The sequence below is a fragment of the Eucalyptus grandis genome, chromosome 2, assembly GCF_016545825.1.
Source record: "Eucalyptus grandis isolate ANBG69807.140 chromosome 2, ASM1654582v1, whole genome shotgun sequence".
Classification (NCBI taxonomy): domain Eukaryota; kingdom Viridiplantae; phylum Streptophyta; class Magnoliopsida; order Myrtales; family Myrtaceae; genus Eucalyptus; species Eucalyptus grandis.
In genome coordinates this window covers 41,752,877-41,893,736 of record NC_052613.1, presented here as the reverse complement: position 1 = coordinate 41,893,736, position 140,860 = coordinate 41,752,877, and the positions used below count along the sequence as shown (strand labels likewise).

Genomic DNA, 140,860 nt, shown 5'->3' with positions numbered 1-140,860 from the left:
AGATATGTCATCTATGTGAGCAAAAGAGGTCAGACTGGCCGAAGCTCAAGGTATTGCACCCAACCTTAGGAAAACAGAGTAATGGTTGATAAATCCATGCACAACGGATCCAGCATTCAGTGGCAAAACGGCAAGAGCCTATATTCCTCCTCCAGGAAGTTAGATTAATTTACTTGCAATGGATGCTTCGGCCAACATTGCAGATTTGCAAGAGAAATGGTTAGTGCAGTGAATTCGAATATTGAGCAAGGTCGCCCGTCAATACTTTTAACCCCTCGAATCGAAGAATGGAATGGTTCGTTCGCACTCTGCTCTATGACTTCACTTCTTCTTCATCCCCCTCCCTTCGTGCATGCGGGGTACAAGCAAACGGTGTCTCTGATTGTGACTGTGAATCCTGGGATTTCTCGTTTTTGTTCAAGGAAATGAAATGGCATGATTTACGGACACCGATTATTGATGGATTGCTAATGGGTACCGAAGCCCTTTCTATGCTCCCTTTGCAGAAATTCTCTTTCCTTGGGTGGCATTATCATGATCGCGGACTCTTGCCTTGCCAATTGTTAAAAAAGAAACAGCAGAAGCAGTTGGGGGACTTGGAATGGAATAAACACAATCTCCCATCGAATTCTGGCACCAAGTAAATCTTTCCACGTGATGTAAGCTATAACAGCCTCGTTGAAGCGAATGGTTAATCATTCTAAGGATTGGACTGGGAAGAGGCATGCTAAACGGATTATCTATGAACAGACTATCGCAACATTTAAGAGTGAAGCTCATGCTAGAGACCGGCCAAGGCTGCCACGGTACAGCGTCGAACTACTCTTCCTAAACCCAATTCCTCTCTTTTCTCCTTTCCAGTCAAACAAAGCTCTATCTACCATTTAAACGATAACCCGGCTAAGTGAAGGCTCTATCAACACGCCACCAGGTCTCATATCGACAAAACTTAACTGAGGAAAAAACAAAGAGAGAATAAAGGAATGAGATTAAAAAAATTAGAATCTCATCGTCGAACTCCTCCGTTGTTAGATTAGACAGGAAAAAAAAAGAGGAGGAGAAAGAAAGCACCTACTTCCCTAACCGGACAAAGCAAAGCAAAAGATATACAAAGGAAACCAAACTCGTTAGAAAAATGAAAGGCATGCCAAATAAAACTCTTCCCCCCTTATAGCTCTTAAGGGGCCCCGGACAGAATGGGATCGGTGATTATCGACCCATCATCTCCACCAAAGGCGGGTATACTTAGAGACCGTTTTCTCATCCTCGCTTTGCCGGGTGTTGCCACACGCCTCTCGTTTTTCTCCACGAGCACAGAAGCGTAAGAGCACAACGGCTCAATCTTCTGTTCATTGCTATGCTTGAGGAAAAGGTCCAGATTTTTACTATACTTGTCCTCTCCCACGTTTGTCCCCGGATCCCCAGGAGCAGGAAGTAACTTCCGTCGCAATTCCTCATCGTCGTCCGACCAATACCCATTCTCCACCACGTCCTGCATGGCAAGATCGTCGTACTCTTCGTCTGATTTAGTAGACTGCTCGTCCACTGATCCTACCTGTGAAGGGCAATACTTCTACAGTCAAAAAATAGAGGAGAGCACCACAATGGTGGCCAGACCACTTGAAAGAGAGACTCAGATCAAAGGGTAAACTCGAACCTCTTCGTGGTCGTGTTTGCTAGCATCGTCTTCTGTTAGATCTTCGTCACTGTCCACAGGTGGGTCATCGGCCTCCTCATCACTTCCATGCACGGAGTGGTCTTCCTTCAGCTGAAAAGTGTTAACAAAAATAGAAAACTCATCAGAATTTCGCATCTTATAAAACAACAATGCGATTTTTCCCTGGGAACAAAATGCTTGTGAAGTTGTGTATTTACAGATTAACCACAACATACCTCCTTGGCAGGCCCATCAGATATCCTTGGTGAGCTACAACAAGACGAATAGTATTTGCTGCCAGTATCAGTCCCGTCAGCCCTCGATTCATCGACACTTCCAGCATAGCTTCCAGCATAGCTTGTGCCTCCATCACTAGGCCAAGCACTGATTCCAAAATGACCAAACTGAAGATTGACCGGCTCAGCCTTTCCAATCTGCAATGGACCATACATCGGGTTGCCTATTTCATTCTCACCCCCGTTGCCCAACACAGGGTTCCCTTTGCTGTCAACTGAATTCACAGGCCAAGCCCTGGCAACAGATCCATCTGTATTTAGAAGTGCCATCAGATGCCTAGAAGAACCTTTTCTCTGGATCAGTTGAAACATGCCCTTAGAGCTTAAGGAATTTGCAGCACATTGGTTCCTGTACTCCTCATCAATCACAGAAACTGTGTTCGTCGTGGGATCATAAAGCTGCTCCCCCACTTCACGCCTTCGGAGGCAGCTAAAAACCGTGGCATGGATTGCCGCCACGCTCCTATCAACATTGGTATTGTTTATTTTGGGGACCAGATGCTTGTCAGCCCTTTTACAAAGGTAGTCCTGTATTGTTCTAATGTTCCTTATGTATTTCACATATTTATTTTTTGCTGGGTCCAGCGTCATGTACTTTGCACGAACGGCAAATCTTTCCATGTGCTTGTCTTCATTTGTAATATAGATCATGAACGGTATGATGGAGGGATGCTTCTTCATTAGCCCCATCTGCATGAAATGGAAAGTAAAAACCAAATTAAGCCTGAGGGGAGATCATTGCAAACCCAAGGTGTACACTACAAGGTAGAGAGAAAAGGAAGTGGACCAGGATGAGCTTACCACAAAATTAAGACTCAAGTGAACACCTTCAACAACTACTGATTCTTTCCGCTCTTCCCACGCAGTGATCAAACGATCAAGACTGTCAATTACCATCTCGCTTTGTGCTTTAAAACCTTCAACAGCCATCTGTTTTGGACTGATTAATTCAGAAGCAGCTCCGCTTTCTTCAGATGCTGTAGCATCTGGTTTCCCTGGCTTTGATCCATCAGATGTCTCAGCCTTAACAGTTGAGCGCGAAATGCCGGCTAGTTTAGTGGCTTTCCTCTTAGCCTTTGCTTCTGCAACAGCAACAGGATCCAAGTATTCTCCTGCATGGTATGTGGAAGCCCAAAGTAAGGGGTTTTGCTTCTCATCCACAAAACTCCTCATCATGTGCCGAATGGAGTCAGTTGATATCACCGTAGTGATTCCAAGCCTGCTACCCTGCAGGAATGAGCTTAAAAAATTAATATAATTGGGAAATCGACAAAGAAAAGTGTAGATACAGCATCGCATTCACTTTGTATGACTAACAACTCCACTTAACATGAAAAGCACTAACGGATTTCCAGTTCCAGCCCCCAAAATAAAAACAAAAATATGTAATGAGGAATGCAGCGACAGCTACTATGAACTACCCAAAACAAAAACTGTCCAAGAAAAACTAAAGAACATTAAAGTTCTCAGCTAAAGATATACCAGCAATGCAGACAAAGTAGATTTCCCACATCCACTAGTGCCACATAACAGCACAGTTACGGATTCTTTCCTTTCTCGTATTCTGCAGCAGAAAGCCAGGAGATAATGCTTAAGAAAACATAGACCTCCTTCATGCTGTAAATGGCAAATAACAAATCCCGTGGTCCATATGGTATGCATTAATCACAATTTACAGAGTCAGAGTTAAGTTTTATCATAATTCCTGAAAAAAACCATACAACCATATTATGCAAATGATGCATACATAAGCAGTGCATTCCCAAGAGTGGAGCTTATGATTTCTCTCAAGAAGGAAGTTGTGGAGGAGGAAGATGTGTATTAGAAGCTGCAAGATATGATGTACCTGCAAGCTAAAACCAAGTCGGCCCTCTGATTTGCGCCCACGTACTTATATTCAGAAAGACTGCTGCATACAATATCTAAGAAAGTCTCTCTCCTGACAACAACAGTTCTTCGCCTTTTGTACAGTTCGAATGCTCCTGAACTGGAATGTTTGTCTGCTGCTGCTTTACAGGTATGCCCCTTTGAAGCATCAAATTCAGAAGGTACCTCCATCCCCTCTGGGAAGAAGCCATCAACAGAGGCCTCATTTCTCATCAATTCAAAAACCCGTTGACTCATCTGGTGCAGAAAGAAACAAAATACATCTTAAACCTTCACCTTCACAAGAACCCAAGAGGATGTTGTGCAACATGTTTCCTTGCGGAAATAAAAATGGCTCTCACACCAAACCCTAGGAATTACATGAATCATCTTATAAAGATGCGTTGAACTCTCAATCAGCACGGTCAAAAGAAAACAACCGATCGGGTTAACATCAATTCTACTGCACTGTACCATGTCAAAATTAAAAAAGTATTGCATGAGGAACAAGATCTGAGGTTTTCTTAATTCAAAAGCGAAAGAGGTGCATTTCAACAATACTGTTACACGAAAAGGTCAAATAAGGAATAGTAGAACACTCTCAAATGCACAAATTTGTCAGGCCTTTTGACAAGTAAAGGTGCACCTGACGTAGGAAGAGAGATTCCGCAAGAAACAACAATACCAATCACCAAATAAATAAATAAATAAATAAAGACAGAAGAGCCACAAAAATAGCTGAAAAAATGAGAGAATTCTCGGGCATCAAGGATATAGATTCATTCCCCATTCACAAAGAAATCCGAGTCCCCAATTCATAAGAACGTCCGGGATGCGGCATTTTTCTTCTAGCGAAAGAAAGCAATACGCTCCGAGCATTAGTACAACAATCCATGAGATCGTGTAATTTATGCTACAGCCCGAGGCCCTACGGGGGAAACTACTGAAAAGAAATTGAAATTTCGCAGAACAGATTGCATGCACGATAGATCTCCGCCTCGCGAGGACATTCGCCCAACAGAGACCAACCGATCGCAGCATAATGCAGAGAATCGCGAGAACAAAAAAGGCAGAATGCAGCTCCTAGCTTCAGCAGAAAGTGAAAAGATCGCGGGGGGAAGAAAAGAAAAGAAAAATTAAAAAAAAAAGGAAGTTTCTGAAGATAAAAAAATAACAGAACAATACGAAGCTCGCGACGGCCCGGACAGAAGGAAGATCGAAGAAGAATGAAATTCACCTTGAAGGCGTGCCGAGCCTTGCATCCCATGAGCTGGAGGGTGCTCTGGAGGACGGGGCGCGTGTACCGGAACGACTCCTTCCTCCCTCCCTCTCTCTTCTCTCCCTCGTCCACCACCACTATGTACAGAACCTTCGTCACCTCCGCCATTGCTCCACCTCCACCTCTCTCTCTCTCTCTCTCTATCCGAGTCGGAGCACACCACACAACGACAACTGCAGAGGAAAGACCGAGAAAGAGGGATCAGCGACACGGACGAATTCACCAAATCGGCCGACCGGACGAAGAGCTCCACGTGCGGCGCAGAACGGACGACGCCAACCGGCGAACGCCCGAGACAGGAGGAGGAGGAGGAGGAGAAAATATGGCGCGCGCGCGGGGATCGCGGATCGGAGGGGATGGACGCGGGGGCAATGCGGGTGAGCCGGGGCGGGGGATCGAGGATCGAACCTGAAGGAAGGAAGGAAGGAAGGAAGGAAGAGGGAATTCCAAGGGGAAGGCGGCGGTCGCGGGGCTAGGGCTCGGGGATCGCGATCGCGGAGGAGCTCGTCTCGGTCGGCGCAGGGATCGGTGGCAGCAGGGGGGATGCTCGTCGTTGTTGCTGGCGTCGTATCATGTCTGCTCGTGTCACCTGGCTTACACGCATCGGACCAGCGCGCCCTCCACGAGTCCCCCCCTCCCTCTCTCTTTATACACAAAAACGGCAGAGCTGCGGCGAGGACCGCCTCTCTCTCTCTCTCTCTCTCTCTCTCTAGGGGTGAATGACGGATTTGACCTCGACCAGGCGCCGTAATTACGACGCGGCGTGCCCCTTTGATATTTAAAAAAGTGGGCCCCGTGACCTGGGGCCGGGGGCGTTCGCGACTTTACGGAGGTGGGAGATCCCGTGGGCCCGTGGGCCCGACCGTAATATCGCGGGGGGATTCGAGGAGGGGCGTTTAGCGAATAACCCGCCTCGAAGGGATAGAAATTGGGAGTTGGAAGAGGACTAAAAAAAAGAACAAAATCCTTATTTTATGCCGTGACCAAATGGGGCAAGGACGAAGTCATCACCTGATGACCTTTTTGCTTTTGGTTAGAAAAAGCAAAAATAAATAAATAAATAAACGAGGATCCATATTTCAAATTTATACAATTGTAATAAATTGAATCCAAACTAATTTTTTTATTATAAATTAATTTTTTAACTATCAAAAACTCTAAACTAATACATTTGTGACAAATTTACATTTCATTAATTTTCGTTAAATTAAATTAATGTTATGAAAAACCAAAAACCAATACATTTATAATAAACGCGAGGTAAAACTCCAAACCAAGACAACAGGTTAGGCATGTGTTGTTCAACTCAACATTTTGACAAGAAATTTAAAGAAACTAACAAAGGAAAAATTTGTTATAAATTTATCAATTTAGAATATTTCGTGTTATTAACCCTCATTTTTTTTAAATTCATATTAATTATTTTTTCAATTTTACTATTTTTACTATTTACATTTTAAAATATTTGAAATTTTTCTTAATTACGCTTAATTTGGACGGAGTGATTAGGAACGAAAAGGAGGGGTCGAGATAATTATGAGAAGAAAAGGGGAGAGAAGATAAGAAGTAATCGAGTTATGGTGTTGTTTGGAAATTAGTGAGAGGAAATAAGAGCCCATTTGTTTTGTGGAAAAATAAAATGATTTAGAAAAATATTTTATAAAAAATGAATTGGTTACATTTCTTAAAAGAATTAATCAATGAAAAAATGTTTTTCACCATTTGGAATAATCTATATCTAAAAAGCTTCATGAATAATAGAAATATTTTTTGTTCATTCATCTTTAAAAACAATTCAAACGATCATCTAAAAATATTTTTTAAATTGTAAACTTTTCATAAGACAAACACACCATAAATAAAAGAATATATTATGTACTTATTGACTCATATGCGATAAGGGTATAATTGGGAAATGGCAATACATATGCTAAGCACACACAAATCCCTCTGAAAATTTCCAGATTGGAGAGATTCAAATAAATTTAAAATTTCAATTTCTACAGGAAATTGACCGGATCAATTCATCTCAATCTCTTCCTCCGTCCATTTCTCTCCCATCCCTACACCACCATGTCACCACCGCGTGATTGGAACCTTCTCTCTTTCTTCCTAATCCCCCTAATAAACGCAATGTCAACTTGTACACATAAGACTCCATGATTTTAAATATTGAATAAAAATTTATTTGATGAGAAATTAGAGATGGGAAGTAACTCTTGAGTATAAGCCAGGTCTATTTGGTTTCTTTTTCAGTGAACCGCTGGCTATTTTTCGCTGAAAGATTTCGACTTGCAAAGGGAAAAACAAGAACATGATTAATCGCAGAAAATAACAATCAGGAAAAAAAAAAAAAAAAAAAAAAAGGAACATAAACAGACAATACGCCAAAATGTAAATGCTCAAACGCGCCTCGAAGCAACGTCTTTGTCTCCGGAACAAGAAACGGACATGTCCCACGAATTGAATCTTTTGCAGTACGTCCTTTGTGTCACCAGAATATGCAAATTCACGAACCTGGACCGCGATATCGGGACCCGCATTGGTTAGATTATTTTATTAAGCCGATCGTTTTGTTCGGATGAAGTAGGCATTTCAAACGCGGCATTTTTTCGTTCCTAGTAACCTGTAAAAAGACGGGCCTGCCCGCGTTAATGCCGTGGGGTCGTGACGTTGGATCTGAATAAGAGTTTTCGATAGCATACGACCTCAATGTCGGGTAAAATCAGGACTTTAATGGGTACTTCGAGCAACTCGATTCACAACATCGGTACACTCCTCAATCTCCTTTAAAGTTGGTATTAAAAAAAAAAAAAAAAAAAGACAAGTATATTTAAAGTCTTAAAATATATTGCCAAAGTGCAATTGAGTTATAAATATTTTTAAAAATGCAATCAAATTCTAAAATTTATTATAAAAGTGCATTGAGTTCTAAAATTTTAAAAAATACAATTAAGTTTTTTAAACTTATCAAGCTGGTGCAATCAAGTTATTTGTACTCTCGTAACAAGTTTTAGAATTTCTAGTGCACTTGTTAAACGAAAAACAATCAGTTTTTTTCATTTCAATCACGAATATATAGTCGGTTTAGTCGGTTCATGCTAACCCTATGGGCTCTCATGGTACATCTCGCTTTTAATGGTTAAAAAAGATTTAGCTATGTAGCACTAACACTCTCCAAAGGCCTTTGTGTTGTGTTTGATACTCCAACATGTTTTGATACGCAATCAACAAATGTCGAAAAATTTGACACGTTGTTGACTTTCCCCAACACATGAGTTCGAAATTCCAACATGCACAAGGCCAATTTTAAAATTTCAATACTTAAGAGGTCAAAATATAAATATATGAAGGAAAAAAAAAAAAAGACCAAGGACCTAGGTGTCGCCGCCATCGTTGGAGGGGGTCAGCGAGGTGGCGGAGGGGGAGCGGCCCTCGTCGACTTGGGTGAGGCCATCGCTGACCAGGCAAGGGTTGGCGAAACTCACCCAGATCCGGGCAACGCCGCGCCCTTACTCGGGCTTAGTGAGGGTTGCCGACCCTCTCTTGAGGTTGGTGAGGCTTTCTCTACGGCTAGGGAGGCTCGCCGCCCACAAGCAAGGGCCACTCACCCTTTGCCACCTAGGGCTTACGACCTCATTGACCCCCTCCGATAGTGGTAGCGGCATGCCCAACAACCCATGACCCTGCCTTTTTTTTTCTTTTTTTTCATGACCTTGCTTTTTTTTTTTTTTTTTTTTTTTTTGGATTATTTCCAAGCCACCCACCTAATTTTTTTCATGACCTTGTCTTTTTTTTTTTTTTACAACCTTGCCTTTTTTTCTAGTTTTTTAAGAATTATTTTAACTTTTTAAGTAGTTTTTTTTTTACTATTTTTGAATAAGATTTAAAGAAAAAAGTAACAAAAAATTACCACATAAGATAAATAAATAAATTTAAAAATACTACTTCAGAATTTTCGATTAAATAAATTGACGATATTAATGGAATGACTCAATTGCATCAATTTGATAAATTTTAGGATTCAATTACACCTTCATGATAAGTTTTGGGACATGTAGCGCGCATATCTCTAAATTTGAGAATAAAATGTGGATTACTTGTTTTTCTCTAAGTTTTATGGATTATTGCAATGTAATATAGTCGAATTTGTCAAATTAAAGTAATGAATAATATTAACAAATGTTAAATTAATGTTTTTAGTGTAAATTAATTCTAAACTCTTTTTATTATTATTTATTTATTTGTGCATTTGTATATAATAAAATATAATGTGTTGAAATTCTCTAATTTTTGGGAAATGATGTCTTGGTGTGTCGTGTCATATCGTGTCGCGTGTCCGTATCCGTGTCGGTAGTATATAAAAGATTAGCCTAGTTTGAAAAAGCCAAGCATTAACGCGTATTCTTCCGTTGATGGAACGTGTGTTTCGATTTGATTGGTTAGCTAATTTAAGTAATTAAATTACATGAAGGTGCGCCCTCTTTCAAAAGGGACGGTGAAGTGATGTCGAAATAAAAATAATAATAGGGGTAAGTGGGGGATCCTCATGAAGTGACGCGAAACTATTGTACATGAGATGCTAACTCCGATTGCGACGCTTTAATTAATATAACGTTGTCAAGTACATCTCAAGCAATGTCGGATCAATGGCTGAGGTGGCTGGTCCCCAGGGAAAGATAGGCTGAGATAATGTGTTATATAGACGATTCGGTGCCGATTATCATACTTAAGAATTAAGAATTTCCTGTATCTTGTTAGCAGTTGTTAAAAGAAGTCAATGGGGGAACATGCCTCGAAACCGCAAGCCGTGACATCAACATCGCAAACTTTTTTTATGTCGCCGAATCACCAAAACCATACAAGTACAACAAATACAATCTCTATTTACCAATGAATGTCCTAAACTTTATCTTAAAATCCTTGAAATTTTTTTTGTGTTGCCAATACACCGGTACGAGTTTGGTCATTTTGGCGGTACAAAAAACGGTTTTTGGTATTAGCGTCGCATTAGGTGCCTTTTAAAATTTATCGTGACTTAATAAAAATCTTGATATGTTAATGTTGCGAACACAGTATATATAATTTGGGATTTTTTATGATATTAATATGTAGAAAAAAAGTCAATTGAGTTTCACGTTTAAAACTTAAGGAGGATCAGAGCAAATTTCTATATCCGATGAAGAACTTCAAGGGAGCGAAGAGAAGTCCTATATGATGAAAATTAAAAAAAAAAAAAAGAAAAAACGAATTTCCTCCAAATCGAATTTTATTAAAAATCGGAGGGGATGCATAATTCAAAGGACCCACAAATTACCCATGTATATATATATATATATACACACACACATATATTAATATCAAAATCTAGTTGGTAGATATTTTTATTATTTTTAGGGGCCGTTGACTGGGGCCATAGCCATAACTTGCCACTCGGTTTCGCCTTGAGACCAGCTCTCTTTGTGGTTTCCTCGTTCTTCGCTGGCTTTTGTCGTTGTTTTCTTGGGGCGGACGACGACGACTTTGAACTGGTCATCACGTCACTCACTTTTGATTTAGTAAATTCAATAAAAGATTGGCGACAATCGCACGGCTTCGTGTCAACGACTATAACTGATTTAACTTAAAATTAGGTGTCGTTGATCAACGGGTGCGGTGCATTTGATCCGCTGACCTAATCTACCTGCTGAACCGTCTTAAGCGGATTAAGTTTTGGTTTCTGTGGACTCTTCCGCGTCTCTAATCTAAATTTTCCTTTTCTTTTTAAAGGGTACAACTAACATGATCTGCAATCTGTATTTTAACTATTGCAAGCTTATTTTGCTACGCTTGAGCGCTTCCGATCAATGCGACATATCTTGAAACATTTGATTAAATGAAAATGTGTCACAAGAGTACTTAAACAGGCAATAGTATGAGTATGTATTGACATGGTATTGGGGGTGTATGGGGGGAGGGGACAGTATGAAAAGGCCAGTCATTATGCGGTCTATTATTTATTCTTATTTTATCTATTTGTATGGGAAGATCGATTCAAGTATGACACGAGCATGGTTAAATTGTGCACAAGCACACTTGGACGCGTCTATTGATTTTTTGCAAACTAATTCAAAGCCTTGATGGTTGATTTATGTCCCCAACAAAACAACTCTATTTATTAAAGCACTAATACCATGAAAAACTCTAAATTGTTACATTTGTGACAAATTTACCTTAAATTAATTTTATGATAACAAAAAATTTCAAACTAACCACAAAAACACAAAATTGATAATAAAACCCAAAAACTAGTGAGTATCATTTAACTTATCAATTTGATGAAAAAATTTAACGAAAATTAACAGATTATAAATTTGTTAATTTTTTTTCATTAATTTTGGGTAAATTTATTATATATCAATTTAAAATTTTTTATTTTATTGACATTTTATTAAAAGAATCAAAAGTGAAAATCATCATGAAAAAATTGATAGTTACGCAATTGTAACGTGTTGAAAGAAACGTTATGACTTTTTACTTGTCGTGTCACTGAAAAAGCCAAAAAAACGTACGACCGAAAGACTGGTTCTTAACACCAAGAAATAATTCGTCAATTACAAATAAAAGCTCGAGATAAAAGGGGTACGTGCATGATCTAAATTAGAACATATTTCGAGCGACCAATGAAGAGAAGGCGAAAGCGGTCGGTCGTCGAAAGCGACGGAGACAAGACGGTACGATTGAAATCACACCACGTCCCTTTAAAGTCCAACGCCCGTTCCCTTTTTTCTTTTCAAACGGCTTTGGCAATCAATGGGAGCACCGACTATTATAAAAAATGCAAGACTTGTAACCTTTGAAAAATCAACACGTACGAGTGGACCGTCACAAAACCAAATCTAGGACAACCGAAAAGGATTTTTTTTTTTTTTTTTTGTAGAAAGAGTTGCACTTATATTATACGAGGAATTTGATGGGTTGGCATTATTAAATTAGCATAGATTGTTGCCAAGTCTGGATTCGTATGCTTTCGGTTTCACATTCCAATTTTTTGTCTGGTCCGATTTTGTAAAAGTTGGCATTCAAAGGTTGCTGCGTCCTGCCTTTCACCATCAAAGATTCCACGACACCCACCATTCTCTCTCTCTCTCTCTCTCTCTCTCTCTCTCGTGCTTTTGGAAATTCAATGATCACGTATTCCGAAAACCGAGTCAACCCCACCGCGAATTCTCTCGAAATAAGACCTCCGGACACGTTAACAATTCAACAAAAGTTCTTAGATGTGGATGTGTAAAGTATAGGCTGGTCGAAATTTGATGGTACGAATATGTTCCGTTATAAAGTAGGAAATACAAAGTATTAGAAAGTACATACGCTGGTGATACCGAGATGCCAACTTATATGAACCAGATCATACCCAAAAATGTACAGTGATCTCCAAGAAAAAGAAAGATGCTCTTAGAATTATTAAAAAATAATGGAAAAGAATTATATACAAAGCGCCTCGAAAAAGAAGGAAGGCATATGAGTATGGCTAGATTGGTTGCTTCCAGACAATTCGCGGATCAATCAAAAGTTGCATTTGCAAAATTCCAGAATGATTTTAAAAACTAAGCTAGAAGTAAGAAATCTTTGCCTTGATCTGTGGCGTTGTAAGCGGGTTTGGAATAAAGATTTTCTCACGCAAAGGAAAAGCAACTTTCCCTTTTTCGGTCCGATGCTCCATGGCTTTTGAATCTTCTTAGGTTTGAATTATGATGCGTCGTGTAGGTTTAGATAAAATGCACTCTGCGACGAGCTTAGAAGCTCTGGAACGCAGACACGTTGAACGAAAAACATTACTTGGAGCGCCGGCGTCGATCTGTCGCGGTGTATAGTCATATATAAAAGGAAATAAAGATTATATTTTCTCCTTCTGCTTATGCATGCTGCATGACAAGTTTGATTTCATAATTACGAAACTTTTGACCGATGAAGCCGAGATGGCGACCAAAAGCAGGCAGCTGAAACAGAAGGCAGAACCCGCAGTGCAGCGTCGTAACGCCATCTCTTTGACGAGGATCGACGAGTCTGTTCTTCTAGATGAATTGGTCGCTTTCGGGGGCTGCCCCATTTTGCATATTTTTCTTCTATTTTCTGGGTCGAGCTACCGAAGTAAATGTGCTGGCGTTTATCATGCTGCAACAGGTATGCCCGTCGCTTCAGGGCATGAAAAGAACATGCGGAAAAAGAATGCCTGAAATGGAGGGGGGACCGGTCCGTAAGAGTGGCGCTTAAAAGACGTGAAGCGTTGGATTCGAGGGTTTGATAACGAAGCACTAGTGATGTTGATAAACGACTCTAAAGTTAACCGGTTTGCCAATTGTGGTTAGGGTTTTATACTAGCTTTTGAGACTTATATAGAACACTAATCTTTGTATTGCGTGATTAATAACCTCACTAGGGTTTTTCTTTTGAAGTGTGCGAAAAATTAACGGGAAAATGCCTCTAAAAATCGAAAACTATGCTCACTCTAACCACATTTACCCTAAAAAAATTTATTGCACAAAAATTTCAAACTTATATTCATGTAATACATTTACCCTATGTCAATAGTCCGTCGATGAGCACTGCTTAAAATTTGCCTTCATAAGTGAAACAAAAATGATATTTTTTTGGCTAAAAAAATCATCCGACGAAAGAGAACCTTGTTCAAATGCAATGTTAGATGTCCAACCCAAAAGGTTGAGCATGTCAAAATGTCTAATTCATAAATTTAAATCAATAAGTGGAGATAGCCTACATGCATATAAATGAATAATTTTAATACGCCTCATGAGCTTAGGATTAGATAAAATAAGCTGGGGCAAAACATGAATTTCATATCATATTAGAATATCCAATCCAAAAATCTAAACCAACAATTGGAGGGAGACCATATATATAATGAATATACAAATCTCGTGAACATATGATGTGGCTATTAATGTTGGTTATTTTCGTTCTTTTCTATGGGAAGGCTCAAGTGGGGGAGGACATTGTCAATGCAAGGTGGAGGAAAAGGACCGAACCCAAATCCGAAAGTGGGGATGCTTGAAAAAGGATGATCGCAAAACCATGATATCGATTATACATCATTCAACAGAACTCCTTACGACACTTAGAAAAAAGCAGATTCTAATGTGGATTCGAAAGTGTGTTCTCATACTATTTACGCGAGCAGTAATGGATCCCACCCGTCGCTATCTGCATCGTTAATCGGGCGATGAGTGGAGGCATCAATCATCAATCACGGCCTCAAGAATCAGCAGGATTTCTCGCGTTCTCGCGGGGGCGCCATTTTGGCGTTCACATGGAGTCATGGACCACCACAGAGTTTTCGTTTTAGACTGTGAACGAAATGGTCGGGCCGTGACGTGCCCGACGGCTCACATTTATGGGATTATTGGTAACGCGGGAGGACCGAATCTATGCCGTGCATCCGATCCTTGCCTACTATTTTGTGGAAACAGCTGGTACGGCGAGCTTGGGAAGGGGAATACGCTTACCAAGTCTTCGGCTGCTAGCTACTACGTCCATCTCTTCGCTTTTGGGTCGGGAATCGATCCACTTGACATTCTTTTTGGTTGCGGCTCGATCGTGAAACTATAAAAAAGCGGCGAGACAAATATCGTACGCATTTTTCTGTTAAAAAAAAAAAAAAACCTCGTACGCATTTGGGCATTTTCTTGAGGGGAATCCATGGATAAGACGTTATCATTTTGAAAACAAGCTGGAAAGAGAGAGGGAGATACGATCCCTTGGACCAGGCCTTTTCAATCGCCAACGGGCACCTTCCCATCATTTGAATTTGTTGAAATTTTTGAACCATGCCTCGTTTTTTTGGCTAGCTGAAGATAGGCGGGACCGGATTGGGACATGCCACGGTTTGCCATAACCCCCATCACGATGCAAGTGAAGAACCTAAGAGCGGGCGATACGCCTGAGCTTGAAGCTCGCCTTTCAAAGGCTAACCCAATGTTTTTCAGAGACCGTGATGGACTAGGGAATTGAACCTATGACTTTCAACTTGCAGACCGAGTCTAGAAACATTTGATGAACCATTGCAGTGGTCAAAGTGCTCGCTTTTATTTTGTAGCTGCACAATTTGACCCTAAATATTTTTGAATGGATGATCCATATAGTCACTTAGAAAACTACCGAATTTAATTCTAAACCTTTTAATTTGATTAATTTACTCCTAAACCTTTACAAATTTGTCAATTTAGTTCCAAACCTTTTAATTCGATTAATTTACTCCTAAACCTTTACAAATTTACCAATTCAATTCTAAACCTTTTAATTTGATTAATTTACTCCTAAACCTTTACAAATTTGCCAATTCAGTTATAAACTTTTCAATTATATCAATTTAGTGCTAACATTTATGACAATTTGTCAATTTAGTCATTTCTATCAATTTTAATTGGAAAAAGCTGAAAGGATATTCCAGTCAACGTCAATTATCCTACATTGCACATCCAATGATGACATGGATAATTTTTTGCATTTTTTAAAATGTTTTTCTGAATTTTTTATTCTTTGTTTCTTTTTTCTTTCCCCTTTTTTTTTTTCCAACTCTTGGCCGGCAAGGGTGCCAGCTGCCTCCATGCCCTTGCCGACCAATAATTAGAAAATAAGGAAGAGAAGAAAAAAATAGAAAAATTAGAAAAATGCAAAAAATTGTCAATGTTAGCGCCGCCTATACCATATAATATGGTTGTTGTTGACTATAGGGGTGTGCAAAAGTGGAAACCTCTCGAAATCAAATTGAACTAGCTTGGAATTGTCGGTTCCATGAGGACCGATTAGATTCTTGATTTCAATTTACTAGAACCAATAATACTGGTCAAGTTCTTGGTTCTAAGTGGAACCACCCACTTAGAACGAACATGTGCATATATATAATTTTTTTTTAAACTTTTATGTTTTCAAATCAAAACCCTAATTTCCTTTTTGTCTCTCTCCATCTCTTGCCTCCCTCTCTCACTCTTGCTCTCGGTGGCCTCTAGCCTCGTTGATCCCTCACTCACTCTCACTCTCGATCGCCTCTGGCCTTGTCACTCTCTTTATCACTCTTGCTCTCACTCGCTAGAGAAAATATTACAGCAACTCTGAACCCACAGCCACATTGGTCAGTTTGGTAGCAAGAGCGACAACACCAAGACAGTGAAGACCACCAATTTTGACCAAGAAATAGAGAGCAAAGATCACGGGCAGTGAGTAGCGGTAATTGAACTCCAAGAACTGTGAAGGAAAAACTAAAAACGAACAAGGATCAACAGGAGCGTTCAGCAGCAGATCATAGATTTGTGGCTGAATCAATGTCGTATGGCGGTGGTGGAGCGGGCGACGAGAGACAGCAAATGCAATGAAGAACTAGTGGCTTCATCATGGAGACCTTGGCAAAGTTTGGCACGAGACTGCTTCTTTGTGGCTCGGCAAATTTCATGGCCGACTTGAAGTTCTAACAACAGAAGGCTGGTGTCGTCGATGAGATTACGTTTATTTTCCCATAATGTATCCTAATTTTTGGCCGTGGTGTGCTCGGTCAATGAGGTCTCGGCAAAGCTAGAGCTTGTCGAGGGCGGGAGAGCATGGTGGTGCAGGGATCACAGAGAACACTAGATGAATTTAATGGGGACATTTTGACTGCCGATTTGGTTCTTAGGAGGGTTTATGGAACCAATGAGCATTTCCTAATTCTAAATCTTCGGCACTAGTCCTTAGTGAGTTCCCACCTTAGAACCAACCACTCCAGCGTTGACTAGATCATTACGTTAGCGTTTTCTAACCAAAATTGGTTAGAAGAACTGAATTAGCAAATCATCAAAATGTTTAAGACTAAGTTGGTAGAATTGAAAGGTTTATGACTTATTTTGTAAATTATCAAAATGTTTATGATTGAATTAACATAAGTAAAAGATTTATGATTGAATTGGCACAACTTTAATAGATTTCGTTTTTTTTTTTTTTTTTTTTATATAATTCTCATAATCATATGTAGACTTTCTATGCACTCAACCCATCTTTTCCTCAATCATTCTTCCATATCTGTAGACCCATTTTGCATGCTCCTCTCCCCAAAAAGTTTTACACATATTGTAATTGTCAATTCAGTTTGAAACTTTATTATTTTGGCTAATTGAGTCTTAAATCTTTTGTAATTGTGTTAATTTAATCTATTCGGCCAAATTTGATTGGTCGGTGTTGATATGGACGACAGTCACCTAGTGACAAGCTAGGCAAGGGCGAACTTAGCCAGCCAATAGTGAGGCGAGCTCTTGCTAGATTTGGTGAGGGCTCACCTCATTAGTGGCTGGGTGAGGTCGACCTCACCCAATGACGGCAAGGGCAAGCTCAATGATGACAAGGGCAAGCTCAACCTCGCTTGCCCTTAGCAAGGCTTGCCTTACTATTTCCATGCGAGGTTGATTTTGCCCAACCATTGATGAGGTGAGCCCTCGCCGTTGCTACACAAGGATGGCTTCGCCCTTGCCTAGTGACGGCGAGGCAAGCTTGCCTTTGCGTAGCTCACCATTGGCCGGCCGCCTCAATTTGGTGATTGGCCGATGAGGAAGGAGAAGGAAGGAAAAAAAAAAAGAAAAAGAAAAGAAAAAAATTAATAAAAAAATCAAAAAAATATTATTAAAAAATTGTCCATATGAACATTAAGCAAATGGCTAACATTCACGTCGAGTTGGCCTGCCAAACTTGGTGGTTGGATTTGAATTAATACAATTGCAAAATATTTATAACTCAATTGGCAAAAAAGAAGAAGTTTATGACTGAATCGCCACAATTACAATAGTTTTAGAATTTTTTTGGTAACCTCCACAAAAAGTATATATATATATATCATCGTCACCCACCTTGCGATGTGTCAACAAATGAAAAAAAAAATAAAAATGGAAGAACCATCTCACCTTCTACTCTAAGATAACTTTGCATCATCTACTTTTGAAAGGAAAAAAGTAAAGATCAGTTTGCGTAATGAGTTTTGCGGTTGCCTCTTTTGCACCTTCACATGGTTTAAGAATGTGAATTTATTTACAAAATTACCCTCCCAATCCAATATCAGTGAACGGTTACGCGAAAAAAGATCAGATGTGGGAATTAGACAATGTAGCTGAGAGAACTGCTTGCTTGGTGGATGTGCCCAAATGAAAGAATTAGACGTGAATGCACATTCAAGAAAGCTTCAAATATATATACTTGTCTGCGGTAAGACTAGGGAAATTCAACCTGAGATGGTTTTAGACCTGTTGAACGACGGCCTCCACGAAACATGTAAGCTGGAATGCTCATGGCGATCAATAGAAGTGAAAACGCTTCATCATACTGCTGTCGCTAATCTGGGAATGCTAAGCCAATGCTAAACTTATAAGAGTTACCTATGTTATATAGCAAACGAAAAACATGTAAGAAAGGAAGAAAATCAAGTAAAAAAAGCGCATTTTTACCATACCAATCAATGTCATATTCATCATTTCTAGGTCCTATTTTTGAGAAGTTGGATGTCATCAATAGGTTTCTCTCGCGAAGAACAAAGGAAGACATTTTCTGTCTGCTCTTGTAAGCTGTTGGTGATTTTGTTCTCCATTTGGAGTCCTCCTCATCGTATTTACGAGAAGTGGCATCTGCATGTGTACATGCATGGGGTAATTTGTCAATTCCGATCTGTGCACATTATTTTGAGTCGACATTTCCTCGATCTCCCTTTTGCAGGAGTGAGAAGCCAAAAATAAGGTGGATGATTGGATCCATGCCTCACTTCAGTCACTGAAGAAAGCAAGCATCACCAATAAGCCTTAAAATTTCTCTTAGATCGGTGCGGTTGCTGAATCTTTTGATGAAATATCAGCAATGCATTCTTTGACAAAATTCATAATGGTAGAATTCCATTCACCATATCCTTTTATAAAGGTCAAAGTGCCTTGAGTATGTACAATCACGTAATCTGTTCTAAAAAAGCATTTGATTGCAATAGTTAATTAAGTTGCAGGATTCCCTTTTTGATAGCAGAGATAAGTTGGAATTTAGCTTCGGCAAATGACTTGTTTAAAAATTATGAAATAGTCATACTTCTAAGCACTGATCTGGCAATTGCAGATAAGAGTAGGTAACTTAACACGATGAGATTGATGGTTGGTGATTGACACGCAAAAGTTAACTTGGATAATAGTTGTGCCGTGCATCTAACAGAGAAATTGCTCTCATTAATGACTGAAAGGCTCCCTGAAACAAGTGGATACAACTTGTCTATGTTGAAATCGATGGATGTGAAGGTTTTTTATTTGATCAAAGATTGATGTTGAGTTTTTTCGTTCTTTTTCTAGAGGAAGGAAGGCCAAAGTGGGGCGGACATTGTCAATGTCAGGTGGAGTAAAAGGACCGCAACCAAATCCAAAGCTGGACACTTGAAAAAGGACGCCATCGAGAAACCACGAAATCGATAACACATTCAACACAACACAGCACTTCCGAATTGCAGATTCTATGTCAAATTTAAAGACATAATATTCGACGATACCCGTCGTCGTCTGCATCGTTAATCGGGTGATGAGTGGAGGCATCAGTCATCATCAATCACGGCCTCGAGAATCACTAGAATTTCAGATTATTCTCATGCGGACGGGCCTTTTTCTGTTCACATGGACCGCGACAAAGTTTTGTTGTGGACGGCGAAAGAAACGGCCGGCCCATAAAACCGCGGCACAAATCTGTGGGATTTTCCACGCTCGATAACTTGGGAGCATCGAATTTATGCTGCGCGTCTGATCTTTTTCCTGCGATTTTAAAGAAAAAGAACCGTCGTGGCGAGGTCGGGGAGGGAAGAAAGAACGCGTACCAATCAATTCGAGTTCTTCTTGCCTTCTGGGTCGGAAGTCGAACCATTTGACATTCTTTTTGTGGCGGCTTGATGGCTAAGATGAAAACAGCGAGACAACATCGGACGCATCTGGGTCTTTTTTTAGGCGAATAAAGCGATGAGGCATTCTCACTGTCGCGGAACGCGGGAAAGAGATGGGGAAATGCGAGCCGTGGACTTGGACCTTTTCAATTACAAATGGGCACCTACCTACCATGTGTTTTAGGCTCTTCTTCTTTTTCTTTTTCCGAATTTTTGAACGCTCACTTCCTTGCTAGCTAAGATTGGTCGGGACTAGAGATCGGGAGATGACTCACATGCTCATGGAACGTTCAGCCTAAGGCGTCAACGATATAACAATTGCTCGCTAGACAAGTTTGTCACCGCAACCCTACCATGATGCAAGCGGATAACTCAAAACTAGCAATATGCCTAAGCTTGTGCTCACCTTTCATGGGCCATTTGAGGTTTCCTAAAACTGAGAATAGACTGGAGAATACAACTTTAGACCTTTGTAAACTAAGAATCCGAATGTTTCCGAGATTGTATTTTCCCCATTTTACCGCGTTTGGATCGATTAAAAATATGAGTTAAATGTTTTCCTAATCAATGAAAATCCCAAGCTTAAATTTAGAAAAATGATTTTCTTTAAATAAAATAGAAATTATTTTTCAAAAGATGACTAGATATTGATGTTTAAACTAAAAAATCTATACTTTTCAAAATAATACTAGATATCGATGTTTGAACCAAAAACTCTGTGCTTACACACGGCAATCTCAATGCTTGTTTATGAGCCCCTAGTAGTGGAGCTAGGTCTAGAGGCCAAGACTGAGTCTATCATAGTCCATCATGGCAGAGGTTGAGTTCAAAGAGGCCAGGCAAAAACACTGGTGCCCGAGTCTAGATTCATAAATTAGGCTCAATCACCGTCACCTGTGCCTAAGCCTGAGACCTAATACCCTTACCCAACTTTCTAGCACCCCAAACCAAGTTCGCAAAGGTTGGGCTAAGATCTTGGTGTCCATTTGAAATCTCGAGGCCCAAGCCTGGGTCCATTGAGGCCGAGCTTACATTCACAAAGCTTGGGCTTAAGGTCTTAGTGCTTATGCCTCGAGTCCTCGACACCTAGGCCTCAATCCATGGAGGCCAAACTCAAGTCCAAGAAGGCTCAGCTGAAGACCCAAAGCCAGGGCTCAACCGTAATGGACTTGAGGCTCGGGTGACTAAAAGGCACAACTATTAGGGCCTCGAGCCCAAGCGCCAAGGAGCCAGACACAGACATTGGGTTCTCAGGCCCTGGCTTTGTGGACTTGGGATTGGTGCCTGTGCTCATACTCGAGACCTAGATGCTTGTTGCTGGTCCCTGATGCTCAGTTGGAGTCCATCAATAGTGGACCTAAGACCTTGATGCTCATGCCTAATTCCCCGATTATCATGTGTAAGTTACTAGTGCCTAAGGGCATGAATGAAAACTATTATAACTATAAATTGATTTCTAGAAGAGAAATAGATTTTTCTTTTTCTATTTCTAGACGAGTTTCTAAGCAAAAATACCCGTTTGATAACAACACAAAATTTCTACTCTAAAATAGAAATTCGTTTGATAACGATACAAAATTTCTCCCTTTCGAACGGTGGCAGCGGCGACGGCCGGTCACCGGTGGCAATCGGTGGCCGGTGGCGAACGGTGACCAGCGACCATGCGGACAGTGGTAGCTGGCGATTGGTGGACGGCGGACGGTTGGCAATCGACGAATAGCGAACGGCGATGGACGACGACGGTTGACCAGCGATGGACAGCGACGGCAGTAATCAACGGACGGTGGTCAACAACGACGGATGGATGACCGGTTCGTAGGAATGACGAATGATGAGAAAATTTTTTATTTCTCATTTCTATTCTAAAAATAGAAAAGTATAAAATTTTTAGTTTTGATTTCTACTTCAAACCTATTTCTGGAACAAAAATTTATTTCAGAAATAGAAAAATGAAATAATTTTATCAAACGGATTTCTAATCCAGAAATAAGTCTGGAATAGAAAAATTGTTTCTAGAACATAAATTCTGATTTGTCATGCACCCCTAAATAGTCTATGAATATTTAAAAAGATCACATTGAATTTTTATTTTCAAATGACGGAAAATTATTTTCGATTTTTTGTTTAGATTTCAGCTTAATAACTGAAAAATAGTCATTTTTCTGGAAAATAAATTTCTGAAAAATATTTTTCAAAAATGCACTATTGTATGCAAAATAGATGGAGCCTAAGCGTTTGATTCAACATTTTCAAGAGGCTTTCAGGCTTGAAAGCCTTTTGGGGAAATGCTGGACCGTTTGGTTCAACGTTAAAGCTGGCTTTCAGCTTTCAACTTGCTTTCAAAATGCTGAAAGCCTTCAACTTGCTTTCAAAATGCTGAAAGCCCAAAGCTAGTCTTTACTAGCTTTGGGCTTTCAACATTCCGCTAAATGCTGAAATTATTTACCAAACACAATTGCATTTCCCCAAGTAGCTTTGGGCTTTAAGCATTTGCATTGAACTCAAAGCCTCTTGCAAATGTTGAACCAAACGCAGCCCATGTTTATTACTCTATTTTGTGTAACTCAACATAATTTGACCCTAAACAATTCGAGTGGACGACACTCAATACGTAAGCTTCTTTCCGCTCAACCCCCTACTGTTCTCGTTCATCTTACCATATTTATAGACCCCCTTTGCACAACCCTCGGGTCGTTGTTACCCACCTCACCACCGCCCCAATAAATGAAACGTGGAAATTGGCCAAAACCATTCCGACTTTTCTACTCCAGGACCACTTTTTTTTTTTTTCGGTAAAATACTCCAGGACCACTTTTGCATCCGCTACTTTCGAAAAAGCCAATTTTGCACTTAAATGCCATTTTGTAACTTGACATAGTTACTAGTGTGAAGTAATTTATAAAGTTTTCATTCAAATATTAACCCCGGTCATGATCTGAATTTCCAAACCCCCAAAATAATAAGACCGACCAAAATCCTAAGTTGGTTGACATCGTTGCTGGCGCTTCATCTTCCTTCTCTACCACATCCCCTGCTGTTGGGGTCGCCACCAACCTTATAGTTGTCGCCCCAGCCTTTTTTAGCAAAGGGCAATTTGGCCTTTTTCCGACGATCAGGCTTGTTCTTGGATGTAAACATGCACTTATGAAAGCTTAGGATGCAAAAATGGTAAATATGTCAAAAGCGGGGAAGGTTTTTAGTCTCCTCTCAACAAATTAAAATTTAGGGGCATCTGCTGCATAATGCGAAATTTTCAGCTTGGCATTTATTCATTTCATGCAAATTAAATGTTTGGAAAAAAAAATTACACAAGTTACTTATCACAAGAACCAATTTATATTTTTCCATGTTTCATTGAAGTTTTCAATTGTGCTTGATAACCATTTTTTTTGGTTGAGAAATTACATAATTTTTACATCCTGAGTCAAGAGAGCAAGCGTGTGTGAACATGGATACTCTTAGATGTGATAAACGCAAGCATGTGAGTCATCTTAAAATAATAGATTCCAAACTAGAGTTTTAGATAAATTGGGCTCTCATGGGCTTGGACCACCTTACTATATTTTCACATTTGTAAGCTTTTTATACGATCGCCGTGAAATCAATCTGTAGGAGAAAAGCAATAGTGCCGGTGTTGCAACCACACATGGGATGCGGAAAAAAAGAGGAAAAAAGATTTGTCACAATCCTTGGGCCGAGCTTGGCCCATAACTCGGATCGTGCCCCCTCCATGGGCCTGAAGGCCCTTTCCTTTCACTTACTTGTTTGTATCTCTTGGCTCTTTCTAGGGTTTTCTTTTCCCTACGTAAAACAGCGACGACGGGGAAGCATTCTAGGGTTGCATTTGCGCTTGACTCTGCTACCGCCGCTCCTTCGTCGTCTCGTCCCCGTAGAAACTCTTCCTCTCTCTCTCTTCTCTCTGGCTAGCTTCGTTCGGGTCTCTTGGTTTCCTAGTTCTCGTACAGCTCTGGTTCTATGAAATAAACGGAATCGACGCTTCTTTGCCTTTCTCCGTACTTCTTTGCCTTTCTCCATAGCAATCGAACCGTCGCTCCCGGTTCTGCTCGTTTCTACTTAGGCAGTCGTTCTTGGAGTGTGTGGAGTTGCGTGTGACCTTAGCTTCACGGTTATGTAGTTTTCGCTCGCTGCAATGGCCTGTAGTGCCTTGAGATCTGATACTCATGGACCGCGGACCCTTCAATTGTTCGTTGTGCTTTCTCCAGTATTTTTGAGTTGATATCGACCTGGGATATGCGAGGCGGGGGAGATGCTGAAATTTGACTTCGGGTTTTATCTAGAAAGGTTTTTGTTTTCTCGGCACATCTATTTTGACTGACGGTAGTATTCACGACAGGTTGAACGGGAGAGATTGTGCTGAACGGTGAGCAATTTCGTAGGGTAGTGCATCTTAGGTCGTGCATACACCCCTTTAGAAGTCGGTCTCGATTAACTCTGTCGATCCAGCTGGGAAGTTTTCTGTAGTTTTCGCTTGCTACAACGGTCTGTTATGCCTTGAGATGCTTTTTGGGTAAAGTATAATTTGACCCACTAAAATAATAGAGATGAACATGATTCATATCATAATTAAAATCCATGCTCTCTTATGGCTCGTTTTTCTTATAATCCAAGGCCAATGCCATAATAAGTACACGTAAGTGGCCGCTGCAAATATTACGGTAAGCCACGATTTTTGTGAAAATCGGTCACTTTAAAGATACATTGCTTATGAAAACCAGTATTACTGTAAGGGACATAAGCAAACATGTTGTGTTACAAGAAATGAAAAATTTGTATCGGTTTTTATATGCCATTACGGACATGCTAGCTGGGTGAATAAAGCGTCACCCAGCAGGTACGACTGTGATGGCATACGAATACTCATGCACGTATGAGTTTTTCATTTCTCATAACACAGCATGTTATTTGTGTCCCTTACGTCTTTTTAAAATGGTCGATTTTCACCAAACTAACTATGCCAATCATGTGGATTACCGTAATATTTGCAATGGCCATCTAAACGGTACCTATTAATGTATTAGCCTTTGATTATAAGAAAAGTGAACTGAGAGACTTGGAATTTTAATTATGATGTGGATTGCATCCATGTGCGGGTCAAATTGTACTTACCATAGGAAAAATTACCAAAAAAGTCTTAAATTTATTGGAATTGTGCAAATTCAATTTTAAACCTTTTAATTTGGCCAATGTTTAAGTGATTTCTCAATTTAGTTTTTTCAACCCCAACCCTAATCTAATGGTCTAGTCAGTGTTAGTCGTCTTACATGATATGGTTCTTATAAGACATGGCCAGCACTAACATGGAATTTTTTTAGTATCTTTTAAAGAATTCTCAATTTTTTTTCTTTTTCTTTCTTTTTTTCTTTTTTTTTTTCAACTCTTGATTGGCAATGGCACTAGAGAAAAATACAAAAAATTGTTCACATTAGCACTGGTCGTACCACATAGGATGGCTAGCGCTAACTAAGTTGCCTCATTAGTGCTTTTTAATTAAAATTAGCTGTAATGACTAAATTGACAAATTGTCAAAAGATTTAAGACTAAATTGGTACAATTAAAAAGTTTAGGACTTAATTTGCAAATCTTCAAAAGCCTTAGGATTGAATTAATAAAGATATAATAGACTTAGGGGTTTTTTGATGATCCCCCTTGTAATTATATGTAGACTTCTATGCGCTCAACCCCATCTTTTCCTCATTCGTCATTCCATGTCTCTGGACCCATTTAGCACACCCCCTCCCCCAAAACTATAGTGGTCACCCACCTTGCGCTGCCTCAAAAAACGAAAAATGAAAAAAATACAAGAACCGTCCCCACCTTTTACTTTTAACATAATTTCGCATCATGTACTTCTGAAAAAGGAAAAAAAATAAAATAAGAAGACCATTTTGCATCATGAGTTTTGCGGTTGCCACTTTGCACCTTCACATAGTTTACGAACGTGAAATTATTTACAAAATTACCACCGCATCCTGTTAGCTATAACATCAAATAGCATTTGAATATTGCGTGAAAAAAGATTAGATGTGGGAATTAGACAGTGCAGCTGAGAGAATTGCTTGCTTGGTGGATGTGCCCAAATGAAAGAATTAGAAGTGAATACCCATTTAAGAAAGCTTCAGGTATATATACCTGCTTGCGGTAAGACCAGGGAAATTCAATCTGAGATGGTTTTAGGCCTGTCGAACGACGGCCTCCTCATGTTTCGCAAATGAAATATGTAGGAAAGAATGCTCATGGAAATTAACCTCAGATAGAAGTGAAAATGCTTCGTCATACTGTTGTCGCTAACCTGGGAATGCTAAGCCAATGATAAACTTATAAGAGTGACCAGTGTTTCTTGTGCTGGACAACAAATGCTCATCCTCGCTCTCGTTTCATATAGTTACCTGATTTCACTTTGTATATTCTCCACATTGTTTAGAAATCGCTGTCCTTGGCGGCCCTGCACACAGTATATTCTTGTGATCAAGCCAAAATTTCAGCAATCATCGGTCAATACTCTCAGCCACCTATGTCGGAAGAGCAAAGTGCATACCATCGGTTTTTTTTTTTTTTTTTTATACCCAGGGAACCCCGTACAGCCGGTAGCCGGTGGGTAAATCCTGGAGCGACGCTAGCGGAGGACCCACCACCCCGACGTCGCGCTTAAGATCCCGTGCAGCTAGTGGGATTCGATCCCCTCCACTTTCGTTAGTTTCATTAGAGAGCCTTATCCAACTGGGCCACCGCAGACGGTGCATACCACCAGTTTGTTTTGACCTACTATTTCTTATGTCTTCTTATTGAGCTCTCTGGATGGTTTTATCTGGCCGTCCATGTACAAATGTTCTTATCCCAGAAAAAACCAAGAAACCTCCAATACTTTCTTATTGTCAAAGAGGATAAATTGGTTATATAGCAAGCAAAACAGCATGAAAGAAAGAAAATCAAGTGAAAAAAGTGCATTTTTACCAAACCAATCAATGTCATATTCACCATTTCTAAGTTCCATTTTTCACAGTTTGGATGTGGTCAATATGTTTCTCTCGCAAAGAACAAGGGAAGACATTTTCTATCTGCTCTAGTAGGCTGTTGGTGATTTTATTCTCCATTTGTTGTCCTCCTCGTATTCCTGAGAAGGGCGTCTGCATGTGTACATGCACAGGGTAATTTGTCAATGCTGATCAGCATTTCCTTGATCTCCCTTTTGCAGAAGCGAGAACCACAAATAAGGTAGATGATTAGATCCAGGCCTCAAATAACTGAAGAAAGCATCGCCAACAAGCCTTAAAATTTCTCTTAGATCGGTGTGTTGGGAAAAACTAATCCCCGAAAACCGGATTCGACACTAAATTGAACCCCTAAAACGAATGCGGAAGCGAAGCCTGGGAATAACACGTATCACCGATCCTAAAGCACACCACAGATTCGAGCATACCTTGTTAGCCACAGATTAGACACCGACGCCGATAAGAGGAAGAGAATTTGGCCCTGTTCGATCCTGTTCAATCCGACGACGCCTTGAAAGGGAGAAAACAAAGTGGCTTGTGCTTCTTGTTCTTTTGGAGGGAGAGAGAGCGTTGGAGAGGACGTACGTACGTTATGTGCCAAAAGGTACGTCCCTCTCTCTCATCCCTTTTTATACGTTCCCTTATCAACAGGCCCTAATTCCGTGGGTCGGGCTTTTGGCCCAACATGGGCGGACGGGCCAACTTAGGCCCATCACTATAAATAAAACCATCATCTCCCACTCGCATATGGTGGGCTGAACAGGATTCTCTTTACCTCTCTTCAACATTCATACCGGTGAATAATCCGTGCGACCAGCATACTTTGAGAGCTTGTTGCCATACATCTGTTAGGAATATATAGCAGCTCATAATGGGCATCACACTCCGATTAGATTTAGTATGCAGTACCCTAGATCGATCGATCACATTTATATCTCTCTTGATCTCTTTTTAAACAATGATATATATATATATATATATATATATATATATATATTGTATTCACAATTATGATTATCACAAAAACAGTCATAATTGGTTAACCGGTGAATATAAAAACTACAATGTGATTCTCCAAATTTGATCTTCCTCTTTCCTTCAAACTCTCAATTTCAGTTCAGCTTGCTTTTCTAGAAATGCCCCATTAGATCGAATCAACTCATGACCATTTGCAACATCCTAAGATAGCAAACACTAAATAGAAACCTTAAGAATAAGTAAAAGTCATGAGGGCACTAAAATTGAGGAACTCTTTTCCTCAAGAGTCTCACACGTCATAAAAGTTGAGATCAAACTTTTTTTTTGCCATTCTTATTGGTCGGCTCATGCATACGTAGTATGAAATACGTATTACGGTATTAACTCCTTTCCCATGGAGCGTATGTCTATACCTTTCAATACCGTATAGATGATAGTTCAGACATACTCAATGTCTAACTTGAGTTCACGTATCTACTCAATCATAAAATTCATCAGAACTCACATCTGGCATCATAGACAGATAAAGTAAAATATGTGGGTTATTTTACTTTCGAACATAGTTAGTATTATGTCATCATCTTAACACTTAGTTAAGGCGACATACGTATTTTAAGCTTGAGCTCTCGATTATCACCTAGATAATAAGCTTAAAAATAGTCTCATCTCTATTTATCACACAGTAAATAGAGGCGATTACCCGTGTGAGTGGGCTAATCTTATATCTGTCCGACATACTTTCTCAACTTAAAGTAATGCACGAGCATTAAGATGCATAAAGATCAAACAAAGATTCATAGGCATTAATGATGAAAACACAAATTCATCAAATGTGAACTCTTATGGAAATTACAATATTCAGTACATCATCCTCTACGCAATCCTAGAGATTTCATATGGCCACAAAACACATCTCTAGGTATTGGCTTTGTCATAGGATCTGATACCATTCTATCCGTAGTATGTACTCTAAGTTTACATCTTTTCGTGCAATCATATTCTTGACAAAAGTATACTTGGTATCTATATGTTTGGTCTTGCCATGATATTTTGGATATTTGGTGTACGCTTTTGCTGCTTGGCTATCACGGTTAACCAACAATGAATCGCAGCACTTCAAATAACACCTAAATGATCCAATAATCTCTTAAGCCAAACATCTTCTTTTATTGCTGCTGATAATGCCACGAACTCAGTTTCCATTGTGGACAAGGCTATACACTTTTGTTTCTTACTGCTCCAACATATGGTGCCATTATTCGCATTAGAATAACCTTTGAGTTGCAGATCATTTCCATAATAACTCAACGTATAATCAGCAGTCCATTTTAGATACCTTAGTATTCATTTAACGGCTTTCCAACGTGCTTGACCTAGATTGGATTGGTATCTACTCACCATTCCAACTGCATAACATATGTCGTCTTGTACACATCATAGCGTACATCAAGCTCCCAACAAGCACTAGCATAAGGAACATATTTCGTTTGTTCCTTCTCTTGTGGAGTCCTTGGACACGTCTATGGCTCAATCCTTCACCTTTTGCAATAGGAGTGTCTATGGGTTTAAAATCCCATATCCTTCAATTCAAAATTGGAAGATAACCAACTTTTGACAGTATTAACAAGCTCCATATTGCTTCCGGCAATTAGTATATCATCAACATATAATGATATGATCACAAATAGACCTTTGGATCTTTTGATATATATACAATGATCCTCATCTATCATTGTAAAATCATATGCCATTATGGCATTATGAAATTGTATATACCATTGTCTTGACGACTGCTTAAGGCCATATATTGACTTCAAAAGTCGACATACCTTCTTCTTCTTGGCCTTTCACTATGAAACCAGCAGGTTGTTCCATATATGTTCCTTCCTCTAATTCTCCATTGAGGAAAACAGTCTTTACATCCATTTGATGTAACTCAAGATTCATACTAGCCACTATTGCCAGAATAATGCGAATCGAGGTAAATCCCACTACAGGAGAAAAAGTATCTTCATCATCAATTACTTCCTGTCGATTATACCCCTTCACCACAAGGCGAGCCTTATGCCTTTCTATCGAGCCATTAGCCTTTCGCTTTATTTTGAGAACCCACTTGTTCCCAATAGCTTTGTGTCATTTTGGAAGATCAACCAGTTCCCAGACTTGATTTGATTTCATTGACTCAATTTCCTCTTCCATTGCATGAATCCATTTTTCCTTATTAGGGCAATTCAGAGCCTCATTAATATTTCTTGGCTCATCCTCATCTTGTGGAGCAATCATAAAAGTTTCTCCTTCAATGTCAAAACGTCGATGGGGAATACTTTGGCGACTTGTTCACTATATGGGAGATTGTACACTTAGCACATCATTCCCCATTATGCTTCCACTCGGATTAGATAATGACGATATCATCTCATCATGTGGTTGTAATTGAGAATGAGTTGAATTCAATTCATCACTTCTCATATTACTCCCACTTGGACGAATCTACCAAAATTATTATCTTGATCCAAGGTTTCAAATAAGGGACAATCTTCCCCTATTTTGCCCTTCTTAGGAAATTCATCCACTAAGAATGTGACATCCCGTGATTCAAATTCAGTTATACTCCCACTTTCCTGCTCACCTATGAACACATACCATTTCGAGTGTTCAGAGTATCTCATTAAAATACTTTTCTTTCCTTTGGGACCCAATTTCCCAAACTTGTGAGAGGACTCATGAGTATAGGCAGCACAACCCATGGCTTAAGAAAACTTAAGTCCGGTTTTCTACCTGTCCATAACTCATATGGAGTGGAACTAACTGATTTGGAAGGCACCCGGTTAAATATATAGGCAGCAGTTAACAACGCATCACTCCAAAATATGATATGTAAGTTAGCATGCGCCATCATGGACCTAACCAATTCCAAAAGAGGGTTCTGTTTCTTCTCTCTCGCAACACCATTTTGTTGAGGAGTATATGGAATAGATAACTGTCTTTCTATTCCTTTTTCATCACATGATTTTCTGAACTCATCAGATAAATATTCTCGACCTCGATCGGATCTAAATACTTTTATTTTCTTGTCTAATTGATTTTCTATCAAGTTCACTAAATCTTTTGAAACAATATAATGCTTCAGATTTATGAGAAATCAAATAGACATATCTGAATCGAGTATAATCATCTATAAAAGTGATGAAATAAACAGCCCATTGCCTTCCTCTCATATTCATTGAACCACAGACATCATAATGGATTAAATGCAGAGGAAATTCAGCTCTTTATCTTTTCCAAATGGTTTTTTTGTCGTTTTCCCTACTAGGCAATGCTCACATTTGGGCAAATCGACTTTTTCAATGTTGCCCAACAAGCCCTTCTTGACTAGTCTATTTATACGATGTTGGCCAATATGGCCAAGTCTAGCATGCCACATAATCACATCATTATCATATGAAGTAGAAGACGTGAAACAAGGGAATAACAAATATTGACATCACTACAGTCAACATTTAGTACAATAAAACCATCCAGAAAGTGACCACAACCATAGTGATTTGTATCCAAATACAAATCTACACTGTTATTACGGAAGTTCACACAAAAAAACAAGCTTAACCAACATCAAATTAAACACTTAAATTTCGACGAATCTCCGGAGTATATAGATCATCATGTAGGAACAAGTTGCGTCCACCACGCATGTTCAATTGGCAAGTGCCAATCCATTTAACTTCATCTCTGGAGTTATTTCCTACATAGATCCACTTAGTTCCAGTTGATACTCGTCGGAATTCCACGAAGGATCCACTATCCTTTACTACATGGTCTGTCGCTCCTGAATCTACAGTCCACAAATGATTAGATTCAGCCAATAATTCAGAACTTAACATATAAGCAAAGTTCTCAAATGTACAAGATGTGTATACCTTCTTTGGCTCACGACAGTCACGAGCATAGTGACCTCTCTTGTCACAATTGTAACACTTCACCCTTGACATTTTCTTCACTTGAAGACGTTTTCCTCTCTTGTGTTGGTTAACTCTTGATTTCTTGCAATAAGAACTTGATCCTTTGCATTCCCACATATTGAACGAATCAATACGCTTGCGCTTAGAGCTCATAGCCCTTTCTGAGCTAGAACTAGCATTGCAAATGTCTATTCTCAGCTCAAATGCCGTTAAGCGGTCCTCTACTAGCTCAAGGTGGCACACGGCATCCTCAAGATCTTCCATAATATGGTCAAAAGCTTCTAGTACTTCTTGCTTTTCCAGCACATATTGAATTTTCATATTCAATATTTCACAATTGTTGCCGTTCATATAAGCAATTACGTTCTTAATTGCTGAAACCATCGATCTGAACACATCAGATATACATGCACGAATAATTAATGCCTATCATTTATGCATCCACTTTGCATAGACTCATCATATCAATGAATAATTTCAAGTAAGGTTTCAGAATCAAAAGGTCACTATGTTTCCAATCATCCTCCAAAAATCCTAACTTAAAACTATCATTAATATAATTGTCTTATGCAAAATAAATTCTATAAAGTTACAAAAACTTCTATAACTACCCACAGCAATCAGCAATAACATAAAGCAACAGATAATTGACATCCAATAAAATACTAATGCTTTCAACTAATACAACAATCCATTACACTAAGTAATATATCCAAAAAGAAATATCAACATAGAAAGAGATATTCAACACTCATAAACATCTCAGACTAATCTAAGAAATAAATAGGGAAAGTCTTTTCTAATCTATCAGTCAAAGTATCTGAGAAAACTGAAGGCACATTTGCCAACCATGGAAAAACTTTTGGAGAGCTCTCATGTCGCCACCAAGGCGCATTCACTCGCGCCATGTGGTGCTCAATCTAAGGGTTGAAGTTTTGGCCAACTCAATCCTATAGTACTCTCTTACAAAAGCTTCCACTAGCCTCCTATAATCCGGGACCACGTTGATCTCCCATAGCCGATCTAACACTGCTTGCCATTCAGGTGGAAGAGTGTTCATTAATGCCGGCACCTTCTCAAAATCCGGCATAAGATAACCATTCCAGATGATTTCCTGTATCATCTGATTGACCTTGACCATATGTGTTACTAAATCACCATCAAGCTACCGATAATCGCCTAACTCTTTCATCGCCTTTTCGTCTAGCTCTTCCTTCGTCCGTTTCTGGATTGCGTGTATCCGTGCATAACGCATCATAGTTCCTGCAACAAATGTAGAACTAACATGGATCACTTTTAATCCACAATAAACAAAATGGAAAATACATAATTTTCCATGATTCATGCAACAAATGCAGAATAAAAAATGGATTACCTCTAACCCACACATACATAATTGAAAAAGAAACAAATTCCTTTTTTTTTTTTTGGTCAACGGTCAACGGTCGTCGGTCAACGGTTAACGGGTCAACAGTCAGGTCGTCAAACCGGTCGGACCGTCGGGCCGGGTCGGACGAACCGACCGCACGTGCCGCACGCGCGGCGCTGGCCGACGCTGGTCGGGTCGGGTCGGATCGCCGCCGTTGATGCCGCCAACCGTCGCTCGCCGGCGCGACGTTAGTGATGACGTCATCCTAGCGGTTACCGACCGTTGGATGACGTCATGCTGACGTTAGCACGCGTCGGTCCGCCGATCGGCGCGTGCTGGTTCGCCGCCGGCGTCGCGCATGTGCCGGTTCGCTGACCGGCACGTGGGACGCACGCGCTGGCCGATGCCAATGCTTCAGGCGCATCGCGCCCACGCGCAGCGGCTTCTGGCCCCGTGCGACGTCGCTCGGCGGCGCATGACATGTTGCCGAGCTCGCCTCGACGACCCCTTTCTCCCTATGCCATCATAATTTGATTTTGACTTACGAAAACTCGGAAAAATGGGCAAACAGCGCTCAGGTGTCGGGATTTCTCGCCCCGATCCGTACGGCCGAATTACTTTCGCGAAAAATCAATCAAAAAACATCAAACAGGTCGGGAAAACGTGAACTAGGGCTCGATACCAATGTTGGGAAAACCGATCTCGAAAACCGGATTCGATACTAAATCGAACCCCTAAAACGAATGCGGAAGCGAAGCCCGGGAATAACACGTATCACCGATCCTAAAGCACACCACAGATTCGAGCGTACCTTGTTAGCCACAGATTAGACACCGACGCCGATAAGAGGAAGAGAATTTGGCCCTGTTCGATCCTGTTCAATCCGACGACGCCTTGAAAGGGAGAAAACAGTGGCTTTGTGCTTACTGTTCTTTTTGGAGGGAGAGAGAGCGTTGGAGAGGACGTACGTACGTTATGCGCCAAAAGGTACGTCCTCTCTCTCTCTCATCCCTTTTTATACGTTCCCTTATCAACAGGCCCTAATTCCGTGGGTCGGGCTTTTAGGCCCAACATGGGCGGACGGGCCAACTTAGGCCCATCACTATAAATAAAACCATCACGGTGCGTTGCTGATTCTTTTGATGAAATATCAACGGTGCATATTTTGACACAACTCATAAAATGTATAGATCATGTGTATTGTGAAAACGGTCGAATGATTTCCATCTAAGATGTGCCAACCAACTTCTTGTTGGAATGTCAGCCAAAGTGGACGACATCATTATTCCACTGGAAAAGTGACACCTTGTGCATTAGTGTCTCTAAGCCGGATGGTGGCCACCAGTACTAGATTCAAATGTAGGGAAGTCATTTGCAAATTCATTTAAAGAACCGTGATTGGATAGATGAGCAAAGTTATAGCTAAAATCCATAGTAGGGCTGAGAAGTGAGGTCAGTGTGCAGTATTTGCTCGCCGACAACTTGAGTCAGTGTGCAACAGTAGAATTCCATTCCCTCTGCTTTTACAAAGGTCAAAGTGCCTTGATTATGTACAATCGCGTAATCTGTTCTAAAACAGCATTTAATTGCAATAGTTAATTAAGGGCGCGTTTGGTTGTGTTTCTGTTTAAAAATTGTTCAAGGGAACAGAAATAGAAAAAAGTGTTTTGTTAGGGGGAACAATTTTTGAACAAAACAATGCGTTTGGTAAACTTGTTCCAGGAATAAAAAATTAACGAAACATGTTTGGTAAATTTGGATAATTTTTTTATTTCTTTTATTTTTTTCTATTTTTTCTTATTTTTCCTTTTTTTCTTTTTCATTTTTTTTTTTCTTCTTTTGGCCGGCGACCCGGCGAGGGTCGGCCTTGCCTTGATCCGGCGAGGCCGAGCTCGCCTAGCGGCAGGCGAGGCGCGGCCTCGCGGGCCACCGCTAGGCGACGCCGACTCGCCAGATCCGGCGAGGCCGAGGCTCGCCGGCGGCGGCCGGTGAGCTCGGCCTCACCGGATCGGGGGCGAGATCGAGCTCGCTGTGCCGGGCGCGAGGTCGGCTCGCCATGGCCGGGCGAGCTCGAGCTCGCCCGGATCCGGCGAGGCCGACCTCGCCTGGGGCCGGCGGCGAGCTCGGCCTCGCCGGGGACGGCGGCGAGGCCGCCGGGGCCGGCGAGCCTCGTGGCGGGCGAGGCCGCCGTCCCTCGTCGGCCGGTCGCCGGCCATGGCCGAGGCCGGCGACCGGCCAAAAGAAAAAGAACAAGAAAAAAAGAAAAAAAAGTGTTTCTCAAAAGTGTTTGAAACAAGAAACACAAAATTTGTGTTTCTTGTTTCTGTTTCTTTTTTGTTCCCTGAACAAAAGAACAAAAAAACAGAAAAAGTGTTTAAAAACAAAAAAAGAAACACAAACAAACGCGGCCTAAGTTGCAGAATTCCATTTGTTGATGGTAGGAGATAGGTGGGCTTTTAGCTTTGGCAAGTGACCTGTTTAAAATTTGTGAAATGGTCATACTTCTAAGCACTGACCGGCAATCGCAAATAAGAGAATGTAACTTAGGATGACAAGGTCAATGGTTGGAAATCAACTCGCGAAAATTAAGTTGGACGATAGTTACGTTGTGCATTTGATAGAGCAAATTGCTCTTGTCAATGAGAAAAATCTCCCTGAAACAAGTGGGAAGCCTTAGCTATTTGATGGGAAGAGGATGCAGCTTGTCTATGTCGAGATCGATGGATATGAAGTTCTTTTATTTGTCAAAAATTGATGTTGGGTTTTTTCATTCTTTTCTATAGGAAGGAAGGCCACAGTGTGGGGGCGCATAGTCAATGTCAGGTGTTGAGAAAAAGGACCGCACCCATATGCAAAAGCTGGATACTTGAAAAAGGACACGGATCGAGAAACCACGAAATCGATTATACATTCGACAAAACACAACAACACAAAAATTGGAGATTCTATGTCGAATCTAAAGACATAATATTCGACTATGCCCATCGTCGTCTGCATCGTTAATCGGGTGATGACTGAGGCCTTGGGGGTATCAATCATCATTAATCCCGGCCTGGAGTTTCACCAGAATTTCACATTGTTCACATGCGGGCGGGCCTTTTGTTGTTCATATCGACTACCACAAAGTTTTGTTGTGGACTGCGAAAGAAACGGTCGGCCCATAAAACGCACCATTAATTTCGTAGAAGATTTTTAAAGTTGGGGCCAGGGGCACAAATATGTGGGATTATTTCGTTTGTGTCGTCCGATAATGTGGGAGAATCAAATCTATGTCGTGCGTCTCATCTTTTTCCTGCAATTTTATGGAAAGAACCGTCGTGGTGAGGTCGGGGAGGGAAAAGAACGCGTAACAATATCTTTTCGAGTTCTGTTTGCCTTTTGGGTTGGGAGTCGAACCATTTGACATTATTTTTGTTGCGGCTTGATAGAGAAGATGAAAACAGCGAGACAAGGTCGGACGCATTACCAATGGCCACCTACCTACCTACAATTCATCATCTGTTTAATTTTTTTTTTTTTTTACTTTGAATTTTCGAACCCTCCCTTCCTTGCGAGCCAAGAAGGGTCAGGACTAGATCGGGAGATGGAATGTTTAGTTTAAGGGATCAAGGATGCAACAATTGCTCATTGGACAAGTTCATCGCCGCAACCCTACTATGATGCAACTGAAAAGTTCAAGATTAGCAATACACTTGTGTTCAGGCTCACCTTTCATGGCCTAAACAAGGTTTCCCAAAATTGAGAATAGATTGGGGAATAGATTTTAAGACCTTTATAAATTAAGAATCTATTTGTTATGCAAAAAGCATTTTCTTGAAATTTTTTTCATTTTCCAACATTTTGATTACATAAGAAAATGAGTCAACGATAAATATTTTCCTAGTTAATAAAAAACTTAAGCTTAAAATAAAAAAAATCATTTTCTCTTTAAAAATAGAAAATCATTTTTCAAAATATGACTAGGCAATTATATTAGAAATTTTGCGCTTGCACACAATAACCCCAACGCTCATTCCTAGCCATTGGTAGCGGAGTCAAGTTTAGAGGCCAAGGTTGGGTCTACCGAGGCTCATCAAGGCAGAGGCTGCGTTTAAAGAGGCCAGGCCTAGATCTTGGTGGTCAAGTCCAAGTCCATAGAAGTTGGGCTTGGACATTGGCGCATGTGTTGGGCTTGGGAACTAATACTCTTACCAATACCTTAACCCAAGTCCATAGAGACTAAGCTTGAGACCTTGGTGCTCGTGTAGGGATCTCAGTGCCCAAGCCACTGGCTGCACTAATGTTGAGCCTAGTTCAAGTCTAGGCTCCAGGCCCTAATGCTTGTGCCTCGACCTTGGTCCACGGAGGCTACACTTAGGTCCACAAAGGCTAGACTATGGACCCCAAAGCCCATGCCCGAACCTCTAGCAACTAGGTTCCCAAGTGCCCTTGGCTAGGTCCTTAGCGCTTGGGCTTGAGACTTGGTGTTTGTGCCTGAGCCCAAAGCTAGGCTAGTCCTCATTGGACTCGAGGCCCAAATTAGGGGGCGGGGGCACGAGTACCAAGGCCTCGGGCTAGGGCATCAGGAAGTCAGACTTGGACACCGGGTTCTTGAGTCTAGCTTTTGTGGACTTGGGAGTGGTGCTCACGCTCATGCCTAGGACCTATATGCCCGTTCCCATGTCACGAATGCTCAAGCTAGGGTCCATCAAGGGTGAACATGGGACCTAGATGCCTACGCACAACTCTCCCGTGGTTGTTACCCACCTCACCACCGCCCTAATAAGTGAAACGTCAAAAATGCCAAAAACAGTTTCCATTTTTTCACTCTAAGACAACTTCTGCATCTTCTACTTTTGGAAAAAACAATTGGCATCATGGGTCTTGCACTTAAATGCCACTTTGTAACTTGAAATATTTTACTGGTGTGAAGTTATTTATAAAATTGCTATCTTCATAAAAAAAAAAAAAAAACCCAATCATGGTTTGAATTTCCTAACCCTTCCCAAAAATCCAACCAACCCAAATCCTATGATTGGTTGACACCGCTACCAGCAGCTCCTCTTCCTTCAGTTGCATCCTACGCCGCTTGGCTTGCCCACCTGCGTTATTGTCGTCGCCCCCAGCTTTTTATGCTTGTTGTAAAGCAAACAATCTCTCACAACCTCGAATCGAGGAGAAGGAAAGAGAGGGCGGGGGTGTGTGGGGGGTGTCGTCGTCGCGGGTTGGCTTGAGACACGGTGAAGGCGGTGTAAGGGAGATGGCTTGTGTTTTGGGAGGATGGAGGCTAGGGTTTCGTGGGGGGATTGTGGAGGAGTGGCGTTTTTCAAGCAAGGGCAATTTGGCCTTTTTCCGACGATCAGGCTTTTTTAAGGATGTAAAGATGTATTTATCAAAGCTTAGGATACGAAGTGGTAAATATGTCAAAAGTGGGGAAGGTTTTTAGTGTGTTCCCAACAAATTGAAATTTAAGGGCATCTGATGCATAATGCGAAATTCCCAGATTGGAAGAAAAAATGTCCACAGAAGTGAGTCAATTTATATTCTCCCATGTTTCATATGACTTTTCAATTATGCCTAAAAACCATTTTTTTGATTGAGAAATTAGATAATTCTTTGTGCACAACACTAGAGACCCCAACAATGGATTGAGGAGTCTAGGCCACGATGCCTTGAGTTAAGAGAGCAAGCATGTACGAAGTTAAATATTCTTCAATGCGATGAACGCAAGCATGTGAGTCCAGTGCATTTTAATTCTTAGATTATATAAGTCCCAAGTAAGACCCTCTAACAATGAGAGTTTTGGATGAATGGGGCTCTTAGGACTTGGATCACCCAACAATCTTTTCACATTTGTAACCTTTTTACACAATCATTATGAAATCAATGTATTAGAGAAAAGCAGTAGCACCGGTGCTTCAACGGCACAAGAGATGTGGAAAAAAAGAAGAAGAAGAAAAAAAAAAGATTTGTGACGCAGTCCTTGGGCCGGGCTTGGCCCATAACCCAGATCGCGCCCCCACCATGGGCCTGAAGGCCCTTCTCCTCTCGCTTAATTATCTCTCTTGGCTCTTTCTAGGGTTTTTCCCTATATAAAACGGCGACGACGGAGAAGGCGTTCTAGGGTTTCATTTGCGCTTGACTCTGCTTCCGCCGCTCCTTCGTCGTCTCGTCTCCATGGTAACACTTCCTCTCTCTCTCGCTAACTTTGTTCGTGTCTCTCGGTTTTCCAGTTCTCGTACATCTCTGGTTCTATGAAATCAACGGACTCGATGCTTGTTTGCTTCTCTTCGTAGCAATCGAACCGTCGCTCCCGGTTCTTGCTCGTTTCCATTTAGGCAGTAGTTCTTGGGGTGTATGGGGTGTATGGAGTTGCGTGAAACCTTAGCTTCAGGGTTGTGTAGTTTTCGCTCGCTGCAGTAGCCCGTAATGCCTTGAGATCCGATGATTATGGAGAAAGACGATGTTTTGTGGGTTTCCATGGGAAGTGGGTTGGTTCTTCCGGACTGGGTCCGCGCACCCTTAGGTTGTTCGTTGTGATTCCTTCAGTATTTTGAGTTGATACGGATATGTGAGGCGATGGAGGTGCTGAAATTGGACTTCGGATTCCATCAAGAAAGGCTTTTGTCCTCGGCAAATCTATTTGGACCGACGGTAGTATTCAGGAGAGGTTGAGCGGAAGAGATGTGTGCCGAACGATGAAACAATTTCATAGGGTCTCTTTCCTCTAGTGCATCTTAGGTCGTGCATACGCCCCTTTAGAAGTCGATCTTGATTAACTCTGTTGATCGAGCTGGGAAATATTATTTTTTTCATCGGTTTTCAATCTCTAACTTATCTCAGTTCCAAGAACTCGAGTGTTGTTCCCAGCTTTTGATTTGTTGTACTAACTAGGAATTGATTTTGTTGACAAATGTTTTCAATCTTGTGCAGGCCAAGCGCACGAAGAAGGTTGGCATTGTCGGCAAGTATGGTAGGTTCCTAAACGATCTGTTTTGATTGTATGCTGGTTTGTTGCGGTCTTTAAACTTCGTTTAGGATAGATCTTCAGTTGATTGCTCATGCATGACCACACTTTGCTAATTCACTTTTGAACACAGGTACCCGATATGGTGCCAGTCTGCGTAAGCAGATTAAGAAAATGGAGGTTACACAGCACAGCAAGTATTTCTGCGAGTTCTGTGGCAAGGTAAGTGGTTCTTTGACTGCATTTTCTGGAACTAGTTGGATTTTTACGTGTGAGCCTAAGCATTCCTTTGCCATTGCATCATGTTTTCTGATTATATACTCGATGATGCAGTATGCAGTGAAGAGGAAGTCTGTTGGTATTTGGGGATGCAAGGACTGCGGCAAAATCAAGGCTGGTGGTGCCTACACCTTGAAGTAAGGATACTGACTTGATATATTAACTTATTTTGCTTGAATATTTTATTTAAGTAGCTAATCGTTCCCATGATATTGTCCTAACAGCACCGCAAGTGCCGTGACGGTTAGGAGCACCATCCGAAGGCTGAGGGAGCAAACAGAGAGTTAGAGCGATGGATGGGATCGTTTTGCTCCTCATTTTATGTCTTACCTGTGTGAACTATAGGAAAACTTGCTGAGGCTGTTACTCTTTTAGTCTATTTTCTGGGAACTAAATTTGATGGAAGTGTCTCTGTTCGCATTAAGGCAGGATTTTGTTCGTCTGTTATTTTTCCTAAATTTAGTATGTTTTCTGGGTTACCCGAGCTTTCATTCCCCTTTCCTTCGGCTATTTTGGATGATGAGAGAATATGCATTTGATTTGTGATCATGTGATGTGTGGAATCAAGTCATACCCTACTTGCTCTGAATCCATGAAAAAGGAGAAACTAGTTGGGGCAGTTCGGAAAATTGGTAATGCAACTGATAAGTACGGGCCGAACCGCTATGGCGGTCTGTGACCTTGTATCTCCGCTCCCCAATTTATACCCAAAGCCCTGCCTTCCCTCATTCCAATGTCTGATTCTAACCTTCTTTATTCTAATCCAGTGTAATGCTCCTTGTGATTGTTTCCATGATTGTGTGCGCACCACTGAAATTGCAGTGACTGGAGTTACATTCGAATAAATCCTCGATATCTCATTCGCAGTGTGAATTGTAATGGAAAAGCTTTAATTAAAAAATCTAATTCTGATCTCTCATATAATCTTGTACTAGCAAAGGTGACCAAAAGAACTTGTCAAAAAAAAAAAGGTGACCAAAAGAAAGGCCAAACCTTTTCGGCATCTATATACTTTGAAGGCACGATAACTATGCTTTTTTATGAACAACTCTTATCATAGAAAAAGCTCAGGGGTTATAGGGAATCAGACATTGCCCTGTCCATGGGCAGCTAATCTTCACTCTATCAACAGTCTAGCTGGGTTTTGTTATGATTAATATTAGGAGTGAGCATTGGTCTAGGGTCAACTCTGGACTGGCCTTGGACTCAATCCTGATCCGGTTCTCAAGGAGATTGGATCAGTCCTTGATTCTAGGATTTTTGGACTAATATTGTGCAGATTGGTTCTCGGTCTAGAGGACTAAGAGTTCCGGGTTGATCCAATCCGGACCAATTTTGTATCTAATATATTATTTATAATTTTTTTTATACAAAGAAAACCTTAAAATAAATAATGTCAACAGCATTAAACAGTTTTTTAGTGAAGAGTTCAAGTAATTTTATATTATTTTGTAACAACTTAGTTTTTTAATGTCTTTTACGACGTCAATAGTCATAATTTACAAATGAGGAAAGTGTTTTTGTGATGAGTTTTTGTGGCGTTTAAAAGAGCATAAATAGCTCCTTACGACATGCTCCTTTAGGACTTATTCTTTTTTGTCTTATTTGTCATCTTAGTATTCAATTTGCCAAAATCGAAAGAAAAAACTTCTCTACTCACCACTCGACACTCGCCTCGCTCACTTTGGGTCACTCATACCATTCGCCTCTCGATACTCACTTGGCTTGTTGCTCCTTGCTCAACACTCGATGTTCACTTTGTTCGACGCTCACCACATTAAACTCCCACCACTTACCTTTCTTAGCTATCATTAAACTCATTGGGTTGGCTCGATTCTCAATTGCCCTTTCAAGAAGTACAAAAAATGAAATAAAAAATTATTAATTTTTTATTTCATTGGTTCCAAGTTGACCCTTAAACCGGACTAAATCCATTAGGTTAGTCTGGTCTTCAATCGCTTTTTCAAGGAGTATAAAAAATGAAATAAAGAATTATTGGTTGATTCTAGGTTGATCCTAGAATTGGACCGAACTCATTAAGTTAGTCCGGTCTTCAATCATTTTTTCAGAGAGCACAAAAAATGTAATAAAAAATTATTAGTTGTCCCAAGTTAACAATGAATCGGATCGAACTCACTAGACTGGCCTGGTCTTTCGTCCCAAGCTCAGTAGAATTGACTCTTGGTCCAAAAATTGAGGACTGACACTATACAAGTTTGTCCTAAGGTTAAGGGGTGGACTGACTCAACCCGGATCATGCTCACCTCTAGTTAATATGAAGGTCCCTAAGCAATAAACGCTAGCGCAGACATGAGACATCATCAGACATGAGCAACGCATCCTCTTGTTTGAAAGAGATGTCAATCGAATTTTGAGGCTACGGGAAATTGAGCAAATTACCTATCCGAGATGGACAGCAACATCCCCTAAGAAAGTGACGACCGACGAGCCAAAGATTAATTTTTCGAGGAGAAAGAGAACAGGCCCTAATGCCTAATTATAAACTCATTTAACTGGAGGCGCACCATTCAAAGGAGGGACAATGATTAATTATAAACTCATTGTGGAGGGCACAATCTATCTAAATCAAGATTGAATTTCTATTTAGAGAAGCAAGATTATTTCCAAACGCATATATCAAAGCACATAGCCTGAGAAGAGGTGCTTCTTAACTGCTTTTATCCAAGAAAGGTACTAAATCCAGAAAACTTGTGGACCTTACTCTTTATCCCTTGCACAGAAAATTACCCACGCACAAACAATACAAGCTTTCTTTCACAGCTGCAAAAGCCGGATAAAAAAAGAGTCCTCGAAGAAAGGGATTTATCTAAACAGAAAATTTGAGTTTCCACCGGCCCTTTCCCTATAAAATGACCATGACAAAAACCTCTTTTTATCCCTAATCTATCCATCGGCGCGCCAAACAAACACTCTCGGTATCATATGGTAAGGCCTTGGGGTGAAGCAGCAGCAGGAGCCTTGGGCTTGGCCTTTTCAACCACAATTGCTTGGGTTGTCAACACCATCCCAGCAACCGAAGCCGAATTCTGCAAAGCACATCTTGTCACCTTTGCCGGGTCTATCACTCCAGCCTCTACCAGGTTCTCATACTTGTCTGTCATCGCATTGTACCCGATCTCCCACTCACGGGCCTTCACCTTCTCCACCACCACCTCTCCCTCGATTCCAGCATTTTGAGCTATCAATGAGGCTGGTGCCACAAGTGCCTATAAATGCGACAGCAAATCAGTAAAACTTCACAGAATTAATGGTCTTATCTGTGCCTTTTATAACCGAAAATTGTGTCCTAAAGAAGGTTCTTTGAAGTATCTCCAACACAGTATCTCCAATGATGGTGCAATTTTGCCTTAATAAATTTCAGGTCTTGATACAATATTGCGATCAGAAGCAACTAAATTTTACCTTTTGAATGATGTCAGCGCCCAATTTTTCATCTGCATCCTCAAGCTTGTCCTTGATAGCAGGCACGCAAGCAGAGAGGTGAACAAATGCGGCACCACCGCCAGGCACTATGCCTTCCTCTATGGCAGCAAAAGTTGCATTCTTGGCATCCTCAATCCGAAGCTTCCTATCCTCAAGCTCAGTCTCAGTAGCTGCACCAACTTTGATCACAGCAACTCCCCCGGATAGCTTGGCAATCCTCTCAGCGAGTTTCTCTGTGTCATATACAGAATCAGTTTCAGACAACTCTTTTTTCAATTGTGCAATCCTGGCTTGTAGTTCATCCTTTGATGCCGCATCAGCAATAATGGTCATAGAATCCTTAGAGATGGTTACTTTTCTAGCTATCCCAAGCTGCTCAACTGATGTGTTCTCAACAAGCAAACCAAGATCACTGGCTTGGTACTCAGCTCCTGCATGATTCAACAAACAACGAGCAAGTGAAATCACCTATGTGCAAAGCAGCTGTAAACTAGTGAGATTCCGAGTGCTAAGCATGTTTGCAGAACATATGAATGATCTGGACTACAGGGAAGCAAAAAACTACCTGTCAAGATTGCAATATCTTGTAGGATCGCCTTTCTCCTTTCACCAAATCCAGGGGCTTTGATAGCAGCAACATTAATGATACCCCGCAACTTGTTCACGACAAGAGTAGCCAAAGCCTCACCAGTCACATCTTCAGCAATTATGAGCAAAGGCGCTCTCAGCTGAGTTGTCTTCTCCAGCAAGGGGATAATATCCTTTATTGCCGAAATCTTTTGATCTGTCACCAGTACTCTTGCATTCTCAAATTCCACAATCAACTTCTCAGGGTTAGTAACGAATTGAGGGGATATGTATCCTCTGTCTATCTGCAAGCCAATAAAAACATTTGTAAGAACAGATAAGAACGAGTGAAAACTTCCACCACCTTCTCCACCAGGAGGGGAAAAAGGCAGAATGCTTTTCTTCCCCAACTAATGAAAAACAAGACGCACAAAGGAAAAATGACGAAATGCTGACCTCCATTCCCTCCTCTACATCAACAGTTGTCTCAAACGATGATGATGATTCAATGGACAAAACACCATCAGGGCCAACCCTGTCAATTGCATCCGCAATCATTGTTCCAATGAGCTCATCATTTCCAGCAGAAATTGTCGCAACGGCTACAATGAAACCCAAAAGAGTATCAGTGTAACAGACTTGTTCCACTCAAAGCTTCGTCTTTCATGGACCATGGGAGCACATTACCTTTAATGTCATCACGTCCTTCAACCGGCCTAGCCCTCTTCTCCAGCTCCTGTATCAATCCTTGCACAGTTTTATCGATGCCTCTCTTCACTGAAACTGGATTTGCACCGGATGTAACACTCAGCAATCCCAATTTAATTATTTCACGAGCAAGGACTGATGCAGTAGTTGTACCATCACCTGCAGAGTCGTTAGTTTTGCTTGCAACCTGCATTTGAACCAAAATTTATCAGCAAAATAAACATAGTTGGAAGCAATTCTAACTGAAAGGGTACTTTCTTAAGATGGAAAGTCCTTGACTGAGAGTGAGTGCAAAACTGCCATGTGATTGTCTGACCTCTCTAATGAGAGCGGCACCAGCATTTTCCATAGCATCAGGTAGCTCAATTGCTCGGGCAATTGTGACCCCGTCATTTACAACTTTTGGACTGCCAAATTCATCCAAGACGACATTTCTCCCTGCAGAGAGCAGACGAATAATTTCCCAATAAGTACAGTTTGCATAACCACTGCCACTCTATTGCTACGGAAAAAAAAAAAAAAAAAAGCCATATCAAAAGAGATAAACCTATGAGTTCAATAATGGAAAGAGATAAATTGCAAGGAGTTCTAAACATGAATGGGAACTACAGTCAATCCAATCGCTACAGCTTTGCAGACCTCACCGTCCACTCGAATAGGCACATCGGACGACACAACTCATCCAGTCAACATCAAAGAGAGAACCGTAGCTAGCTTACCCCTCGGACCGAGCGTGAGGCCGACGGCGTCCGCGAGCTTGTCGATGCCGGCCTGAAGAGCGGCCCTGGATTTCTGGTCGAACGCAATTTCCTTGGCGGAGGCTCTCACCGCGAACCTCCTGCCGGACTGTCCGAAGTTCACCTTCTGGTTCCCTTTCCTCCTCAAGCCCCCCTACATCACGGCAGACGCAAAAACACACAACGACCGACGGTAAGTAAAACCAACCAACCTGCTTCCCAACCAACCGCGAGAGGCTCGATTCTAGTCTCGAGAACTTCTCAATCATCGCGGCGACCGAGAGCCGAAGATTCGCATTCATCCGCTCCGAAAATGGAGGACGGAAGCGCCGCCGGAAGCGACGTCCGGCGACGCGGGGTCGCGCGGATGTTCGCGGAGCGGGGGGGAAACGGTTACCTGCTTGGGGGAGCAGAGGATGGAGGCCGTGGAGATAGCGTTGGCCGACGCCATTTCCGGAGCCTGGCTAGGGTTTTGCGGCGGAGCTGGTGGCGGTGCGGGAGACGAAGGAGGAGGTTTTGCAATGCGGGATGTATGGATAAGGAGGAGAGGGGCGCTCGCACGGAGAGAGTGGGTTCTGCCCGTGTTGGATTTAGGGCTTAAGGCACGGACAGGGGAGGTTCCAGAAGATTCTTCGAGCTCTTTTTCCTTTTTTTTTTTTCTTAAATTTGCCCCAAGGAGTCGAGTTCGAGAACCGTTGAGAGAGTCCCCTCCTTTTGTGATTTTCCGCGGGCCCGATCTTCTAACTCCTTACGGGCCAGGAATTGGGCCGAAACGGGCCTCGTCCGAGGCCCAAATTTTGTTAAGTGGGCCGGACCAGGAGCCCGCTTATTGATCATATGGGGCCCAAGAGGGAAGCATTTGCCTATGAAAAGAGCGATTTAGAGCAACTCTGGTTCGGCCTTAAGATCGTTAGAGGAGGCCGGCTAATCGAGAGAAAAGCTCGATTTAGTTTGGACAATGGATGGTACGGCAGTAGACCTATCAAAATGGGTTATTGGCCGTTTCTTTTACCCATATAAGTATTCAATGGATCATAAATGGATTAATTATATTTAGTAAATGAGTTTAAATATAGTATGGGTGTTAAATGGATCACAAGCGGGTTTACAATTTACTTAAACATAATCTACTTTCTCGTCATTCTTTCTCGCTCTCACTCAATCTCGTGCTTGCTCACTATGCACTTTCCCCTCACTTTGGGCATTTGATATGTGTTAAATGTTAGTAGAATTGGATATGAATAACTAGATTTATATTATATGAAACCTGTCAAACAAGTTGGTCTGGTCTGATTTGGGTCGAGTCATAAATGATCTGACCCAAATTAACTCATTTAACCAATTTATTAATAATGTAAATTTATTGACCCATACCTAACCTATATATGACCTGATCCATATTGTAAAACACTTCCATATTTAATCAAATCTAGAAAAACTCACTTCTTATGATTGTTATAAGAAAATTATGTTGTTAAAACACTTTTATACAATTATAAATTTAATGGAAAATTTTATAATTTTTTAAAATTGAGGCTCAATTTACTTCATGAAAAATGTTGTATTTTCTAAAAATGATAATATTTTCTCGTGTTTGGTTGAAACTTGAAAATAAATTAGAAAATAATTTTTGATTATTATAGAAAATCTAATTTGATTTTCTTGCACTCCTTAAAGTATTTTAAATTCTGACAAAAAAAAAGTATTTTAAATTATAAATTTTAATTATTTTTTTCTTTTTCCTTTTACTCCTCTCAATCTCTAGCCACACAGCCACGGTACCTTGCCACAAGCTGATGAGGCTCGAGCTTGCCCAATTTCAACAAGGTTGAGCTTGCCTCAACATTGACGATCTCGAGTCTCATCAAATTGTTGAAGCTTGAGCCAAGGCCTCACCTGAGCTTAGGCTTGCTAGATTGAGGGAGGCTGGAGTCTCACTAGCGTTGAGGTCGATGAGCTTAAGGCTTACTAGTGTGATTGGCAACTGGGCAAAGGCTTTGTGGCCCTCAAATTCATGGGGGAAAAAATTAAAAGAAACAAAGAAAAATGAAAAAAAAAAATAAAAATAAAAATAAAAATATCGAAAATTGCTAAAGAAGATGATATCTTATTAATGGGTTGACTCAACTAATAATCTTTGTAAATTAAATGGGTTGTAAATGTGTTTAAAGACAAATCTAGTTACAACTTATGCATCATTAGACTTACATACAACCCAAACCTACTAACAACCTATTTATTAAAACCTGACTAGTCCATATATGACCATCTCATTATAAATGGGTTCCACAACCCATTTTGAGACCTCTAATTATATGGAAATGGGTTAAAACACATTGAATTGATCTATTTGAGTCAAACTATTTTCGACCCGACCCTACACACCAATTTGATGGGTCTATACGATAGAAAGCTATTATTGCAAAATCTATATTTGGAGGGAAATTGAATGTCATGCATGCATAGCAATAAATGCACTTGGATAACACTTGCTCAGGAGTCAAATTACCCCATAAACAAACGTTTCCCAGACTCAGTTTAGGAAGCATGATTACTGCTTGACTTGGCCAAATTATCAATTATATCTTTCTTGGTTGAAACCCCACTAGAGCTTGTACCGGACTCTTATGAGATTATTATATATAAGATAAAAGTACATTGGATCTACCGACTGAATTTTAACGACGAAAACTATTATTCTTCATTCCCAATAATGCTGAGGAAAATTAGAGCCGATGTTGAAGCTATATGAGTAGAAATTAAATCCCAATAGTGCAAGAACTCAAATTCAAATGATTATATATAAGATAACAGTACATCGGATCTACCGACTAAATTTTAATAACGAAAACTATCGTCCTTTATTATCGAGAGACAACAACTCAAATTCAGATTATTATATATAAGATAATAGTATATTGGATCTACCGACTGAATTTTAATTATGAAAATTATCATCCTTTACTCCCAAGAGTGCAAGAACCCAAATTCGATTGGAGGCCCTATGGATGCACCCTTTGGACTAAATAGGCAAGAAAAGACTTGATTTGATTGGAAAACACACAATACATTATAGTTATAAGCTTCCACTTGAAATAATCTTTGGGGCCTGTACCCACCACGTGTGCTGTGTCATCTAATGAACTGAACGTACATACGTGTTGCTTACTTCCTAGTAAAAACTAAAAAGGGAGAAGAAAGAAAAGAAGAAGGGAATATCTACTCAATAAAGAACGTACATACGTATTCGAAGGGACCCTCCCCTTGTGCACCCTATATAAGCCCACTGCCTCTACCTCACAAATCACTCAAAATCACGCAGAAATCAAAATTATCACTTGCGCACAGATTATCATATATAATATAACAGTATATCGGATTTATCGACTTTATTCCCAAGAGTGCAAGAACTCAAATTCAGATTATCATATATAACATAACAGTAAATCGGATTTATCAACTGAATTTTAATGACGAAAATTATCATCATTTATTCCCAAAGAGTGCAAGAACCCAAATTCGATTGGAGGCCTTACGGATGCACCCTTTTGACAAAATATAAAAGACGAGACTTGATTTGATTGGAAAACAAACAATATATTATAGTTATATGCTTCCACTTGGAATAGTCTTTGGGGCCCGCACCTACCACACGTGTTGTCTCATCTAATGAATTGAACGTATGTACGTGTTGCTTACTTCCTAGTAAAAACTAAAAAGGGAGAAGAAAGAAAAGAAGAAGAAAGGAATATCTACTCAATAAAGAACGTACATACGTATTCGAAGGGACCCTCTCCTTGTGCACCCTATATAAGCCCACTGCCTCCACCCCACAAATCACTCAAAATCACGCAGAAATCAAAATTACCACTTGCGCACAAATCCATAGCGAGAAAGGAAGTTTTTAGCCATGAATTTCAATGGTATGCTGACCCACGCCGTCGCCAAAGATCGCCGCACGAAGGGAAGGGCCCGGGGCTGCTGGATCCGCATCCCCATGGCTTGCGCGGCCCGTGTTTTCCGGCTGACCAGAGAACTCGGGCACCGGAACAGTGGCGAGACCATACAGTGGCTCCTGAACCGAGCCGGAACCGAGTCCTCCTCAATTTAGCAATTGACAGCGATGGTGGAACTGTAGCTAACTTCGATGGTGCAGCTGACTCCATGACTCTGGTTGCGGCGGACGACGTCATTCCTGATCATGAAGTCCAGGACAGTCGGCATGGAGAAGGTCGTAACTCGGTCTCAAGGGCCCAATCGATGTCGGCACAATCTTATTACGACGCCATTTGCGGGATGCACTTCTGCTGGCCGGTTTTCTCGGACGAAGATGTCGCACGCCTGAAACCGATTGTGTTCATCTGCGAATCGAGCAAGGGGAAAGTGGAGGACGACGAGGAATCATAGGCGATCGACCATCGACCGCATGAAAGGTGGTCGGGCATAAATAAATTTAGTAGTCATTATTATGTTGTAAGCAAGAGTGGCTGAATATTCCTTTTTTGTTTTTTTGGGTCAGTTTATTCCATGTTTTGCGTATCTATAAAACTAGTTCGAAGTTACTTTGTTTCTAATACTCCTTTCTCTCTTTCTTTTTTAAATCTTAGATTCCGATTCAATTTGGGCTATTCGCAACTTTTCAGAAAAAAAAATTATCTCACTATAAAACCTTAGGGTGCGCATGGATTTATTTCGTGCTTTTTTGTTCGGGAACGAAACAAAAAAGTGTTTGTTCTAACAATTTTTGAACAAAAGAACGCGTTTAGTAACGTTTGGTCCGGAATAAAAATGAACGTAAAACACGTTTGGTTAAATTTTATTATTTTTTTGTTTCTTTTAATTTTTTAAACATTTTTTATTATTTTTTATTTTTTCCTTTCTTTTTTATTTTTCTTTTTCGGCCGGCCCCCGCCTCCGGCTGACTCTGGGCCGACGGGGGCCGGCAGCCTCGCCGGCCACGGCGAGGCTCGCCGGCCCCCGGCGAGGCCGAGCCTGGCCGTGGCTGGGCGAGGCTCGGCCTCGCCTTGGCCGGGCGAGCTCGGGCTCGCCCAGATCCGGCGAGGCCGAGCGTCGCGGCCCGGCGAGGCTCGGGCTCGCCGGATCTGGCGAGCTCGAGCTCGCCCAGCCCATGGCGAGGCTCGGCTCGCCGGATCCGGGCGGCAACGCCGAGCTCGCTTGGCCTGGGCGAGCTCGGGCTCGCCGTGATCCGGCGAGCCCGAGCTCGCCATGGCCGGGCGAGCCCGAGCTCGCCATGGATCCGGCGAGCCGAGCCCGAGCCCGAGCCTCGGCCGGGGCCGGGCGACGCTCGGCGTCGCCCGGCCAAGGCGAGGCTCGGCCTCGCCGGATCCGGGCGAGGCCGAGCCTCGACGGCCGTCGCCGGCCATGGCCGAGGGGCGACCGGCCAAAGAAAAAAATAAGAAAAAAAGAAGAAAAGAAGAAGAGAAGAAGAAGAGAGAGAAGAGTCGTTTTTGTTCTTTTTTGTTCTTCCGAGAAGTGTTTTTTTCTGGAGAAACAACTTTTTTGTTTCTTTTTCTGTTCCTATTTCGTTCGTAAAAAAAAACAAAAAAGGAACAAAAACGCAACCAAACGCGTTTCGTTCCTTTTTGTTCCGGCACACTTTCCGTACAAAAGTGTGCCGGAAACGTTTCTTAGAAACGTTTCCATGCACGCCCTTACTAGCTAGCTTATCGCGCGTGAATTAATAATAAACATGACATGGTGTTATAACAAAAACGAGAAAGTACGCGAAAATATAGAATCGAGATTGCAGTTGAAATTAAATTGTTGGAATTTACGATCAATCAACACCGAATGTATAAATCTATTCCAAATCACATGCCAATCCGGTAATTATTAATTTTTAATTCGATTTTCTTTTTCTTTTTCTTTTTCTTCTAGCGAATTTTGTTTTGAGTTCACTTATAGCGTCCGTGTTCGAATTTTCGTACGGACCTCTTTTTATTTTCATAAAAAAAAGTCGAGCCCAATTGACGACTGATTGCGAGTAAAATCTTATTTTATTAGCAAAAGAAGTTACCGGCTTCTCCGATCGAAGTTGGCAACACTACCCCTTCACACGCAGCGACTGTCGACGGATGCATCCCATGCAAGCTCCCAAATTTGGCCGTGTAATAACATATACATGCGAACTCCATCAAAAAAAAAAAAAAAATGAATGTTACGAAAAATCTAAATTACATCTACTATGACATAAATGTTGTGAACCTTTTTGGGGAAAAGTACTAAAAAAATCTTAAACCTATTGCATCAGTACTAATTTAATCCTAAATTTTTCAATTGGATCAATTTAGTCATAAACATTTTTACATTGGTACCAATTCAGTTCATCCAACCAATTTTGGCCGGCCGGCATTGACTTGGACGCCAACTGGTGACATAATGCTAACGTGGCAATTTTAAATAGTTTTTTTGAATTTTTTTTTTCTTTTTCCTTTTCTTTTCTCCCTTCCTCCTCCTTGGTTTGTCCTCATGGTGACCGGCAAGCCTCTTGTCATTGACCCTCGTTGGCCATTGACAGCCATTGCGCGAGGGCCACGAAGCCCTCGCCGGCCATCGGTGATGCCTAGGGCTAAGGGTGAGGTGGCTTCGCTCAGATTTGAGCGAGGGTCGCGACCCTTGTCGGCCACCCAGAGAACAATCCAAGGGGGAAGAAGAAGTGAGAAAAGAAAAAGAAAAAGAAAAATTAATAAAAAAATTGAAAAAATAAAAAAAATTACAAAATTGTCACGTTAGTATCCGGCTATCAGCCGGTATTCACGTCAATGTTCAACTACCAACTAGCGTTCATGTCAGCGCCAATCGACCAAAATTAGTCCGATAGACTGAATTAGTACCCATGTGAAAATGTTTAAAACTGAATTAGTTCAACTAAAAAGTTTAGGACTAAATTTGTATAAATGCAATAAGTTTATGACTTTTTTGATATTTTTCCCAACTTTTTTTTGTTACTAAAAATTCTAAATTTGCCTATTATGGTATAAATATCCCGAATTTTGTCTATATTGTAAAAAACCTCGAATTTATACCAATGTGACAAATATATCTTTGTCGCATATGTATAAGTTTAGATTTTTTTATGACACAAAAAAAAGTTTGAGGATATTTATGTCACGGTGGCTAAGTTTAGGATTTCTTGTTAGGTATGGTTTGGGATTTTTTGTATTATTTCCCAAGGAAAAACAATAGACCTTAAAGTTATATCTCAACCACATTATAATCACTCTTATTTCTACAACTTTTGTTATGGTCAGCGATTGCGGGTAAAATCCGATTTTATTAGCAAAAGAAGTTACGACTTACGAGCCTATCCGGTCGGAGTAGGCAATACTACCCCCCGCGTGCAGCCGAGCGTTGACGCACGCATCCCATGCAAACCTCCCAAATTCGGCTATGTAATGATATTTCCATGCGAACTCACATCCTTCCAAAATAAAAAAAGAAAAATAATTAGCGTTACAAAAAAAATCCCAAATTACATCTATTATGACATAAATATCGTGAATCTTTTTTGTGCAATTACAATTAAAAATTTGCCTATTGTAATGTACATATTTCAAAATTTATTTGTCGAGTGACGAATATACTTTTGTCGCATATGTATAAGTTTAAAATTTTTTCACGGCATAAATTTTTTTTTTTAAAGTGTTTTGTCACAATGAGCATATTTAGGATTTTTGGTGACATGAAATAAAGTTTAGGGTAAAGTAGGTATTCTTTGGGATTTTTCCTAGTATTTGCCCAAAGAAAATCACATTGTAATCATTCTTATTTCTACAAAAGTTGTCATGGTCCAAGCTGCGTATTTGAGAAAAATTGTTCAAATGTCCTAAACCAGCTGTAAGATGATTAATTTAGTTACAAATATTTTAACTGTGACAATTTAATCTTAAATCCTTTGACAATTTATTAATTTAGTTCTTCTTATCAAATTTGGTTGGAAATTACCGGGATAGACACTTATCATCCTATATGGTACGGATAATGCCAACATGGATGATTTTTGTAATTTTTTAATTTTCCAATAATGTTGCTTTTGTATTAATGGATGATGGGCTTGTTGGTACACGAGGGAAGTTCTAGTCGTCCAACCTTGGCAACAGTGACATTCGTGAAATACTATGCGGAGTCGAGATTTTATCTATCTAAGATGGATTTTTTCGTTTGTATAATAAAATGTATGTATATATATATATACGATTTTATAAAATTCATTTTGTAATACATTTTTTAGAAAAATGACACAAACGGTCTCTGAACTTTGGCCTAATATTTAATGTGATCCTCGAGCTTTTAATTTGTTTAATATAATCCATGAACTTTAGTCAAATATGAAATGTGATTCATAAGCTTTTAATTTGTTCGTTATAGTCCTTAAACTTTTAGTATATATTCAAGTTAGTCTTTGAAATATATGAATATGTTCAATGTTATCATCAATCTTGAATTAATGGAATGGCTATTTTGAATATTTTAATATAATTTAAGGACTGCATTGAACATATATTAAAATTTTATGGACCATATTAAATAAATAAAAATTCAATGACCGTATACAACATTGGCTAAAGTTCGGAGACCATAATGAACGAATTGAAAATTGAGGATCACGTTACGTATTGAATTGAAATTTAAGGACAATTTGTATCATTCTCTCTCTCTTTGTCATTGCAATGCTACGTTTCAAAGCTGTCGCTGGCGCGCGCTCTCTCTCTCTCTCTCTCTCTCCTCCAACATCGCCACATCTTCCGCCCCGCCATATTTCTCCCTCCCGAAAAAACAGAACTGGCATTCTCTCTCTCTCTCTCTCTCTCTCTAAAATTCTAACTAATCATCTTTCTCTCTCCTCTCCCATCACCATCCCGGCGAGTTCTCCCTCCGATCTCCGGCCCCTGCTTCCGCCGCCGACGCCCGTTCGTCCCCGCCGCACATGCACGCGCGCCGCCGCACCGTCGGTTCCGATTCCTGAAGGATTCACCGTTTCCTGCCGGCTCTTCTCGCGGTCGCCATGAGCGGAGAGAAGATCCACGGCGGCCGCCTCCGCCGCCGCCGCTTTCTCTCTGTTTCGGTGTCCTTGGTCGTGGTCGTGCTGTGCTCGTCGCCGTTCCTAGCGCGCGCTGCCGACGAGGACGGGGAGTCCCAAGGCGAAAATCAGGCGGCCACCCAGCTCTTCGCCCAGCTCCTGTACAGCCAGGTCTCCAATTTCACGTCGGTCTTCCGCGGCGACATTGCCAAGAATTTCGGTTTCTGCATTCAGGACGTGTGAGTTCGCGCTCGCTTTTTCTCTCTCCATCGTTCTCATCTGCTTTTGACAATGTCGCCATCCGTTAGAAGAGGATATCGATGCTTCCATAGAGATAAATCCTCGGATAGACTCCCTATTCTGGATGTAGTGAAAAGGAAAAAACATTCAGAACATGCGCGATCCATGTCTTCTCACGTGGATTGGGTTATAATAAGACACGTCTATGGAAATTCATGTGTTAATCTTTGAGTACATGGGACATTTACGGTTGATTTTGTCTACCAGGGATGCTGACTGGGATGGCGCATTCAATTTTACCTCAGACTTGACCTTTTTAACTGCGTGCGCTAAAAAAACGAAAGGTATGATGATGATCATCTTGCAGACGTATCCAGAAAGAGCTGTTCATTTCGATTCCTCTATCTTCTTTCGTCGCGGAACTTTCCCATAATTTTATCTTCCTACTTCCTTCTTAGCAAAGGCTTGCACAGAAATCGGTTGGGAATCTTGAAAAATCTTTCTGTTATCTAGAGACTATATAATACTTTATGCATTTCAATCTAACTTTTTCGTTATGGCCCCTTGAACTCTCTCGCAAAATATCTTGAATGTCGAAGAAAGATTCATGAAGTATATAGGAGAAATGAGGAGGTGAACAAGAGCTTGTCCAGAGTTTCTACAATTGTCCCAGGAATATCAATGCAGATGTTCTGATGAACAATCAATAGTGCTGCTATATTAATTGTTCGACAATAAGTGCTCTCCAAGCTCTCCTGATACCCTATTGTTGGACAGGAGATCTTTCGCAGCGCCTGTGCACGGCAGCAGATATAAAGTTTTACTTCAATAGCTTTTTCACCACTAAGAGAGCCAGCTACTTGAAACCTAACAAGAACTGCAATCTTACGTCGTGGGTTCCGGGATGCGAACCAGGATGGGCTTGTAGTGCTGGTTCCGGTAAAAAAGTCGACCTAAAGAATTCCAAGGACATGCCTGCTCGAACTAGTGATTGTTCTCCTTGTTGTGAAGGTTTCTTCTGTCCTCATGGAATGACCTGCATGATACGTAAGTATTGGCTGATCCATGGAACTAATATTATTTACTTCTTTTCCACACTCCAAGTTAATTATTCTAGAATACATCAATTTTCCTTGATAAAAAAAAATAAAAAAAGAGATAATTCCAAGTCTATTCTCTCTATCCCATTTTTGAGATCATATTGGGGAAGACATCAACAAACATCAGGTCTATTTCTCAGTTGCGACGAAAAGAAGAGAAATTGTTGAAAGATGGAGACATTACTTTAATATTGGTTTCCAAGTTGTTTCCTCAATTATTTATTCTCTCTTTGCAATTTCCTATGACGGCTAAACTTTCACTTAAAGCTTTGAATTTGATTGCTGAATGGTGGATAATTTTGTTGTTGAACATAGATGTCCTACTTTTTGGTCTCTGATGTCAAAAAGCACTGTAAGAAAGGATTTTGAAGAACTATGCCATGAAGCTATTGACTGTTGCTTTTCATATGTACTACACATCCAGAGAAGACTTATTTGCTAAAATTTTTACTTGAACTCGTACAAATAGTTAGACTTTGATCCCATTTTACTTATGAAATTGTGATTTCTCAAGATACATGTTACAAGCCCTTGTGCTAATGGTTGCAGCCTGCCCATTGGGCTCTTATTGTCCTCTTGCCATACTCAATAAAACCACTGGTGTATGCGATCCGTAAGCTCTAATCCTTTTTTAAAACCTCTTCTTAACTTTTGAGGCTATGCTCAGCATGCATTGATGTTTATTAGCAGAACCTTTCTGCAGATACCATTACCAGCTTCCACCTGGGCAACCAAACCATACTTGTGGAGGAGCAGATGTGTGGGCAGACATTGGTAGTAGCAGTGAGGTATTCTGTTCAGCAGGATCATACTGTCCGTCTACTATCAAAAAAAATTCTTGCAGTAAGGGGTATTGAGAATTGTCCCTCATCTTACTAGCATTCAAGTTTGTTGCTACATGTGCTAAAAATCATTACATATACTAAAAGTCAATGTCTATTTTGATCTCCCTTTCTTTGCTACTAATATTTTCATTTGAATGTTTTCTTTCAGACATTACTGCAGAACAGGGTCTACATCTGAACAAAGTGAGTACATGCAGTGAAAGATTTATGCATCTCGTTTGATTTAAATTTGCATTGCCGCAAGATTTATGTAAAGGAGAATAGTCACAGGTTTTAAATAGATGCCTAAAATCTATATAGCTTCAGTAAATCTAGAGAGATTGCCAATCCAATTATACAGAAACGAGACTTTTGGTCCACTGGTTCAACTTTACTAACACCCAAGGGGCTTTAGATTTGATTCCCATTCCCCCTTCGGGGAAGTAAATAAAGGGCAATACTGCAGTTGAGTCTGTTACATGCACTCTGCAAGTGCATCCATTCCATTGCCGGTTGACAACTTCCATGCTAAAGGTCAAGTACTTTCCAAAGTATGTCTGTTAGAGGTCTATAGACAAATATCCTTCACGGATTATTCCTGGTTTTCACAATATCTTAGCAACATTGACCAGGAATATCCAGTAAAAATACTCATTAGCTGATCGAATACCCTGAAAACATGGAAGAAGAAGAAGAAGGTGCTATTTTACACTTGGGTAATGACTTGAGTGATTAGAATGAAAGATGCTTTACACATGCTGAGGTGGATGTCTAATCTATTCTCCACTAGCCCTGTTCGTTAGAGAACCCTCATGAACTTATTTGGTGAATTTGCAGGTTGTTTTCAGTTTGCCAAATGTGAACCAAAATCAGAAAATCAAAATATCACTGCGTATGGTCTCATGCTCTTTGTGAGTGAGCGGTTTATCATTCTATCATGAATACCTCTTTCCTCCTACGTTTACTATTTTTCTGCATATGATTACAGACCCTTCATGTTTAAATGCAGGCTGGATTAAGTGTTTTGCTTGTTGTCATATATAACTGCTCAGACCAAGTGCTTGCTACTCGAGAGAGAAGACAAGCCAAATCACGTGAAAAAGCTGTAAGAAGCGTAAGAGAAACTGCTCAAGCACGTGAAAAATGGAAATCTGCAAGAGATGTAGCCAAGAAACATGCGCTTGGGCTCCAAACGCAACTATCGCGGACATTTTCTCGCAGGAAATCTACAAAGCAACCAGATCCTTCAAGAGGTCTGTTTCAAGCTAAACCTGGAAGTGATGCTGCCCTGCCACCATTTCCAGGTAAGCCTGAGCAATCATCTTCTGCAGCTAAAGGGAATAAGAAGGACAAAAACAACCTCACGCAGATGATGCATGCAATTGATGCTGACCCTGAGAGTGATGAAGGCTTTAATCTTGAGATTGGGGATAAGAATCTGAAAAAGAACATGCCAAAGGGCAAGCAACTGCATACCCATAGTCAAATCTTCAAGTATGCCTACAATCAAATTGAAAAGGAAAAAGCTTTGCAAGAGCAGAACAAAAATTTAACCTTCTCTGGAGTGATTTCCATGGCGACTGATATCGAAATCAGAAAAAGGCCAACCATTGAGATTGCTTTCAAGGATTTAACCCTTACATTGAAAGGAAAAAAGAAGCACCTTCTAAGATGTGTAACTGGGAAAATATCACCTGGCCGTGTTTCTGCTGTTATGGGCCCATCTGGAGCAGGAAAAACTACGTTTCTTTCTGCTTTGGCTGGAAAGGTAACTGGGTGCACCAAGAGTGGCATGATTCTTATAAATGGGAAGGTAGAATCAATCCATTCATACAAGAGAATTATTGGTTTCGTGCCACAAGATGATATAGTGCATGGGAACTTGACCGTGGAGGAAAACCTTTGGTTTAGCGCAAGATGCAGGTAACTTGGTTATCTTGGCTGTCTGTAGCTTGAATATCTTGTATGGGAATTATAAATTATGTTTGACAAAGGATAGGGGAAATACATGTGTTTTAATTTTGACTGGCTATTAGTTTCTCTCATACTCAGTTGCATCTGTGTGTTATTTTGACGTATGTCATTGCAAGATTATATGCCAGTAACATTCATCCAATATAAATCGGTTGCATCTAGGATGAGATCCCCTTCTTTATGCAGTTTCTCCTGGCTCTGCTTGAGATGTACTTGTTTTTGTCATATTCGTTCGACCTCCAGTTATTTCACTCTTATTAGCGAGTATCTTAGTTAAATGAGCTGGAGATTGTCGTGTTTTTCCAATTCACTTTTGTAGCTGGTGGTCACAAGAATATCTTAGTTTAAATTCATTCTTCATTCACACCTTTTTATTGAAATTTTTCCAGCGGCACAGCAATAATTTCATTGGTTTCTGATTAGTGTAGACTCTCTGCGGATCTACCAAAGGCGGAAAAGGTTCTTGTTGTTGAACGAGTTATTGAATCTCTGGGGCTGCAGGCGGTGCGGGACTCTCTTGTTGGTACAGTAGAGAAGCGAGGAATCTCTGGAGGTCAAAGGAAACGAGTAAATGTTGGTCTGGAAATGGTCATGGAGCCTTCACTTCTGATATTAGATGAGCCCACATCTGGTCTGGATAGTTCATCTTCTCTGTTACTTCTCAGAGCTCTACGACGTGAAGCTCTTGAAGGAGTGAACATTTCCATGGTTGTCCACCAACCAAGGCAAGTAGCCAATGATATATCCTTCAATTCCTTCGCTTTTTCACTGGGCGATTTGTTGGGATATCTAAAGAATCTGTTTCATACTCTCTTTATTCATTCTAACCTGGATTTTCTCCTTTTTGCTATGTCCTGGAACCTAGAGCATGGTTAATGAGAAGAGCCTTTTTTTTTTTTTTTTTTTTTGCAGCTATGCATTGTTTAGGATGTTTGATGATTTGATACTTTTAGCCAAAGGTGGCCTAATAGTATACCATGGTTCAGTGAAGAAAGTTGAGGAGTACTTTTCAAGCCTAGGGATTACTGTACCTGACCGGGTTAACCCTCCAGATCACTATATTGATATTTTGGAAGGTATAGTAAAACCAAGCACGAGCTCTGGGGTCAATTATAAACAGCTTCCTGTCAGGTGGATGCTGCATAATGGGTATGCTGTACCCCACGACATGTTAAAGCTAGTTGATGGAATGTCATCCACTGCCGGTGAGGATTCAGCTCATGGAGGGAATTCTGGTGATGCTGGATTAGAAGAACAATCTTTCGCTGGAGATCTGTGGCAGGATGTCAAGTTTAATGTTGAACGGAAAAGGGATGATATACAACAGAATTTCTTAAAGACGAAGGACTTATCTGATAGGGTTACACCTGGTGTACTGCTACAGTATAAGTACTTCCTAGGGAGGTAAATTCTTCCCTCTTTAACTAATTACTCCCACCTTTTAGGCCATCGTCCAGCTCTACTTGAAAGGCTAAGTAATTATTTTTGTTACAGAAAATGCAAATCATTTATAGATATCCTCCCTCCAATGAGAAGGTTTTTCATATGATGGTTACACCATGTAGTAGGAAGATGCAATGTACCAAGTCAATCACAAATGAGTGATCCTAGATTTAAGTGCCACATAGGACGACAAATATATCACACAGCATAGCAATTAGTTGTTCACAGCACGGCAGCTGTGTACACAACATATAGAATACATCCCCCCTTCAATGCTCTGCCTTCTCTTTGACCTTGCTTATATATAATCTTTCAATTTGAAAGGGTCATTTATTGTTAAATCCTAAAACATGCTTCCTATGGTTCTTTTTATCACTCATGCTTTATTATCTTGAAATCCTGCATTTGTGGTTTCAAACACTTCAATGTGGGGTGGTACTAAGCTGGACTCATTGTGCAATTTGTTTTCTTCAGAGTCGGCAAGCAGCGGCTGCGAGATGCTAGGATCCAAGCTGTAGATTTCTTGATATTGTTGCTGGCTGGAGTCTGTTTAGGAACACTTGCTAAAGTTAACGACGAGACGTTTGGGGCACTTGGGTACACATACACCGTGATAGCTGTGTGTAAGTATACATACTTTTTAGGACTGAAACTCCTCTTTTATGAAATGTCATTGAAAGCGGGACATCTAACAGGGGAACTTACAGATACATCTCTTGGATTACTAATCCAAATTTTGTGAACTTTCAGCTCTGCTCTGTAAGATTGCAGCTTTGAGATCATTTGCACTGGACAAGTTACATTACTGGAGAGAGAGCTCTTCTGGCATCAGTGCCCTAGCTTACTTTTTGTCGAAGGACACAATTGACCATTTCAACACACTCATTAAGCCTTTGGTCTACCTTTCTATGTTCTATTTCTTCAACAATCCGAGATCGTCTTTCATAGACAACTATATAGTTCTGGTCTGTTTAGTGTACTGCGTCACAGGAATTGCATACATATTTGCCATCGTTTTCGAGCCTGGTCCAGCCCAACTGGTGAGTGTTTGATAAACTACACAGACTGCTAATTTTCTGTTAAATTGCTCTCAACACTGATGATCCATTTTCCGTTTCGCAGTGGTCAGTTCTTCTTCCTGTTGTGTTGACCCTCATTGCAACACGCGAGAGTACTGATAACTCATTTGTGGAGATTATAGGAGAGTTGTGCTACCCAAAGTGGGCTTTGGAAGCATTTGTGATAGCAAATGCGAAAAGGTAACCACTCTCGTCTAAATGTGCAGGACTCTGTGATGCTTTTGTACGAGATAACTGAATCCTTCTTTATTTTCTTTTTTTGTTACTGTGAAATTTCAGATATGGTGGAGTATGGTTAATAACACGATGCGGTTCACTTATGAAAAGTGGCTATGACCTCAATCACTGGAGTCTTTGTCTTGTCTTTTTAGTTCTTATGGGCGTAGCTTGCCGTATCATTGCTTTCTCTTGCATGGTCATTCTCCAAACGAAATAGATTCAGCCAATACTTCTTTGAGACGATGGAGAGAATCAATCCCAACGTGATCACCTTTTTTTGGGGACCTATAGCCAGAGGCAGAGTGCTCAACGATAGCCAACGACCTTTAAAGGAGGTGCAGATACTCTCAAATCTCGTACAGGCCTTGCCTACGCAGGCAGTGGATTGATAGCAGATTGGTATATGTGGGCACCCTGCAAGGTCCAGGAAGGAACTTGTTTCCGATTTTTCTCCGCTATGCTGAGCTGAAGCAACGGGTATCACTAGTTTGTGTATCTGTGAATGTGTGTCGGGATGTGTTTAAACGGGGTATTTGTACAAAATTAGGAGATGAATCATGGAAATACACTTTCTAAGTTATGCTCTTGAGATATGAATTGGTTTTCTTTGTAGCTCCAATTCCTTGTCCCCAGCATCCTTTTTCTTATGTCAGGCACGGATTGTCTAGAACCCTCACGCATTTGCAAATCGTCGTACATAGAAAGTAAAACCAGCAAGAATATCACCTACTTTCGTTCTTCCTAGGGCTCGGTCATCCCATTCGGACTCAAATATGTATTCAGATTGGCCTCCGAGTTATCAGATTTATTCTAAACAGGCCATGCACCTTCTCAAAGCTGACTTTCACAATGACCATATTACTGGTATTCCCGCGTCACACTTTTGTTCCCAATTAAATTCGTTCAGGAAAATTGCTAATAAGATATCTAAGTCCGAGCTTCTAATAAATCATAAGTCAACTAGGATATATTTACTATTCAACAGCATGTCAATTCTTTAATGTAGGACTTTTCTAATACAACTTACACGTGCATTTCAATACAAACAAGGTAAGAGGAGAATTGCATTGAACTGCCCAATAAATAAGAGACAGTGTTTTTGAACCGTCAATATTCGTAAGCTGAAATTATCGATTTCTCCAATATAATCGGTTTGCCGTGTGAAACGTGTAATTGACTTTTGCCAAGGGTCAATGGTAATTTTTTTTTTTCAGAAGCCATTATCATCATGCTTAAGAAAACAAGGAGCTCCCATCATTTGCAAAGGTGTTCCCACCATCTCTCTCCCCCAGCCTCGCCTTGTTGGTCGCTGTAAGTCACCTAATCAAATAAATTAAGAAAAGTAGGAAAGAATTGAAACGAAAGAAACTGAGAAAAGAAGCTCAAGAAGAAGGTATACATAACCGCCAGAAAAAGGTAGACCTAGAGAGAGACCAGAATTGCAAGCTACGTCAGAGCGAGGTCGCAAGCGAGCGAGACTCGTCCTAACTCGCAATCGTGAGGGGCAAAACTAATCCCCCCACTCGCCCTCGCCCTCGCCCGACCGGGTCGAGAGAGACGAGGCCCCTGTCCCCACCACCTTCCACCAACAGCGACGGTTCACTTCATCAACCTCCCCAACCCAAACCCGGTCTCTAGAAAAGTTGAAAACTCCCTCCCATCCTCTTCCCATTCGTCCCCTTCCTCTTCTTCTCCCCCTCCTCCTTCTCGTCGTGACTCGTCAACTTTTCACGTATAGCTCCACTAATCAAATCATCACCGCCCGCCCGCCCGCCCGCCACCAACACCAACCGGCCGCTCTTCCTTCCATCCCAAGTTTCTCTCCCCACCACCACCACCGCCCCACCACCACCACCACCACCAACACAAAAGCTCAGCCTCAGCCATCATCCCCGTCCTGCTTTAACTTCCCATTGCTCAGCCTCGCTGGTGGTGCGAGCTCGAGCCGCGCGGTGCTGCAGCGACGTCTCTCTCTCTCTCTCTCTGTCATGGCCAGCCACGGGGGTCGCTCTTCGTCGTCCGAGCACGTAAGTGCCCGCAATTCGCTCTGTTTTAGCCCCGCGAAACGACGGATGGTGCTCTGTTTCTCGTTCGCGTCGCTTCTAGTTTCGTCCGGCGGGTTAAAACGATCGATTTTGTTTCGGTCGAGCGTGTCGTTCGTCCTTTTTATTCGGCGTGCTTCCGTGTCGTGAGCATGACGTGTCGAAGAACGTGTCGGTTTTCGTCTCCGAGTTTAGAGACTCACGACGACTTGAGTGTCTTGGCATGATTCATCGTCGTCAGTAGTTTCAGTAAGCAAGAGAAACAGGGGAAGCTCTAACGAGTCTCCTGCTGCGAATTTCGCTTATTGATGCAATGGTTGTTGATCACGCAGAGAAAGAAGCCGCTCAACGAACAGCGAAAGAAGGAGGAGCTGGAGAGAGAGGTAATGTATGTTAGTTTCGGGACCGTGTTCTTCATTAATTCAAGGGAGATCTGCACTAAAGATTAGAGAATTACCCTTCTTTTATCGACCCATTACAGCAATGGTCGGCTCCAGCAAATTCAGGAAATGAATTATCTGTGCCGATTAAAGAAGAGATTAAAAGGCTTAGATCCCCCAAAAAATTGCATAATCTACAGCCATTTTCTGACCCATGACTTAACATCAGATGCTTCTCCAGTTTTGCCAGCTGGAGTTCATTCCATAGATAGTAGAGCATTGAAAGGAGAACTAAATACTGGACCATACCTGTCCTTTCGCCCGCGACGCACTTGCTCCAGTTTGTCAGACACTTAAAATGACACACTTTAAGAAAGAGAATGAACATGCAATGCAAATTCGGCGACATTTTTACCATGTTGCAGTTAAGTATGTGATTGTTCTGTTGATGTATTTTGCTCGGTAGGTTTCGATGCTGCAACTCTTGTTGAGTCAAGAAGAGAAGGTGCGTGAGATCCTGGAGCACGTCTGGTCCCGAAATACTGGGTCGACCATCTCGATTCCGAATTTTCTTCCACCTAAGGTTACGTCAATCTTCTGAATCACGCGTTTATTAGATTCTTTTTGCCCTTTTCTTTCTTTTTTGACAGAAGTAGTGGATTGTGGTGTAGAGGATATGTTTGGTGTTCAAGCCTTAAGGACAGTAATGTACTGCAGCATGGGCTTCGATATCATAGGGTCTAGGTTGTATAAAACTAAGCCTTAGTCTGACAGAAGAGTTGAGAATCAGCCTTAGCAGTACAGTAGTGTATGGTTCAAAGTCGATTTAGTACGTCACAATCCACCCGTCTTTGGAATTACAAGTACTGCAATGCCTATGATAGATTATGAGAGGAGTTCGACAGTCTATGGGGAGCCTACTTGAATTGTCTGTTTGATTCCCTAGGAAGCCCATTACCTTGTTGTCAACAAGCACTAGGAAGCCCATTACCTTGTTGTCAACAAGCACTTCTTGATCATCTCACTTATTCAGAATTGTATTTTGGAGATAACATCTTCCAATTCATAATTATCAGCACCTTTGCCAGTGTAGTAACTTGATCAAGTCTCCATTAGCGGAAAAAGGAACGAAGAATTTGTTTTAAGGGGCATTAAGACATTATTTGGAATGAAAACTATCTTTGAATGCCTTGTTTCTTATACAGATGAAGGAGCTATTAGCAGAGTTGGCAATGGTTGAGGATGAGATAGCCCGACTTGAGGGCCAAATAAGCCGACTTCAAGCTAATTTAAAGCATGAAGAAGAAGCTACCAAGGAAGCAAAGTCCAGACAGACAAAGATACCTGAATTTCCAAGCAACCCTCATCCTGCTTCTGGCTATCCATCATACACACCAAGTCAAAGCCCGTTGAACAGAGTTGTTCCTGAGAGGATGACCTTTGAGACCAAAGCATTGCATTTCATTAGCAAAGCCATCAAAGGGGATTACAATCTCAAGGACTTCACTCTGACTGAGAAAACGGGCAATTCAAGACAATTTTCCGATCAGAAGGAGAATCATTTCCTTGAGGATGCTGAGTTTCAAGACAGGCTTCTGAGAAAAAACCGGATGCTGAAGCCGACCTTGCCATTGCAAGACCTAAGACACCTGACACCTATGGTAAAACTGATGCATCTTTCATAATCAATCCATTTGTGTTTCAGATGAATACACATCACTCTACTTCAGCTTATCAAAAGAAAGTGTTCAATCGATATCCACGACCATCTGGAAGCATTCTTGGTCTCGCATTAAATCAAGATGACTTTCTTTTCAGCCAAGGGAACGAAGGCAGGAGACCCCTCTGAAATCGCCACCTACGTTCATGCCGAGTCCAATGAAAGTAGAAGACAATAAGCAAAAGTGGGAACCCAACAAGCTATCTGAGAACATTATGAAGTGTTTGAACTTCATTTTCATAAGGCTACTCAGAACGTCAAGAGCAATGGAATTAGAGAAGTCGGGTCCGATTTCCCGGTCCGTGAACTCAGCTCTCAACTCAAGAAGCTTCAGAGTTGAGACTGGACTGAATTCAAGGCAACAAGATCCATACGGCGTGTTTGATATGGAGGAATCTATTCCAAGAGACATCGGCCCTTACAAGAACCTAGTCAGATTTACCGTGAGTTCTATGGATCGCAAGTGCATTTCTTCCTCTAGTAACGTTCCCTTACTGAAGAAGTTGAGGTACCAAACTTTTCTGCTACAAGAACTATATGCATATGGAAAGAGATGCTCAGTTTTAAAGATTTCTCACGTCTCCACTTATAACTCCAATTCTCGATCTGAATGTCTGCAGGGACTTACTGAGTCATCTCAAGACAGTGGATCTGAGATTCTTGACAAATCAACAGAAGCTGGCATTCTGGATCAACATGTACAACGCTTGTATCATGCATGTATAGTTTGATAAACAGAAAATTTTACCTTTCAGCGTACATATTTTGTGGCATATCGTTGTATGGCTTCCTTTTCCTATGTATTTATCCTGGCTTTCATTTGCGCGCGAATTTTCTTACAGGGTTTTCTCCAGTACGGGGTGCCTTCTACTCCAGAAAAGCTGCTTGCACTGATGAACAAGGTAATATACTAACGGAATGTCTAGTAACAAGCTTTACACTTCTAATGCAGATCAATGAAAAATGCTTGTCTGTTGAATTCAGGCTACCCTCGACATAGGAGGAAACACGATAAATGCCCAAGCGATCGAACATTTCATCTTGAGGAAGCCCACAGCTTCTAAAATTACAGAGGTGATGATCGCTGAGGCGGTAAATTCCAAAGCAACGCATTCGCGCAAATCTGATATAACAAGGCCCCCTTTTCTTCTGCAGGTCCACGGAAAAGTCGAAAGGGAGGCCAAAGAGGACTTAGTCCGAGAAGTCTACGGGCTCGAGAACACGGATCCTAATGTCGTTTTCGCTCTCTGCTGCGGAACCCGTTCATCCCCTGCTGTGAGTCGCTGACCGAAATATGCATTTGCAATTCGGAAGATGCGAAGTTCTTGAATTCTAAAGAACCCTGAAAACTTGCAGGTGAGGACGTACACGGCAGATGGGGTCACGGGCGAGCTAGAGAAGTCGAAGCTGGAGTACCTGCAGGCCTCCGTGGTGGTCACGACCACGAAGAGGATCGCGTTCCCGGAGCTCCTGCTCCGGAACACGCACGACTTCGCGGCGGCCCCGGACTCCCTGGTGGAGTGGGTGTGCCACCAGCTGCCCACGTCCGGGACCCTCAGGAAATCCATAGTGGACTGCTTCCGGAGCCACGGCAGCGGCCACGCCCCGGTCTCGGTCCAGAAGATACCATACGACTACGAGTTCCAGTATCTCCTGGCCATCTAATTCACCATGCTCCTCCTGTAAAAATCTACTAAAAGCGAGATGCGAAAAGGTCGACACTTTCCCACTCTTTTCAAGCGGAAATATAGTGAAATGCGTGTCATTTATTTACTCAAGATGAAGGTGAAATGCGCATGATTTGGTACCCTTGATGAAAGGCGGACCGCCCGATTTTCTCGGTCTTAGGATAAATGCGTCCCCCCCTGCCCGTTCGTCACCGCAATCGTCACCGCAGTCGTCATCGTAACTCCCCGGTCGGCCCAACCATGCCATTAACACACATCGAATCCACGGGACTTGAACGTCCACGCGCACGCGTTTACGTTTCATCTTTTGACTTTCTATGTTTTTTCTTCCTATAAATGATTTAATTAAAGATGGGTGGACCACTCTTCTTTCTACGAGAGTTCTTCCCTTTTCGCTGCGAGCTTTAATTTTGCCCCAAAGGCAAAGGAATTATCCACCCCCGCGTTGACAAAATCCAAAAATAGAAATGAATTCAATGACCAAGGAAAAATAAGCAGAGAGTTTTAATGCAGCAATGTGGAAATTTCATTCTTAGATCATTAAATATAGGTAGTTGTGCAATTCGATTCTCTAAACTTTATTATGTATAATTTAAGTCTTCTTAACTTTTTAGATTTGTGCGATTCGATTCTCTAAATTTATCTTGTACAGTGGAAACCCTCTTGTTTTCATGATTTGTGTGATCAAGTGCTTTGTTTCCTCCCCATAACTAGTACTGTCAAATTGTGATTTCTTTTCTTTTTACCCTTGTTTTTTCCGTCTATTTTCTGCGGAATTGGTGGCACATTAACATGACTATCACTTTACATCGCAATGGCAATGCCACTTCAGTAATAAATTCGACAGTTTAATTAGAGCAGTCCATAAAAAAAAAAATCGATTGCACAATTGAGAACGTTAGAGGATTGCATTACGCAAAATAAAAACATAGAAGATCAAATCACACAAATTAATAAAATGAGAGAAATCGATTTAACATAATAAAAAAAATTAAATGAACAAATCGCTTAGACGTTGAAACTTGAGAGACCGAATACAATCGACCAAAAAGAAAAACTACTCAAATCAATGGACGGGCCTTAAAAAAAAAGACCCCTTTCTTGTTCGTCCCTTCGAACCCCCAATAAATTTATGATTTAAAAAAAAAAAATCATCAGAAATTTCCACATGTTAGTACGTTACTATCCTCTCCAATAGCAATTAACTATATATATATCATGATTCGAAATCTCCAGCCAGTCAAAGATGGAATACGCCTAAAAGTAATTGATATAATTAAGAAGAAGAATGTACGATGAGATGCCTACCTTAGCTTGCACGACTCACCCACTCTGTCAACAAAAAACATTTCTTTTACATGAATAATCAATCATTCAAACGTAGTTCAATAAGGAATCGACCCACGAAACTAACTTAAACTATAATTCTCCAATTCCCATCCGAACCCAAATTCCCTGTCCAATTCCTCCAAGAATTAAACCCAGTCACGTTCAAACTCAGACGGTCGTAGGACCCAAAAATCCAGTCCCGTCACATCACCCCCACTGCAAAATTCCTCCACCGCCACCATCCAAAAGAAAAATTAATTAAAAAGAAAAGATCCACACGAAGACCGATTTAGCCTTCAAGAATCAAGGAGCCGATAAGAATAAAATTTCCAATTCGATTTTAAATTTAATCAGGAACAAAAATCAATCGATCGATCGATCGATCGATCATCCCCATAGCAGCAGCCAAAAGGGATTTCGTCACGGACCTCATCGGGGTCCGATCGAGACCGATATGTTGGTGGGGACATTGATGCTGTTGGACCAGCTCTTGGATTGCATGTACAGCTTGGACACCTTCCCTTCGACCCGGCTCATGTCGGGCCTCCGGTCCGGATCCGCCTCCACGCACTCCAGCCCCAGCCGCACCAGCTTCTCCGCCACCTCCACCGGGAACGAATCGCTCAGCCGCCGGTCCACCCACTTCCTCAGCCTCCCCTCCGCCCCGCCGCCTCCGTCCCCATCGACCGCCGCCCTCGCGGTGTCGATGATCGACGTCCTCACGAACTCCCGGCTCTCCTTATCGTATTTATACTTGAACGGCTCTTCACCTGGGGATAAAAAAGAGTATTTTTCAACGTTCGATGTTAATAATTTTTAAAGAATTTTTGGTAAGATATCGAATGGCCGACGACGAGGATTGCTGCATTTTCTCCACCTGATAGTAATTCCAAGAGCACGACCCCGAAGGAGTAGACGTCGGACTTCTGGGTCGCGACGCCGGTGACCCGGAACTCCGGCGACATGTAACCTCGGGCCCCCTCGAACTGCATTCTCCGGCTGTCCGAACGCTTCAGCCGCGGCGAAGCCGATGGCCCCTCCCCGGCCCCCTCCTCCGTGATCTCGCCGCAGCCGCCCCGCCGCCGCCCTGCGCCTCCGCCTCCGCCGCCGCCGCCGCCGCCGCCGCCGCCCGCTCCCGGAGCACGTCGTTCTCGTCCTCCTCGCCGCACAGCTGGGCGGTGCCGAAGTGGCAGATCTTGGCCCTGAACGACGGCTCCGTCACCAGGACGCTGCTGCTCTTGATGTGATTGTGGACGAGGATCATGTTGAGGCCGGTGTTGTTGTGGATGTAATCGAGGCCGTGCGCGACGTCGGCGGCGACCTGCATCCTCGACATCCAGGTCCCGAGGACCGTGAAATTGGGAATCTTAGGGTTCCGCAGGCAATCGGAGAGGCTGGCGCCGTCGACGAACTCGTAGGCCAAGAAGATGTTGTCGCCGGAGACGGAGGCGCCGAGCAGCTTCGCGATGCTGACCAGGTGGCTCCGGCAGATCATCCCGAGGAGCTCCTTGAGGCTGCCCATCTCGATCTTGCGCCGGAACTTGCGCCGGAAGACGATGACGTCCTTGCCGCGGAGGGAGCAGCGCCAGCAGGAGGAGGAGGAGGAGGAGTGGCGGGGCTTGGCGAGGAAGTTGTTGGTGGCGGAGCGGAGCTCGGAGAAGTCGTAGATGACGGGGTTGTCCGGGAGGGAGTGGCGGAAGCCGGAGAGGGAGGAGCTGCCGGTGCCGGTGCTGGTGCCGGTGACGGAGGAGTGCTTGGGGAAGGAGGTGGAGGTGTAGTAGCCGCCGCTGGAGGAGGCGGAGGGGGAGGGGTCGGAGGAGGCGGGGGCAAATCTGGTGGTCTGCGACGCGGAGAGTCGCGGGGAGGAGGTGGGTGGTCTTCTCGGGGAGGAGGAGGGTGGTCTTCTCGCGGGCTCCGTCGCTTCCACCGCCATTTTGGTCTTGCACATAAGAGCGCTCATCAAATTGCCAAAGAAGAAGAAGAAGAAGAAGAAGAAGAGGAGGAAGAGATCAAGCGCCGCAATTCTTGGTGGTGGGGTTTCATTGAACTCGGTTGCTCGCCACCATGCGGCGGCGGCGGCGGCGGCCGGAGGGAAGTGGTGTTCTTCCCAGGGATGAATTCCCTTCCCTTTGTAGGAAAAAAGGGGTGGGGAAGGGATGAATCGAGAACGAACGAACGAACGAACGGACGGAAGAGGGTGGACGAGATAAAGAAGAAGGGGCAGTTCCCGATCTCAATAGTGTCTCAGCAAAGGCCAGCCGTGACGTCTCTGTCTCTCTCTCCCCGTCACGGCGTACGCTGGCATCTGGTTCGATTCGACCGAATGGAGAGTCGTCTTTTTACCTTATCATCGTCGCAACGGCACCCGCAAAACTCGATTTTTCTTCCCGGCGGCGGCGAAAGAAATCACCTTTAGATTGTGGAGCCATTCAGCATGTGGAAAGATTAGAACAAAAAACCGAACTTTTACGTCGTCTTGACCCGAGTGATGAGAGCTCCACGGCAAGAATATTATATTATCATAATGCCGTGATGGTGGATGACACAGAGATTCTTCCCCCCGGTCTTTTTATTTTCACTGACTAAGTTTAAAATTCGTTGAATTTTGCGCCAGATTTCACCCTTTCGTCCATCTTTGGCTATGCACGAAACAGGACACGTGTGCTTTTTCCAATGCCGGCATTGACGAAGACTACTCATTTGCTCTTCATTTGCTAGTCAAGATGCCGACTGCTTTTTCTCTTCAGGAATCCGAGGATTTTCATTATGGGTATGTAAAATACCCGGGAACCGCCCAGACCGCCCGAAACCGCTTGGAACCGGCGATTTTGAGGAAACCGGTCCGATTCCTAGTTCCAATTTATGGGAATCGGTAGATACCGGTCCGGTTCTCGGTTCCATGGGCAGATCCGCCCGTCCGCCCACCCGGACCGAACCAGAACCTTTTTAATATTTAAAAAAAAATTACTAAAATAAACCCTAAATCTCATTTCACTCCTTTTAGAGATGTGCAAAATACCCGGGAACTGCTCGGACCGTATTTGTAAATTCGCCGCGTTTACTTCTCCTGTCGTCCGCATCTTTACGTATTTAAATTTGATTTTTCTTTCTTTGGCTTGCTTTGATATCACATAGTCGTTCTATATTGAAAACCAAAATTATTTCGCGTCAAGATCGGCCCATGGATCCATGCGCACGATAAACGGGTGGATCGATTCCCTAATTTTTGAACGTCAAGCTTAGCGAGCGGTTCCCAATTTTAGGTTGGGAACCGTCCGCCCGGACTATGCATACCCTAATTTCCACGAAAGAAAAACCACAGTGGGTGGGAGTTACAAATTACCGCGTCCTTCATCACGCCGATTCCTAGCTGTCCGCTGCGTGATTGATTCGAGCTTCTTTCGCTTGAAAACGAAAGTTGTCTCTTTGCTGTGTATGTCCACATCCGTCTTTGTACTCTTTAAGAAATTCCAAACGTTGAGGTTAATTTCTTTTCTCTTTCCAACCATTTGTCGCTGATTTGAACCATCAAACCTATTGAGTGCGAAAATCGAGAAAAAGTGGATTTGCGCCATGGGCCCAATCAGGGGTTTCGAGGTTGAAGATATTTTTAAGAACGGAGGGGATCGATTTTTAAAATGTTAAAAAAGAGTTCCACGCATGTGCTCCACATTAGCATTTGAAATATGAAATAAAATGTAGCAGTAAATGTTAAGTCCGGGTCGACAATTTTTAAAGGCGTCGAGTCCACAAAGGGTGGCCCTTTCTATAAATGCATGGTGACCATGTCGAATTAAAGAAAAAAAAATGAAGTTCCCGCTTAGCTAAGCAAGTCCTCTCCGAAGTCGAACCAAAACGAAGAGTCCTCGGAAACAGACCCGTACGGATTGGTATATCTTTTGGGGTATTCGAGGGTGCGACCCTTGACTTGGAATATTCTATCTCTCAATTTTGGGCATTTTCAATTCTACGTAAGTGTTTGACCAAAAAAAAAAAAATTCTACGCAAGTAGGAGGACACTTACAAACTGTGACACAGATGTTACGAGTACGGGAGAATTCACGGATCGTCGAATACAAGAGTCGGATGTGCAAAGAGAGTGTATATTCACTTGTGAACGAACGTGTGTATGTGTGTTAGGCTGACTTGGGATCATCGATTCTAAGGCCGCACGGTGTTTGATCGACCGAAATTGATCGACCCATGATACAGGCATATCAAATAGAATCTACCAAGGCGATTTTGAACGGATGCGTTTGCTTTTGTAGTGACGAATATGTTTTTTTCAAGGAAAATAATTTTTTTGCAAATTAATTTTTAAAATTTTCACACATTTAATTTATTGAATTGATCGGTTAATGGAATACCATTTATTATCTAAGAAAATGCAAATATTTTCTTGAAGAATGATTTTTCATTAAATATTTTCTTTTATTATGAATTTTAAAATGAATAAATCTTTTGTATCATTGTAGAGTCGGTTAAACTATTAATTCGAAGATATTAGTGTCGGTGGCGAAAGTGCAAAGTGATGGCACTACATGTGCCGTCAAAGCTTATCAATTTCGTTTTGGATCTCATCATAGGACAAAGAAAAGGGTTCTCTTTTTCACTACGGAAAAACGATGTTCGCCGACTCCAGGGGTGGTAGAGGCCAAAGCATTTGAGTTTGATTTCCCCCTTCCTGTTTTTTTTGACCTTTTTGGTTGGACCAAAGTGTTGAAACGTGTACTGGGATGAATTGATGGCTCTTTTGGTGGCGCGGAGAGAGAGAGCAGTCAATTTGTCTTAGAATTTGGAAAATCGGCTTGCATTTTGCCATTTTTGTTGCGGCTCATCGTGCTTTCATACCACATTTCCAGAAAGCTAAGTCAGAGGTTTTTTGGACCAAAAGAAAAAGTCAGAGGCTTTTTTTGTTTTTTTTTGCTAGAAAAAAGTCAGAGGTTTTTACTGGCCCCAAAGGGAAGTCAGAGGTTCGTGCACAGTTTCGTCTTTCGTGGATATCGGTATGTCGGTACAAATTTCTGCCTAGAGGCCCCAGTCGATTAATTTTCAGACGACAGAATGTTCAAAGCGGAGGATGCTCAAACAAAAGACCATGTGCAGCTTCACCACTTGCATCTTCACTATAGATTCACAAAGATAAACGTGGACATCATGGATGATCTCACAAATTGCCAATACGCCTCTAAACAATTGGTACCATTAAAAGCAGAGTCTGCCGCATAGTGTACAAATATTAAGAACCAATTTTCGTATGCCCGATATTATTTTCCTTTTTACGAACTGGAGACCGAGTTCGACACCAGATGATGGATGGTTATGTAGACTCTTCCAGCAGAATGCATCACGAGTGATTTAACAACTATACTACAAAGACCAGAACCATGTCTAAGCTTGGAAAGACATCACCTCCTCCTACTTGAAACTGTTACCTGTGCTAAGAGAGCGACACACGAGCTGTCTGTGCAACATACCACCAAGGAGGGAGATGGCTACTGGCACAAAACTGGAGATCTTGCGGGGTCAAATTTCTAAAAGCAACGAGAAGATACCTCCTAATTACAACTGGTAATGCAATGTCCAAACGAGGTTAGACTTTCATGGTCATAGTGTCTCCACTTGGAAATCCTATTCGCAACATCAGTCTATTCTTCCAAACTCAGAAATATAATAAAAAGTTCAATAAGCCCTCCTAAGTTTCCACTGGCAATTATTAATATTAAGCCCCCAAGAGTCCCAACAGACGCACTGACAAGTTCAAAAGGGATGACTGGGCAACCATATTACCACAAAAAAGGAAGTGAAGAAGGTCCCCAGATCAAAGCCGTAACGGGAGATAAAGGTTTTCAAATGCACCAGACCATCTGTCACAGCAGACTTTAGAAGTCGCAATTTACCTTTATCTTATAATATATGCATATGTTACAAATAACTCTAACTAATTCTGACCTGCTTACAGATGTGTTAATCTGTCAAATCATCATCAAAAAAATCAAGATCATCGTCATCAGTTGTAACAGCTCCACCAACAGAATTAACTTCAAAAGGTTCAATGACATTAGCCAAAGTGACCATTTCTACAGGCTGCTTTTCTTCATTGCCATTGTCATTAAACGTCTCTTCATTGTCATCCACATAAAATTGCTCCATGTCATTGTAAACAATCTCCTAAATCAAGCCAAAAAAGATTCAAAATTGCAAGGCTTTTAGAATAACAAGAATTTTAATGAACAAAAAACTTTGTTTGAGCTTACCTCATTTTCTGGCTCCTCTCGTCTCTCTGTCGCCACAATCCAGTCATCCAATAGCATTTCCAGCATCCCACTGTCAAATGTGACCAAATCACCCGCGTGTCTCCCAAGTTGATGTTCTCTCAGGCGCAAGTTATAGTGAACATAGGCAAGATCATTCCATCTCTTCTGGGAAAGACTATTATGTCTTTTGCTGTGGACTTGATCAAATATACTCCATGTATGTTCGCATCCAATAGACGAACAAGTTTGGCTGAGTATACGTATGGCGATCCGCTGTAGATCAAGGCAGCTTATCCCATGTTGTTGCCACCATGCAGCTATTGCATAAATAAATCAATGGCACAAAACTCTATCAGCAATAATCTTCCACAGTCTCTGTGGTAAAACTTATTTAACTGAAATGCTTGACCATTAATGTGTGAAGTGACTGCTGTATGACCTGGATCAAGTTCGGCCCTAGTACTTACAGCCAAATCAGTCCCAAAGTCAGCCTTTGCAGAAACAAAGTCCGGAATCTAGAAAGAACAGAATGAGACCATCAGTAAAGGGTCTTAATATTTTGAAGAGAGAAGCTTATGAGCAGCACCGATGAATAGTAGCAGAAGCCCTTGTTGCAGCTTGACAAATACTCTAACCTCGAATAACCATGATAAGTAAAGAGTCTCAAAACATGAATCGCATGCATGGAATTGTGAAGCAAGGTCATTTACCTGCATTGATGCAGAAATTCTTTTTGCACTATCTGGTTCTAGTCGAACAATACACTCATTCAGACCACGAATAACTTCAGGATGCTGTAATGAATAGGATTGGGGTAAGAACAAAGCTTCAAAAGTGAAGTATGATAAGAAACAACAGCCACATTAGTCTCATACCGACACAAAATCATGACGATAACGATAAGAGGGATTAAGAAAATAGGCAGCCACATAAAGAGGATGACGGAATAATGAGCTTGAATGGCCGTCTACTACACTCCACAGAGGCCCATACTTTCGTACATCATCACCAACAATGGCTTTAATGGCCAGTCCAGCTCTATAAATGTCGTCATACACATAGGAAATTGACCGACTTTCCAAGCTGTCTAGCTTTTGCAAAACTTGCACCACTGGCTCTAAAGATTTCTTCAAATACTGCACCTTCTTCCAGAATGTGACATTTAAGACAATTCTCTCCACTTCTTTACCATCCTCGCTTTTGGAAAGTCTAGAAGAATGCCATTCATTTGACTGAAACATTCTCTTGAGGTCAATTCTTTGATCAAACAGACTTCCTAAGGTTAAAAAACTAGTGGAAAATTTTGTGAGACCAGGCACCAGAAGTTCCTTCCCTCCGGTATATTCTTTCTTCATAAAATTCAAGAGCCATCCAGTGTTATACACAAACTTTGTGATCTTTTTTGCTTTGTCAAAGCATTCTGCGATCCAATTTATCTTTATAAAATCCTCCAGCATTTGATCAATGCAATCCACAGCACAAGGAGTCCAGAACAAATTCTTCCTTCGTTCTTCAAGCATCTTCCCTGCAGCTCTAAAACTCGCAGTGTCCCTGGTAAGTACCTGCTTCAGGTCAAGAGGATAAGACAAAAGCCTCCTAAGCAAGCAGACAATCAACTGAGGAAATACAGTGAATGAAAAAGAAAAGGAAGGAAAAGTGATGAACAGAGATTGATGGATTAAGTACCTGGACTACATTCTCCACTCCTATCTCGTCCACTACACTATCCAATAATGTAAAAAGTTTTTCATAATCGTCGATTATATCAGTGGCATCAACCGAGGAAACAAAATAAACGCCACGAGGGCAGGAGACCAAGAGGTTTATCACGATGTTCCCCTGCACATCCTTCCATGTATCAGCCATTATAGAACACCCAGTAATCGCCCATGATGCCCTTAAATCATCTAAATGCTCCCTTATAGATGCGATCTCATCCTGAAGAAATCGGCCAGATATCAATCGACTGGATGGACCCTTCAGACTCTGCCCATATTGACCAACTAACTCTAACATTCTATGAAAGTATGGAGAATCCGCGGCATCGGCAGGGATTCCTGCATGATAGAAGAATCTACAGATTGCAGATATCACTTCCTGGCGGCCTTTTTTATCAGCGCCCACCTTTCTTTTGCACTGCTTGTAGTGAGATGATGTCTGATTTTTAAGAGAATTTAGAAAAACAGAATCCAATCTAGACCTTTTTAACAGGTGCTCAGGGCCATTCGCACTTCCTCCAGGAAACCTGTCCTTGGTAGCATCTTTGAAGTCACTCTCCAAAGCTCTATCATCAAAAGCCACTACTTCCTTGCTTATGCATTGCAAAATTCCTTCTGTCTGCTCTTCTTCTTCTTCTTCCTCATTATCAGAGTGCAAGTAAAATGCAGATATCTCCCTGGTATCTGGTTTTCGGAGTCTTCTACCTGTTCTATGCCATTTCATATTCTCCTTCATTTTAAGATAGACATCTTCAGGAGCCTTTTCACAGTATGAAACTTCCCCAGGGATCCGGGCCAGATGTTGTTTAAACCGGTTGATTCCTCCACTAATTATTTTCTCACAGTAGTTGCATTTCACCCTTTTCTTCTTTTCATCTTGAGCCACACAATGTTCCCACCCAGGGTCTACATACCCAAGAGACCGAAGAGGGGCAAATCTTATGACCAAGTCTCTATCATCTGCTACTTTCTTGCCCTTGTGCTTATAAGCCGAGGCTGCTTCTTCTCCATCATCATATTCATTGGAATTGAAAGCCAAAGATGCTTGTTCATACTCAGATTGTCTTCTTTTCCGACTAGAACGACACCCTTCGAGGTTTTTCCTCATACTTGCACATACTTGTTCTGAGACCTTTTCACAGTGAGTTACTTCTCCAGATATTCTAGCCAGGTGCTGCTTCAATCTGAATATTCCTCCGCTGACTACTTTTCCGCAGTAGTTACATTTAACCTTCTTTTTTCTTTCATCTTGTGCGATACCATGCTCCCATCCAGGGTCAACACATCCCGCAGATCTCGCTGAGGCCATTTCTTTGCCCACATCAGCAAGAAAGCAGCGACAAAACTCTATTTTATTACAAATGCATCTGCCAAAGACAAAGTATTTACAAAATACAAATAAATAGCCGCTTCAAAAACTAGAAGTTAGCAAATTAGAAGCACTTCAAGAATAATCAATCAGTAAACGTGGTGTAGGTCACAATCAAAGGAATTCACTGCTTTCAGGAGCTTCTTACCCCATAGCATTATCACTGAAAATGTCCTGACATTGAAGTAGCAACACATTTTCCTGAGCAATCCTCCACCTCAGTTAGACTTCCAACTAACTCAGATCCTTGGCGCTGTTCAGTAGACAGAGAGTTGAAGAGATCTGCGCAAGATGAAAATGGACACCCTTATAGACCCTCCAGCAGGAATAACCAAATGAAACTCTGGCGATTATATCAATGACACCACCTGGGCATGTGGTGTAATGCAAAAGGAGAAATAATTTCCGCTTTCTAAAAGCCGCTAGAAATTTATTGCTGACTAGTTGATCAGACAAGGACAGTTACTTATGACACTCAACAGTTAATTGGAACAGGCAAACGGCCATCTCCGTTCCAAGTCATCGGAATCATAAGTAGCTAAGGAACTCAACATGAAAACACTCTACTCCACCCACTGAATTGCATCTTCCTATACTAAGGCAGTCATAGTCATAGCAAGGCATCGCCTCATCGGATCATGCCGACAAACAACATAACCCTCGTGATCGACAAGTCACAACCTAAACGAGGACCGACCCGACGTCTCCAGGCTAGAACGATTCGCGAGGGCTAAGTGGCACCAAACACAAAAAGAACGTTCATTTACATAGCCAAATCACATACGCAGCTTCCCTTCCCTTTCCTTTCCTGCAAATCACTCAAAAAAACATTCCTTTCCTCCAATGCCCGTCCGCCGATGGGATCGCCCACCCACACGCTCATCATCGGGGACAGCGACAGGGCCACAACTCGGTGTCGGAAAGTTCTCATCACATTGTCGCACGAATCGACGATTAAGGACTGCAATTACTCAAACCAACGCGTCCAAAACGCTCGGAGCAAGACCCAGAACAACCTCAATTCCGGCGCGTTTCCTCGCCTCGTCGGGAATTTCCTCGAGCCTGATCATTCCCTTGGACCCAAGAAAAGCCTCAGGCAAAGGCAAAGGGCGCTTCGAGCTGACGTAAAAGGATGAGACGGAAGCTGAAATTTGCAGAGAGAGAGAGAGAGAGAGAGAGGTACCGACTGCCGGGGGAGTTGTGTGGTCTGCGCGGAGGGGATGATCTTTGGGGAAGAAGACGATTCCGGTGGGAAGCCCTTTCGACGAGGGAGGGGGATTGACGAGCGCACGATAGCTGCGTAGACGAAATGCAGTGGATTACTAACCGGTCCCTCCTGTGTTATCTGCCTGAATATAGAGATGTGGAGAAAAAAAAAAAAAAGGAAATATAATTAATACAAATGGGGCAATTTGTCTTCGAGCTTTTTTCTTTTTAACTCCTCTTAGATTTTTTAGCTTTTCTTAATTCATATGCTTAGGTGAAAAATATTTTCTTAAAAATAATTGCTTACATCTTTTACAAAAATGAATAAAAGAAAAATGTTTTCATTATTCATTTATTCATAGATGATGAAACATCTTCATTTAAACAATACAAGCGATTATTTTTAAGAAAATATTTTTCAATTCATTCGTTTCCCGCTAAACAAACCCACCAATTTAGCTCTGCATGTAGGACACCTCATATTTATTTGAGCATATAAGGCATATGATACTTAGGGGTTAGTAATTTGGCCAGTTCAACCTCAAAATCAGGCCAATTCAAGGTTGGTTCATAAGGAGATTAGTTCGATTCTTGATCCCAAAAATTGAAAAAGTTGGTCCACAATGAGACCAATTCATTCCCAATTCCAAATATTAGGAATTGGCCTTGATCGATTCGGTTCGCAATTCTACATCTTGAACCTATTGATTCTACTTAAAGAACTTTAAAATTGTAAGGCCATTTTCACGGTAGAACTAGGAACCAAATCAATTTACTCCATCTAAAGTAAGTTGTTTTACATTTTTATTGGATATATTTATTATTTAACATATAATCCTTGAGTACAGAAATGAAGTGCGTTCATATTTGACCCATGCATATTTTATATATAATAAATTAAAACCAAAAAAATACAGGAAAAAAAAAGTCCAGCAAGTTCCAAATTTACTAATTCTTGGTTCCGAAGTTTGGGAACCAACTTTGATATGGTAGGTTTTAAGTTTTATACTATTAATCTGCCTATATTGAAACTGATCATCCCTAATTATATTATTGTCCAAATCGCTTTACATCATTTGATATTTTTCCCTAAAGTTCATATTCTTGTACCATAGTCGTGTCACGATTAAGTCAACCCAAAATGCCATGTTTTTAAATTTATCACAATTTTGAATCCAAAAATAAGACATTCAAGATGCCTTATGAAAGACATGCAATGTAATTAAAAATATATAAATGCGTTCAAAAATATCAAGATATATCAGGTTGACATGTATATAATATAATAATTCATTTTCAATTAAACTTGAAAAATCTAATAATTTGAAAATTCTAAACCTCACAAGTCTCCCGGAGTTACTGATATTAAACTGATAGAATATTAAATGGGCGAAGTAGCAGGGAAAGAATATAACTTAGCGGAGAGTGTCATTTGACTCTCACCAACAATGTAAGGCAAAAGCTTACTTCTTAATCAAGAGCATTCAAAACATCCTCCTTTTATCGCTCCTTATTAATGATGAAGGACGGAGGTTGTGTAAAAAATCGGTCTTGAATGTCACGTACTATACAAACTATTGAAGGAATTTCGCTACTTCAGGATCACTATAACTATGATCACCGTCCACCGGTCCTTTGGTCGTCCGCTCCCTTGTCATTAGGCACTGACTTGCTTGACTTCGTGGTGCTGGGCAGGGGTCAACCCCATACTTGATATTAGGATGAAGCCTTGACTTGAGCATTGTGGAAGTGCTTCTTTTGAGCCATCGCCAGAGCTGAACTTGGCACGACTCGGAAGCAAATTGAATCACTTGTTTTTGGTCCAAAGATCAAATTCTTACTACTAATTTTTTAAGTTTGTCTGTTATAATTTCAAATCATGGATTTCGAAAGGAACTAGAGCAAAACATCCATTATAATTGAAGCAAAACGTTGTTATTTTAGCTCAATTGATGTATCTTTTACGTACACATTATATCTATGGTATACACATGCTTGGGGTAGTTTGAAAGGAGGTTATTTTTATAATGCTGATAACTAATTTCATGTTTTTTTTTTTTTTGGATCGCCCGAAAAGTGGGCTGGGGTTATTTTCTTGTGTTATAAGTTCTTACTTTTTTCTTTTGGTTTTTCTTTTCGTTTGCACCTGCTACGAAACGTGGGTTCTAATTATAGAGAGAGATCTAATTCCTCAAAAAAAAAAAAAATTACTCAACTTTAGATTTAATTCTAATTTTACCCTGTACTTTATTTTTTGTCCAAAAAAAATTTACAAACTTTCATTATAGACCCAAATTTGCCTCGTGTTCACAAAACTTCATTAGTTTTTTTTCTCAAAATTATCAATATCAAGAGGTTGTTGTTATTTCATATGAATTTGAGAGGATTGGTGAAGATGGATGTTTTAAAGATGAACCTTTAATTGATTGTATTATTGATGATTTTGAAGAAATTAATGGCAATTTTCCAATGTGGGGAAGATTTAAAACGATAGTAAAAGTTTATGATTCTCTTTAGACAAAAAAGTACGAGATAGAATTGCGATTGGACTTAAAGTTATAGGTTTATTTAGAAAAGTAAGCCTATTCAAATACTAAAGTTAAATGGGATATGTTTAGTAGAAGTCCTAAAACTTGTGCGAAAGTGCAATTGAGTCCTAAAACTTACAAAGAGTTCAATCAATTCCTAAAACTTGTCCAGAAAGTGCAATTGAGTCCTAAAATTTACAAAGAGTTCAATCAAGTCCTAAAACTTGTCCGAAAGTGCAATTGAGTCCTAAAGTTAACACCGTTAAGAAAATTAACGGAAATTGCGACGTAGCGCTAACGTCATATTTTAAATGATTTTTTTATTTTTCAAATGGCTTTTTAAAATTATTTTTATTCAAAATCTTTAAAAATTAGATTAAAAACTAAAAAGGAAAATCTAAATTTATTTAAAAAAAGAAAAATCTAAATTTATTTAGAAAAACAAAATTGTTCGAAAAAAGGGCGGTGGACTTCCGCCGCCCATCGCCGAAGGGGCCGGCGGCCGTCGCGCACAGGCGGGGTGGCCGGCCCTCACTTAGGGGGCCGGTGGCGCCGCCGCCCTAGGCGAGCCTCATCGGCCCTCGCTCGGGGCGGCGAGGCTCGCCCGGATCTGGTGAGCCTTGCCGGCCGGCGGGCCGATGAGGCCTCGCCCAGGCGGCGGTGCCGCCGTCCCTCGCCTAGGGCTGAGCGACCGTCGCCCGCCCGGGCGAGGCCTCGTCGGCCCTCGCTTAGCCGACGAGGCTCGCCGGATCTCGGCGAGGCTCCCCGGATCTCGGCGAGCCTCGCCGCCCCGAGCGAGGGCGCGAGGCCTCGCCCTGGGCGGGCGACGGTCGCTCGGCGGGCGGGCGAGGGACGGCGACCGTCGCCCGCCCGGGCGAGGCCTCATCGGTCCTCGCCGGCCCGAGCGAGGGCCGACGAGGCCTCGCCTGGGGCGGGCGACGGTCGCCGGCCCCGGTGAGGGCCGGCCACCCGCCCGGGGCGGCGCGGTCGCCGGCCCCCCCGGCGATGGGCGGCGGAAGTCCACCGCCCTTTTTTTTGAACAATTTTGTTTTTCTAAATAAATTTAGATTTTTCTTTTTTAAATAAATTTAGATTTTCCTTTTAGTTTTTAATCTAATTTTTAAAGATTTTGAATAAAAAATAATTTTAAAAATCCATTTGAAAAATAAAAATCATTTAAAATATGACGTCGGCCACGTCGGCAATTTCCGTTAACTTTCTTAACGGTGTTAATTTTAGGACTTAATTGAATAAACTTGACAAGTTTTAGGACTGATTGAACTCTTTGTAAGTTTTAGGACTCAATTGCACTTTTCTGGACAAGTTTTAGGACTTAATCAACTATTTATTTGTGAGTTTTATCGCACCCTTCTCGCACAACTTTGACCGCCGAATATATCCCAAGTTAAATTTTAAGGTGCGTGTTTGGGCGAGTACTTGTTTTTCACATACTCTCGGGAGTGTGCGTGTGTTTGTTGAATAGCAATCATCTTTAAAATTGAAGCTCGGATAGCGTTCGTGCTGGTCATTTTTCACGAGATTTTTGTACGACACATACACTACATACACATCTAGAGATGGTGAATTTTGACTTGATTTGTTTGCATGACAAATATGCTGAATATAGTTAAGGATGTTCAGATTAATTTGACCATGTCAATCTTATAAACATGCCGACAATTTTATGTCTATAGATTATCTGATGGACATGCAATCTTTTGACATTGACCTAGAATAATCTGACTAATTCGGTTTTACTAATCTTTGCAGAGGAATTGTTTGAAGATAAAGCGTTAGATAAATGTATTCTTTGATTAGTTGCCTCATAGAAGACAAAGTGTTTGATAAATTGTCCGGAAGAGGATGTTGCTGTGTACTCACTTTTTTGTTATCTAATTTTGCTTTAGCATTATCACGATCTTCTCGAGTCTATCCCTCTTCTTCTTCTTTTTCCTCCTTTGCAATTACTGCTGAGTTCAAATTGTTAGATTAGATGATCGTGGTGTATTATTAAAATCAAGAAATACTTTGATCTTTGCAGCATGGGTTTTTGAGCTACATAAATTAGCATTTTAAGAACGCTCTCAATCAAATAGCTTTTAATTACATTAAAATGTAAACAGAAGAACTCATCATTAAAAAATGATAAAAAATAAAAATAAATACACGCAATACAAAATAAACAATATATAGAAAAGGAGAAAAGCCAATAATGACAATAACATGTCTAGGACAGAAGAAGAGAGGTTCTTGTTTAGATTTTGCTCAACATGGACGGTTACTGCATGGGCAAAATTAAATATACTAGTGACAAAATGACTTATTAATGGATAAATAAAATTAAGTTAGAGGACCCAATTGCACCATAAAAAATTCAAGGACTCTCTCATAAACATCGCACAAATTAAAGAAGACTAATTATGCTGTTGTTAGACAAAAAAAGTCATAAATTGATATTGTCTGATTGCCTTCTCCACCTTTACAGCTCAAAAGCCCCAATTCGATTCATTCTTAATTCGCACCTTCACATGCCTAGTTGACATCATCAAAATGACAGAAAAATAGACGAACTGAAGTCTTTAAACATAACATACTGTTCCATCGCAATGAAACACCTAAATGATATCCTTAAACCAAGTAGACAAGCAAGATTATTTAAGTTTCATTTTTCATGAATTCGTAGCATGTTCCATCGTTTTATAACTCAAAAAATTTCCAGGGTTATAAATATAACTTAAAGTATCAAAGTATTTTTTTTTTTAATGATACTGAGGACATAACTCAAAAAGAAGTAAGACTTAGTTACTTAGGACCTGCTTTATAACATTTCTATTTTGGGAAATGATTTCTTTTTAGAAATAGCCATTTTCTATTTCTATTTTCTAGAATAATTTCTAAGTAAAAAAAAGCGTTTGGTAATTGCATAAATTTTTAGTCTAGGAATAGAAAAAGAATAGGAGTGCATATTGTACAATCTATGAATTTTTTTATATAGATTTTATTTTAATTTTTTAATAATTTATTAGATTTTTCTTTTTTCCCTCTCCTCTTTTTCTTGCTCCTCCTCTAGTTGATAGTGGTGGAAGTCGATGAATGGCGGTGGTCGGTGGCAATGGCGGTGTCTAGAGGTCGATGGTGGTGGGCGGCAGTGACCGGCGAAGGCGGCAACAATCAACGGCAGACAATTGTGAGGAAGAAGAAGAAAAGGAAAAAAAAGAAAAAATGAAAATGACTTATTTCTAGAAATTATTCTGAGAATAAGAAGTTACTTTTTTTCTACTTCTTATTTCTGTTCCAAATCTATTCCTCAAATACTTTTTTATTACATGGAATAAAAAAAATTAGTTGATATTACTAAATAGATTTCTATTCTTCTTTTTTTATTTATTCTAGGGAACAACGGAACAAGAATTGGGACAAATAGGAATGAAACCAAACGAAACCTTAGCACATAGCTTGAGGGATAGGGACAACGCGCCTATAGTACTCCAAGTCTTGCCAAAAGAACTGTAGAATAAAACGTTTAATTCATAAGTGATGAACAATTGTGTGACAAATTATCATCCGAATAATAAAGAGTAAATTATCAAAAAAGTCTTATATTTATTGTATAAATGCAAATTCAGTGCTAAACTTTTTAATTTAGCTAATTTAATCCTAAATCTTTTAAGGATTTATCAATGTAATCTTTTTGACTAATTTTGATAAAAAAAAATCATTAATATGGACGTTGACCGTCCTACATGACATGACCAATGATAATGTGACAATTTTTGTAGTTTTTTATTTAAACGAAATTATAGAATTGAATTAGTATTTTAAAACAAATTTATAACTTTTTTTTTTTTTTGTAATTATACCAACAACCAAAGATCCTTGGGCCCATCATACATTAGATTTCAGGAACAAGAAAAAAGTGAAACAACTTTAAAGGATCATGGGTGCATTCTCATTTTCATGGCCCAGTGGTTGCCAGGCCCAACATCAGAGTCTCTTCATCCATTGTAGCAAAATTGAGTCGCATTTCTGATCTATTTTGATTCGATGCTTACCAAAAACAGGAGATATCTTAGTTCATGTGACAGTGCGATTGGCTTGCTAGTTGCTACATAAAACAAATATGCATCGTGTAGTCATATTGCAGAAAGTTGTTAAGTGGACCAAGAAAAGATTATCTCATACATGTAGTTAGGGCATACAACACACAGGTTCTTAGTCTAAATTAGCATTAAATGGGATTGAATTGTGTTTTCCGAAATGTAATATTAAGCGATTTAGAAACCATTTAATACACGGTTTGTTTTGGCCAAAAAAAGAAGGAAGCAAGAACGAATAAGTACGCATGAATGCCTTCGTGCACAAACTTCCGACTTTAAAGGTCGTATTCCTAAGACTAACGTACGTGGCTTCCACGGTAGCCTCCAGAAGGTAGACTTGGATAGAGATTTTGGTGTGAACTCAACTCATGTAGAATATAGGCTTGGATAGCGATTTTAGTGTGAACTCAACTCATGTAGAATATCTCTAAACCTGTATGCACGATGAGACTTCCCTACAGAAGTGGCTAATCACATGTAACAGCGGTGCCTCACAGCTTTTCTTTTGGCAATAACTTAATTCGATGAGCACTCCATTCAAACTGTCAAAGTTGGGGAAAATTGTCTTGATAGTTCTAAACATATTGCACTTTTGCCAATTTAGTCTTAAACTTTTTAATTTTGCTAATTTAGTTCTAAACATTTTCACCTTTTGTCAATCCAGTCCTAAATTTTTCACTTATTGCCAATTAAGTCCATTTAACTAATTTTGACCAAGAATTGTTGATATGGATGGCCAACGCTAACGTGGCACTTTTTAAATAATATATATATTATGGTTTTTTTTTCTTTTTTTGGTTTTTTTTTTCCTTTGGGTTTTGGATTTGGCCGGCAAGGGTTGCCAAACAACCCTCACCGGCTCTAGGTGAGGGCGTTGTGGCCCTTGCGAGCCCTCACCTAGAAATGACAAGGGCTGTGAAGCCCTTGTTAGGTCCGCTAGGACATCGCAGCCCTTGCCCAAAGCTTGTGAGGGGCGTGACACCCTTGACTAGAGCTATGGCCAATGAGGGTCGGTCGGCCCTCGCTTGTGGCCGGCAGAGGTCCCCAGCCCTCGCCTATGGCCATCGAAGGTTGGCCGGCAACAGTGTGCCAGCCAGATTCGAACCCCCTAAAAAAAAAGCAAAAAAAGTATAAAAAAATAATAAATTCAAAATATTATTTAAATATTACTAAAAAATGTCATTGTAGCAATTTCGATCAAAATTAATTAGATGTACTGAATTTGTAAGAAGTGAAAATGTTTATGATTGAATTGATAAAATTGAAAGGTTTATAATTAAATTGATAAAAGTGTAATAAGTTTGTAATTTTTTGGACAATTTTCCCGTCAAAGTAGAATGTATTATTTAAAGCTAATCAAGGGGTCAATAATTAGAATTCACTGTCAAAGTCGAACATATTATTTAAAGGTAATTAAGGGGTCAATAATTAGAATTCTGTGGCTGAGACTAGAGGGCCAAGTTCGAGCGGATGGTCATTTCAGACGTTAAGATGGCGGCGCAGACGGTGTGGCCATGGCCCCATGAGATCAGGTTAACGAGATCTGGATTATTCGGCTTGATGCTGCCCCTAAAATTGTCCCATCGCGACACGCTTCTGCAAGTGCTTCGTGTTTCGTTTTGGTTATTTACTGGTTTTAAACGCTCCGCAATAAGGTGAATCGTGCTTGGAAGAGAGTGAGACGTTCCTTTCTATATACATGTACAAAGCCCTTTCATCACGGCGCTCTCGTGTGAACTAATTCCCCTCGATGATCAGTGTGATCGTGACCTGAGATCACAATGAGTTTCGAGGATCAAGTAGCTCTTACATTCGTCAGATTGTTCTTTTATATTTTTTGGGAATTTAACATATGTAAAGGAGCCGAATTTCTGTTTGAATAATTTGAGCGCACGGGTGCTGAAATCTGGCCGACTAACTAAATACCTTGCAAACGCCATAAACTGGTTAAGTCTAGACCTCAGGATTAAGCAAATAACTCTAGCCTAAACAGTTAGTGGGATTCGAAGCGATGATATTTAGTTCATAAGTTGAAAATCTTTCGAGACCCAATCAACCGCGTGAACATTGATGAGTTGAACGAAAAGTATTGTATTGCATGAAGCATATAAGAAGCATATGATGCGAGAACCACATGCAATGTTCAAACGAGAAGTATTGCATTGCATGAAGCATGTTGCATGAAGAGAAACAGCACACGATTGTACGCCAACTTTTGCCCATAAAACAAAAGATGGGACCTTTAGATGTCGCGTAATATCTTTCCATAAATTGATATTTCCCCATCTATGTTCTCCTTTATTTTCTACAATTTTTATTTTAAATGATGAGTACACATATCTGATGGTGTATATCACGTAGGTCACCCCATTCAGTATGGAATTCTTGATAAGAACTTAATACATGTAGCATTATTTTTATTTTTGGGGATGAGTTATGCAGAAATACTTCATGATTATAGCTAATTGATTACTTCTTGATCATTTATGCCACTTGAAAGTTTTTCCATTGATTTTACTACCATTTACTCCGTCCTCGTCCCTGTTCATGACATCCTTTTTCTGTCATGTTTCGAACCCATCCTTTTTCTTTCCATCTCCATCGAGTGCGATATCCTCACCGTTTGTCGGAGGATGTCAGCCCTCGGCTACTACGCACTGCCACGGCAAGTCCTACCCTAAATATCGTTTTTCGCCTCCGGTAACTTCTTCCACTCGAGCAACCTCGACAAACAATGATTTCAGCAAAGGAGGTGATGGTGGGGACCCGCCGGGGTGCGATGACAGTTACCATAAAAACTTGGAGCTGATTGTTGCGGTGTCGACCGGGTGATATGCCAACGGATTTCGATGCGGTGATCGAATTAGGACAACATCTATGAAGACCGGGAGGAGTGTGATATGAAGACCGGTAGGAGTGTAATATCAAGATTTGCTTTATATTCACACATGACCAAATTGCAGATATCTTCACCTAGCCTCTTACACGGTGTCGCCGTGATATGCTCAAATCCAAGTTGAAGATCATCTAGAAGATCACCTTCAACTTGTGGGGGCATGTCAAGGATAGCAATGCCTGACTAGTTCAAATTCAAAATATTTTGAATTAGCTAATGCTTTCATTATTTAGTTATTACCTGTAGATATTACCGTAATGGACTAATTCAAGATATTTGAATTAATCCATTCTCATCTCATGTAATTATTACCATAGTTATTACTATGATGGACTAATTCCAAAATTTTGAATTAGTCTATGTAATTATTGTAAAGGCTAGTAGATAAACTCTATATATACAACCGCTATTCTAGAGTTAAAGTATAAGCGAAACTCATGCTCTAACTTAGAGTCAATTTTTACAACTATAAAGAGAAATCACGAACCTTTATCCTTACGTCAGTCTCGATATCCACCTCACGATTTTGATTGATTTCGGAGAAGTCGGTCGTAACACGCAAGGCACGGGATTGAAGACTATGAGCTAATTTTTGTTTGAATTCCACAAATGGAGCCAATGAGTCAACACGCGCAGATTGCGCAGAATCTTGACTTATAGGAAAACAAAAGGCAAGTTGAATGATCACCTCTCTTTTTTTCCAGCCAAGATGGAGGGTGAGAGACTATATAAGCAGCTCCTATCTTTCCTCTCTCCACACCAAATCAACTCGAGCGTTCAATTTCGATAGTTAAACAATGAAGTACATTGGGGCACTCCTCCTAGCTCTTCCAATTGTCATAAGCATCAATCTTTTTTCATCTCCTTCACATGCCATCTCCTCATGCAACGGCCCTTGTCATACCCTAGATGATTGCACCGGACAATTGATATGCATCAACGGGAAGTGCCATGATGATCCCGACGTAGGCACGCACGTATGTCCCAGTACTCCATCACCGTCGGGTGGAGGATGTCAACCCTCAGGCACTATGTACTGCCAAGACAAGTCCTACCCTAAATATAGTTGCTCGCCGCCGGTAACGTCTTCCACTCAAGCGACCTTGACGAACAACGATTTTAGCGAAGGCGGTGATGGTGGGGGCCCGTCAGAATGCGACAGCAGCTACCACGACAACTCAGAAAAGATTGTTGCCCTATCGACTGGGTGGTATGCTGACGGGTCTCGGTGCGGGAATGGGATCAAAATAACATCTACGAAGACTGGGAGAAGCGTGACAGCCAAGGTGGTGGATGAGTGTGACTCTATGAATGGGTGCGATGGTGAACACGCCAATCAGCCACCGTGTAGGAACAACATCGTCGACGGTTCAAAGGCGGTGTGGGATGCTTTGGGGCTAGACATAGCAGTGGGTGAAGAGGATGTTACGTGGTCCATGGCATAGAAATTAATGGGTTTTCCTTCCCCAGAGATGATCAAAGTAAGGCTAAATAAGATCTTGGAGTTCATGGTTGTTGACTAGTGTGCTGTAATAAGTTTGAGACTGCGCGAATATACAGTTCTAATATGCAAAATGAATTGTCAGGGCGACAAAACCGTATGGAAATGCTTGTAAGAGAAGATAATATGCAGTCCGCTGAGACAATAATAATTTTATTACGACGCAGTGGTATTACTGCGCTTGTCCTTTAATAATCGAGTTATAACTTAAAAACTTACAAGGATCGTGACCCTTAATAATGGTCATGAATAGATAGCTCTTCCATCATCATCTCAATTCCTGAGGCCCATCATACATTTGATTTTCACGAACAAGAAAAACAGTGAAACAACTTGGAAGGATCGTGGGTGCATTCTCATTTTCATGGCCCAGAGGTTGATTTTCTAAGCCAGGCCCAACCATCAGAGTCGGACATCTCACTAGACAGCTCTTCATACATTGTAGCAATTGAGTCGCGTTTCCGATCTATTTTGATTCGGTTCTCACCAAAACAGGAGTTATCTTAGTTCATGGGACAGTGCGATTGGCTTGCTACATAAAGAAAATATGTATTGTGAAGTCATTTCGCAGAAAAAAATCGTTGAGTAGACTGATAAAAAATTATCTTATCAAGGTAAAAATTACCTAGCTCTTCTTCAAACAGGAGTCAAATATTATATTTATCATGTACTTATTTATTCATGTCGATGCTACTTCTTTGCATATAATGTACGTCAAGAGCTGTTTGCTATGGCATGGTTTAGGTTGCTTTATTATAATTATTATTGTTATTATTATTAACTAGTTTTTTTCTCTTTGCTGTATATGCTTATCTCCACCACTTTCATTGTCCTTCAAAGTGATCTTCCCTGATGATTTAGAACATTGATTCAGAGCCGTGATCGTCCGAAAAAGAGAGCAATATCGGACTAATACTCCCTTGCTGAGATTACATGTAGGCTTCCAAAATTTTAGGAAGTTGTTGACACCCAAAAATACCCCGACGGGCACGTGCTTCTCACAATGAACGGAAAGCTCTAAAGCTGCCATCGCAACCATATATGGGCCATAACCCACATTAGCCCAGCCCATAAATATCCATACAAGAAAAGATAATTGAGGATTTTAAGAAATTTTGGACTGAATTTCGATAGATAAAGACATGTGTCGATACGAATATCGCCTTATGTTAGTCTTGATATCCCGCCATTGTATAATTGAGGATTTTGAGTACCTAAAAAAAGTTTACTTTTTGAGGATCGAAATACTTGCTTGTAACGCGTAAGGCACGGAAAAGGCAGGGATGACGGTGATTTTTTTGTTTGAATTCCACAAATGAAGGCTACGAGTCAACAAAAGGCAAATTGTATAGTTGAGCTCTTTTTTTTTTCAGCCAACTTAGAGCACGAGACTGTATATAAGCACTTCCAAGCTTTATTCTCTCCTCACCAAATCAACTTGCACGTTCAATTTCGAGAGTTGAACGATGAAGTACCTTGTGGCACTCTTCCTAGCTCTTCCAATTGTCATAAGCATTTCTCTCTTTTCATCTCCATCAAGTGCCATTTCCTCCCCGTCCATCGGAGGATGTCAGCCCTCGGGTAATATGCACTGCCACGGCAAGTCCTACCCAAAATATCGTTGCTCGCCCCCGGTAATGTCTTCAACTCGAGCAACCTTGACGAACAATGATTTCAGCAAAGGCGGTGATGGTGGGGGCCCGTCGGAGTGCGACAACAGTTACCACGAAAACTCGGAGCTGATTGTTGCGCTGTCGACCGGGTGGTGTGCCGACGGGTCTCGATGCGGGGATAGAATCAGGATAACATCTACGAAGACCGGGAGGAGTGTAACTGCCAAGGTGGTCGATGAGTGCGACTCTATGAACGGGTGCAATGGCGAACATGCTGATCGGCCGCCGTGTAGGAACGACATTGTCGACGCTTCAAATGCGGTTTGGCATGCTTTGGGTGCATTTGGTTCAACTTTTGGAAAAAGCCTTTGAGGTAATGCAAAGACCTTTAGCCTAAAGAGATTTGGTAAAATGCAAAGACCGTTTGGTAAAGCGTAATTCAAAAATGCCTTGGAAAGTGGCTTTGGGGAAATGTTGTTTGGTAAACATATATTTGAAAAGTCATTTACTATGACCAATTTAAGTTTTTTTTTTTCATTTTTTTTAAATTGAAGAAAAAAACAATGGTTGTAACTTTTATATTTGCATGTTAAGAATAACATATTAAAGACATTAACAAATTTACAAACCAAAAAATACATTAAGGTAGATTTTTCGCAATTAAAAAAGAAAGTAATTTTATTATAATAAGCATGGCCACATATATTTTGAGGAAAAAAATGTTATCCTTAAATATTTCATGCACGTTGTCCAAAAAAAAAAAATATTTCATGCACATTCTTGGACGATTCCAAGTGATAGCAACCGCCAACATTCTCATGTCATCATCTAACAGGAAACGGATGCTCGAAAAATCACATTTATGCATTTATCGATGTGCAACAACATAAGTGTTTAACATACATCAACATATTAGTTTGAAAAATAAAAGCCACAATCTTTAGTAAAATTGACATGCATCAACCCATATGTCTTAGGAGCAATCCCTCATAAAAAAAAAGGCACCAATCAAGTAGAAACCAACATGTTTTAGCAATGGTCACTATACAATAGTGTTACTCAGTACAACCACATTTAATGTTTGTCTCACTTTTTCTGTTTCGAGACTTCAACTTGCATATTGTTGTTCGTGTTCACCATATGCTCAATCCTTTCCACTTTCCAGCAACATATTGCGCAGAGACTTGAACTAGTGGTGAGTTGATACCTTGAAGAGCCATCCAAGCAATTTCCTTCTCCCATCTTTCTTTAATCCCACCAAGCAAAAGAATCTTTCCAATAACATTAGATCCAGTTAGACTAGTATCGAATCTAAAAATACAGCCTTATCATCATTTTCATATTGCATCGAGGCTCATAAATTTGCTGTAGGATGACTGCCTAAAAGGTATAGGTTAATATTCTCGGTGATATCTTACAGCTTGATGTGATAGCATTTTGATTGTAATGCCAAGGAATGGGTCTCGAACAACAACACCAGCATCATGAACGCAGGGAAGGGAACCAAATTTTGGTATTGAATGCATCTGCAGACCACTAGTTTTATCCCAAGAGATGTGGTACTTCAAGCACCAGCGTAAACAGGCCACGACCTCCACCCTAGATACTCCGAAAATCCTATTTAAAAATCAAACCATGGTCAGCAATGGAAAGAGAGCCGCACAAGAGAACAGGTAACATTTGAAATAACAGAGGAACTATCTGTCCTTTCAGCACTTTCCTCAACGAGTCCTCACTCGTGATCCTCCATGAGGAGGTCCTGCATATTAATAATAACCCCAAAGGCTGATGCATGCTCAACTACAAAAGCAATATGAAGATTGAGAATGGATGGAGATCCATGAAACATTGATTTTGATGAGGAAAATGTGAGGGCTTTGAGGATTTGGGAACGAGTCAATTACGACGTAAAAAAACAAAAATGCACACATTGATGTTAGAAAAAGTTGCACAGGAACGCAACATGCAAAAATTGTATTACTTTAATGACCTCAAAGACCTCTTCAACAAGCTTTCCAGCATCAATCTGAATAAAAGCCAATATAGATAAATAATTAAATGAAATAAGATCAGGCAAATAAATGTACAGGATTTCAACATATTTAGAGATTTCCTCACCATTCGACTTTTCCCTTAGAATTGTAATACTCAATAACTAAAAGGCTAGACTCTGAGAACACCTTAAACATTTTCTTTATTGTTTCTATATTGTCATCTTCTCTTCCCTTCAAAACTAGTAAGAAATAGTGGAAAAATATCAACAGCTCAATAAAAATGGTAGCACAGATCCTATTTAACTTCGAGGAAAGATCAAGATAACAACTTATTTCTACAGACAACATAAAATTAATAATAAGCTCATAAAGGAACTGAACTAATCGATTCAAATCAACGCACGTGAGCTGTGGTAAGCAATTCACAAGAAGCCACCCCAGCTCGAGCCAAACCATTCCACCATACTTTTCCTATACGGATCCCGCGAATGCTCCGACTCAAATACGCTCTAATCGGCAAGCTCGGTCCAGAATTTCCCCCAACTTTTTCAAGAATTTCAAAGCACACGAACCTAATCGAAAAGGAAAATGGGAAAACTTGGAATTTGGGTGGTGAGAGAGTCCAACTTGTGAGCAATCGAGAGATAGGGAACTCTTGTTGTAATTTGTGACTCCAACCCGATTGGCGACACACCAGAGAGAGAGAGAGGGGGTTCGGCCAGTCGTCGTTACACGCCAGGCGCGGTGATGCCGGGGTCCCGGGACCTCGACGAGCCTCACAGCAATAGATCTAGGCGATGATGCAACTGTCGACTAGGCGACGGCGACGACCATCGATCGTGGTGGCGGAGGTGACCGGGTGAGCAATGTCACTGGGCCGATCAACGTTCGTGCGGCGAATAACGAGAGGCGAGAGGGCTGTGTTTCGTTAGACAAGCGATCGAGTGAAGAGAGGCGAGGGAAGAGAGACGCAAGAAGAGAGGAGACGCGAGGTGAGGGAAGAGAGAGGTGAGGGATTAGGGTTTTGACATTAAAAAGGGGTAAATGTGGAATTATGGTTAACTAGTGAGGGTAAGATTGGAAATTCAAAAAATTTATTAACTGAGGTACTGTTGCATGCCGAGAATGCCAGAAAGCCAAAGCAGGGGGGAGGGAGCCTTGAGCTAAGGGCCTTTACAAGGCCTTACAAATGCTAGCATTTCCCAAATGGGCTCCCAAAAATAATTGCCAAACACACTTGCCTTCGCCCAAGGGGCTTTAGACGTCCAAAGGACTTTGCAAAGTTGTTCCCAAACGCAGTCTTTGGGGTTATAGAAGTGGGCGAAGAGGATATTACATGGTCCATGGCATAGAAATTCTAACGTTTTCCTTCCCCAGAGACGATCGAAAATAAGGATAAAAAAGATCTGAGGTTTGATAGTTGTTGACTGGTGTTCGGTAATATGTTTGAGGCTGTGCGTATTATGCAATATAATTAGTCAGGGCAGTAAAACTGTAAATGAAACTAGGGAAATGCTTGTACGAGAAACTGTAAATGAAACTAAGGAAATGCTTGTACGAGAAGATAATATGCAACGTTTTGAAAAGAATAAGTAGAAGTATTACTGTGCTTGTCTCTCGACTTTTTTCTCTTTTTGTGAAATTAGGTCTCTGAAGTATGTACTTTTTGTTTGAGTTGGTGATCTTTTCGTTAAAGTTAATGGAGATGTTGATGTGGTACTTACGACCTATGAAGAACTTATTTTAAAAAGTTCAGGGAAATTAAAATTTGAAAAATAAATAAAAATATGAAAAAAGAAGAAAGAATAAAAGCGAAGGAGGAGGAGAGATGTAGCTGCTATTGAGGCGGAGGCGGTGATGCTCATCGGCAAGGGGTTGACGTCTCTGGTCGTAGTCGGGTGAAGCTAATGTAGCCCTCACCGCCACCTCCGCTGCTAAAAGGAACATGAGGGTGTGGGGGGCCAAGTGAGTCACATGAGGTCATGACTCTCGCTAGTCTCGCCGCTTGCGGGCAATGTCCGCCATGACCTCACTACTATCGTCACTTTGGCGATGCGGGCTGTGGCCCTCGTTCAAATCTGTAGCGAGGGGAGTGACCCTCGCCCATTCTTGAAGGTCGGTGGCCCTCGCCACTGCCTGCACATTGAAGAAGATCGAAGAGGGCAGTGGTGCTCGACCATGAGGTGATGGACATCGTGAAGCTCGGGGACTCGGGAAGGCGCGTGTTTGTAGATAGCTTGTCGAAGAAGAAACCATTCGCTCAGTTTCAGGCAAAACTAAAAGGAGACTGCTCGACTTCTTCAATTTCGTGATTAATTTCTTTAAGGGAGATTGATTTCGTCTAATTTTGAGCAAAAATGATGCGTTTCTCCATGATGCAGCTCAAGAAAGAAGCGCATGTGCGAGAACAGCATGCGATGGTCAAACGAGGAGAAATGCATTGCACGAAGCACGTTCCATGAAGAGAAACAGCACACGATTATACGCCAGCTTTTGCCCAAAGGACCTTTAGATAAAGGTCAAGCAAACATAGTGTAAACATCAATAGCATTCCTCTTCTTGTTGGGTAAATAAGTTTTGCGGAAACACTACAAGATTAAGATCATGGAGATGGTTCCAAAATAAGCATGCGCGCTCATTACGAAAAAGGATCAACCGTAAGAGTTTCCCTAATATGAACTACATTAATTGATATTGTAATTTATCGTTTTACGGGATTGGTCTAAGGTGAGATATTGATTTCTTAATTAGTCTAATATGAGCCTGGCTAGTATGGGCTGAGTTGAGCCTAGCCCGTAATAAGAGGGCATGATTGGAAACTCTATAAATAGTGTTCAAGTCTCTCATCTAACCCTAATTTTCTCACAAGTATCCTCACATAAGAAGCGTTAACGTAGCGCTAAAGGATGAGGGGGCTGTCTCATTGAGCCAGTGATACAGAGAGCAATAGGAAAGAATGACTTACGCGTGGATATCGCTTTTTGCTTTTGCATCAAGAATGATGAATCCCAAAACAGATGCATTAACATTTCTACTCGATCATCTATGCTCTTATTCTGGTTATGGAGATCTTCAGATTGCACGTTTTGCATCCTACATGTGGTATTAAAGCAACTATAATCTAGAACTTGAAAGTATAGAATTTTTGCTTTAATTTTGAGATTTTCATGTTTTTTTGTTCAATAAAAATTAAATTAAATTACAAATTTTGACTAGGCTCGTTGAGACGAGCAAGACCGTGGGCGGTGCGTTGCCGAGGGAGGCCCCACGCGCTGCTAGGGTGTCAAGCACACGTCTCACACACGGCCACCCGTCCTCCATGCTCCCACTCGCGGAGGCTGACGTCAGTGACTGACCCGACCCGTGACCCGTTGACCCTGACCCAACCTAGTCAACCGTGGATTGGATCGGACAGTCGAGCCGCGAACCGATTCGGACCGCTATCAGTTGAACTGGATTTGTTGGATTAATTCGTCTACGAGTGAACCCCAAGCGCCACGCACTTAGGCAGCGCGTGCAGGCGCGTGGCTGGCGGATTAGATTCGTATGATCATCCTCTATGTTGTGGTGTATTTATTTTACATGTTTGATGATTTTATAGATGTGAAAATACATACATAACCTTAAATACGTGTATTTTTAGTGTATTTTTACACATTTTTCTTGTATTTTTCTTGTATTTTTCTGTGATTTTGGAAATACTGATGTTAGGTTACTAGTATGTTATCACATAAATATTATAAAAGTGTTATTCATTAATAATATGCAATAAATTTTAATTTTTATTAATAAATAAAGCAATGTAATTAGCATGATATGTGATTTTAGTGATTTACTGCCCCTATCCTAAAGTTAAAATCATATGTATATAGTCTATGTGAGAAGTAAAGCTTATATCCCTGATATGAGAGAGTTTCAAGGATTCAATTGAGTTGTGATCGCCAAAGTGGTGCACTTGATTAGATTTGAGAAATATCGGTCTCGTATAATAATTGGGATGTCTATTGGTCTAATGCGTAGTCATACTCCCAAATGAGGTAATTATGTATTAGTTCATGGAGGGATACATGATGGTGTGATAGAGGAGTAACTGATTCTAGTGGTTCATATGCCCAAAGGTAATGAATTCACGAAGGTTAGAATATATTCTCATAACCGTTATCATGCGGGGAGTGTACAATTGCATGTCATGCATTATACCCAAAGGTGATTATATGATTTTGCATGTAACTCTCTAGATGTGTACTTGTATGTCAAGTTACATAGTACTCACATGATACTAATTATATACATTACTTGTTTTTCAGTCACATTTTTGTAATTAATAACTCAACTATTATTGAGGTTTTTACTAGTTCAAATTTTAAGTAGTGGAAATAGGATTTTTAATTTGAGAAAAGAGCAATAGAATTTGCTTACTGTTAATGAAGCTTTTTATTTAGGAATATTTGAAAAGTGGTTTACTAACTGACCACACTGCTAAAAGATGATGGAAGTATGTCTTATCTAATTCCTAAATTAGGATACATCTGCAAGGACTTTTTAATATAATGATATATATACGTCTCGTATACAGTTGAAAAGATTGTTTCCAAAAGTTTTCTGTCTAAGGAATAATCTCACACATGTATAAAGAAAGAGTAAAAAAGTTGACAATGTTGATATTATGTCTACTCTTAACGGTTATCTAAAGACTTCTATAGATTATTGTAGAAGTAAAATATATGCAGAAATTTTATTTTAACAAAGTCATTGATGACTATTCTTCTGTACATAATTAAGTTAGAATTAGTCTTAAAGGTTGTCAGGCTTAATAGTGACAATGAATATTTTGGTAAGTATGACAATGCGGAATAGCTTAAAAGGTCATTTGTCAAATACTTGGTAAATTCTAGAGTGATAATTTAATTACTATGCCTAAAAATTCAGACAAAATGATTTTGCCGAAAGGCATAATTGCACCATAATCAACATGATGACGAATAAGACTAATTTATCCAATCTTTTGTGGGTTGATATTTTGAAAGCAACTCTTTTCACATACAAAAAGGTGTTTCTTACCAAAATTGTTTCCTAAACTTCTTTAGAGTTATGGACTAGACGTAAATTTTAACTCGAACCATATTAAAATTTAGAGGTGTCATATAGATAGTAAAGTTCCTAGAGTTTGATGTAGTTGTAAAGAATAGCTGCTCTCAGAGTATTAAGAATAATAGTACGATGGATATCATTGTGTCTTTGTCTTTATCTATACAGACAATTGTGGAATCTCTTGTACCATAGACTAAATTTGTTGAGGTTCACGGTACTATTCTTGATATAATTTATGATGAAATTTCTCAAATCTCTCAAGTGCATAATGAAGTTGTTGTAGTTTTACTCAGGAGATCCGTTAGGGAAAGACGATCAATTATACCATAAGATTATATAGTTTATTTGTAAGAGCATGACTACAATATCCACTACATGGTTGATTTGGTAATTTATATAAATGTTGTTTCTTATCATCAATCAAGTATATAATTAGATGCTATAAAAATGATATGCAATCCATGAAATATTATAGTGTTTGGAAACTTATGGCCTACATGGTAACATTTCTATTCCTCCCGATTTTTGTTCTTTTGTTCCCCGGAACAAAAAAAAAAAAAAAAACATAAATCCGTTTGGTAACGCCAACTTGTTTTTCTATTCCCGAATAGAAAAGTAGCTCGAGAATAGATTTGGAGTAGAAAAAAATAGCTTCTTTTCCCGGAAACAATTTCTAAAAAATAAGCCAATTTTTTTTTCTTTTTGTTCCTCTCTCTTCTTGCGGCCACCTTCAACTACACCGGAGCCACCGCCGACCGCCGCCCGCCGCCCGCCGTCACTAGCCACCGCCACCAGCTGCCGCCGCTGTCGCCGGCCACCCGCGGTACCATCGACCGTCGACGCCATCACCAACCGTCGCCGACCGCTAACCACCAAGCAACAGTGGCTGGCGATCGGCAATCCGTGAGCAAGAATAAAAAATAAATAAATACAAAAAAAAAAAATGTTTCGTATCAAACGGATTTATATTTTTTTCTATTTCAAGTAAAAAATTTTATAGTTACCAAGCACCTTATTTTACTCATAAATTTTTCCTCGGAGAAGAAATAGAAAAGAACTATTTCTGAAAAGAAATTGTTCCTCAGCCAAAAGCGTTACCATGCGCACCCTTCCGACTTGCCTAAAGATCACAAGTTCATTAGTTGCAAATAGGTGTACAAAACTTAAAAGATTTCAGAGAAAATTTGTGGAGTTTAAAGTTAAACTAGTATCTAAAGTTTTCACTCTGAAAGAGGAGTGGACAAAGTGAAGAAATATATATGTTTTTAAAAATTCTTTCAAAGTGAACATGTCATTAATAGCTCATATTTTGATATAAAGTTACACCAAATAGATACTATCTTTTCAAATGGACATGTTGATAACAAAATATATATAGTGCAACCCGGAGGATTTTGCAGCAGATATTTCGAGTAAGCTTGTGTGTAGGCTGAAAAGTCTTATTTATAGTTTTAAGCAAGTTTTCAAATAATATTATTAAAGTTTTATAGTGTTATTATTTTGTTCAATTGGGAACAAAGTAATTCAATATATATATATATATATATATATACACATACTACAAGGTCAATGGGAGGAAAATTATTTTTCTCATACTTTATATATGTGATATTTTGCTTACGAGTAGTGACATTGATGCATCTTTTATCCTTTGTACTAAGATTCGTAAGGATTATTCTCGTAATATATATAGGATATATCTTAGAGGATATTTGTTGGAAATTTTCAATATACATCACTACAAGCTAGGAATTGCTCATATCATTAAGGGTGATAGATCGAATCTATTATATTGTTCTTATTTAGATATTGAGAAAATCTAGTTAAATGGTGTATCTTGTGTCAGTGCACTTAAAAGTATAATATATGCTCAAATTTGCACTAGACTAAATATCGTCTTTGCAACAAGCTTTTTAGACAGATATCAATCAAATCTAGGACGCGATCACTGGGTTGCTATCGAAAAAATTTTAAGGTACTTAAATAGGACAAGAGATTATATTCTGATTTACAAACATGTTCAATTCTTACAACTAGTAGAGTATACAAATGTAAACTTTGCTAGCTGTTAGGATGACATGATATCAAAAACAAAATACATATCTATATTAGTAGGAAGTGCAGTAAAAAAAGTTCTATGTCATTTTCTATTATGTAAGAAGAGTTAGTAACATTCTTTTAGGCTGTTATTTGGGCTATCAGGCTCCAGAACCTCATTAAGAAGTTGATTGCTTTTAACTTTATAGATTGACTCATACGGTTGTATTAAGACAATAAATTTGTAGTATTTTTATTAACAATAAATGTCTCATGGGTCTAAATATATGGCGGTCAAATTTTTTGCCATAAAGAAACGGTATTGAGATGTGACGTTATAATATAATATACTTTCATAAATGATATAGTTGTAGATCCACTAACTAAAGGACTTCGTTCTTCTGTTCTTGAACGACATGTCATTAATATGAGCTTAAGAGCATCATGAGATACTGCTATTTAGTGGAAGTTATTTTAGCTTTACTCTAATAAAATTTACCTCTATGTTCGTTACACTTAGTAACAGTTTGATATATATCAACTTTTGCATTCAATAAAATATTTTTGAATGCGTTGTTATTATATTGAATACATATTGATAAAAGTCTTAAGGTATTGTATAAATTTTGAGTGAAGGCTAGGAGCATCTGGTTATTAATCTTGTGCATATGTCTTGTTATATATAAATAAATGTTAACAGTAAATACAAGACTTATGTGGCTTCATTGGAATCATAAAAATATTTTCGAGTGGCACAAGTTTTTTGTGACACTTAAGGTAAGAGAATGGTGACTGATAAATGTGATCTCTTTATGAGAAATGTTATTCATTTGCTACACTACCATATTGAATCAATATCGATAAAGTCGAAAACATTTGTGACCATGGAAAGCTCTGTGTATATACATGCAGTTACCGGCATGATTTGGTGTTTGAGACTTTATAAGATGGAATTGACTATTAAGAATTATCTCTAGACCAATGTGCGCACATACAGTTCAATTTCAATTAATATAGTTCAAGTTAAAGAATGTAAGAGTTTTCCTAATGTGGACTACATTAATTGATATTGTAATTTATCGTTTTACGGGGTTGGTCTAAGGTGAGATAGAAGATTTCTTAATTAGTCTAATATGGACCTGACTAATGTATGCCAAGTTGAGCCTAACTCATAATGAAAGGGCATGGTTGGAAACTCTATAAATAGTGCTCAGATCTCTCATTTAATCCTAATTTTCTCACAAGTATCCTCATATAAGAAGTGTTAACCTAGCGCTAAAGGATGATGGTGCCGTCTCATTAAGCTAGTGATATAGAGGATAATAGAGGAGAATGACTTGTGCATGGATTATCGCTTTTCGCTTCCGCATCAAGAACGATGGATCCCAAAACAGGTGCATTAACTTTTCTACTCAATCATCTATGCTCTTTTTATAGTTATGGAGATTTTTGGATTGCATGTTTTGCTTCCTACATCATAATCATAAATTGTTACTAATGGATTGACAATGTACAAGATAATCACTTCATCTTTCTAAATGCACGCTTTCCATAACCATGCGACACCAATTATTGAAATTAAATCTTTTTTTTTTTTTGTAGCCCAGGGAACCCCGTAAGCCGACCGCCGACGAGCAAACCCTAGGAGAGCGACTACAGGATCCACCACCACAGTACTCCAGGTAAGCATCCCTGACGACGCCTCTGGGATTCGAACTCCTCCCTTTCGTGAGGGGGAGAGAGTCCAAGCCAGTTGTGCCGCTGCGGGCAGTGGTAAATTAAATCGTTGATATCAATGGAGATTCTCATTGGTTTTACCACCATATACGGCACGTCCTATTGGTTGGTTCCAAGAATCTGTTTTCTATCTTGTTTCGAACCCCTTTTTGTTAGATTTTTTTGTTTTGGAGCTCTAAATAAGACAAATGCCGATGGCATTTTGGCTCCGTTCGTTCCGCGAAAAATAATTTCTAAGAAAATATTTTTCGAATTTTCCGACGTTTGTTTCACGGAAAATGTTTTCCATGAAAGGAAAAAAGTCTTATAAATTAAAGGAAAATGTATTCCACTTTTGAAAAGTGGAAAACATTTTCCTCACTTGATCTCTCTCATCTCACACCTTTACAAATCCTCACTTCCTCCTCCCCTTTCTTTTTCTTCTTTTCTTTTTTTGTTTGAACTATTTTTTTAATTTTCTTTTAATTTTCTAATTCTAATTATTTTTAATTTCCTTTTCTTTTTTTCTTTTTTTTTCTTTTCTTTGTTTCCCATCTTCTTCTTTCTTGGATAGTCGCTGGCCATTGCCAAGCAAACCTCAAGCTTGTCAATCTTAAGCTTGTGCTCTACACTCTTGCTTATCATTTTCTTTATTTATTCTACCCCGCAATTGTCGATTGCTCAAGCAAAGAGCTCTACATGCTTTACTTCTTTTTTCTTTTGTTTATTAAAACACAAAAGACGCAGGGGAGAATAAGCCACTCAACTGGAAGATTCTCATGATGGTTGTGCATGCTTTACTTCTTTTCTCTTTTGCTTATTTTTAAAATCCATACGAACATGTTTTAGAGTAGATGATCGTTTGCGACAATGAGGGAACAAAGATATGAAGTAAGTTTGTCTGGTAAAGGCAAGTTTATATTTAATGGATTTATAGGTTAGTAAATGATGCATGCCTAAGTGATGAAGTCTTAGAAAATATTTTCTTTACCGAATACTATAAAATATCTTCCGAAACATTTTCAGATTTTAGTCGAACATCAGAAAATATTGTCATTTTCTGGAAAATGACTTCTGGAAAAAATATTTTCTAGAAATGGCCAATTTTCTGCGAAACGAACTGCCCTTTGTGAACAACCAGCACACACCCAAATTTGAATCTGCCTACATCGAGGGAATCTAGGTGGGGTTCTTGTTCTCTTTCAATACAATATTTTTGATGAATCTGTCCACGGGGCATGAATATGAAGGTCGAACTTCGACACTAACGTGGCTTTCGTTCTAAATATTGATTTTAACACTAAGGGTCCGTTCGTTTCGCAAAAAATGATTTCCGGGAAAACATTTTTCGGATTTTCTAGCATTCGTTTCACGGAAAATGAACTAGTTTAGGAAAATGTTTTCAATCATTGGAAAAAAAACAACCTTTAAAAGTGAGGAAAACGTTTTCATAACTTCTTCCATCTTGCTTCTTTTTACCAATATATTTTCGTTTGATCTTTATGCTTTCTTTTTCTTTTCTTTTTTAAAATCGAGTTTTTATTTTTTTTTCCTTTTCTTTTTTCTTTTCTTTCTTTCCTTTTCATCTTCTTCTTTGGCGGCGGCCAGCGACCGACCACGGCAGTGTCTGGCAATTGGCCGCAAGCCGGCTTGAGCCTCACCCCAGGCCAGCGAGGCTCTGCCTAGCCTGATCTGGCGAAGTCGAGATCGGGCCTCGCCAGATCGAGCGAGGCGGAGCTCGCCACTGGGGGCGGAGCTCGCGGCTCGCCAAATCCGGCGAGCTAGGAGGGGCTCGAGCCTTGCCGGAGCTCGCCCGAGGTTCACCGGGATCTAGTGAGCGACGAGCTAACGGCTCACCCAGCCCGGCGAAGCTTGCGGCGAGCTCGGGCGAGATCGGCTAAGCCTCGAGCTCATCGGATTTGGCCACTGGGTCTTGGTCGGCCGTCGGGCACTGGTCATCATCGGGCAAGAAGGAGGTGACGGCGGCGGAAGGAGGAGGAAGGAGGTAGTGGTGGAGGAAGGAGGAGGAATGAGGAAGGAAAAAAATAATAAATTTTTCGATTTTTAAAAATACAAATAATTAAAAATTCATTTAAAAATATAAAAAATAAAAATAATTGTTTGGTCAATTAAAAATATTATAATTCAATTTTTGATAATTTTTCCCAAACAATTAAATTAACTAATGAATGGTGGAAAATATTTTCCACTCAAAATTTAAGTTTTGGCTGAACACTGGAAAATAGAGTCATTTTCTTGGAAAATGACTTTCAGGAAAATGTTTTCCGGAAACATGATATTTTCCACAAAACGAATGGAGCCTAAGCCTTAGCAATTATCTTAAAAGAGATAGGACCCTTTTCCTATAAGGCGTTAAAAAAGAAAATATTCCATTTGCTTTTAGAATATAAATCACAAACCCTAATCCTTATGTCAGTCTTAACATCTCGTCATTGCACACATCACGATTTTGCTCGATTTCGGAGTAGTTGCTCATAATGCGCAAGGCATGGGAATGAAGACTACGAGCCAATCTTTGTTTAAATTCCACAAATGGAAACCGAGTCATCACGCGTTTTTTTTTTTTTTTTTTTTTGGTCAGTTCTAAACCATTCCTATTTTAACTCTTGCTCTCAGACTTTTGCCCTACCTCCTTGTAGGGCGTGGGAGTCGAAACCCACTCCTGAAATTAATTCGTCTCCCCAACCCCTGAGAAGGTGGGGATTCGAACCTCCCACCTCCCCCTTCCAAGTTGGAAAGGTGGCCACTGGAGTAAACCTCAGTGGTTCATCACGCACTTGAAACAAATGAAATTGTGCAGTGCATTTATTTATTTGAAAACTAAAGGCAAGTTGAATGATTAAATCTCTTTTTTTACAGCCAACTTGGAGTGGAAATTGAGTCATCACGCGCTTGAAACAAATGAAATCGTGCAGTGCGTGCAGTGCGTTTATTTATTTGAAAACTAAAGGCAAGTTGAATGATTAACTCTCTCTTTTTTTCAGCCAACTTGGAGCATGAGAAACCCCATATAAGCAGCTCCTATCTGTCTTCTCTCCTCACCAAATCAACTTGAGCGTTCAATTTCGATAGTTGAACAATGAAGTACCTTGTGGCCCTCCTTCTAGCTCTTCCAATTGTCATAAGCATCGCTCTCTTTTCATCTCCTTCACATGCCATCTCCTCATGCAATGGCCCTTGTCATACCCTAGATGATTGCACCGGACAATTAATATGTGTCAACGGAAGGTGCCACGATGACCCCGACGTAGGCACGCATACATGTCCCAGTACTCCATCACCGTCTGGTGGAGGATGTCAACCGTCGGGTACTATGAACTGCCATGGCAAGTCCTTCCCTAGATACCGTTGCTCGCCCCCAGCAACGTCTTCTACTCGAGCGACCTTGACGAACAATGATTTTAGCGAAGGCGGCGATGGTGGGGGCCCATCGGAGTGTGACGATGGCTACCACAAAAACTCAGAATTGATCGTTGCACTATCGACCGGGTGGTATGCTGGTGGGTCTCGGTGTGGGAGTAGGATCAGAATTACATCCACAAAGACTGGGAGGAGTGCGATAGCCAAGGTGGTTGACGAGTGTGACTCTATGAATGGGTGTGATGGTGAACACGCCTATCAGCCACCGTGTAAGAACAACATCGTCGACGGTTCAAATGCGGTGTGGCATGCTTTGGGTCTGGACATAGAAGTAGGTGAAGAGGATGTTACATGGTCCATGGCATAGGAATTCATGTGTTTTCCCTCCCCAGAGATGATCAAATTAAGGGTAAATAAGATCTCGGGGTTAATGGATGTTGACTGTGTGCTATATGTAGCTCATATATGCAAAATAACTTGCCAGGGCGACAAGACTTTAAGGAAATGCTTGGAAGAGAAGATAATATGCAGTCCGTTGAGACAATAATAATATTAATAAGACATAGTGGTATTACTGTGCTTGTACTTTTAAGACGTCATACTCTCTTGAGTTTACATATTTAAGGTAGAAGTACCGAAGATCCTCGAATTAGGGCAATGTTCAATCAAGTCTTTTAATTTTTTTATTCAATGAAATCTCTAAATTATGTACTTCTTTTGTTCAAGTTGGTGATGCTTCCGTTAAACGTATAAATGGAGATGCCGACATGGCCATTAAATACTGACGTGCTACATTGCGTGGCATCTTATATGGCAATTATAGTATAAGAAAATATTTTTTAAAGTTTAGAAAACATTAAAATTTGAAGAACAAATAAGAATCTGAAAAGAGAAAAAATAAAAACCAAGAAAAAGGGGAAGGAGGGACATGTAGCTGCTGTTGAGGCGGAGGTGGTATTGCCACCACCCTTGCATCGATAAGGGGCCGGCGCCCTGGCCGGACTCAAGCGAAGTTGATGTGGCCCTCGCCAGCACCTTCGCTACTGAAAAAAGCAACGCAATATTGTGTTGCGCAAGTGAGTCAAGCGAGGTCCCTACTCACTAGCCTCACCATTTGCCGGCGATGTTCACCATGACTTTGTTACTATCGCCACTCTAGCAATGAGGACCGTGACCCTTGCTCAAATCTGCGGCAAAGGAGGGTCCATGGCCCTTGCGGTGCCCGCACATTAAAGTAGCCGACGGGCATCGCAAAGCTCCGAAACTCTCGGAGGGGGAGGGGGAGGGGCGCATATTTGTGTACAATTTTTTGAAGAAGAATCCACAAATGAAGAGTTAAGAGGTGAGCAAAGAATTTATTTGTTTAGGGTAGTACAAAAAAAGTCCTCAATCTATTATATGGTACCAATTCAGTCACAAATCTTTTAATTAGACTGATTTAGTCCTAACATTTTCACATTTGCATTAATTGAGTTCATTCAATCAATTTAGTTTGGAAATTGCTTACGTGAATACTGACGGTCCTACGTAGCACATTAAAAAAGATTGTAGAGGGCAATGGTGCTCAACCACGAGCCGGTGGACATCATAAACTCCGAGACTTGGAGAGGAGCATATTCGTGTACAATTTGTTGAAGAAGAATCCACAAATGAAGAGTTCAGAGGTGAGCGAAGAATCTATTTGTTTAGTTTTGGGCAAAACTAAGAGGACAACACTCCATTTCTCAGGAAAAAGGTCACCCATAAGGGTTATAACTTTCGTACAGTGCCGATTTATATGTTATAACTCTCTTTTTTTTTATCACTCAAGTGTCATATCTTATGAATTGCTCTCACTTGAATGCTACAACTTTTTTCTCCAATCACTTGAGTGCGATATAATTTTTCAATCGATTATTTGAGCACCATAATCTTTTTAAAATGTTCACCACAAGTATAATGTTACGTCAAATTTCCATTTGGATGAGCATTATGGAACTCAAGTGATCATTTCAAAGTTATAGAACTCAAATGATCAATTGAAAGTTATGGCACCGAAGAGGACGGTTTCTAGAAGTTACGACATTTAAGTGATCCAAAAAATAATTATGGCTCTTAAATGTGTGTCATATAAAGGTTATGACATTTGTAATATCCTTATCCCTCATTTCTCCAATTCTATAATTAGATTTGTTTAAGGTAGATTGATGTTTGTTAAAATATGTCTCAGGTTTAAACTCATAAGTGAAAATATGAATGTCCATCTAATATTTTCTACTCCTGATACAATCTCTATCCAATGGACATCTTAATTTGCAACTCTTCCTATGAATTACATCTTTGGATGTCTTTGAGCTGATTAAATCTTGCCAGTAAGATTTGTCATATCAAGAAATTGTTTTCCGAGAATTTGTAAACGATAAACACTATGTGAATTGTTAAGTGTAATTGAGGTATTGAAGGCTATGAAGCACTAAAACTGAAAGTGTTTGAGTGACTTAAGTGCTATTGTAATATCCATCATATTATTTGATTTATGATGGAATCCTATGCTACTCTTTTCATGGAATACATCTTATCAATCTAATTACACAAATTTGGTATCCGATTTGTGTACTTGTTCTATTCATTATTGCGTTCGATTGCTTATTTTTCACAACAATTTAGTCTAATTTCAATCAAAACTAATGCATTTCTCCGGGACGCAGTTCAAAGAAGAAGCGTATGCGCTATAACAGCTCGCCGATGGTCAAATAAAAAGAATTGTAATGCATGAAGCATGTTACATGAAGAGAAACAACAAACGAGGATACGCTATCTTTGCATTTTGCGTGAAGTTTGAGGACATGGACATCTACTGCTACTTTGGGTAAAAAACAATAGTAAATTAGGAAGTGAAATTTTCCTTAAATTCATCTCGCCCCATCTGTATTTTCTTTTCTTCCCTCTGACGCCAGCTTGATGTAAATTAGATATTGCCCCAACCTCTACATTTTCTGCTTTCTCTTTTTCTCTTGTTATGATTTCCTTTTGCGGCTACCACTTTATAAAGATAGTGATAAACCATATTTCTCCATATAATTTATCATATAGACTCAAGCTCTTTTTGGGTTTGCAACTCATTGGGCCTCTTCCATGTAGCAATAAACCCAGCTAACAAAAATAATCACCTTATCCTTCTAAATGGGCGCTTTTCATATCCACGCAGCACCGACCCTTGAAACTAATCATTTATACCACTGAAGCATTCGCCAATATTTACTACTGTGTGGCACGTCCTCGTTTTTCTTCACGAAGTCCTTTTTCTGTCTTGTCTCAAGGCACATGCCCGCGGTATTTTTTGAACAAATGAGTACACCCAAAAGTTGTATTTTTATATATCTATGAGGATAGGGTAAAGTGGGATTTGAAATCCTTTAATTATTCTCGGATTGTGAAAATATATTTGATACAACCTAAAATAAAATCTAGAATTATTGAAAAAAAAATCTTTAAATTTTTTTGAAAATCCGCTACCTAAAACAGATTTGAATTTCGACAGAAAATAATAGATTTGAAAATATTGGAGAATCCTTATGGTTTGAAAATGTTTAAAAATCTTTGACGGTCCCATCTTCGATCGACTCCTTCCTATACGTGAGACTCAAACCCTTCCGACCGCATACTTAGGAGGTCGATCTTGGAGCGCGGCGACTCTCAACCATCACAACCCGATTTGAACATTAAGGCTTAGTAATCATTTTAAAAGAGACACAACCCTGACCATAGGGCGTTTAAAACTACCCGGTTCATAAGAATACATAATCAAGAGGCATTCTTCTTCTTTTTTAACAGGCATTTTGTCGTTTGTTTACGAAAGCCTATTGCGTATTTTGTAATTATTATTATAGAACAAGAACTAAATGGACCAAAGAAATGTCCAAAATGAGATTCCGGGTGAATGCAACCGACAGCTCGTGAAGAGTTACGTCCAATTGGACCCAAGGTTCTTCGTGAGTTTTGATGGGGCCCTTTTGCTTTGATGAATCCCATCATAGGTTCCATCAATTGGCGTTCATCGATTTTGACAAAAACGTCTAGACTTTCTTAAATATCTTCGATAGTATTTAAGCATGATGTTGTATTTTTCCCGGAATGTCTTCGCAAAATATGAATATCTTCAACAATAGCTGGACACAGGTCCAATCACTAAATGTATACGTACACAACCACACGTGATTTCGATAGCTTTTTTGTGCTTGAATTCCACAAGTGAAGGCTACGAGTTGACATGCATTTGAAACAAATGAATCGTACAATATGTTCACTTATATATTTACGAACAAAAGACAAATCGAATAACTTTTTTTTTAGCCCACATGGGGCGGGAGTGGCTCTATATAAGCACCTCCAAGGTTTCCTCTCTCCTCACCAAATCAGCCTGAACGTTCAATTTCGAAAGTTGAATGATGAAGTACTTTGTGGCTCTCTTCCTAGCTCTTCCAATTGCCATAAGCATCACTCTCTTTTCATCTCCTTCACATGCCATCTCCTCATGTGATGGCCCTTGTCATACCCTAGATGATTGCACCGGCCAATTGATATGCATCAACGGGAGGTGCCGCGACGATCCCGACGTAGGCACGCTCAGGTGTCCCAATACTCCATCACCGTCCGACGGAGGATGTCGACCCTCAGGCACTGTGCATTGCCAAGGCCAGTCCTTCCCTATTTATCGTTGCTCGCCCCCGGTAACGTCTTCCACTCGAGCGACCTTGACGAACAACGATTTCAGCGAATCCGGTGGTGGTGGCGCGTCAGAGTGTGACGGCAGATACCACAAGAATTCGGAGTTGATTGTTGCATTGTCAACCGGGTGGTACGCTGGCGGGTCTCGATGTGGGAATAGGATCAAGATAACATCCACGAAGACCGGGAGGAGCGTGATGGCCAAGGTAGTTGACGAGTGCGACTCTGTGAATGGGTGTCCGTTATGCAGGAACAACATCGTCGACGGTCCAAATGCGGTGTGGCACGCTCTGAGGCTAGACATAGAAGTGGGTGTAGAGGATGTCACGTGGTCCATGGCATAGAAACATTTGTGTTTTCCTTCCCCGGAGACGATCGAAATGAGGCCATGCGTGTATGGAGTTTAAATGTGCAAAATAAGATGTCAGCGTGATAAAACTGGAAAAGAAACTGAGGGAAATGCTTGTAAGAGAAAATAATATGCAGAGGTTGAAATAATAATAATGCTAACAAGTCGTAGTAGTATTACCGCGCTTGTCCTTTAAGAGATAATATAGTCTCTTGAGTTATATATTTGGGACAGATGAATTGGAGATTCCTTGTCGAGTATTCAATCGCATCTCTCAAATTCCTTTTGTGCAATTAAGTTTCTAAACTATATACTTTTTCTTTTTCGGATAGGTGATCCTTTCGGTAAAAATATAAAAAGGAATGCTGACGTGGCCATCAAAATATGACGTGCCACCTTACATAGCAATTAAATTACAAAAAAGTTATTAGGGGCCGGCATTTTAGGCAAAGACTTAGTGAAAGCCCCGTTAGCCCTTATTGCCACCTTCGCTGCTGAAAAAGCAATGCTATCGTCGCCCCGCCGTGGCAAGAGGACATCCCTCGCCATCAGAGCGGCGGCAGGACGGATTTGCACTTGGCAGCATACGAAGTCAAACATTGTCCTGCGCCTAAAACTGATATCTAATAAGAAACGTTTTTATCAAAGTATTGACTACGCTCAATACTACAATTAGTACTATAGTAATGCCGTATACTTTTTATCTAGCTGTCTAGAAAGTGACTCTGGGGCTTCGGTCTAATCTTTTTCTTCAAACAAGCACGGCCGAGGTGGAGATATCAGTCCATCGCCCTATTTTATAAAATGCTAGAGTATACATGTCGTGATCTCCATAGCATTCGTGTAAAGAAAAATTCATGCCGTAAATGTATTCTTATACACGCTTATATTTCCATGCAACTATGTGATAGAAGATTTCCAGATTGAAGTGGAGGCAGAAACATGACAATGCTGAAAATGATCTCCAGTCATGAAATCCAACCTGATGCCTTTGGTCTTTGGAGCTACGCAGGTAATTTAGCCAGAAAGCATATAACCATCTCCACGTGGTCTCTTCCCACACGACAATTCCAGCATGAAGATTTCTTTCACACCGCCACAATTTATTAAAACTTAGGGCAGAATTTTCGGCCAATTACGGCCGGTGGATTATTCGAAGTTCTATGTAACAAGTTCTTTTCCCAAGCTCTAAGTTGGTTTTCAATGGATCCATCGAGTGACGTGATGTATAAATTCTAAGGCACCTCGCTTCTTCTTCTTCTTCTAGTGTTATTGCCGTGTGACGTGATGTATAATGTAATATCTTCTCGTGTATGGGACGATACATGAGTTTCACTAACGTACCAAGTAAAAGATCTAAATGTTTTACACGGGCATCAAAGAAATTATGTGGCTGGACTTATTTGAATGGACGAAACAAGTGGAAGTCCACTTTGGGTGGGCGGAGAATGAATGCGCTGTAGTTGGGTAAACTCTAAACACGTTTAAGTTATAATCAAAAGCACGATTATGATGATAATGACCTCATCAGAGCTTCCTTTCTCAAAGGATGTCACCCTTTTCTACAAAATGAAAAATCATCATGGAGGAAAATTCATTCTAGATGTAAAGTGGTGAATTCGAACCAATTAAATGGTACATAAAATGTGCAACACACAGAATGCACTAAATTCTCGATTGATCAATTGATCGAGCCAAATTGAAATATGATCTTGATCAATTACTCGCATTGAAATGTTCCGGTAAATGTGAAGATGGTGACTCCATGATGAGTGAGGCACGAGTATATTGAGCCATGTGTTTCGTTCTTAAATTAAGGTTTTGTCAAAAGCTTGAAATTCGCTCAAAGTCGTGAGTCTTCCACGAAGTAATTTTCTTCTTTAGGCCATTGACATTTGCAATGATGCAATATTACAGAATTTTTTGGGAAAAGTACCCAAAAAATTATAAATATATTACATTAATATTAATTTGATTCTAAACATTCTTACATTGGTACCATTTAGCCCATCTAACCAATGTAAGTTGGAATTATAAAAGTAGATGCCAATCATCTTATATAACACGATCAGCGTTGATGTGAATATTTTTAACAATATCTAACTAATTTTCTGATTTTTTTTTTTTATTTTTATTCCTCGTGAACCTCACTAGTCACTTGGGAGGGTTACATAGAGCCAATGAGGCTGCAAAGGCTCTCGCTAGATTTGGGTGAGCCCGCCTCACCTGCAGGGCTAGCACATTGGCCAGAATGAAAGGAAAAAAAATGAAGAAAAAACAAAAATTTATTAAAAAAAATTCAAAAATTATTAAAATGATATTAAAAATGTTAATGTTAGTGCCGGGCATGCCAAGTAAAATGACCCACTCTTAATTTGGCCCAATCGACTGAATTTATACCAATGTGAAAATGTTTACGATTAAATAGACACCATTGAAATATTTATAATTGAATTAGAGGATTCTTTGGTATTTTTTTTTCCCAAAAACTTTAATCAAGCAGAACAAATGCTCTCTTTTGGCATATATATATGTATATAAACATTGCTGCTTAAGCATAAAAGAGTTCTCAAAGGCTCGTAAAACACGTTGACTCTATCTTCTTCATCGTTTGCCTAGAGAAGTTAAATTAATATACGTGAAAGAACAATGGGAGAATATGAATAATTTGTTCGTAAAGTGACACGTCAAGTTATATCGATCTCGACATCTTTAGCATCGCTCATTAATATAAATTAGAGGGGTTTCTTTTGAACTTGCTACTACCGGATATGATTAACTAGATGAGCGTCGACGTTTGCATAAATGATGCTAATACCGAATGTATAATTTATTTTTGCCACCCTGTAAATCATGAATGGATTGAACAGAACATGAAATTTTCAGCTGTTAGTTCCCTTTACAGAATTCAACTTTAGGCAAGTCTCTAAATGCTCATGGATGTGAATATCTCAATGACCCTTGTCGTGCTTGTGATCTTCGAGTGCTTCTGACTCATTTTTTGACAAGCGAAGGCAGAACAAACACGATTTCCTTTCTTTGTCCGACCGAACATCAACGAACTCGAAGTCCTTTCTCTGACTTTGGTTGCCTGTTGTATGCATCATTTGACCCGGAGTTCAACGAGTGTCGCCCTTGGCCTATTCACCTGTTTAGACCTGTTGCTTCTGAAGAAGTAAATAAAATACCGTTTAGAAATCTGAGTTGTCTGATGAAATCGTGTGCTGCAAACACGACCCGATTTTCACCACACTTACAATTCTAGAAAACTTTTGCATATTAGATGCTGGAAAATCTCAAATAAGGATCTAAAGTGAGTCTACTTTCTCAAATAAGAACCCGAAATAATTGTTGTTCCAAATAAGAATCCAAAGTGACTAACAAGTCTCAAATAAGGACTTGAACCCACCGGCCGGCCAAAATGTTCACCGGCCAGCGAGCGAGTGAAATTTCTGGTGGCTAAATTATGGGCAATTTTGTCCCAAAAAATTATAAATAGAAATTAACAAACCCTAAAAACAAAACCCCCAAACTCTTTACGTTTTTCTTCTTCCGCTTTTCATCTTTTACATTCTTTGTCCCCTCTCGTTTGGAGAACCTAAATTCTCTGTTGATGGAGCAAGATCCCTGTCTCCTTGAGTTCCAAAGGTACGTGTCCTCCGTCCCTCCTCTCTCTCTCTCTCTCTCTCTCTCTCTCTCTCTCTCTCTCTCTCTCAATTTGAATGAAACTGACCTCGGTTGAATGGTAGTGTGAATCAAAGTGTATGGCGAACTTAGGAAAAGATAATGAAGAATCAAGACCCTCGTGTTGCACACGAGTGTCTCAATAACAAAAAGATGGTTGAATGGTAGTGTGAATCAAAGTGTATGGCGAACTTATGAAAAGATAATGAAGAATCAAGGCCCTCGTGTTACACACGAGCGTCTCAATAACGAAAAGGTGGTTGAATGGTAATGTGAATCAAAGTGTATGGCGAACTTATGAAAAGATAATGAGGAATCAAGGCCCTCATGTTACACACGAGTGTCTCAATAACGAAAAGGTGGCCTTACTCAAGATTTTTCTTCTTCGTTGGAAAGAAACAAAGACAGAAAACAAAAGAAAAAGATGTGAAGAAACAAAGGTAGGGGTTTCTTGTTGTGTTTCAATTCGTGTTCCATTAACAGAAATTTTTTGTGCTCCAAGCGAGAGAGGACAAAGAATAGAGAAGATGAAGAGCAGAAGAAGAAAAACGTGAGAACATGAAGAGTTTTTCTTTTTAGGTCAAAAGAACGTGAAAAGTTTGAGGGTGGTTTTTAGGGTTTGTTAATTTCTATCTATATTTTTTTTGGACAAAATTGCCCATATTCCGGCCATTGGAAATGTCACACTCTCGCTACCGGTGAACATTTTAGCCGACCGGCAAGTTCAGGTCCTTATTTGAGACTTGTTAGCCACTTCGGGTCCTTATTTGGGACAACAGTCACTTCAGATCCTTATTTGAGAAAATAGGCTCACTTTTGATTCTTATTTGAGATTTTTCCGAAGAAGAAAAAAGTTAAATGTCCAAAGTGAGAAAAACGAAATTGTTTGTTGAAGGCAAGTCAATCTTATTTGTTAATGAGCTTTAGCTACAGACTTTCTAGTTTCTATTGGATATTGCTTCTCGCTTCTTCAATTCTCGAGAGTATTACAGACCCAAAAAAGACTCGAGAGAATATTCAATAAATCCAATACATATACAAATTAAATCTGGACCGTCGAATTTGATGAGATCAACGTATAATTGGCATGGATTGCCTAACAATAGAGGGATTGTTTTCATCATTCTTCGTATTTTGCATTAATTTTAATCATGCAAACATGCGCGAATCCCTATATAATATAATCGAGACAACATATGACGAGATGGGAACGGGTTCCATTAAATTAGAATAAGAACATTCGTCTTCAGTCACTCCTGAATTCTTCACGAGAGACGCTAGTGATCAGATAGACTCATCCCCAGTACGTTCAAGAACAGGCAATGTAGAAAAAGAGCAAGAAGCAACCTCAAATGCATATGCTCTTTTTTCTCGTTTAATAATCTTCATGGTTACGAAATGTTGACCAGCAATTTCAACTGTCTCACACACTCGTCTATGCATTCATACTGCCAAGTCCTCTAAACGTCGTTTGCTTAAGCACTCATCCACTGTAACAAGTATTGCATTCCACTCTTTTAAGTCCTATATAAAGGAACATCTCTTCCCGCACAAAGGACACCCAGCAATGCAAAAGAAGAGGAAAGATGAAACTCTTGGTGACCCGAATCTTGCTTTGCACTATCTTCCTCGTTCTTGCTCTTCATGTTGGTCTCACAACATCAGAAGAAGTTGGTGGGTGTCGGCCTGCAAAGGCTTCACCCCTTTCTCAGTTCATATGAGTTGTAAGCTTGACGTGGATTTTAGTAACATTTGGTCTCTTTGATGCTGCAGAGGACGAGAGCGAATTCAACTACGATGCAGGGAGTGAGAGAGGTCCAGCTCGGTGGGGAGAGATCAGGAGGGAGTGGGGGATGTGCAGTAGTGGGTCGATGCAGTCGCCAATCGATCTCTCGAGCGAGAGGGTCCAAGTGGTGACCCATTTGGGAAGACTGAAGAGGTGCTATAAAGCCTCCAGTGCCACGCTTAAGAACAGGGGACATGACATCACGGTAGGACTAGACTCACTGTCACCATTTTCGGTTTCTGTCATGACTTTGATTAAAGAGCAAGAAAGGCTTCGATGCCTCTTTTGATCTGTAACTATAATTGTTAAATTTATGACGACATTCTTCAAAAGACAAGTTTTATAGAAGTGAGACTTGACAGTTTCATCGGATGTAACTATGATGAGCATGGTTTGTTCTGTGAGTTTATGCAGTTGAGGTGGGAAGGAGGTGCAGGATCCATTTATGTGAACGGAACCCGGTATTTGCTGAAGCAATGCCATTGGCACTCACCCTCCGAGCATGCCGTTAATGGCAGAAGGTGGTCTCTTCTTTTCTTTCTTCCACTAATCGGCCACTATTCTTTTGCAAAGATCAAAGACCCACGACCGCATTACTAAGAAAAGTTCAAATATTTTTCTTACTAACTCAATTAACAGGTTCGATCTTGAGCTACACATGGTTCACGAAAGCCTAAATGGCAAAGTTGCTGTGGTAGGAATCATGTACAAGCTGGGCCGACCCGATACTTTCTTGTCAATGGTACACTCGAGATTTATTTGTTAGTCGAAATTTAGTACTTGGTTTATGCGTTCAAAACACAATATAAATTTTTCAATGATTTTTAATATATAGATGATGAAACATATAGAAGATATCGCTGATATCCATGAAGCCGAGAGAGCCATCGGAATAGTGAACCCAAAACGCATAAAAATTGGAAGCAGAAAGTACTACAGATACGTGGGCTCTCTTACTGTGCCTCCCTGCACTGAAAATGTTCTCTGGACCATTGTCCAAAAGGTTTGCAGTTTCGTTTTCTTGCTCTTCAAATTTTGGTTCTTGGAGTGGAAATACAGAGCATTTTTTTAATCAAAACGAGAAATATTTTCGTTCTAGTAAGACAGCTTTCATAAGAGATAGTGAACTTCTCTACTTTCATGGAAGGCTCAAGTAGAATCGCACACATGATATGTCCTTATGATATTTCCATTAGCATCATCTGCAAAATGATTCGGTTCCTTTTGATGTCCCCTACTGTAATACTTTAGGACTTTCAAGAAAAGCCTAATACATGACATTCTCTTCTGCTTTGGTGGGGCATCAGGTGAGAACTGTCGCAAGAGAGCAAGTGAAGTTACTGCGCAAAGCTGTTCGTGATGTGAGTTTCGATCTCTAATTAACTATCCAAATGTAAACGACAAGATTGAATAATTGTGAAAGCAAATATCTGTTTATTGCTTTTGCAGGACTCGGAATTCAACGCCAGGCCATTGCAACCCATAAACATACGCTCGGTGCAGCTATTTCGTCCGACCTACTGCGAATCAGAAAGCGGGGATCCATGATTTCGCTGTTAATGCCCTCGTTGGTGGATGATGCGGAGCTTTCAGTGATATTTTCATGTAATAGTTGCACAATTTGGTTAAAGGATACTTGACTATATATTAGAGCGACCGGAGATTTTGCTCCCCTCGTGTATGATTATCAGTTTCTCAGTTCATCATTAACAGCTATTACCGTGATCCGGATTCTTTTTCTTGGGTTTCATGCCAGTTATATGCTATCGAGACAGGATAAGAACTTGCAGGCTACTACTGCAATGATGGAGTGAGAGAGAGTAAATCGTGGGTTGATATTTGGTAGCAACTATAGCTGATCTCCACTAAATTGTAAACGGTAATGCCGTCGTGGCCATTAAAGTACTGAAATAAAGAAAAGTAAAATCAAAAGAAAGGAGAAGAGGGGACATGTAGCTGCAGGTGAGACGGAGGTGCGCCTGCGCATCGGGTAGGGACCGGCGCATCGGGTAGGGACCGGCGTCCCTGCCTAGACTCCAGTGAAGCCGATGTCACCCTCACCGCCACCTCCATTACTGAAAGAGCAACATGAGAGTGCGTGGGGCGAGTGAGTCAGCGAGTTCGTGACTCTCACTAGCCTCACCACTTGCCAGCGACATCCGCTGTGACCTTGGTACTCTCGACACTCCAGTGGGGACCTACAACCCTCGCTCGAATCTGGAGTGAGTAGGCGACACTCGCCCAAATTCGAGGGTCAGCGGCCCTCGCTACTGCCTGCACATGGAAGAAGATCGAAGAGGGCAATGGTGCTCACCCCTGAGGTGATGGACATCGTCAAGCTTGGTAACTCGGAGAGACGCGCGTGTTCGTGGACAGCTCATAGAAGAAGAATCCGTGAGCTACGAGTGCAGATTTGAGCAAAGAATCCGTCCGTTCAGTTTCACCCAAAACTAATAGGAGATCACTCCGTGTCTCCAATTCCGTGGTCAATTTTCTTTAAGGGTAGGCCGGTTCCGTCTAACTTCAGGCAAAACTGATGATGCATTTCTCCATAATCCAGTTCAAAGAAGTAAGCGCATGCGCGAGAGCAACATCCGGATTGTATCGCAAGAAGCATGTCACGTGTAGATCAATGGCAAACCCTAATATCTCCCCCTACGTTAGCAGATAAGGAGCGAGATTTTGATTCATAACCCGTTTACACCGATACATACTCCCTTGTTCATTACTTGCACTTGTTCATGAATCACGTCAACGCAAGATCATCTATTTACTTACCATCGCTTCGAGTGGTCCTTCTAGACGTTACCCAAAAGGGCTTCCGTTAAATGAGGTCAACAAATTTGAAACTACACCGAGATTACCATGTCGCCAAACTCATTCAATTTCTCATTTAAGTCCGTCATCAAAAGGGGTAGAAAGAAGCACGAAGACATCTATTACAATTTCGAAATATCCTCGACACTGACCACTTAATAGTCGGTTTACTAATTTGCTGCCCGCGAAGTCTCAGAAGCGCAAGAATAAAATATGGAGCCCATATGCGTTAATGCAAACGATCCCAGAAGAACAAGAAAAGGATCAAAATTTTCTTGAAGCACAAATAAAAGAGGAACACCCAGATGAGCGAAATGTAGAACTCTCTCTCCATTTGCCAAAACTATCACCAAAGCGATATGCAGAAATCACTTGCGCAGAGTACCCATCGTCAAAAAGTAGAGAACCCGTAAAAATCTCTAGACAAACTTCGATCCGGAGACAGGCAACTAGAGATGAGCGGCAGCTGCGCCAGAGATAGGCCGTCGGGGTGGCGACAATGCTGATTAGTCGGGATCAAAGAGAAAGGAGAGAGCTCACCAAGACAGAGATTCACGATGGTGAAATCGAAGGAGGGAGAGCGATGAGCTCAGATTGCTTAACTTGCATTGAAACTTTTTAACTAACCCACTAACACCCAATTTTATTTTATTTTTTGTTTACTTTTCAAAACCCATTATCATCTATGCTATAAGTTTGAGGTGACTCATATGTGACTCATTATAATAACTATGGGTTAAAATATGGATTTAGTACCCATTTTGATAGCCCTAATCACACATAACCGCATCCCAGTGCCACTTTGAAAGAGAGGGTATAGGCCAACCGATCCATGAACCATGTTCAATGTATATTATCATGGAGGTTCTTCTTAATGACAAGCAAGCTTTTCTCAGAATAGAAAACTCCAAGCTCACATGACTAAAACCAAAACTTGATCAGTGGCCTCGATATAGAATTTTTTTGCATTTGACAATTTACAGAAACTTTTGCCCTCCTCCTAAAAATGAGATTTAATAATATGGAATGTTTTTATCAAAGTATTGACTACAATCAATACAAAGAAATATGATACATTAAAAGTGCAAACTCTTTATATAACTATTTAACGAGTGTAAGGAGGACGACCAAACCTATGTTGATATTCAAGGTGCGTGTCCAACGTATGCAAGGAAAATTCCAAATTAGAGCCCGAAATGCTTTCATTTTCTCTAATAAAGATTTGAAATTGACATTATTTCAAAAAAAAAGTCTGAAATGGCCACATATAGGCCTAGTCTCACTGGCCAAAAAAATATTCAGGCCGATAAGGAATATTTTTGTCCAAACACAAATTAAATTTAAATCAAATTAGATTAAAAATTAAAAAAAAACTTTAAAAAATGAAAAACACAAGCAGGAGAGCTGGCCACAACCCCATCGCCAATGGGACGGGGATGAAGGCCGATGGGATCATTGATGCCTAGAAGGGGAGAGGGCAACAACCCTCTCCCAAATCTAGGCAAGGGTTGCCAGCACTTGCGCAGGCCTAGATGCCCCCACCCAGCGCCTCTAGACCTTGGGTGGTGACCCTCGCCCAAATTTAGGAGAGGATTGCCGCCTTGTCCTACTTCTGGTGAGGTGGCAAGGGCCATCGCCCTCACCAAAGCACTAGTGACCCTTGCCAAAGCACCGGTGATCCCGCCGGCCTTCGCCACCTCCCCACCGGCGATGGGGCGATCAATGTTTTTCTTTTGTTTTTTTTTTTTCATGAAAAGAAAAAAAAAAAAAGAAAAAAAAAAAAAATTTAAAATTTAAAATTTAAAAGACAAAATTGCCCTTCACATTCGGTGAGTTCAAAGTCTTTATTTGAGATTGATATAGGCACTTCAGGCCTTTATTTAAAATAAGGTCCGCTTTATACTTTTATTTAAAAAAATGATGACACTTCATACCATTATTTGAAATAATATCTACTTTGGTCTTTATTTGAGAAAATGGTGGTATTTCAAGTGCTTATTTGGAATTTTCCCACGGATGCATGAAGAGGGGACATGCCCTCCTCATTACGAGACGATAAGGAGACTTGATTTGAGAGAAATTGCAGTGGAGGAACGCGAAGATAACTACGAATTGCACGATACCCCAAAATTAACTCTTCCTTTTGTAGAAAGCTAATAAGCACATGTGGCAAGGACATCAAGATATTATGGTTAAAGTTCATTGACAATAGCTTCTACAATTTCTTTTATTTAATAGCAGGTATATAAACATCGCCAAGCGCCAGTCTAGCATTTCTCTTCACACGGGCATTGTTGAGGTTGGGAAAAATTACCAAAAATATATTCAAATTATTGTATTTATACCAATTTAGTAAAAAACATTTTAATTATGTCAATTGAATCATAAATATTTTTATATATTGACAATCGAGTCCATTTGACTAACTTTAGTCCATTTGTAAATGTGGAAACTAATAGTGTCACGTAGGATGACTGGTTTTAATGTAAATAATTTCTATAAAACATTTCTGAATTTTTTTAATTTTTTTTTTTTTTTTTCTTTTTTTTTATTAAGTCCGACAAGAGTCATCGGCCAACTCTGCTCAATCATAAGTCATATCAACATCAATTATGTTATGTAAAGATGGCTGACATTCATATTAGCAATTTCCAATTACAATTAGCCAGATAGACTATCATGGCAAAATGTGAAAAGAGATTTAAGATTAAATTGACACAAGTGTAATAAATTTAAAACTTTTTTGATAATTTTCTCATTTGAGATTGAGATATTGATCCATTGCCATATTTTGTAAACGCCAATGAGTATACATGTCACGATCTCAAGAGCGTTCGTTTAAAGAAAATTTTACTTCGTCAACATATGCTACAAAAATCTTCTAGATAATAGTATTTACATGTGACCACCTAGTAGAAATTTTTCAGATTGACGCGGTCACAAACGCCCCCCTATCGCCAAAACACGGTAACGCCACAGACGAAACACAGTAACCTTAAAGTAATGTAAAGCGAATTATACCTTTTTTGTTCCCTCGAGTTTAGTCATGAAATTCAACACGAAGTCTTGGCCTTTCGAGCTGCGGAAACTTGTAATTTAGTCAAAAAAAAACACATTACTATCCCCCACCTGGTCTTCTCTTCCCACAAACTTAGGTGCGATAGAATTGGGTTGTTGATGCCCAGGAGATACCGTATCCATGAAGTGGGAGACTAAAATTTTCAGCATGAAGACTTCTTCCACGCTGCCATAATTTTTTAAAGCTATGGGCTGAATGTCCGGCCAACTACGGCAGTTGATTTTTTTTAAGCTCCGTGTAGTAATTTCTTTTCCCAAGTTTAAAGTTAGGTTTTCAATAAATCATTTGCATTCTAATTAACGTTTACGTTTCAATTTAAAGACCCCTAGCTTCTTTTACATGTGACATTACCATGTGATGTGATGTGTAGAAAAAATATCTTTCCATTTGTGGCACGGCACGATTTATAAGTTTTGTTAATAAACCAAATAAAAGATCCAAATGCTTCTCGCAATTGATTTCGTTCAATCAATTTGAATGGTAGAAATAGGTGGAAGTCCATTTTGGGTGGGTGGAGAATGAATCCGCTGTAGTCGGTAGATCTCAAAGCATGATTATGGTGATAAATGACCTCATCATGTAGGAAAAAAAATTCACTTTACTAAAATCTAATTGATATTTTCAAGTGGATGTGAAATGGGCCTTCATATGAGGATGATGACTCCCATGCTGACCGAGGCACGACTAATATGTATGTCGGTCCATATCTTTCATTCTCAAATTAGGATTTTTTTTTTTTTTTTTTTTTTTTTTACTCTAGAGCTTGGAATTCCGCTGGGACTAACGAGTCTTCTTCTACGAAGTAATTTTTTTCTTAGGCCATGGACATTTGCCATTACGCAATGATGCAGAAATGCACGACTTTAATGAAACAAAACAAATGCTGTCCTTTGGCATTTCGTTCCCAGGGAGATATAACAATTAATTTATGCAGGGCTTATCGAACGACTCCGGCAGAAATGCAGGACTCTATCTTCTTCATCGTTTGCAGAGAGAGAAGCCAAATCAATATTTGTGAAAGAATGATGGCAGAGTATGAATAATCCGTTCGTAAACCGACGATTCAAATTCGTATATCGCAAGTGAAAAAAATAAGTTTTTATATCGATCTCGACATCTCTAACATTATTCATTAATTTAAATTAGAGATTACTTTTAGATTCACTACTATAAAAAATAATCAACTATATAAGCATCAATATTCAAATAAATGATGTGTGGTTCCTTGCCCGGGGTGCGTGGGTGGTGGTTTCCTGCATGCCTCCCCAAGGTTTACTTTCCGGCTGCCGGCCGTGCGGGGTTCCGGGGTCACCAAAAATATATAAAAAAAAATATATATATATATATATATATATTCAAATAAATGATGCTAACATTGAAAATAGGATTTACTCAAGAAAAATGTCCGAAACAGTGAGGGCCACTACGCCTTCGCCAGATCTAGCCAAGCAGGATGGGGGCTCGAATTGCACGATACCCCAAAATTCACTCTTCCTTTTGTACAAAGCAACTAAATAAATGCGGCAAGGACATTAAATGAGATATTATGGTTAAAGCTCATCGACAATGGCTCCCACAATTTCTTTAATTTAATAGCAGGTATATAAACACCAATCGTCAGTACCTAAGCACAGTTGAAATTGGGAAAAATTATCAAAAAAAAATGTCATCAAATTATTACATTTGTACCAATTCAATTATAAATTTTTTAGTTATGTAAATTGAATCCTAAATCTTTTTATGTTTTAACAATTAAATCCATCTAGTCAATTTTAGTTGAAAATTACAAATGTAGACACTAATAATGCCATGTAAGATGGCCGATTTAGACATGGACAATTTCGATAAAAAATTTCTCAAGGTATTTTTTATTATTTTTTCTTTTTATTTCTTTTATTAAGTCCGGCGAGGGTCATTGGCCAACTCTCGCCAATCACAAGTCACATCAACACCAGTTGTACTACGTAAGATAGTTAGCATCCATGTCTGCGATTCTCAACTACAATTGATTGGATGAACTCATTAGACAAAACTTAAATGGGTATTTAAAACTAAATTGACATAAATAGATCTAAAAAAATTTTGATAATTTTCTCATTTGAGATTAAGATATCAGTCCATCACCATATTTTGTAAATGCCAATGAGTATACATGTCATGATCTCAAGAGCGTTCGTGTAAAGAAAATTTTATTTTACTTTGTCAACATATGCTATAAAAATCTTACGGATAATAATGTTTACTTGTGACCACCTAGTAGAAATTTTTTAGATTGACGTACTCGCAGACGCCCCTATCACCAAACCGCGGTAATGCCACAGACGAAACATAGTAACCCTTAAGTAATGTAAAGCGAATTATACATTTTTTGTTCCCTCGAATTTAGGGATGAAATTCAACACGAAGTCTTGGTCTTTCGAGCTGCGGAAACTTAGGTGTAATTTAGTCAGAAATACGTTACCATCCCCCACCTGGTCTTCTCTTCCCACAAACATAGGTGCGATAGAAGTGATCTGATGATCCCCAGAAGATAACGTATCTATGAAGTGGGAGACTAAAATTTTCAGCATGAAGACTTCTCCCACACTGCCGTAATTTTTACAACTTTGAGCTGAATGTCCGGCCAATTACGGCAGTTGATTGTTTTTGAAGCCACATGTAGTAATTTCTTTTCCCGAGTTTAAAGTTGGTTTTCAATAAATCATTTGCATTCCAATCAACTTTTACGCTTCAAATTTAAAACCCCTCTCTTCTTTATGTGACATTACCATGTGACGTGACGTGTAGATAAAATATTTCCGTATGTGACATGGCACATGATTTATAAGTTTTACTAATAAACCAAATAAAAGATCAAAATGTTTCGCGTGACTATCAAGAAATTGATTTTGTTCAACCAATTTGAATGGAAGAAATAAGTGGAAGTCCATTTTGGGTGGGTGGAGATCGAATCCGCTGTAGTTGGTAGATCTCTAAGCATGGTCAAGTCATAATCAAAAGCATGATTATGGTGATAAATCACATCATCAGAGATTCCTTTCTCAAACGATGTTACCCTTTTCTACAAAATCCAATATCATCTTGTTGGAAAAAAAAAATCACTGTACTAAAATCTCATTGAAATTTACAAGTTAATGTGAAATGGGCCTTCATGTGAGGATGATGACTCCCATGCTGACCGGGGCACGACAATGTTGGTCCATATCTTTCATTCTTAAATTAGGGTTTTCTTTTATTCTAAAGCTTGGAATTCCGCTCGGACGCGAGAGTTTTACAAAGTAAATTTTTTCTTAGGCCATTGACATTTGCCATTACGCAATGATGCAGTAATGCAGGACTTTAATGAAACAAAACAAATGCTCCTTTTTGGCATTTCATTCCCAGGAAGATATAACAATCAATTTATACAGGGCCTATTCAACGAATTCTGCTCAAGTGTAAAAGAGTTCTCAAAAAAAACTTGTCAAACACGTCGACTCTATTTTCTTCATCGTTTGCAGAGAGAGAAGCCAAATCGATATTTGTGAAATAAACAATGGCAGAGTATGAATAATTCGTTCGTAAAGATGAGTCAAATTCGTATATTGCAAGTGAAAAAAATAAGTTTTCATATCAATCTCGAAATCTCTAGCATCGTACGTCAATTAAATTAGAGATTACTTTTGGATTCGATGTTGTTGAAATTAATCAACTATATAAGTATCGATGTCCAAATAAATAATGCTACTATTGAAAATATGATTTACTCAGGAAAAGTGTTGAAAATTTCTAAACCTATTGCATAATATTAATTTATTCTTAAATTTTTTAATGATGCCAATTTAATTTTAAATCTTAAACATTTTTAATATAGAGCCAATTCAATCATTCCGATTAATTTTGGCCGGATATTGCTAGCCAACCGGCCTACATGGCATGGCCGGTTAGCATTGATGTGAATAATTTTTAATAATTTTTAAACTATGTATTCATTCTTTTCTTTTTTTTCTTTCTCTTCCTTTCTTTTTTTCCTTTCCCTTCCTCCAGTCAATCATTGAAGTCATGGGCAACACTCGACCCTCGCCAACCCAATGTTAGGCCACCCTCACAACCTCTTGTGAGGGCTTGAGCCTTGCTAAGGGTTGGGCAAGGCATGACCTCACTTACCCTTGCCTTTAATGAGTTGCCGAGGTCCAGCAACCTATTGGAGAAAGGGGAAGGGGAAAAAGAAAGAGAAAGTAAAATAAAATAAAATAAAAATGAAAAATATTAAAATATTATTAAAATTTGTCTACATCGACACGGGCCATACCACGTAGGTGATCTGACGTCCACATCAGCAATGTCCAATCAAAATTAGCTGAAAAAAAATTAATTAGCTCAATGTCAAAAAGTTTAGAATTAAATTGGCGCCATTAAAAGATTTAAGATTAAATTGATAATAGGTTTATGACTTTTTTGACATTTTTCTCTGATTTACTCTTGCCCCTTGCAAATCACAAGTGAATTCAACAAAATATGAAATTTTCAGCTATAAATTCCCTTTATGGGATTTAGCTTTAGGCAAGTCTCCTAATGCTCGTGGATAAGTAGAGATCTCAACGTCTCTTGTCGTGTATGATCTTCTAGGGCTTCTAACTCAGACTTTCTACAAATGAATGCAAAATAAACACGATTTGTATTTTACACTTTTTCATAGGGTTGAAGGCTTGGTTTACTTTATAAAAAATGAATGATTTGTAAAACATATTTTTTTTTAAAATGATTCATTCTATAATTTATACAAATAAATTAACGATATACATCTTTATTGTCCACATAAATGTTTAGATATAAATTTTTATTGATGATTAAAACGTTAATGTGAATGGTGAATCGCATGCTGACCGAGGCACGAGTATGTCGGTCCATATCTTTCATTCTTAAATTAGGCTTCTTCTTTTTTATTTGCTAAAGCTTGGAATGCGGACTCGCGAGTCTTCGACGAAGTAATTTTTTTTCCTAGGCCATTGACATTTGCCATTACGTAATGATGGAGTTATACGGAACTTTAATGAGACAAACCAAAAAACAGGGCCTCGTGAATTTATTTATGCAGGGCCTGTCCAATCACCTGTGCTCGTGTGTATAGAAGAGTTCTCAGAAAATTCGTCAAACACGTGAACTCTATCTTCTTCATCGTTTGCAGAGAGAGAAACCAAATCAATACATGGGAAAGAATAATTGGCAGAGAATGATAATTCGTTCATAAAGTGACGAGTCAAATTCGTTGTTAGGTATTCGAATTAAGTTTTGTACATCGATCTCGACATCCCTAGCATCACCTCGTGAATCTAAATTAGAGAGGTTTCTTTTAAACTCGCTTCATTAGAATTAATCATCTATATGAGTGCCGGATTCCGGATAAATTATGCTAATGTTGAAACTATAATTTATTCTTGCCCCCTGCAAATCAGGAGTGAATTCAACAAAATATGAAATTTTCATAGGATTAAAAACTCCGTTTGTTTCACGAAAAATGAATAATTTAGAAAATATCTTCCTAAAAATGATTCATTTTATAACTCACACAAATAAATAAACAATAAATATTTTATTTTCTACTGAAATATTTAGACATAATGTAATCGATGATGATGAAAACGTTGTCAATTAACTAATTCTTTCACGCAATATAAATAATTATTTTTTGGGAAACATTTTATATTATGCGAAATAAACGGAGATATGCGTGTTTCTTGGCTTTTTATTTACTGGACCACCGAAGGAAATCTCTACTAGTCTGACCGAGCATCAACTACTTGAAGATCTTTCTTTGACTTTGATGCTGTTTTAATACATCATTTGACCCGGAGTTGTTTTTTTTTATCGGAATTTGACCGGGAGTTCAACGAGTCTCATCTTTGGCCTATTCACATGTTCAGACCTGTTGCTTTCGGGTAAGAAAACTGGGAATTTTTCTTTTTTCCTAGGCTCTACTCCTAACTCCCAAATGACCCGCCCTGCCCCGTCCCACATCACATGTTAAATTCCATGCCCATATAAGGTTCCGACAAAGAAAGTGAAGTACGGTTTAGAAATCTGATGTGTTTTGACGAAATCATGCTCTGTAAACACGACCAGATTTTCACCACACAGGAATTCTAAAAAAGTTGTGCCGTATTAGATGCTTGCAAGAAGAGAAAATTTAGATGTTTTAAGTGAGAAGAACGAAATGATTTATTGAAATCAAGTCAATCTTGTTTTTCGACGGGTTTCAACTATGAACTTTGTAGTTCCTATTGGATCATTTGGTTCTCAACTTCTTTAACTCAAGAGGGTTTTGAAAAAAAAAAAAAAAAAAAAAAAAAAAACTCAAGAGGGTATTTAGTGATTCCAATGCATACGCAAAATGAAATCTCAACCGTCAAATCTAATGAGATCCAAGTAAAATGGATATGGATTCTTTAACGGCACGAGCATTGTTTCACCATTATTCAAATATTGCATTGATTTGATCACGGAAGCACATGCATCAATCCCTTCAAAAAGAGGCACGAGCATTGATTTGTTCACGGAAGCACGAGCACTGATTTGTTCCCATTAAATTAGAATAAGAACATTCATCTTCAGTCCCACCTGAATTCGTCACCAGAGACGTTAGTATCACATGGACTCGTCCCCAGTTCGTTCAAGAAGAGGCCATTAAAAAAAAAATAACAAGAACAAACCTCAAATGCAAATGCTCTTCTTGTAATAAACTTCTTGGTGACGAAATGTTGACTGGCAATTTCAACCGTCTCCCCCAGTCGTCTCTGCATTCAGACCGCCAAGTCCTCCCAACGTCGTATGTTCAAGCACTCCATCCACTGTAACAAGTTTTTCATTCCGCTCCTTTAAGTCCTTATATAAAGAAGCATCCCTCCCGCAACATGGGACACCCAGCACTACAAAAAAAGAGGAAAGATGAAATTCTTGGCGACCCAAATCTTGCTTTGCACTATCTTCCTCGTTCTTGCTCTTCATGTTGGCCTCACAAAATCAGAAGAAGTTGGTGGGTTTCAGCCTGCAAAGGCTTCACCCCTTTCTCAGTTCATATGATTTGTGAGCGTAACGTGATATCTAGTTACTTCTGGTCTCTTTGATGTTGCAGAGAACGAGAGCCAATTCAACTACGATGCGAGGAGTGATAGAGGTCCGGCTCGGTGGGGAGAGATCAGGAGGGAGTGGGAAATGTGCAGGAACGGATCGATGCAGTCGCCGATCGATCTCTCGAGCGAGAGGGTTCAAGTGATGGCCCGTTTGGGAAGACTGAAGAGGTCCTACAAAGCCTCCAATGCCACGCTTAAGAACAGGGGACATGACATCATGGTAGGATTAGAGTCACTGTCACCATGTTCGCTCTCTGTTATGACTTTGATCAAAGAACAAGAAAGGCTTCAATGCCTTTCTTGATCTGTACCTATAAATGTTGTTATGATGACATTCTTCAAAAGACAAAGTTTTATAGAAGTGACACTTGACAGTTCCACTTTCATCGGATGGGACCATGATGAGCTTGGTTTGTTCTGTGAGTTTATGCAGTTGAGGTGGGATGGAGATGCAGGATCCATTTATGTGAATGGAACCCAGTATTTGCTGAAGCAATCCCATTGGCACTCGCCCTCTGAGCATGCCGTTAATGGCAGAAGGTGATCTCTTCGTTTCTTTCTTTTACTAATTGGCCATTATTCTGTTACAAAGATCAAAGACCCATGACTTTTTTCTTACTGACTCAATTAACAGGTTCGATCTTGAGTTACACATGGTTCACGATAGCCCCGAAGGCAAAGTTGCTGTGGTAGGAGTCATGTACAAGCTGGGCCGACCCGATACTTTTTTGTCAACGGTACACTTGGGATTTTTTTTGTCGTCGAAATTTAGTACTTGGTTTATGTGCTCAAAACACAACATAAATTTTTTCAATGAATTTTGATATGTAGATGATGAAACACATACAAGGAATCGCCGATACCCATGGAGCTGAGAGAACCGTCGGAATAGTGAACCCGAAACACATAAAGATTGGAAGCAGAAAGTACTACAGATACGTGGGCTCTCTTACGGTGCCTCCCTGCACTCAAAATGTTCTCTGGACCATCGTTCGGAAGGTCTGCAGTTTCGTTTTCTTTCACTTCAGATCTTGGTTCTTGGATTGGAAACATAGAGCACTTCTGTTTTCGTCAAATTAAAACTGTTCTCACAGGAGAAATAACTTTTTTGGGACTGCTCAAGTAAATTACAAACATGATGGTTCTGGTTCTCTTGACGTCCCCTAATGGAACGTCGCCAGACTTTCAATATAAGCTTAATTCATAAAATTTACTTCTGCTTTGCTGTGTCATCAGGTGAGAACTGTGACAAGAGAGCAAGTGAAGTTACTGCGCGAAGCTGTTCGCGATGTGAGTTTCGGTCTTTACTTGGCTTTTCAAATGTAAGCGACAAGGTTGAATTATCGTGAAAGCAAAGATTTGTTTATTGCTTTTGCAGGACTCTGAATTCAACGCCAGGCCATTGCAACCCATAAACAAGCGCCCGGTGCAGCTATTTAGTCCAACCAACGACGAATTAGAAAGTGAGAATCCGTGAATGCCCTCATTAGTGGACAACGCAGAGCTTTCAGTGATGATATAATGTAATTGACAGGCTAGAAAATAGTTGCAGAAGTTGATTAGAGGATACTTAAATCATATATTAGAGCGGCCAGAGATTTTGTTCCCCTCGTGTATGCTCATCGGTTTCTCAGTTTATCATTACCTGCAGTTATGATTATCCAGATTATTTCTTTGATATCATGACAGTTAATATGGTCCTGAGATTTAAAAAAAAAAATAAAAAAAAAAAAAATAAAAAAGAAGAAGAAGAATCCGCACGCTTCTTATACAATGATAGAGCGAGAAAGAGTTAATCGAGGATTGATATTCGGTAGCTTATTAAAGAAGATCTATACTGAATTGCCAGTCATGTGTTCTCACGATTGCACTGTAATTTCAATAGTTTTGATCCCCATACAACATAAACAATTTAACTTATACAAGGCAGATTTGGTCAAATAACCCGTCTATGACATGTCACAGTCACACAACCTAAATGTCAAATGGTTCTGTCCATGTACATAACCTTTGTTAGACAGAACAGTGCAAGTACTTGAATGAAACATCAAATGAATCGTGAAACTTCAGAAAACTAAGTGCGTTTCAGGAAGAAAAAAACTTGAACGTGGAATTGGTGCTTAACCTTAATCAAGTCTCGAATATAGTACTTTATCTCCCATTTGACAATTTATACAGCAGTTCAGTTAAAATTTACTAATGAATGTATCATGTACATGTGACATGTTGTACACTTTGGACTCTAAGATCAAAATGCGCGCACCGTCTCCAATCAGACCATCCTCCCAAGCACTTTCGTCACATCCTCCATGGATGGCCTATGCATGGGGTCGTCTTCGACACAAGCCTTGGCCAAAACTGCTAAGCACAAGGCCTCGGCGAGGGGATAATCCTCCTTTAGACACGGATCCATGAAGCCCCTCAGTTGCTCAAAATACCCACCTTCGTTCCCTCCCCCTGCCAAAAACCAGACGGACTCCTTGAACTGTCTGCCATCGATGTCCACTTGACCTGAAATCAGCTCTAGCAAGACCACTCCGAAAGCGAAAACGTCCACTTTCTCGGAGACCGCTCCATTTAGCATGTGCTCCGGCGCAATCCATCCATCGAAACTGATCGAAGTGTTGTGGTCGTTTCCTTTTGAGGAGCCAATAGCAGTCGTTGGGGCGATGTTCCCTAGCTTCGCTCTCCAGTTGGACATGATGAAAATGTTCCTACTGTTCACATTCATGTGAACATAAGAAGGAAATATGCAGTGATGTAGATAATGAAGCCCTGTCGCGATGTCAAAAGCGATTTGGGTCCGGTGGTGCCAATGGAGAGGATTTCCCAGCCGAGACAAGCAATCCCTTAATCTTCCATTGCTCAAGTACTCAAAGATGAGGTAAGACTGAGAATCATCACTCGTTTCGTCGTAACAAACGCCAAGCAAAGTCAAGACATTGATGTGATTGATCTTTGAGTGCACATCGATGACCCGATGGGTCTCTTTGACGTTGCTTCCTTTGATCATCACTTCGACAGTGTCAATCAAACCCTTGTAGACTGATCTCTCTATCCTGGTGTCTTTTCTAAAATTCCCGGTCGCCTTCCTGAGCTCCTCGATGCTGTATTGGATCAATGTGTATTTGATCCCGATCAGAAGATCTGGGGACAAACAGGACTTCCTGGAGCTTCTACCCGTCTGGCCCGACCTCGGAGAGCTTAGCGTGGACAGATACGAGAAGCACGAGCTTCTTGTATTGAAAGACTGCAATTTCTGGCCTTTCCATCTCTTCGAGGCCTTCAGGTACAGACCACAAGCAATCGACGCTACAAGTACTAATGACAGCCCAACCACGGATCCTGCAATGTACAAGTTCCTAAGTTTCCTGCTATCCGTCGGCTTCTCCACAGGAACCGTAGGAAGAAAACCTGGAGGGGGAGGCGGGGAATATGGTAATGTGAAATTGAGAGACGGTTCTTCTTTCGTTAAAGGGACAAGAATCGTAGAGCCCGTATAAACTGTTGACCTGTAGTCTAGATGGTTAGCCGCCCAGATGTCGCTAACAGGAATGCCGAATTTCTGCGCGACTTTATTCGTATTGTCTCCTTCCATAATGGGGTATGTCACGAGGGACTGTACCATCCCACTGCTTACGGAAAAATTACCAGGACAAGCACATTTCAGGGGCACGACAAGCTCAGACCGAAAGGGATGGTTATCTTCGACCAGTGTCGCCAATTTCACTAGGCCTTCAAAGACTCCGCACGCAATCTCAGAGAAATTTGTGCTTCCGCCGACAGGATAGGTCGCGTTTTTCTGGAAAAATGTGCCGGCACAATAGCATTGGATTGGAACGAGAACTTCTCTACCCGGTTGGAGATTCTCAGTGGGGGATCCGACCCCGTTCATACTAAGTACCACATTGAGATCAGCCCCGAACAGCTTGGCGATGTTCGAGATCATCGAGTAGTCCCGGTTCGCCCGGTACAGCAGGAACGCCCGACAATTCTCTCGGGGATCAGCACAGCTGTACCCTGAAACAGTAGAGGCTTCATGTGAAGAACAGGTTGAGGGGTCATAGTATTGCTGGCCGTGGCTGGAGACAAAGAGCGCCCAGATGAGAAACAACAGACGAATCATGGTTCAGGAAATCAGACGCACAACGTTTCTCACCTCTGCTCGAGCGTTCCTAAACAAAAAGTTTTTAATCACTCGAGTGTCTCGATCCGAGTCCTGAGGCAGCCAGCTAAAATTTCGGAGTCATCAGTGACGCAATGGACCGAACGACATTGAATATGATCGATAAACATGCCGTCCGAGGAAATCGACGGTCTGAAATGCAGCTGACATCATCTTGAGGGCCGAAAGAAGACCAAATGTGGTGCCGCGTTGAACTTGAAAACTTTGGAAAGCGTCAACGGCCGGCCTCAAGAGCGGATTGGCCCCACGGATTCAACTGTTGGCATTCGGTGAGAATTGTTTCTGCTTGTTATCTTGTTACTTGGAGCTTCTTGTTAGAACCCACCAAGTGTCACATTGCCAAATCATCTCCTACCAAGCACGCAAAACAAATAAATAAAGGAAAAATGACCCTTAACTTTGGCCTAATGTGTAATATGTTCTTTCAACTTTTGATTTGTTCAATGCGATCTATAAATTGTTAGTAAATGTTCGATGTAGTTCATCCATTTGTTCAAGCGATAAATCATATATTACTTTTTTGATGATGTGGATTATCGCATATTAAGTTAAATCTACAAAAGTGATTATGTCAATATGTTGAGTTATTTGATGATGTGGATCATTATATCCTAATTTGAGATAAACATTTTACTTTGATAAGCCTTGTGTAGCTTCTTTTTTTCTTTTTCTTTTTTTGCTATACATCGCTCATACTTAACAAATGGAGAGTCGCATCCATAAATTCTATTAACTTGACTCAAAAGAATGACAAAATTGATCATTTTCATGTGATTTAGGGACTAGATTAAAAAAAAATTAATAATTTAAGAACTTAAAAGTTTAAGGACGAGAATTAAAATTCAAGAATTATTTGTGTTACTATTTCATAAATAAATAAATAAAAACTGGGCTCACCCGTCATGGAATCCGAGAGCTTGCTGGGCCTAGAGGAGTGTTTCGGCAAGGCCTGCTCGACTCACCAATCTTGGACAGGCTTGGACGTAAGCCTTTGGCCCAATCTAGAGCCTGTAATGCTTCTCCAAGGCCCAACCCGAGCCTCGAGCCTAACCCATGCACAGGTTGACGTTCACATCCTCCAAACAGCTACGGTCCTTTGAAATGAAATTGAAAAATAAAGTGCTGGAAAATTTTAAACTGAATTTAAAGTACTGAAAAGAAAACGACTATAATAAATTTCTTATCACACATTAAATTGCGATCGTCATCTATGGTAGCTCATAGTAATATAATTAGAAAGATTCTAACCGTTATCAATTACTTTCTTTATGTAATCAATTTAGCAAGCTCTTCCTTATTTATTCCGCCCTCCTTCAATTTCAATCTACCGTAATATTTGGGCGTCCACCTAGTCAATGAGGAAGGATTGTGACACCAAGATCAGGAATCAATCTAGGAAATAATAAGGCTACATTTGGTCATAAGAAGACGAACTAAGATTAGATAGTATAATATAAAGTAGAGTAAAAAATCTCTCGATTATATGTATTAACATATTTGATCTCGCTATTTTTAAAGAAAGATTCTTATTCTATTTGAGTCTAGCTTGGATAAGTAATTGGTTTTTCTCCCGACTTATTTCATTTGGAGTACGTCACCAAACACATGATAGAATCAAAGTCACATCCGAAATTATATTAAGTCCATTAAACATAATGTAAGTGCTTTTTATATTCATTAATTCCCATGTAAAAACTAAACTTGTAGACAATGGGATCCGTTTCAAATAACTATATTTGACACTGATTTGAAAATAAGTGAACGAAAAATGAATGAATTTAAATAGTTATTTTAAATCAAATAAATAATTGTATTTTCAATTTTGGCAACTTATAAGTACATACTGCATACATATATGGCAAATTACCACCACAATGAGTAATAAAAGAGTTTGTATTTCTGACTTGTCTCATTGTGTAATAAGTTTAGTAAATCTATTATGTGTGGATTAAAATAGCAACATGATTAATAAACTCATTGTGGTAGAACAAGGTTTGAACTTGAACTGACTAGATCATGATAAAATGACATGAATTGCTAACCCTAGCTTGGCTCGTCAATACTTGGATTGGTTTATATTGCTTGCCTAGGCTCTCTAAAGGTGCGTTTGACTCAATATTTGCAGAGTCCTTTGGGGTCCTAAAGTCCCTTCGACAAATACAAATGTCATTTGACAAAATTTTTAGGTTGCTTTGGGGAGATGCAATTGCATCTTCAAAGCTTTGTAAATGCTTTTAGCCCAACACAAATTTGGAGATATTTTAGAACATTGCATTTTCAGAATGTAAATAAAAAAATTTCTTTCAGCTTTGCCTGCACACAACTTAAAAATTCCGAAAATTCTTCGAAAACCTTAATTTTGCCTTAGCTATCGACGAGTAATTGACATGCCATCAATGTGACGTTGACGTGCCATCCACAAGTGGCTGACAGAGCCACCACCACCCTGGCCTGAGCACCCTAAATATCGCTCCCAAATTCACACTGTCTTTATCACTTATTTATTTGATTGCCATAAAAAGCAAAGAGGCATATATTCCATAAAAACCGCCATTACATCAGCCGAAGTTGAAATCGAGCGCGCAATCTTCCTCGTTATGCAGCAATCCCCCTCCTATGTCTCCCCTCTCTGGAGCAACTAACGTCTTTCTCCCTCTCTCTCTCTCCAGCTCGGTCACACCGTTCCCTGGGTGATTTGTCCTTTCATCGAGCCTATGAGTTGGAGCGTCGGGAGCAGGTAATCTTACAGTCACTTGCTCTATAATTGTTTGATCAAGACAGGAAGAAGAGCAAAGAGTTATGTGGGTTTGTCAGATATTTATCCTCATGTGTCATCGTCTCAATAGCAACAAAAGTGAAACAAGCCGGATTTGGTCCACTTTGGCCTTTCCATGTAGCCTAGCTTTAATGAATAGCGCATTTTGTTGAAAAATACTGCATATCACTGTGGGTGGGTTGGATCCAAAGTGAAGTCTGAAAACTAGCGAATCCCTCTTCATAACTTAGATAATTAGAATGGATTAGGTTGTCAGGTCGGGTGGATTTCATACCGTTCATTACTTTTAGCTTGACACTGGGTAGTCTTTCGCCCCAAAGGCTAGGAGTCAGCAAACTTTGAAAAGTAGGTTGCGTTCTTGGTGATGAAGATTAGATGGATGGCTAGTTGCAATTTTAGCTTCTTTTGGTAGGATGAATGTTGACCATTCAGGCCAAATTTGTGGAGCCAAAAGAGGGGAGAAGAGTTGAATGGCACAGCAAACCATCGAACATTCAACCTACTTCAACTGCAACGAAGAAGTCCTGCAGACATACAATGATCAAGATCGGAGCTCACGAATGACTTCAACTTCAAAGCATGTTTCGGTTCGCATGTCCCCTTTTGCTCATCGAAGTCAAAACTCCATACCAAAATTGCCTCGCATCGCAATTAAAGGGTAAATCTAATAAGGACATACCTTAGAAGATCATCTCAATGACACCCTTTTAAGTCCCTATATAGAATTGTATTTTCTTTCATTTTAATTTGTGTCATAAGCTTCTTTCTCACATTACGTTATATTAATCTTACCATTCATCGTCAAAACTAATTTAATGCCGAAACTATGATTCAACAACTGCTTTTCCTTTTTCTGGTTAAAAGTCAATATATTCTTACCCTTTATCAAAAAAAAAAAAAAAAAAAAAACAATTGCTTTCCCTCGCTATGGTTATCAAAACTACTCGGTCCTTCCATTTCTTTGTTTGCTTTTGCACCGAAGACCTAATTTGGTCATCCATAGTCGGAGAGTGCTAAAATTCAAGGAATAGGGCTAGAGAATAAGAGAAGTGCCTAGGACAATTCGAACTATGATAAAGTAAAGTCTTTGACGATAGAAGATGCAACTCAAACCCAGCCATGATTAGATCTCCAATATGCATGCGGTTCTTGCAAACTTTACTTATCTGTCTCTTTATTTATTCTATCTTGTTATAAGACGGTTGACGATTAAAAAATTGCTCTAATCTCACATTAATGTATGAGCTCACTTGATTTTAATTATCAGATCACGTAAGTTTTGCACAAAACGCGCATTATTTAATAATTGAGATGGAGTAGATTTATATGCTCTTGATGCAATTAAAATTCTTTTTTTTTTTTTTTTTGGTCAAATTTTCCGGCAATTGTATCCTATGGGTGGCAAAATAACTCATCTTGACAAGTGCTCTCGAAGCTGGAGGGGGTTCCTTTCTCTTTTACTGTTTTGGCGATAAGCCGCACGTTCGTTTGTTTCCTTAGTTATGGTCAATACTTTTTTAGCATTGTTGAAGACTAATGTAGGATTGTCGAACAACCCATATGACATTACCAAGAAATCAAAAGGAATTAACGACATCCAGCTTCCGTCACCCCACGTGCCGTGGCTTTTGCACTGTTTGTCGACTCTGACTAGTCACCCTTTTTTTATTTAAGTCAAGTAGTATCCAAATCATCTTTCATATACTCAGAATGACACAACTCTCGGATAATCCGAAAAGACTCGATTAATTAACATTCGACATGATCTTAAGTAATTGTTTTATTTGCGTTTATTGTATATCTTTGGACCTGACATGAGTATGGATCACAATGTGCTATCCAAATTTTAGGTCTAATCATAATTTGGCTTGATCTTTTTTCTTGTCTAAGAAAATCTCTAACCTTCACTTTAGTTTCAAATCTGTTCATGCATCCAAAAATTGGGGTTAGTTTCTTCGAGATTGTCAATATCATGAGGCTGGCATCGTTCCATATGAATGCGAGAATGTTGATGAAGACATAGGTTATGATAAAAAAAACTTTTAATTGACCCTAGTGTTGATAATTTTGAAAAAATTAGTGGTGGTTTTTTTATTTTTTCACATGGGCATATTTCGAACTAGAGTTAAAGTTGGGGAATAAAAAAAAGTTTGGAATAGAAATAAAATTGGACCTAAAGCTAAGAGATTTTTTTTTTTTTTTATAGAGAATTAGGCTGTGGAATTTTGGTGTAGATAGTATAGTGTTTCATAAAAATTGACATGGGATACTAAAATGAATCTAAATAACGTTTTTCGCCTACTTGACATTCCATTGAAATGGGTCACGTAAACCACGTAACAAGGGCAATAAAACAAGAGAAATCTTGTCACCAAATTGACCCAAAATAAAAAAGCAGGCGACTAAAACAGAAAAAATAAAGAAGTGAGGGGGTGAAAATAGAAGCACCGCGTACATCTTCTGTCATGAAACGCGATTCGCTGCCTCAAGCTCGATCACACCGTTATTTGGGCGCCCTGTTCCTTCCCGCGGGTCGAAGTTTTCGGTCAATGTGCGCCCACGAATCTGCGGGACCTATTTCTTGTCACGCATGAAATTGTGATCATTATTTATGGTAGCTCTAGGTAATATAATCAGAAAGATTCTAACCGTTACCAATTACTTTCTTTAAGCAATCAATTTAGTAAGCTCTTCCTTACTTATTCTGTTGAGTCGTCGTTTTTACTTGATTGAATTTTTAAAATATCTTTACTGGACAAGCTTAATCTCAACCCAAGTCAATGTTTATTTATTTATTTATTATTCTCAACGCTTAATTTAATAATCAAATAGGCCCTAAGTATTCTTCAATTTCAATCTATCATAATATTTGGGTGCCCACCCGGTCAACAACGTAGGACCATGGTGTCAAGACCGAGCGTCAAACTCCAGTGAAAAATAAAGCTAGATTTGACCGTAACAAGATGAACTGGGATAAGATAAGATAATATACAGTAGAATAAAAAAAACCCTCAATTCTATGTATTAACATATTTGATTCCCTCAAGTGTTTGGTGCGTTGTCAACGTTGTGATTAAAAAAATGAAAATAAATAATCAACGAAACAATCGAAGAAGGGACAAAAAGAGGAAAACTACCTGAAAACTGAAGCGACCACGACATGGCCACCGTGGTGGGTGCCAGCCGCCATGATGCCCACCTGTGAGATAAAATTTAGAGCCAAAAAGTTCGAGACAATCGTGACTCGTGAGTTGCTGCAAAAATCAAAGAGGCTGCGGGTCTCGTGACTCTCAAGCGGCCACGTCGCACGATCTCCGAGAGAAAGAATGTACTCAAGTGACCCATGTGCTGTAGTCACAAAATCTCTAAAAATGTCTTGTATTGTCCTCCACTAATTTAAGTTTAGAGATAGTGTTGAATATTTGATTTAAATTAAACATATATCAAAAGTTTAGGAACTGAATTGCACACTTGGCTACAACTCAGAGATCATATTAAATAAATTAAAAGTTTTATAATCCATATTACACATTTAATCAAAATTTATGAATTATTAGTATCATTCTCTCTCATTTTATCGCTATTTTTTAAATTAAAGGTTTTCATTTCATTCACGTATAACCTAAATGAGTAATCAATTTTTTTTTCTAGACTTATCTCATTTTGAGTATGCCACTGAACACGTGATAAAATAAAAACCACATCTAGAATTATATTTAATGAACTAAACACAGCATAAATGCTTTTTATATTCATTAATTTATGTGTAAAAACTTAGCATCTAGACAATGGAGTCCCTTTCAAATTAATACAACTGATATCGTTTTCCAAACTCATGAAGGAAAAGTGCTTACTTGATTTTCATCAACACGGAGGCAT

General features: G+C 40.1%; 13 protein-coding genes and 1 long non-coding RNA gene across 23 annotated transcripts; 8 read left to right on the top strand and 6 right to left on the bottom strand.

Annotated features, from left to right (window-relative positions):
* Nucleotides 1-967: 967 nt before the first annotated feature.
* On the bottom strand, nt 968-5,228 carry LOC104432902 (P-loop NTPase domain-containing protein LPA1 homolog 1). 2 transcript variants are annotated; one of them, XM_010045491.3, is made up of 7 exons: nt 5,057-5,228; nt 3,800-4,077; nt 3,436-3,517; nt 2,755-3,180; nt 1,894-2,643; nt 1,658-1,768; nt 1,010-1,555 (listed from the first exon to the last, which is right to left on the bottom strand). In XM_010045491.3, the coding sequence occupies exons 1-7, from the start codon at nt 5,204-5,206 to the stop codon at nt 1,178-1,180; spliced, it is 2,175 nt and encodes a 724-aa protein (XP_010043793.2). In that variant the 5' UTR covers nt 5,207-5,228; the 3' UTR covers nt 1,010-1,177. The 2 variants fall into 2 exon arrangements, with proteins under 2 accessions (XP_039162555.1, XP_010043793.2); XM_039306621.1 differs by lacking the exons at nt 3,436-3,517; nt 5,057-5,228 and having other exon boundaries at nt 968-1,555; nt 3,800-3,931.
* An 18,617-nt stretch (nt 5,229-23,845) lies between these two features.
* On the top strand, nt 23,846-41,096 carry LOC104430105 (60S ribosomal protein L37a). Of its 2 annotated transcripts, XM_039305158.1 has the most exons (7): nt 23,846-23,892; nt 35,395-35,399; nt 39,455-39,484; nt 40,238-40,277; nt 40,405-40,493; nt 40,605-40,687; nt 40,775-41,096. In XM_039305158.1, the coding sequence occupies exons 3-7, from the start codon at nt 39,482-39,484 to the stop codon at nt 40,836-40,838; spliced, it is 279 nt and encodes a 92-aa protein (XP_039161092.1). In that variant the 5' UTR covers nt 23,846-23,892; nt 35,395-35,399; nt 39,455-39,481; the 3' UTR covers nt 40,839-41,096. The 2 variants fall into 2 exon arrangements, with proteins under 2 accessions (XP_039161092.1, XP_010041169.1); XM_010042867.3 differs by lacking the exons at nt 23,846-23,892; nt 35,395-35,399 and having other exon boundaries at nt 39,405-39,484.
* Nucleotides 41,097-43,187: 2,091 nt separating this feature from the next.
* On the bottom strand, nt 43,188-46,651 carry LOC104432900 (ruBisCO large subunit-binding protein subunit alpha). Its single transcript, XM_010045489.2, has 8 exons — nt 46,404-46,651; nt 45,989-46,160; nt 45,586-45,707; nt 45,249-45,456; nt 45,018-45,163; nt 44,560-44,866; nt 43,974-44,425; nt 43,188-43,777 (listed from the first exon to the last, which is right to left on the bottom strand). Exons 1-8 carry the CDS (start codon nt 46,455-46,457, stop codon nt 43,490-43,492), a joined length of 1,749 nt encoding a protein of 582 aa, XP_010043791.2. The 5' UTR covers nt 46,458-46,651; the 3' UTR covers nt 43,188-43,489.
* An 8,380-nt stretch (nt 46,652-55,031) lies between these two features.
* Nucleotides 55,032-62,537, top strand: LOC104435383 (ABC transporter G family member 28). Its single transcript, XM_010048141.3, has 14 exons — nt 55,032-55,285; nt 55,554-55,630; nt 56,064-56,333; nt 56,936-56,999; nt 57,090-57,236; nt 57,380-57,414; nt 58,048-58,121; nt 58,220-59,133; nt 59,613-59,909; nt 60,097-60,588; nt 61,102-61,250; nt 61,378-61,667; nt 61,750-61,886; nt 61,986-62,537. The coding sequence occupies exons 1-14, from the start codon at nt 55,032-55,034 to the stop codon at nt 62,140-62,142; spliced, it is 3,357 nt and encodes a 1,118-aa protein (XP_010046443.1). The 3' UTR covers nt 62,143-62,537.
* A 1,148-nt stretch (nt 62,538-63,685) lies between these two features.
* On the top strand, nt 63,686-67,851 carry LOC104432899 (hypothetical protein). The gene is made up of 10 exons (XM_010045488.3): nt 63,686-63,952; nt 64,300-64,350; nt 64,814-64,930; nt 65,553-66,008; nt 66,166-66,575; nt 66,688-66,787; nt 66,910-66,969; nt 67,052-67,141; nt 67,223-67,342; nt 67,424-67,851. The coding sequence occupies exons 1-10, from the start codon at nt 63,914-63,916 to the stop codon at nt 67,730-67,732; spliced, it is 1,752 nt and encodes a 583-aa protein (XP_010043790.2). The 5' UTR covers nt 63,686-63,913; the 3' UTR covers nt 67,733-67,851.
* A 1,158-nt stretch (nt 67,852-69,009) lies between these two features.
* On the bottom strand, nt 69,010-71,555 carry LOC104435382 (lysM domain receptor-like kinase 3). Its single transcript, XM_039306164.1, has 3 exons — nt 70,229-71,555; nt 69,962-70,136; nt 69,010-69,854 (listed from the first exon to the last, which is right to left on the bottom strand). Exons 1-3 carry the CDS (start codon nt 71,042-71,044, stop codon nt 69,514-69,516), a joined length of 1,332 nt encoding a protein of 443 aa, XP_039162098.1. The 5' UTR covers nt 71,045-71,555; the 3' UTR covers nt 69,010-69,513.
* Nucleotides 71,556-74,901: 3,346 nt separating this feature from the next.
* On the bottom strand, nt 74,902-79,743 carry LOC104432898 (hypothetical protein). 6 transcript variants are annotated; one of them, XM_010045482.3, is made up of 8 exons: nt 79,612-79,743; nt 78,577-78,710; nt 77,028-78,426; nt 76,217-76,903; nt 76,052-76,135; nt 75,751-75,856; nt 75,342-75,658; nt 74,902-75,255 (listed from the first exon to the last, which is right to left on the bottom strand). In XM_010045482.3, the coding sequence occupies exons 2-8, from the start codon at nt 78,579-78,581 to the stop codon at nt 75,052-75,054; spliced, it is 2,802 nt and encodes a 933-aa protein (XP_010043784.2). In that variant the 5' UTR covers nt 78,582-78,710; nt 79,612-79,743; the 3' UTR covers nt 74,902-75,051. The 6 variants fall into 6 exon arrangements, with proteins under 6 accessions (XP_010043784.2, XP_039162402.1, XP_039162404.1 ...); XM_039306468.1 differs by having other exon boundaries at nt 77,028-78,370; XM_039306470.1 differs by lacking the exon at nt 79,612-79,743 and adding an exon at nt 79,213-79,421 and having other exon boundaries at nt 77,028-78,370.
* Nucleotides 79,744-89,898: 10,155 nt separating this feature from the next.
* Nucleotides 89,899-90,831, top strand: LOC104432897 (kiwellin). The gene has a single exon (XM_010045481.3). It carries the CDS (start codon nt 89,953-89,955, stop codon nt 90,598-90,600), a length of 648 nt encoding a protein of 215 aa, XP_010043783.1. The 5' UTR covers nt 89,899-89,952; the 3' UTR covers nt 90,601-90,831.
* A 2,353-nt stretch (nt 90,832-93,184) lies between these two features.
* LOC104414119 lies at nt 93,185-95,083 on the bottom strand. The gene is made up of 3 exons (XR_005548352.1): nt 94,891-95,083; nt 93,688-93,886; nt 93,185-93,540 (listed from the first exon to the last, which is right to left on the bottom strand). It is a non-coding gene; the product is annotated as an uncharacterized LOC104414119 (long non-coding RNA).
* Nucleotides 95,084-106,174: 11,091 nt separating this feature from the next.
* On the top strand, nt 106,175-107,080 carry LOC104432894 (kiwellin). The gene has a single exon (XM_010045479.3). It carries the CDS (start codon nt 106,208-106,210, stop codon nt 106,853-106,855), a length of 648 nt encoding a protein of 215 aa, XP_010043781.2. The 5' UTR covers nt 106,175-106,207; the 3' UTR covers nt 106,856-107,080.
* A 3,835-nt stretch (nt 107,081-110,915) lies between these two features.
* On the top strand, nt 110,916-111,539 carry LOC104435381 (kiwellin). Its single transcript, XM_010048138.2, has one exon. It carries the CDS (start codon nt 110,916-110,918, stop codon nt 111,537-111,539), a length of 624 nt encoding a protein of 207 aa, XP_010046440.2.
* A 5,275-nt stretch (nt 111,540-116,814) lies between these two features.
* Nucleotides 116,815-118,562, top strand: LOC104435380 (alpha carbonic anhydrase 7). The gene is made up of 7 exons (XM_010048137.3): nt 116,815-116,902; nt 117,002-117,219; nt 117,429-117,535; nt 117,654-117,756; nt 117,850-118,017; nt 118,322-118,375; nt 118,464-118,562. Exons 1-7 carry the CDS (start codon nt 116,815-116,817, stop codon nt 118,560-118,562), a joined length of 837 nt encoding a protein of 278 aa, XP_010046439.2.
* Nucleotides 118,563-129,822: 11,260 nt separating this feature from the next.
* On the top strand, nt 129,823-131,661 carry LOC104432893 (alpha carbonic anhydrase 7). Its single transcript, XM_010045478.3, has 7 exons — nt 129,823-129,922; nt 130,022-130,239; nt 130,453-130,559; nt 130,654-130,756; nt 130,851-131,018; nt 131,256-131,309; nt 131,398-131,661. The coding sequence occupies exons 1-7, from the start codon at nt 129,835-129,837 to the stop codon at nt 131,494-131,496; spliced, it is 837 nt and encodes a 278-aa protein (XP_010043780.1). The 5' UTR covers nt 129,823-129,834; the 3' UTR covers nt 131,497-131,661.
* Nucleotides 131,662-132,152: 491 nt separating this feature from the next.
* Nucleotides 132,153-135,293, bottom strand: LOC104435378 (protein LYK5). Of its 3 annotated transcripts, none has more exons than XM_010048136.3 (3): nt 135,103-135,293; nt 134,179-134,556; nt 132,153-134,101 (listed from the first exon to the last, which is right to left on the bottom strand). In XM_010048136.3, exon 3 carries the CDS (start codon nt 133,966-133,968, stop codon nt 132,292-132,294), a length of 1,677 nt encoding a protein of 558 aa, XP_010046438.2. In that variant the 5' UTR covers nt 133,969-134,101; nt 134,179-134,556; nt 135,103-135,293; the 3' UTR covers nt 132,153-132,291. The 3 variants fall into 3 exon arrangements, with proteins under 3 accessions (XP_010046438.2, XP_039162357.1, XP_039162356.1); XM_039306423.1 differs by having other exon boundaries at nt 132,153-134,039; XM_039306422.1 differs by having other exon boundaries at nt 132,153-134,556.
* Between the last annotated feature and the right edge of the window lie 5,567 nt (nt 135,294-140,860).

What these genes read in the sequence shown, in the direction of transcription:
- LOC104432902 (XM_010045491.3), bottom strand. Translation starts at nt 5,206, where the DNA reads ATGGCGGAGGTGACGAAGGTTCTGTACATAGTGGTGGTGGACGAGGGA. An exon ending in AGGCTCGGCACGCCTTCAAG is followed by an intron (nt 4,078 to 5,056) that starts GTGAATTTCATT and finishes TTTCTGCACCAG; the next exon opens with ATGAGTCAACGGGTTTTTGA. An exon ending in GACTTGGTTTTAGCTTGCAG is followed by an intron (nt 3,518 to 3,799) that starts GTACATCATATC and finishes TTTCTGCTGCAG; the next exon opens with AATACGAGAAAGGAAAGAAT.
- LOC104430105 (XM_039305158.1), top strand. An exon ending in TGGCATTGTCGGCAAGTATG is followed by an intron (nt 40,278 to 40,404) that starts GTAGGTTCCTAA and finishes TTTTGAACACAG; the next exon opens with GTACCCGATATGGTGCCAGT. An exon ending in TCTGCGAGTTCTGTGGCAAG is followed by an intron (nt 40,494 to 40,604) that starts GTAAGTGGTTCT and finishes TCGATGATGCAG; the next exon opens with TATGCAGTGAAGAGGAAGTC.
- LOC104432900 (XM_010045489.2), bottom strand. Translation starts at nt 46,457, where the DNA reads ATGGCGTCGGCCAACGCTATCTCCACGGCCTCCATCCTCTGCTCCCCC. An exon ending in CCTCACGCTCGGTCCGAGGG is followed by an intron (nt 45,708 to 45,988) that starts GTAAGCTAGCTA and finishes TGCTCTCTGCAG; the next exon opens with GGAGAAATGTCGTCTTGGAT. An exon ending in AGATATTGCAATCTTGACAG is followed by an intron (nt 44,426 to 44,559) that starts GTAGTTTTTTGC and finishes TGAATCATGCAG; the next exon opens with GAGCTGAGTACCAAGCCAGT.
- LOC104435383 (XM_010048141.3), top strand. Translation starts at nt 55,032, where the DNA reads ATGAGCGGAGAGAAGATCCACGGCGGCCGCCTCCGCCGCCGCCGCTTT. An exon ending in CGTATGGTCTCATGCTCTTT is followed by an intron (nt 58,122 to 58,219) that starts GTGAGTGAGCGG and finishes GTTTAAATGCAG; the next exon opens with GCTGGATTAAGTGTTTTGCT. An exon ending in ATGGTTGTCCACCAACCAAG is followed by an intron (nt 59,910 to 60,096) that starts GCAAGTAGCCAA and finishes TTTTTTTTGCAG; the next exon opens with CTATGCATTGTTTAGGATGT.
- LOC104432899 (XM_010045488.3), top strand. Translation starts at nt 63,914, where the DNA reads ATGGCCAGCCACGGGGGTCGCTCTTCGTCGTCCGAGCAC. An exon ending in CCCTTACTGAAGAAGTTGAG is followed by an intron (nt 66,576 to 66,687) that starts GTACCAAACTTT and finishes GAATGTCTGCAG; the next exon opens with GGACTTACTGAGTCATCTCA. An exon ending in CAGCTTCTAAAATTACAGAG is followed by an intron (nt 67,142 to 67,222) that starts GTGATGATCGCT and finishes TTTCTTCTGCAG; the next exon opens with GTCCACGGAAAAGTCGAAAG.
- LOC104435382 (XM_039306164.1), bottom strand. Translation starts at nt 71,044, where the DNA reads ATGAGCGCTCTTATGTGCAAGACCAAAATGGCGGTGGAAGCGACGGAG. An exon ending in GCGAGGAGGACGAGAACGAC is followed by an intron (nt 70,137 to 70,228) that starts GTGCTCCGGGAG and finishes GAGATCACGGAG; the next exon opens with GAGGGGGCCGGGGAGGGGCC. An exon ending in GCTCTTGGAATTACTATCAG is followed by an intron (nt 69,855 to 69,961) that starts GTGGAGAAAATG and finishes TTTTATCCCCAG; the next exon opens with GTGAAGAGCCGTTCAAGTAT.
- LOC104432898 (XM_010045482.3), bottom strand. An exon ending in GAATTTCTGCATCAATGCAG is followed by an intron (nt 75,857 to 76,051) that starts GTAAATGACCTT and finishes TGTTCTTTCTAG; the next exon opens with ATTCCGGACTTTGTTTCTGC. An exon ending in GAGAGGAGCCAGAAAATGAG is followed by an intron (nt 75,256 to 75,341) that starts GTAAGCTCAAAC and finishes GGCTTGATTTAG; the next exon opens with GAGATTGTTTACAATGACAT.
- LOC104432897 (XM_010045481.3), top strand. Translation starts at nt 89,953, where the DNA reads ATGAAGTACATTGGGGCACTCCTCCTAGCTCTTCCAATTGTCATAAGC.
- LOC104432894 (XM_010045479.3), top strand. Translation starts at nt 106,208, where the DNA reads ATGAAGTACCTTGTGGCCCTCCTTCTAGCTCTTCCAATTGTCATAAGC.
- LOC104435381 (XM_010048138.2), top strand. Translation starts at nt 110,916, where the DNA reads ATGAAGTACTTTGTGGCTCTCTTCCTAGCTCTTCCAATTGCCATAAGC.
- LOC104435380 (XM_010048137.3), top strand. Translation starts at nt 116,815, where the DNA reads ATGAAACTCTTGGTGACCCGAATCTTGCTTTGCACTATCTTCCTCGTT. An exon ending in CACAACATCAGAAGAAGTTG is followed by an intron (nt 116,903 to 117,001) that starts GTGGGTGTCGGC and finishes TTGATGCTGCAG; the next exon opens with AGGACGAGAGCGAATTCAAC. An exon ending in CATGCCGTTAATGGCAGAAG is followed by an intron (nt 117,536 to 117,653) that starts GTGGTCTCTTCT and finishes CTCAATTAACAG; the next exon opens with GTTCGATCTTGAGCTACACA.
- LOC104432893 (XM_010045478.3), top strand. Translation starts at nt 129,835, where the DNA reads ATGAAATTCTTGGCGACCCAAATCTTGCTTTGCACTATCTTCCTCGTT. An exon ending in ACAGGGGACATGACATCATG is followed by an intron (nt 130,240 to 130,452) that starts GTAGGATTAGAG and finishes GAGTTTATGCAG; the next exon opens with TTGAGGTGGGATGGAGATGC. An exon ending in TGCGCGAAGCTGTTCGCGAT is followed by an intron (nt 131,310 to 131,397) that starts GTGAGTTTCGGT and finishes TTGCTTTTGCAG; the next exon opens with GACTCTGAATTCAACGCCAG.
- LOC104435378 (XM_039306422.1), bottom strand. Translation starts at nt 134,145, where the DNA reads ATGATTCGTCTGTTGTTTCTCATCTGGGCGCTCTTTGTCTCCAGCCAC.